Raw genomic sequence first — 144179 nt, forward strand, 5'->3', positions numbered from 1 at the left:
AAGTAAAACCAGTTTAGTCATTTACCTACTAGTATTAATTTCTATCATATGGATATACAATGTAGATGTAAACCTAGTGTGTTAACATCATATCGGACGAATTTACATTAGAAATAAACTAATTTCTCAATTTAATTAGATATTCAGTTGTATGGGTAGACATATGAAATTTAATGAAGTAAATTATCTTCGTTAAATAATTAAATCGACCAAGAGCCCGACAAAATTGCACACGTGGCCAAAAGTCAACAAAGTTAGTGCGGATCTGAATAAAAATCGTGTCAGCACATAAATGGATGATCGTAATTGAAGCTACGTGATTCCGATGTAAATCGGAAATTGAATGTCATTGACGATTCAAAATGGTAATCGGACATTCGATTAAATTAATAAATTTTTAACGGTTGTAATTAAATCAATTATTTTCGGTTTAATTTAGTAATGAGAATAACTAATTTTAAATTAATCGGAAAATACATATTGATTTAATTATACAATTAAAGAATTTTATTATTTTAGTGTCATTAAAATATTCTATAAAATAGAAGGCTTGACACTATAAATACCCCCTTCAACATGAAGAGAATGGGACTTGAGAAGAAGAGAGAAAAAACACTTGAGCAAGATCACTCTCGACAAATCCCGAAGTCTCTCAAGTCTACGAAGATGATCAAATCCACGAAGAATCGTCAAGCCACCAAATCGCTCGTTCTTCATCAAATCCAAATCCAAACTCAAGTCCACGAAGAATCATCAAGCGGCCAAATCGCTCGTTCTTCATCAAATCTAAATCCAAATCAAACTTAAATTCTCAAGATCAAGTGCACGTCACCCTTGAGCCAAGTCATATGCGGAGATAGAATTAGATGAGTTCACAAAGAATGTAACCCCGCGCTTGATATTCAATAAATTACATTTTTTTTGTACACGTGTCTGCTTTCTTGTTTGTTTTCATATTATCGTTTTACAGTACGCATCTGTATATTAATATGAACTATCACCATTTTTGACCTTCAATATTTTTCGGTGAGCAGCAACATTTTATCGCTTGAAAATACTCTATTATACATATGGTAGTCTATGTACTGGTTCTTCTCTTCACTTAAGTCATTTTTGACCTTCAATAATATTTTTCGGTTAGCAGCAACATTTCATCGCTTGAAAGTACTCTAAGCCAAGGGAAGACTATTGTTCTTTTATACATAGGGTAGTCTTTGTACTGGTCCTTCTCCTCACTTCGTCACTTTCTGATAGGGCTGGGCAAAGACGTCGGGTCGGGTCGGTTTTCTACCCAATTTATTTTCAAAACTGACCCAATCGGTTAGGTCAAAACAGAAACCAACACCAAAGTTAAATGAGATGGGCCAAAATTATCGAGTTGACCGAATTTTGGTTTGGGTCGGTTTAGTTATGGTTTTAGACCAAAGTCACCATAGTGTCTCACTCCGCCAACCTTCATAGAATTTTCTTTGGGAATTTTTAAAGCCAGCATGGCTCAAGGAAGGTATTGGAGATCACTTGAGCATTCTGGAAGCATCCGGAAGACTTTAGAACCCTCTGGAATATCATACAAGGTTATGGAAAACTTTGAAAGGTCGTAGAAACCTCTAGAGAGTCATAGAAGGCTCTGGAAAAGTCTTAGAAGTCTTTAGAAGGTTTGAGAATGACATGAGCACTTTGTGCGACGTTCTTAACATGTTTTTACCTCTAGTTGTACTTTGTGTAGCTCTTATTGTTGTAGTATTGAGTCATTTAGTCAAGTTAGGAGTCTATGGTAACGTTGGTTGCATTTTGGTGCTAAAACAGGTTGAAAAACACAGAAATTGTCGAGAGTCCTATTTAGAGGATGATTCCTTGTGTAACTAGGAAACCTAGTTAAATTAGGAGTCTTCATTAATCGGCATTTCTATAACATTTGTGATAATTTGAGAATCATATTTGTATTAGGAGTCATTTTTAGACTATGAAACTTACTATTTAGGAAAATCATACTTAAACTGAAACACTTATTCCGTAACTTTCCTAATCGTACTCTCTTATTATAGTAACTTATTTGATATTTTTATATGAATTATCTTGTCTTTATTCTTATCTTTTATTATTTTCAGATTTAAAAAAAATGAGATTGTGTAGCTACAATGAAGGAAGGAAAAAATAGAGGAAAAGTCAAGCAAATGAGGAAAATAAAGAAAGAATGAGACACCTAAAAAAGGAGAAAAGAATGAATTGATCAAAGGAGATTGCACCCACCAATGACAAAAATAAGTGAAAGAAAAATGAATAGAATAAAAAGAGATAATGCAAGAGAGAAAGAATGAGACACTTAAAAAGGAGAAAAAGAATAAATTTATCAAAGGAGATTGCACCCACCAATGACAAAAATAAGTGAAAAAAATTGAAGAGAAAGAAAAAAGAATAGAATAAAAAGAGATAATGCAAGAGAGAAAGAAGGAGACACCTAAAAAGGAGAAAAAAAAAAGGAATTGGTCAAATGAGATTACATCTACCAATGACAAAAATAAGTGAAATAAAAATAGAGAAAGAAAAATGAAGAGTATAAAAACAGATAATGCAAGAGAAAAAGAATAAGAGACCTAAGAATGAGAAAAAGAAGGAATTTATCAAATGAGATTGCACCCATCAATGACAAAATAAGTGAAATAAATTGAGGAGAAAAAGTTCAATCTATAATATTCAATAAGCCAAAACTTTTCTATAAATAGCACATCATTCACACAAAAAAATGATCATTTCTCCTTAGCATTCAAGAGCCAAAACTCTACTAAAACACCACCATAAACTTCCCTCACAAATCAACTAAACCATCCACCCTAAAACCATCATCATCTCCATCAAGTTTCACATATTGCAGCCATACCTCTAAGGTTCCTACAACATGTAATTCTCGCAACTCATCTCCATGACTTCGTTTATCTGTGTTAATATACAATTCTTTGTCTATGAAGATTGTAAGTTGTTGTTTATATGGAAGTATTGGTTTTGTATTTGTTTTAGAATTTTCATATTGTATTTGATATGTTTTTGAGACTATGCCGAATTTATGTTCTTATAATTATTGAAGTTTGTATTTATATTGTTGTGTTCTACTCTACTTTCACTTACTCTTAGATACTTTTCATATATGTGCATATGAATTTAGTGCTTGAATGCAGTCCCTAAGTTTCTATTTGAGTGATATCTTCATCATCCATATTTACACAAATCGAATCATGCCCTAAGTAGGTTCGGTTTGTGTTAAATAAAGTGAGAAATTCTGGAAATTTACATGTACCCCATGATTAGTGACGCTACCGTGAAGCATGTCTCTAACAAAGATTTGGTGCTTAAATGTAATCTTGTTTGATTTCTACTCTAAGTATTATTAAACTTGATTGCATGCAATTTAGGTGAGGCCTTAAGTCAACCTAAACGTCAATAAAAATCTTGCATGATTAGATGTTCCCTTAAGGCTCTAATTGTATTGGTGTCTAAAAGTATGTAATCAGATGAATTATAATGCATGATAGAACCAAACTTGTAATTATGTGGTGCATTGGTGAATTTGGTTTAGTTTGGTAAAGAGAAGTCGATTATGTAAATAGTAATTTAGGTTTTATTTGAGTAGTTAATAATCAATCTCAAACCCCCATTATTTGTTAACACTAAAAGTTTAGAGTTTCCTTCAATTCCCCGGACTAAACGATCTCTGCTTATTCTAAAATAACGATGACATTTTACAGGGTTAATTGTGTGACGCTCGCGCGTCCCATCAGAGAACCTTTGGACATCTCTATATTTCTCTAGAACCATGGAGAGGCTAAGGGAACAAGACCATTCTAGAAGTCTCTAGAATACTCAAGGTGCATCTTAGTCTTGTATAGAGTTCTCTAGAAGTCTCTATACTTGTACATAGTCCTAGAATTCTCTATAACTATTGAGGTAGGATGGGGAGGCCTACAAATAGCAAGGCACCTCTCATATTTGAGACATCAAGTAAATTTCCTTCAAGCATACTAGTAACACTCTTGTAAGCTTTCTTTACTTGATACAAGTTTTCTTTTAGAGATATTATCTTTGCTTTTCAATTGTTCTAGCTAGGTACTGCGAGAGTAAGGCTGACTTAGCGTAATAGATTTACTAAGAACGCATGAGTAACATAACAAAAGAGTAAGCTCGTGACAATATGCTACACTCCCCACCCAATCCACACACACGGGTTGATAATTCAACCCAAATGCAAATTTTTTAAAATCTTGCATGAGGTGGGAGTCGAAACCCCTACCTCTTAGGTGCAAAGAACGGCAAGTAACCATTGCGCCAAACCTACAAGTTATTATATGTGCAAACAATAAATTTATTACCTTATAATGAATTTTTTTTAATACATATATTTGATTCGGTCAATTTGGTTTATATGCGGTCAGTTCAACTTATGAAACTATTTTTGAACCGTTTTTTTTTTCGATTTTAGACTTATTGAATCTATTTTTCAATCCATTTTAAATCGATTTAGCCGCCAAACTATAAATTTAGTTCGGTTCATTTTGATTCGGTCGGTTTATCTATTTAAAATTAGTTTATGCCCGGCCCTACAATTAAATGTAGATGTTCTTTGGAAGTACTTGTAGGGTGGCAAAATTGGGACTATAAAAACTTTCTTTCCGAACCAGATTTCCGTGACAGAGAAAAGAAAGGTGGATTTGCGCATGTATTATATATTGGATATGTTATTTGCCATCCAACAAATTCAAGCTTTCAAGTAAATCAACAAGTAAAAAAAATTTACATTGCCTTACTAGACCGTTTTACTAGTGTAATGACCCCAAAATTTCAAGCCTAAAAACTCAAAATTTTAAAGTCGTTAAACACAAATAATCTCAAATAAACCGAAATCATTTAAGTGTAACAGCGGATCAATTATGAGTTCTCAATACAACTCAGACAACCAATTATTACAACCCAAATTATAATCCATACACAAAATGGAAATGTAATAATTCTCACAAATCACTCGCAAATCTCACAAATGAAATACACAAATCCTCACACACGAATCCATGCTAAAATCTCACCACAAGTAGGATCCGAACGACTTCGAGCCTCTGTAGTCGTCACTCAACCTCCACTAATCAGCACCTGCAGAATTATCCCCTACACCATCGAATTGGTGCACCGGGATTGTAAACACAAACCCGGTAAGCTTATAGCTCGTATGAGTAAAATCACAATACAGTTCGCATATCAATATATACGAAAGATCACAAAACAACAAATATAAATGCCCCCATGAGCCAATGGTCAGCCCATCTGGTTGACCCAAAGAAATATGAAATAATAAGCTCATGAGGAAATTAAGTAACCCTTCTGGTTACCCAATGCATTTATAATACGGGTACCAAGAACGCTGGTACACATCTGTTACCCCTCTCGTAATACACCGCTGATATTGGATAGCCACCCGCTACCCAACATCCAAAATACACCGAGTACCCATGTGCAGATAACCACCCGTTACCTCACATGCAGTACTAAGGCAGACAGACTAGAGCTCTAACTGTATCGTAACTTTCGCCCGGCCAAAGGCTAGGTTCCGACTTGCCAAACACGTACAATAATCTCACATCATATTGTACCAATCACGTCCGAAGACAAATCAACATTTTAACAATCTCAATGTTAAAAATCACGTACAATAATCTCACATCATATTGTACCAAAAATCATGTCCGAAGACAAATCAACATTTTAACAATCTCAATGTTAAAATCACGTACAATAATCTCACATCATATTGTACCAAAAATCATGTCCGAAGACAAATCAACATTTTAACAAACTCAATGTTAAAATCACGTATAATAATCTCACATCATATTGTACAAATCAAAATCACATGCTCGATATTTAAATCTCGTCATCGAAATGACATAAATCACGATAAAATCATAACAGTATATTATATAGCAAACTATATATATGTACATATTTACCATTTATACAATATATATATAATCCATTATATCGTATACATGTCATATTTCATAAACACGTCCGAAGACAAAAACTCGTCCGAAGACAAAACTCGTCCGAAGACAAAACATTTTAACAAACTCATGTTAAAACCACGTACAATAATCACACCTCATATTGTACAAAAATCACATCACATGCTCAACATTTAATTCTCGTCATTCGAAATGACCAATTTCAATGAATTCATAACAGTATATAATATAACAAACTATATATATATGTACTTATTACCATTTATACGATATATACGTAATCCACTATATTGTATACGTGTCGTAATTCAATATTAAAAACTCTTGCAAAAATCTTGGAATCACCGCAAGGGTAGATTCCTAAATAAGTGAGATTTTACTCACCTTATTGACTTGAGCGTGAATCCCTCAATTTCTGAAGATAATTTCCTTCCCTCGCTTTATAGATCACCTTGAAAAGATAAGAAAGGAATTTAGGATCGTTTCGTAAACCTTTAAATGCCGAAATAGTAATAATCGATTACTGTTCAGCAATTTTCGGTTTTACGAAGTTACTGTTCACTATTCACGTTTACCGTACAATACTCAATTAATACGTATTTCTGTACGTATAAATATTAAATACGTATTTCTGTACATATAAATATATATTAATACGTATTTCTGTACGTATAAATATTTAATACGTATTTCTGTACGTATAAATATTAATACGTATTTCTGTACGTATAAATATTAATACGTATTTCTTTACGTATAAATTTTTAATACGTATTTCTGTACGTATAAAAATTTAATACGTATTTCTGTACGTATAAATATTAATACGTATTTATGTACGTATACGTACGATTTAAAAGTAAATACAAATTCAGTAAATAAAATTTACTAAATTACCCTTTTACAAAATTACCTTTTTACATTTACTGAAAGTAATTTATATTTACATTTACCGAAGGTAAAATTTAATTACATTTACTGTAGTAAATAAAAATTACATTTACATTTTACCATACACAGTAAATTACCAAAATACCCCTTCAGACAAAACTAATTACACCGCCTCACACGGCGGCGCGTGTGGCACACGCGCCACCTCCGGCCGGCCGCGCGTGGGGCCCACGCGCCGACACTCCCAACAACGCGTGTTGCACCACCGCCGCCCCCAAACCTCTCCCTTTCCTTCCTCCGCCCTTCCCACGGCCTCACGCCGCCCCTAGGCTACTCTACGCACTCACACGCGCCGCCTAAGGCGGCGGTGCTTCACTCTCCTCCATACCTCCGATTCTCCTCCGAAACTCTTCCAAATCAATCCCTAAATCCTCCCAAATACTCCCAATCATCATACAATCACACTCAAACGTCAAATTCATCAATTCATACCTAGATTAAACCGTGGAGGCTTCGATTTGTTCGTTGGTGAAGCTTGAGGCAGTCGACGTCGATCTCGAAAGGAGGTCAGGCCGCGTGGTGAATGGAGGTGCAGGCCTTGTCGTGGAGGGCTCCGGGAGCAAGGGAAGGAGGAGGCGTGCCCTCCTTGAGCACAGAGTCGGCGAAGGAGCTCGGGGCGAGCGATGAAGGTCTTGACGGCGGGTTCGTGTGTCGCGAGCTCGGGGGTTGGAGAGGGAAGCGGTGCGGCGCTTCCTGGCTAGGCGGTGACAATCACGTCTCCCTGTGAAGGGAGATCGGAGGTGAGGCCGAGAGTGAAAGGGAGAGGGATCGAAGAGAAAGAGAGAGGAAGAGAGAGAGAGGGAGAGCGGCGGGATGAGAGAGAAGAGAGAGAAAGGGTTTCTGATTATGGAAACCCTAATCCCATAATTATCTATTTATACTAGTTTCCAAATCGGAAACTAACTTCCGACGTTAATAACTTTTACCTCCGACGTCCGATTCGAACGCGTCACATATCCACGAACTCGTATCGACGAGCTCTACAACTTCAGTGAAGAAAGTTTTCACAACCGAGCAACGAATTAAAAGTCGATAAATTCGTTCGGAAACGTAACGTTTTCTTATTAAACGTTCTCGGAACGTTTCCGTTCCCGTTTCGTAACGTTTGCAAGTAATCATATTCGGTTTAAATCAAACTTCACAACTTAATAGAATTTAATTCAATCAAATATCGTTTAAAAACGAGGGTTATTACACCAAGATGGATGATTAAAAGACACCTAATTCCCTTTTACATTTCACAATTCGAGCCAAAGGAAAAAGAATTTCTACATCAGAGGCTGTTGATATAGTTTTTTTTTAAGAGATAGTTTTTTTTTTCATTTTTGTCTAATTTTTTGTTTGTTGAACCATATACGGTTCTCATCATCGAAAAAAAAAACTATGTACATTTATATTGATTTTATCTTTTTTGATATTATTTTATAGTGTGTCAGGTTCAAAAGAAAAACTATCTTATCTAAAGTTCATAGATCGAAGTTCTTCACTTGAAAATCAAAGCGTTCCCACCTATGGTTTCTCTAAAATCAAACACAGCTGTTGCATGGTAAAAACCTAACTAAGGCTAGTTTTTGGGAATATTTTAAAGCGGCAACATGGTACTATTTAGTTTGAACCGATTACTCCTTTAGACTCTCAATGTTCAATCAATTAGTCCATCTTCAGTTCCTTTCCGTTTAATAAGTTTGTTAATTTGGTGACGTGGACAACATTTTCTTTCAAAATCATTTTAGTTCCTTAAATGCTTCAGGTGTTTTGTTCTTCTTATATCCACAAATTTACGGAAACAAATTTATTTACCTATATTGTGCCCATCATTCTAAACTTATAATATGTGTATTTTCTCAACTCATATTTAGATAATAATTGAGCAATTAAACATATGTCATGAGTTTAAAATGACAACCACAACGTTACACAAATAAATAGTGATCGACAAATTTATTTCTCATACTCACTGCTACTAAACAACCCACACCCAAGCCTCAGGTGATCACTCTCATCTCAAACCAATGGCAGCCTGACAATATTACCATCAACGGCGAATTCGTAACTAAATCACTCTCCATCTACGGCTCTGATTCTGAGATTTAGTGCTCAAACCTCATGGGCCACTCCATCCCTAGTGGACCAAACCAAACCAAAGTCCAAACCCACTCTCAATACATACGCAAGAAGCAACCTCTTTAATCATTTGATCTCTCTCATCCTCCAAGCCAAGAACAAACACGTCGGCCGATTATCAGTGGCTTCTACTCTTCTCCAATCTTTATCCGTAAGTTCTTCGTTCAATTATTCTCCTTTTAATTTTGGGTTCTCCCTTTTTTTTTTAATAAGAAATTATCCGTACAAGTTTCCTCCGACAGCTTTTGGTTTGTGACACAAAATTTATCAGAATCAGAGAAGGGGATTTGGTAAAGACCGATTCTTTATGTCATGGAATTGAAGTTTATCTGAAATTGTTTGTGATCGTTCTGGGTTTTGGGTCATGTATGAATTCACAGTTTTGTATGATCATCTGCATGGTTGCGTGTGTATGTGAATGCTCTGAAGTTTGCTTCTTTGATCATTGTTCTTATGAAATCGATAATTTGTTGCGTGACAAATCTAGAGACTGCAAATTGTGTTTGTTCTGTTTGTTACAGCTTGGTTCTTGTTATGCAGTTTTGATTCAAGAAAAATGACAAAAAGCACCTTCAAGCAAGCACATGAGTTTGGTAAGTTTGGTTGGTTTTTTTGATTGATTATGATACTGGAGGCTATCTCATGTGTTTTAGTTTCATCAATTGAAACAGTTGTGGTTATGTCTATGAAACCAGTTGCATAAATGTTTGTTGTCTTTTCTATGCAGAGAAGAGGCGTGCTGAGGCTTCGAGGATCAGAGAAAAGTACCCTGATAGAATTCCAGTAAGGACTAAGCTATGTCTAGAAAATTATGTCCTCTTGTTCTCAATCTGTTCTGTGTGTCCAAAGTTTCCTAATAACTTGCCATTCATCAATGTTTGTTCCTGTGTTTATTTTATGGTTATTTTTACTGTTTTTTTTCTCTTTCTAATGTCCCTTGTTTTAAGATTTGAGTGATTCAGCAAACTTTACATATTAGAATCTAGTAAATTATACATGATTCATATCACAGCATTGACGTATTTCCTTCTTGTTTAAATATTTCAACAATCGCATGTTATCAATTTATCATAATGTGAACCCTGGCACTGTAGGTTAACTCGTGAGTGCCTTGCTTGCGTATAAACTGTTAGCTCTATTGCTGCCCCAAGTTGTATTGGGTGTTGTAGTGTGGGCAAGTTCTTTCCTACTTTGTGCTTAGTAGAGTTATACAAGTATTTATTATACAAGTAAATACTCACCAGACAGACATCGGCCATGATCAAGTTTGGAGAATATTCTTTTACAAAATTTCATAAGTCACACGTCAACAAGGGTGTTAAAGAAGTCATATATGGGTAACAATACTGGAGTGTTGTCACTTGACATAACAAACAGGTTGTCGGTGTCTGTTATTTAATTTGGTGTTTTACCAGTGCTATGAGATGTATTTCTTCAGATTAGTATCACTAAAAGTCGTGTAATATAAGAAATTTAACTGCTTTGTTAAACTGGCAATTTGAGCTGAATTCACTTTTCTTTCAAATTAAGCATGAACAATGTTATACTTTAGTATCTCCATCATCAGTTATACAACCAGAATGATATGGAGTGTAATGCTTTGTTCTTCATGTGTTTTATGGAATGTTGGAATGTGGATTGGGCATGCATAGTTACCATATAGACTGTCATGAACCGGAAATATCATTAGTAATGTATTCTGATGTGCTTCAGGTGATTGTGGAGAGGGCAGAGAGAAGCGATATTCCCAACATTGACAAGAAAAAGTTAGCACCCCTTCTGTCAGTTCGTGTAATTCTAACGTGCTATAGATTGTTGAACTCAAAATTTTTGGTATACTCCTCTTCTTAAAGGAGGAAGAGGTGTCATGGCTATGTCAGTTTTTGTTAAAAGGAGTCACTTTGGTTTTCACTTTGGCTTTTTCATTGTGGACTCTTTTTTTGTTTTGCTTGTATGTCGCCATATCATTACTACCTACAAAAAATATTATTGCTAAACTGCTTGAATAGTTCTAACTGTGATCTGATTATCTACATGACAGATACCTAGTACCAGCTGATCTAACTGTTGGTCAATTTGTCTATGTCATCCGCAAGAGGATCAAACTGAGTGCAGAAAAGGCCATCTTCATATTTGTGGACAATGTTCTCCCACCTACAGGTACTTGATAGTTAATACAACTTAAACATCGACCATAGGGAGGGGGAAGTACTGAATCTAAATAGTTTTATTACTGGTTGTAGTCTGAAGTTAGTTGGAAATGTATTCAATAAGATTATGTGACATATGAACTACAGTAATAATACTTAAAAAGAATTTTCGACACCTTTTCTTTCCTGGAACTAACGAGGAAATGATAAGTGGTGGGATTTTTACAATAGTAATTGCAATTTGGTCATGCCAGAGGTTTCGATCTATAAAACCAATTCTACTTTTTCTAAAAGATTGAGGGAGATTCTGTTAAATCCTTTTGCAGGAGCTGTAATGTCTACTATCTATGATGACAAGAAGGATGGCGATGGATTTCTGTATGTTTCATACAGTGGTGAAAACACATTTGGGTAGGGGGTGGGAGTTGCTTGATTACTTTTCATCGTTTATGTTTCTGAAGTGTTCAGTTGTCTTTAATCAACAGCTCTTTTATTTAAGTTCGAGCATTGTTTATTTCTCTGTACAGTAATAGTTTGTGTATACAACTTTCCTGCAACACATAAGATGCCATGTTAATGAATAATTCCAAATTGTCAACTGTCAAGTGTGTTTCCGGTGTCTCTGGTAACTGAGCTAAATGCAGAACGATACTGCCGGAAGAAACTATTGCGAAGCGGAATAGGAATGTTATATGGTTTGTTTAGGTGATGCTTGATTGGCAGAATGGCAGGAATGGAATGGAGTGGATATGTTGAAATGATAACCATGTTAGAAACATGCGGCTCCAACGTCTCCAAAACTCAAACTTTGCACCTGGAGGCTGGATCGTTGGTCGAACTAATGTGTATGTAGCTCCACACGTACATTCTGGATTTCTGGTATATAGTTCAAATAGAATTAGGCATCAATGCAATGGTTCTTATTTTAAACAATTGGATCCCCAACCTTAGCTAGACCACCAAAGCCATCCGGAGCAGACATTAGAGTCGGTAAAGCTTCATTCGCCAGCAAGTGAACGTTGTATTCGAGCAAAGGCCAAGGAACCAAAAACCTCTCAGACATTGTACTCCTTCCCACTTGAACCACAACATGCGACACACCAGAAACCAAATCAGACCAGCCCTCATCAGTAAATCTAGTACAGGTAACCCTACATCACCCTGTTCCTGGCCTCCTTGGGTGTCAAATTTCGCCCGAATTAACCATAGCTATGGCCTCTTATGTTATGCGACCGTAATATATTGTCAGTTTCACCATTGTTACGCTAGAAATAAAAGGTTCTAGATGAACTCTCGTAACGTTTATTTCTCGATACAAACATGCAACGAAGTAATCACATTCTGGATCAAACGGCAAAATATGTATTGTTTGATACAAAATCTAGTCTAGAATTGTCTACATTGTATAATACAGTATTACAGTTGGGGATGAAGATCTCGTTAACTCAAATGAGACAATTCCACGAGAGACATGAGAGATGTTCGACTGGACTGTTCAGAGCCAGGGCGACGACGACCACCTGGGGTGATTGACTCAGTAACATGGGTGATAGCCACGTGTCGAGGTTGGCCAGTAATGGCGGTTAAGCGGGGGCATTTTGTCGTGTTCATTGGTAGGGGAACAAAGCAGGAATGGTCCACGCTGCCCTTGTCTGCTGTCCCCACATGCACCACAGTAGAGCCCACAGGAAGCGCATTCATGTTAAGCTGTTCCTAATTCTCTCCCATCTCAAGTCTCAAGAACCCGTGCCGTTGCCTTAATTTGAGTAATTTCCATCGAAATCTTGGTAATTTCTACTTAGTTATTACCTTGCCCTAAAGAGAGAAGAAACTAGAATTTAAGCTAATTATATATATGCTCTATATGTTAGTTTCTTGCGACGACTTGTGAGTACTTGACTTCTTAGAACACTTACTACAATCGTTCTTGTTCTTGTTTCAAAGTTCAAACTAGTGTTGATGTATTGCTCATGTATACAGTTATTTTCGTCTTCTGAAGTCCAGAGTGAGTTGCAGCTGCTGGCCTGCGGCTAAAGGTCTTCCAACACTGTTCTGACGGCGATCGAGCTTCAACTTTTTACGTTTAGTTGTTTCAATGCAATGGATATATGAACCCTGAAACAGTTAAGCGGCCAGTTTTCTCAAAGATGTACATATGAGTAATCGATGCTTATGCGTTTCAGATCTTTCAGGTCCAAAAGATATCTACATGAAGTTGTTTGGATTGATCGAACTAGGTCACCCCGGCGCTGTAAATTTGAGATACTTATACATTGTATTAGCATAAGAAAAACTAAAATAATTAATACAAACTAACGACTGAGCCACTGAGCGAGTTTGTTCATATATAGATAGAGTTGTTCATCTAGACTGATCACTGGGGCGCCATTTTACGGAGACCTAGCCTTAGAGTTTAATCCCGGTTCCAGAGACGACCAGATTTAGCATTCGGCATGTGAACTTGAATAATATTATATATATGCCTCTTGTGCTTAACCAAAGGTTAATGTGTTCTTTGGAGTTAATTTCATATATATCTGCACGTTCATATATAAACAAATACAGCAACCTCGAGTTTGTACTTGTAGTATGCAAGACAGAAGTAAACCTTTTAGGTATTGCATGCATAAATCAATACAATTATGATTATAATCAAACCAGTAATGACTAGCATGGAAACAGGATTTAGGGAACTTTTTACTCGATCTAATTTATATATTAAGCTTTGTTTATTGAGTTTTCTGATGTTCTGGGCTTCTGGCATTAGTTTGCATCATTAGTTATTTTTTTAATACTAATTTGTAGCTGCTGTATAAGAGGCTAATTAGAAGGTACATATATACGATACTATATAAATAGCGGTGGATGCTGACTAATACATTAAGAACCATGAAGTTCTCACCAACAACTTCCTTACAAGCATGGAATCGTAAACTCCTAAATTTCCTTAATGTTAATTACTGATGAACTTCAATAACTAGCTACCTAGCCGGCCTCTAGGCGTCGAACCTCGATCCATTGATTTCAATTTAAGGAGACTAAAACTTCGTAGAAGGAGAAAAGTGTGTGATCTCATACGAGCCTAGCTATAGTTCTAAATGAAGGAAAGCTAAGGTTCGATCAATTCCCACAATTAAGTAAGACGTGTCAGTCGTAATGCTACATTGTCCACAGTCCACACCTACTAATTTAGATTTGGTAATATAGTACTTATACTATTTAATTCAAATTGCTTAATTTTGTAATCTGAATTTGGCGTCCAATTCCGATTTGCGAAGGATCAACCGATTGAGTACGTCTAAAGTATTTAGTCTACATCAATCCAATCGAATTAATTATAAATCATACGAACAAATATGCATCTTAATATATTAGTGCATGTAATATATAGTCGATCAGTAACATTGCTTTACTTGATGTGGCCTATACCTACGTACACTTAACAAATTGTTCACCAAGCTCGATCGATCATCTATTATGTATGTGTCGAATGCCACGTTGTTTGGTGACTGAATTTGTTTAGACATCTTCAATTGGTTAATCCATCTCAGTATGTTGCAAACTGAGGAAAAGTATTCGCCCGGTAAGTATGTACTAACTTTCATAGCATATCATTTTCAATCTACTATTTCAGAATGCAAGCCTGAGAGGTTAATTAATAACCATGCCAGCTGAGTATGCATGAATATTAATTTAGGCTGATTCAGAACTCGTAGTAAATTTGCTAGTCTAGACAGGATTTAAATCCCTTTAAGTAGTAATTACGCTCGACCGATCGATCGAGCTAGGGCTATAGGTTTAAACAAGTTAAATTCAATATGAAAGTTGTACGTTTGAGTCCACCTTAGGTTCTAGCTAGAAGGCTAGCTGTTCGAGTTTGCAAGAAGCATATATTTTTTTAAAAAATCGATTTCGATCGATGTCGAGAATGTTAAGTTTCAACATTGGATAACTTTTTCATTCTTATATTGAGGAAATAATAACAAAGGTCTTCGTTCTCCTCTTGCTTCATGTAAAGTGTTACATTATCATATATGATCAGATGTCAAGCTTGTCTAGCTACAGCAGTATGTGTTCCTAGCTAGCTACTCTTTGTATGTACCTACCTAGGATGAACTGATCATAAATTAATCTTAGTACCTTAACTTGTGAGATTAACCGTCTCAAAAACTAGTGAGATTAGAAAATTTATAGTCAAATTGCCAAGAGGGTACGTAAAAAGAGAGGTGCGCAGGCCGGGACTAGGAACAATATATTGAACAAATCTATGATTCTTTTATCTAATATATATATATATATATATATATATAAGATCAAATTAGTTAGACAAGTAATATATATGGGAGTGCCATCGCCCATCGGTATATTCAACTAAGCAGACACTACCTTTCTCGATTTTGCCATGTGTTTCACTTCTACCAGTTATACTTTTGGTTATTTCCATTTGTTTTGTATGCATATGTACTTTGAGAAGTAGAAATCTCTTTTGACCCTCCTATATATAATCTTAAACATGGGTGAGAGTTGTTTCTTCTTCTTCTTCTTCTTCTTCTCTGGTGGGTGTCGTCTTCGGACCCTACAGAATTGAAATTTGAGAGACCACCCCGTATCTTCGATCTGAACTCACTGCTCATCACATTTTCATTTTCACACTACTGCTTACCCATACAGCTCCATGTTCTTCTAGCTAGAACAATTAGCCTTATATTTCTAAAAATGCTTACTTGCATTTAATGGTCATTCTTCATATCACCATCGAGCCCTCTCAATCCCTACATATACCACCACCAATACTACTAGCACTTCTACAAGCACCTTCTATATATCCACCATCAAGATTATTCGCAACTACATGTCATATAGTTTCTATTTGATCGATCGATCTGAATATGTCAACCTGCAGCGGTGCTCATCAATGTCCTCTGTATCTTTTTCTTTTGCTTCTATGCCTGCTTTCCTTGCATGCATGTAGTGCCCGTCGTCTTGCTGCGGTTGATGATCCTAAAAAATCTACGAAATCGCTTCATTTCACCAACAAGGTAAGTAGTGAAATATGAATCCTTGTTCTTCATCTTCTGCTTTCATTTTGTACATGTTCAGATCATGAAAATGCAATAATATTTAATGACTTCATGATTTTCTGCAGGGTAATGATGTTAACATTACAGGTGTGCCGAAAGTTGAATCTTTCTCGTCATCAAAGGCGGTTCTTGAAGTGACAGAAGGATCAGAAATCAAGGTGGATACGGAAGCCAATAGCGATGATAGTACTAAAGAAGAAGGTCCTAAACAGTACTACACAACAGCTGCCCCGAATGTCTCGTCCAGGAAAAGGAAAATATCATCCTCATCCTTAAGCGGTGCAGATCAGAAAACGAAAATGAGGTCTGATCAGCATGTTTCAGTTTCATGGCGACTGCCGAAGAAGAAACGAGGGATTCAGAAGCAACCAGGGTTTAATCTGGACTACTCACCCCCGAAGACACACCCTCCTTCTCATAACTAATCATCATCGATCTATTTTATATATGAAAATATATATATTTATAGATATGATTTCTGGATCCCTTTTTCTTCTTCTTAGTTCGTTTTGGTCTATTTCTTTTCTGATCGATCACCCGCGATGTTAATGAAAATGAATATTACTTTTCTTCAATGAATGAACCATCTTTGCATGTGGAAGTTAAGTATGGTCAAGAACTTGTAGCGCCTTTTCCTAGCTATGGTTAGTATGGTCTACGCATTATAACATGTGATTAATAGATACAACTATATATAACACACACATATATATAACAGTTACTATATATTAAGTAGTGGCTTTTCATCATCACATTTAATGTACATAAGAGGATGCTCTCCGTATTTAGCCACAAATTTGTATAACGTTCTCATAAAGTTTGTATGTGGTAAATTTCCTCGTGATGATTGATGAGTGCTCTCATAAATGTACATATATAACAGCTTCGTCTTCTAACGTTCTGTCCTGCTCACCATATGACATTCTAACGACGCTTTTAATCGTTTGAAATATTTCTTTCACCTAATCGACGTTTCAACCTGAACACATTTGTTTAAATTCGATCTTCTGGAAAAAGGGTAAGAGTACGTAAGGGCCGGCCATGAGATATTTTCAGTTAACCTTCCAGAGCAGAAATGATCGACTTTGTTTTTCGGCTTAGATGATACCGTGGGATTATTTATAACTGAATTATCTGATATTTCATGCATGTGTTATATCTTCTGTTGGGGGATTACTCATCACGTACGCGTTGACGTTAAAAACTTAATATGTTCATCGTATGAATTTAACATTCAATATATGTTATGAAGACAACGATGAACCAATATTTGATGAAACAACAATGAACCAATATTTGATGAAACAACAATGAACCAATTAGCTGGTTAAGGTTATGTCTTCGTGCCCTAAACCCTAAACACTGGGATCGTCGGCGAGGAAAATTTTATGAGATACGATGGAGTGGTAGATTTCCTGATTATTACGAGGGAGAGGTGCGCAGTTGTTATAGTTGACCCCACACTGATTTAGTTGATGTTTAAATATATCAATGGATTTGACCATTCATATTTTTGTTGGTAGAAATTGAGGCAATTAGTCTTCAATGCTTCAAAGGTCGAACATCTCATGTGAGTGTGTGGCAAGTAGAACGTACTAATGAAACCAAATATAATAGTACGTACCCGGATCGTCGAATAGGGAGCTCGCCACCCATATCGACAGTCATCACAGCCTCCTCCGATGGGAATATAGAAACCGCCGCCCCATCCCCGCCACAAGAACGCTCAATCAGTTTAGGGTTTGTACATTACCATATATCTGATATTCATATATATATTTTTTTATCTATTAATTTTGGAGCCACAATCGAAGATTCGAAGTCAACTGGTGACGAGCTCAGGGTTAATTTGTCTTAATTCTTAATGATACGTACCCGAGGCATGCGCTAATTAATTAATTTTCTTGATGTATTATGGTAATGGCTTGCCAAGTCCATGCATTTAGGGCCTTTTTGCGTGAGCTCGACTCCTCGATCTTTCTGAGGTCGTTGACAATGCAATGAAGTTCAAATTCATGTTTAATCAAATCCTTCTGCCAAGATAAAACAGTGAACATTTCTCTCCTCCTAGTTAGTTTGACCTTCATATCATTGTGTACATATAGCTCGTGCAACCCTCCTAGTTAGCTTAATTAATCTACTTTATATAGTTTGGAATTAAACAAATTATGTAGGGTAGTCATTTAGCACCATTCTCTAGAGGCCTCAAGACCTAACAAGTGAGACATAAGATGCAACATTTTCTAGGGTGTCCCTGAAAAAAGATAAAAACTACATATGAAATTCATCTCAGTTTCAAAATCCCAATGAACATCAATTTATTAATTATAACAAGTAGACATTTTTTTTCTTTGGGTTATGGAGACAAACATCCTAGCTAGATATCCTTAGTAGCCAAAATTCCTAACAAAGCCAACAAGAAATCCACTCAATTTGCTTCTTCCCAATCTGATCTAATGGCTCAAGTTGCATCCCAGCTAATCCGATCCTCACATATAGCCTTTGTAAAATTCATTTCCTTGTTTCTCTGTTTTTGTCAATTTTTATGTCTCATTCATCCCAAAGGGAGAAAAGTAAGAAAGAAGTACATGTTCCAAGATGGGTACTTCACTTCATTCTTGTCTACCTAAAGAAACCAGATTTGAAGGTCCCTATATCTTATGTCTCCAAGATTTAGTAAAATTCACCCAGTTTAATCAATCAATTTTTGTGCTGAGATTTATATAATGTTGGTAAGCTAAGTCCTCGACCATCTATGATCCATGCATTCCTCTGCTTGGAAGATGGAAAAAAAATATTCATGTACTTTCTGAAAACTGGACACAAACATGCATCTTTCAAGAGTTTACTTCACCAACGGGGCAACTGGGGCGCCCTTTTAAAACTCAATATTAGATATAAACTCAATGAAACCCCCTTTTTAAAATATATCCACAATTAATTTTTCTTTCAATATATACTCAAAATATTTTATTATCAGTATTTATTCATTTTATAAATGTCTTATCTACCATTCTTATACATAAAAAGTTATATTAAATTATTTCCTTACTTTTAGGTTTATACATCCATTTGATATAGAATTAATGAATTTCGTCCATAATTATTTCATTGTTTTAAATTCATATCACTAACTTCAATCTATATATATACTCATCACTGAGTTATTCACTTTTGCAAGTTTTTCGTATCACTATGTTGTTCTTCTTCCATCAATCTATTCAATTTCTTAAAGTTTTACACAATTCTTGTTTTTAAGCAATAGGAGCTAGTAAAACGAAAATTATATGAGAAATTCTTATCGTGAGGTACGTACACATTTTTGTTCTTGAATGATCTTTTTTTTCTTTATGTTAGATATATTATAACATAAATCCACTGTAAGAAGTATAATATTATTTTTTGGGACGAGAAGCATAGGTAATATATATACACTAAAAAATCTAATAGATGTACATTAAAATTATATATATGCATGTTTTCCTCGATAAGAGGTACAATATAAAATTTCCATATGTCAAGAAAATGCTCCTAATCTTTAGGTTGAAATTAAAAGAGATACATATTAACTAGGTTGTCTCGTACATATTGTCACAATCCCGAAATTTCGAATGATAAAAATTCAAATTCGAAACCATGAAAACTCTAAAACAATCTCAAATATATTGAAATCATCTTATAATAACAGTGTATCGAAACTGAGTCCACAGCACGACTCAGTCTACTTGAATAATACATAACAAGTTTATACCTCAGTATTATAACCAAAGAAAATGTAATATTCATTCAATCCTCACCAACAAACAGAGAAAGAAATCTTCAGCGTAAGCCCTCCGAATATGCTAATCCGACCTGCAAAATTATCCCATACACCACTGAATTAGTGCCCCGAGATTGTAAACACAAACCTGGTAAACTTTTCAGCCTGTATGAGTAAACCAACAATATAACATACATCACATACAAATGAAATATGATCGATAACATTTAAAGACAAACATACTCATGTCATACTAGGTAACCCATCTGTTAACCAATATCATTTAAAAATATGTGTAATCATGAGACACTGGTCAACCCATCTGGTTACCCAAAATCATTTAAAACATGGATACTCATGAGACCTAGGTACCCATCTGTTATTCCTCATGCAGTACACCGACAGACACTGGGTAACCCATCTATTACCCAATATCACTCAAAAATATAGGTACTCATGAGACCCAGACAACCCATATGTTACCCCTCATGCAGTACACCGACAGACACTGGGCAACCAATCTGGTTACCCAAAATCATTTAAAATATGGGTACTCATGAGACCCAGGTACTCATTTGTTACCCTTCATGCAGTACACCGACATACACTGGGCAGCCCATATGTTACCCAATATCACTCAAAAACATGGGTACTCATGAGACCCAGGCAACCCATCTGTTACCCCTCATGCAGTACACCGGCAGACAGACTAGCGTTCTAACTGAATCGTAACCGACACCCGGCCAAGACTTGGTTCCGATTACTGCCAACAACGTCCGAAGACCAGAAAACGTTTTAACAAGACTCAATGTTAAAACCACTTACAATAACAATTCACACATGCTATTGTACTACAACCAAACGACTCTTGCACAATAATATGAATATAGTCACAACATTATAATCTCACATTTGTAATAAAACCGAAACATTATATAATATAGCAACCCATATATATGTATCGTATTTACTATTTTCGTACACATACACAACCCACTATATTATATAAATGTCACAGTTCACTCTTTTTAATAATGCAAACATATAAGTCACCGCCAATGGTAGACTTGTCATAATGAGATTTACTCACATTCACCATAGTCCATAATCACTAAAACATTTTTAAAATCATTTATTAAAAAAGCGTTTCACTTACCCGTGAACCGTAGATGATCAAGTTCACGTAATTTAAACCAAAACATATTTTTAGAATAATTTTCATAAGCTAGTGATGCAACGACTATGTTAACAACTCAAACTAAATTCAATAATTAAAACACTATCTCGATCATGATGATCATTATGAGGTTTACTCACCTTATTTCCTGCATGCAACTTCCACAACACCGAAAGCGATTCCCTCACTCATTTCGTCAGTTATATAATAACATGATAAAATTCTTAGAAAACGATACGTAAAATATCAGTTGACGATTTTATTACAGCTAAATGCTGTTCATAAAACAATATTCATGCTTTACTGTTTTACGGAACACTGTTCACGTTTTATTGTTTACAGATCATTGTTCACAATTAATGTCACATAACACTGTTCATAGTTACTATTCATGCGCCACCACAGTTTTCCGACCACCACCAATGACCACCATATTTCACCACCACAATTTAAATGACATTCCTAACAACTTTATAGTTCAACACAAAGCCCAATTCTGAGCCTAAACACTTTAATTTAACAAAAAAACTAAAAATCTCCAATTTAAAACCTAGGATTTCTTTTCTTCGATTTTCCTACTACAAAACGATTTGGGTTAAATATTTTGGAGGGTTTGTAGTATGGAATGAGACCTTCAAAATGAGATAAGAATCTCACCGATTGGTGGCCGGAGGAGGGAGATCCGGCGAGGTGAAGTTCGGCTAAATATTCACTTTCGGGGGAACTTTCGGGCTTCACCGTTCCCAAACGGCGGCGAGATGGCGGGTGGCGCTGCCACCAATCGACAGGGGACGCAATAACCTTTCAAACGGGACCGGTGTGCCGCTCTATGGTGGCCGGACGACGGAGAGCTAGCGGCCCAAAGTCGGCCGCTCGGGGAGGGAAAAATCTTGGATTTTCGGGGGTGAACAGTACCATGAATAGTAACGATATGAATTTCTGATTTTTTTCTCCCTCATTTTCTCTTTAATTCCCCTATTTATACTATTTTCTAAAAATGTCCAAATACCTTTGGATTCGTAACTTCTTCATACGAACTTCGATTTAGGCGTGCCGCGTGTCCACAAATTCGTATTGACGAACACTACGACTTTCATGAATGAAATTTTCCGAGATTCCTAACGGATAAAAAGTCAACTCTTGACCCGTCACGGTACCGTTTCTGTGTATAAATCGATCGAACACTTTCGTTTTCTCCCTCGTACTATATAATCGAATTACCACCAATTTAAATATCTCCGAACAATAATTAGTAAATAATTGTAAATTTCTGGGATACTATATTCCTCCCCTTAAAGAAAATTTTCCCGAAATTTAAGCGCAATACTCAGCCACTAATTCTTATCTTCCCAAAACTTCGATTCACCTTCCCCAACATTTTTCTCTTTATGATACCTCCACGAGGCGATCACAGTTTTCTTATTTCATGGTGTTATATAACTCATCGTGTCTGAAATGAAATTTAACAATAAAAAAAATTAGAATTAAATAATATGTGAGTTTATTTTAAAAATATGTGTCAAAAATGGGTGTAAAACTAAATACCCCTTTTAACTATTAAGATCTCAAAGACAGATTAGTAGTTACTCCATGCTTGATATAAACATAAAATAGGTAAATATCTCCATTGAAACGGTCTTCGATCGTGAAATTTATGGAATAGTAAGAGTTACTCATTTTCGTTTATAACAAACTGCAGTTAGATGGTCGAACAATTGTAATCTGACCAACAATCCTAGAAAAATCTAAATAAAACATGTTTCGGACGTCTCTATATCACAAGTTTACGGACCATTGAGCAACGGAGGAAGTACACAATTTGTCAATTTCGAACAAAGTACCAACAAATATAACCAAGTCATATTAACTATGTTGAATTGGTGATAAGCATTATTACTTTAGTATTCTGGGAAGCCACTACAGTTTTGCAAGCTGTTCTTTCCCAATACCACTGGTTTAGTTATCATCCACAGAATCGAGCATCGATCTACAAAGACCTAAGGTTCCTCAATCAAGTAGCCAAAACAGAGCTGAAATTCTACACTATGCCAAATCGAACTAAAATTCGCATTAGCTACAGAGAATCGTAATAATAACTCTAACCTGTTTAAGCAGGTAAAAAGTCGAGACGTTTTACCAATGTAGGTCATTTTCCTAGTTAATGGGTATTATTGTACTTTCCCTACTTGGGTATCCTTTACCTTCTTCCACCACAAATGCTCCACATTTTCCCGCCAAAACAACTTTCCCAACTTCAAAACCAAAAACCCAAAGCTCGAAACTTTCAATGTTCTAAGAGAGAGAGAGAGAGAGAGATGGAGGCGGAGAAAGCTGGAGCGTCGCTGGACTCGCTGATCGCCGGGTTCAACAGTCGGATCTCGGAGCTCCAGGAACTCGTGATTGCTCGAAACAGTAAGACCCGACCCGGATTAACCCAAACCCTACTTCAATTCAATTTCATAGCATTCTTCACTAAATCTCTGAAACGTGAACGGTTTCAGTGTTCCCGGCCAGCAGCCTCACCGATTTGACGGCCGTGGACGCCGCCGTGAAGGCCATGGAGCTTCAGGTCCAGGCCATCAAGGACCGCGTTCGCGACGAAACCCTAGCTATCCCCAAAGCTAAAGTACCATCTTCTCTCTCTCTCTCTCTCTTTTTATTTGTGCCTTTGGATTGGGCTTTGTTTGATTTCTGAGAAATTTCATGAAATTTTGTAATTTTCGTCGTTTCGTTTTGGAAATGATGTCACAGATTGAAGTGAATTAGTTCAAAATTTGGGCTGTGAATTGTGTCTGTGGCAGTTTCGATGAATGATGTGTGATTAGATGGTACAATGTGATTGCAGAAACTGATCGATGCATCGCTGAAGCAGCAAAGGAAATTGAAGGACATGTCAATTTATGCGCCAACTCATGTTCCTGAAAGGATGTCAATGTTGAATTTGGATACAAATAGATGGTAGCAGGACTTTCTTAGGCATATCCCGGCATATGTGGATGATATATTGTTGATTTGAGTAGTTTGTTTGCATTTGTTTGGTGGAGAGCTTATACTGATTCTTTGTTTCAGTTTATTTCCGGAAAGCTCTCAGCAAAACACTGGTTCTGGGATGTTTAAGCTTGAAGAGGATCCTGGACCACCACCACCACCTAAGGTACATCCCTCTTACACACATTTCTGCCAATTTTTGGTGTCTTTTCTGTAATCGTGTATAGCTACACGCTCTAAATGCAGTTTGAGGGTGACCTATTCGTTGCTTTTTGGTTAATTTCAGGAGAAAAAGGGTCGTTCCGCACCACCGTTGTGGTTTTTAAGTGCTGAAGAGCTGGATTCCTTGTCATCGTGAGTAAAGTTTCCTTTCTGAATTCTTTTGTTGTATTCGTTAACATGGAGTCTAACATTTCATTCTTTTTGTTTTCGACAACAATAGCATATGTACATGGTATTTACTTATAGTGTTACACATCTGACATGGTCATGGTTATGCACGCTGTCTGATGGGAGATTCCAAAGTCAAGTTATGCTAACCTGGCACCGAAAAAGTATGTAATACACAAAAACATTTCATACATTCTAATAATGTCATTGTCTCAGTATTACTAACATTGGCTGTCCTGTTGAATACATATAATTTGTCAATCTTCCCTCCTTGACAGGATTTGAGACGAAAATTAGTTCCAATCTCAGAGCAAACAATTTCTATAATCTCTCCACTTTCAAAGTAGCTATGCATCCACAAACTACTGCAATTGTTTTCTTGATAATTTTCCATAAAAAAGGTTTCCTCTTGCTATGCTAGAAGCATATGCAAAACAAATAGATGTTAAGTGTATAAATCCTGACAGAGTTGAACTCGACTTGACTAAGAGATCTGTCTCTTCCCGCTGATACAGGTATCTCATAAAATGGGCCTTTAGTTTTATTGAGTACCCCTCTGGAAGCCGTATAAAACTCTTTCCAACTATAATTTGATCCAGAATCCATGAAAATGATGGTTTAATAAACCAGAAATTGTAAATTATGAAGCCATCTTTAACTTGTTGTATGCGTCAATGGAAGAGAAAATGGTATTTAAAGACTCAAACAGTCAAAAGTAAAGTTGTGTATAAGGTAATTATGTAACTAATCCAAGGTAGATTGGTGTTGGAAAAGGGGGTTTTTCTGTATTCAGTCCTTGTTATTGGGGTCATTTTCTTGTGCTAAGTATCACCAACTGCAGATACATGAGAGGAAGGCTTACATTAGAGAAGATCAATGCAGCTATTAATGACATGGCGACATATGCTGAAGCAAATTATCAGCTCATAGCTGCTCCAAAAAAAAATGTATGCAGTCTGCCTCTCAAATATTTGGTTTGTTCGTCTTCATGACAGGTTTGATTTTGTTTATCAAATATCATGCAGGTGGCAGGAGACCGTTGGGAAAAGGCCCTGGTAAGTGAACTTAAACCACATTACGTACTGGTCTGATTTTCTGGGGTTTCAGTCTGGGGCCAGTTGGCCCATAGAGTACACAATGTCTGGTAGCTCCTCTTCATGCTTGGTGAAGTTCCGCATTCATCTATAGTCCTAGATTTGATGGTCAAGGAATGAATACACATATCTAGCTAGTACCTTCTCAGTCTCAAATTTCTAGAGGTCTCAAAAAGAATGTTATATTTGTTTTAGGAACCATCGAACAAATAATGTGTTGTCAATTAGGGGATTCTGTATTTGTATTCCCATTTGCATCAATGAGCATGTAGCTTTTTCGGTTGTCCCTAGTTAAATTGTCTTATTTGTAAGGTGTAAGACTGCACATTTATGCTATTAGTATTGATGATGCTACAACAAATACAGGAAATAAGAGATATTGGAATGCATGAAGCAGTGAAGGGAAAACACTTTTTTCTTGAAACTGACATGAAGGGACCATCTTTGAAGCTTGACAACACTGGAAAAGCAATACTAACTGTAAGGTTCTTTTCTTTATGTTCAAACATTTATTGTGTAACTTAAACAATATCATAGGAAACTTCAATTTTTGGGAATATGTTGAGTGAATACATCGACCTCCTATCTTGTGATTGATGAAGAGGTCCCAAGTACAATATTCTTTTCTCCGTAACTGATGAGTAGTATTTTCTGTCATATCTTTCATGTCTCTTTACATATTCAGCTATTTCAGTGAAGAGATATTTGTTCTTAGTGACTTTTGCTGCTAAACAGGTCCTTCGTCATCTTGGGCGTGTAAGTGAGTCACGGATTGGTCATCATCGGGTGATTATTCTATTGAAGCCTCAGTGATAGGGCTTTATAATAGACAATGTATGGATTTGGATTTGCTTTCAATCCCTTTCTGGTTGAACTATTTCTCCAGTTTTAACCTTGCTTGCATATATTGTAAGTTAACAGTGAATTGATACGGTGAAGAAGTTGAAAACTGGTACAGAAAATATCAAAAAGTGGGATTGTTCTGAACTTATTGATCCTGTGTTTTATTTTATTTTATATCTTGATTATGCTTGAACATTAGAAACTATTTGCTAGATATTAGTAGGCCTAGTTTCAACCGTATTAGAAATGCCCTAGATAAATTACACATTGCATGTTACATACTTATCTATTGCTGGTAAATATGAAGTTTATCAAATGATTGATCACAGATATCTACCGAAGAATGGAGTGATTATCAATTTCATACCCTGGCCATTGGCACTATCAGATATTGAGTGCACAGAGTGAAAGTAAAATATATCTGACAGAGCTTGATGGGTCTACGAGGTGTGTAAGCAATGTACTCTTACATATAATCAACATTATGATACCTCATTACCAAAAAAAAAAAACATCATGATACCTCATATCCGTTACAGATTGCTCCAACATGGAAAATGTGCTCGTCTGCAATGCCAATCAGAGTGAGTTTAAAATCCTGATGTTGAAAGTATTGGGAGTCTTTGCATTTTCATACTGGTGCGTGGTGCCTAGCAATACAACTCTCACTTCCTCAGCTTGGTGAAAGTGTTCATTAACAAATCTCCCATCTGATATTAAAGAATGTCACAAATGATGTATGTTGCTTTTGATCATAGAAATCTGGGTAAAACGAAGCTCACCTAGAGAGTGTAAGGAGTTCCCCATCCCCTGAGACATCCTCATCCTCATCCTCATCCTCTACCTCTCTCTCTCTCTCTCTCTCTCTCTCTCTCTCTCTCTCTCTCTCTTAGTCGCTTTCTGACCGAAGATGTGCACCCAGTTAAAGAGGCCCCTCCGGAGCACTCCTTTAACTCTTCTTGCACCTCCACCCCCATCTTTTCTCTTTCTTGTGTTTCTCTTTCTCTTATTTCTTTCCGTCTCTGTTTCTCTATTTTCCAAATTGCAAATGCCCACAGAGGATGGTGCCTTTGATCCATAGAATAACCGAACCCCACAACTTGTGATCCACGTGCAATCTTCCCATGTCATTGAATCATCCGGGATGAATGTCCGGCACCCAACGTATGGGGATCTAGTCGTCACGAATTTAAATGTGGCCTCGGTGCACTCTGAGATGCCTTCAAACTCTCCTGAGCCGGATGAATGATAACATCCCAGGAACATATGATCGGACTCAAGGGGCGCGTATGTTTCGAAACTGAGATGTGGCTCAGGGAACAAACGAAAATAGAATCTCTTCTGACCAACAGTTGTTTTGAAGGTAGCACAACAAAAAGCATATATAAGAATAAAACATGGACCCCGCAAGTTACTGATGGCGCATATAGCCAACCCCATTAACCCATCGTGTCGTAGCTGCACAGTTGCGGAATTCCCTTGGTTTCACCAATCTGGAATGCAACTCCCAGGAAGATACATACAGTGATAACCATAACCATACTTATGAAATTCATTAACCTCCAAGGATTCCTATACAATGAAAACATACAGGTCAATGAAATTAATAGAGGATTAGATAGGGTGTGTATTGTGCAAGTGTAATGATAATGTTTATGAGAGAGGGCACAAACCTGATTATCAATAACACTTTCCACAATCTCTATAAATTGATTGGTATTCACTGTCGGCGTGAATCACGGAGTGTTTGAATTTATTAAGCAATAAGCAATATAATTCTAGTTGGTATCAGAGCTTTCTTGCTCTGTTTTCTGGATTTTTTTCCCTTTTTTTTTCCGGCCGGTCACCGCCCTTGTGCTCACTGTTGCCTCCTCTCGTCCGGCTCAGTCACCGCTGCCCTCCGGCGCTCCTCAACATCGCTGTCCATCCTCCCTCCCCCCCGACGTCGCCGACTGCTCCTCCGGCGCTGCTGCTCACCGACGCCGTTCGACCCGAAGTCACCACCCGCTCCGCACTCGACCCGACGTCGCCGTCCCTCCGCCGCTGCTGCTGCCCCCCCTTCCCGACGTCGCCGTCCGCTCCTCAGTCGCCGCTCCTCGACCCGAAGTCGCTGCCCTCCGGCGCTCCGTTCTCTTTCGTCTTGAGTCGGCAGAGCTCTGCACCGCCCGACCCGGTTCGGCCCAACTTCGACCCGGCCCAGCCCAGATTCGGCGCGACCCGACCCGGTCAACCGACCCGACCCGGTCAGGCCAGATTCACCGTCAGTGCCAGTGCACCGGAGACAGATTATTCTCCATTTTTTGTGCTTTTTGCTGTCTAATCCCTGATTGTTTACATTGTTTCTTTTTTCAATGGGTTTTGGACACGAAACGGAGGGTTCTCAACTCCCTGATGTTCCGACATTCGAAGTATATGTCAAAGGTTCTGACAGTGGTTCATTTGGGGGCGCCAAACTCAACGGGACTAATTCCATAAATGAAAACGACTTATGACTGCTCATCTTCGAGACATGCACAAGATGGGGCATGTCACCGGCGTCACTAAAGCTTCTAGTCCTGAGGATATTATTGCCTACAATAAATGGGACGGCGACGATGGTCTTGTCATGTCCGTCTTGTGGAAAGCTATGAATGATGAGATAGTTGATCTGGTAGAGGCATGTCCCACTGCACATGCAATATGGGAGACACTAGCCGACATATATACTAATGACTCTGATTTCATACAGGTTCATGAGTTAATGTGTACAGCTTTGGCAATACACCAGGATGGGAAACCGGTGGCACACTATTTCACCAAACTAAAGAATAATTTGGGCTTAGATTGATGTGAAACGTCCTTACATGATCAAAAATCAAGATGATATTGTTTGGTACCAAAAGGAGAAGGAGCTTGAATGAGTTCACCATTTCCTGAAAAGGTCTTGATGCAAAGCATACCAGTGCGAAAGGCGAATTGCTCCGAATGACCGAATCACCTAGCCTACTCACCGCTTTCACCTATATCCGAAAGGATGAGTCTCAGCAGGAGAGTATTCTTCAGGCACCGGCTGTCGTTTCCAGTCTTACTATTCATGCTCGATATCCGGCACCACCCATTCTGCAAGCAACTTCTGCTCCCCTTAATCGACATGGACCACCACCAAGCTTCGGGAATCAACCCTGCCCTCTTTGCTCTTATTGCCATGATACTAACCATGCTCGTGCGACCTGTTGGAAATTGTATCCATACCTTAGGCCTAAGAGGCCTAATTATCGTCTCTAGGCAAAAGTAGTCTTCAATTAGTTCCGGAACCAGATATCTATGGTGTGGTTGGGCATGATCATCATACCGCTGGAGGAGCACTTACAACCTCTATCATTGGCCGTGGTCAAATTGGTATGGCTTTCAATATTTCTCACTATGTTAGTTTTGATGTTACTCCTACCATAGAGCTTCACAATGTACTCTATGTACCTGCTTTATCTCATCATTTGATATATGTTCCCCAATTGAACGCTGTCGCTCAGTGTTCTGTGACATTTTTCCTATGTATGTGATATTTCAGGATCTTCTCAGCGGAAGGGTAATTGGTCGGGGGTCTCTGAGGGGCCGGTTGTTTCATCTAGATCTGACATACGCCGGGAAAAAACCAGGGGGACAATCTCGGACTGCTTTACTCTCCAATTCTGACAAGCTAAGTGAAGTTTGGTTATGGCATCGTCGCTTAGGGCATCCATCTTTTAGTGTTATGAAAAAATTCATGCTTACATTGTTTATTAGTGAGGATGAGTCTTTTTTATGTTGTGAGATATGTGTTTTGGGCAAGAGTCATCGATCTACTTATTCCCCTAGTACTTTTACTAAAAGTTTTCTTCATTTTGAATTAATTTATTCTGATGTTTGGGGACCCTCTAAATAGTCTATTGTGTCAGGAATGCGATATTTTTTTTGTCATTTATAGATGATTGCACACGTCTTTCATGGATTGTTCTTCTTAAAAATAAAGATGAGGTTTTTCCCGCTTTTCGTGCCTTCCATACATTTGTGCAAACACAATATAATTCCACCATTCGAGTTATTCGTTCTGATAATTGAGGGGGGGGGAATATGTGAATCATGTCTTTCAAGAGTTCTTTAACACACATGGAATTGTTCATCAAACAACGTGTCTTTACACACCTGAGCAAAATGAGGTTTCTGAAAGAAAAAATCGTCATTTAGTTGATATGGCTCGGTGTATTCTTTTTAGTGCCCATATGCCTAAATACCTTCGGGGTGATGTTGTCATTACTTCCGCCCACCTCATTAATCGTCTTCCCATCTTGTGTCATTCAGGGGAAAATTCCCTATGAGGTACTTGCATCTCATATCTCATTACCCTCTTTTCATAATCTTCCTGCCCGTGTTTTCGGTTGTGTTGCTTTTGTTCATCTTCCACAACATCAACGTTCTAAGTTGGATGTCCGGGCAGTTAAATGTGTGTTTGTTGGGTACGGAGGACATCAGAAAGGGTACCGGTGCTATCATCCCCATACCCGGAAGTACTATATCACTATGGATGTTACATTTTTTGAGGACATAAGTTATTTTTCCTCTTCTGATACTGCTCTTCAGGGGGGAGAATTCATATTTTGAAGAGCTATATCATGGAGAGTGGGATACAAGTGAGCCCATCGATATGGTGACAGGTTCTGTTGAGATTACCAATGTGTCAGCTACACAGGCACCACCAGATGTCGTCACTCCAGAGATTCAGGTACCAGAAGCTGACAACACAACTGCCCCTCATGTCTCCCGTACAGTCATTTATACCCCTAACCAATGCTCTTATGATACAGAAGGTCACTCATCTGAGGTTAATCATTCTATTGGGGCTAATAGTAGACAATATGTCTTACCAAATAGGTCTATTCGGGGTCAACCAACAAAAAAATATGAACTACCCTTCAGGCTAAAGCTAAGTATCATGTGGCAAATTTTATATCTACCAAAAAATTATCTAAGTCATATGAGTCATTTGTGAAACAAATATCTACTATATTAGTACCTAACAAAGTGCAAGATGCATTGGGAGATCCAAAATGGAGGAAAGCAATGGAAGAAAAGATGGAAGCATTACAAAAGAACAATATTTGGGAGCTTGTATCTCCACCACATGGCAAGAAGACTGTGGGATGTCGTTGGGTATTTACAGTGAAGCATAATCCAGATGGGTCAGTGAGCCGGTATAAAGCACGCCTAGTAGCGAAGGGGTTCACCCAAACATATGGTATAGACTATGATGAGACATTTGCACATGTTGCAAAGATAAACACTATTCGGGTATTGCTCTCTTTTGCTGCTAATTTGAATTGGCCACTTAGGCAATTTGATGTTAAGAATGCATTTTTTTATGGAGAACTAACAGAGGAAGTATTCATGGATCTTCCGCCTGGATATGTAGCCGCTTCTCCAAGTAACTGTGTATGCAGATTGAGAAAGTCTTTGTATGGTCTTAAACAGTCACCTCGTGCTTGGTTTGGAAGGTTCTCACAATTCATGAGGAAAATTGGCTATAGACAGAGTAACTCAGACCACACGTTATTTCTCAAACATCAACAAGGGAAGGTAACAACCCTAGTTATATATGTTGATGATATGGTAGTTACTGGGAATGATACTGTTGAGGTGGATAGATTACAGAAACAGCTTGCCACAAAGTTTGAGATGAAGGACCTAGGTACACTCAAGTACTTCTTAGGCATTGAAGTGGCTCGAGGAAGTGATGGTATCTATCTGTGTCAGAGGAAGTACATCCTTGATCTACTAACAGAGACATGTATGTTGGACTGCACTCCCATTGATACTCCTATTGAGCAGAGCCATTGGTTAGTAGAGTACCCAGATCAAGTCCATACTGAAAAACCTCGTTATCAGATGCTAGTTGGACGCCTGATTTATCTATCACATACCAGACCAGATGTTGTGTATGCCGTAAGTGTAGTGAGTCAATTCATGCATAATCCCAGTGAGGACCACATTGATGTTGTTGTAAGGATCTTGAGGTACTTGAAGTCACCTCCAGGGAGAAGAGTAATGTTCTCTAATCACAATAATATCCTTGAAATTTATGGTTTCACAGATGCAGACTGGGCTGGAAATATTACAGATCAGAGATCTACATCAGGGTACTTTACCTTTGTTGGGGGTAATCTTGTTACATGGAAGAGTAAGAAACAAAAGGTGGTAGCTCGATCTAGTGCTGAAGCAGAATACAAAGATATGGCTCAAGGAGTGTGAATTGCTATGGCTTAGAAATTTGCTACAAGATTTGAGGATTAGGCTTAAATGTGCTATGTAGCTGTATTGTGACAACAAGGCAGCTATTGATATTTCACATAATCTTGTGCAACATGATCGTACAAAACATGTGGAGGTTGATCGTCACTTTATAAAAGAGAAACTAGACGCAAAAATCATTAGTTTTCCTTTTGTTTCTACAGAATAACAACTTGCCGATATGCTCACAAAAGGAGTGTTTAAAAAGGCCTTTTATGATTCACTTAGCAAATTGGACATGGTTGATATGTATGCACCAACTTGAGGGGGAGTGTCGGCGTGAATCCGGCGTGAATCACGGAGTAATTAGTGTTAGATTAGGCTATATATATATGATTAATCTGTGTATGAATTTATTAAGCAATAAGCAATATAATTCTAGTATCACCAGTTTGGAGCAATTGAAAATTTGAAAGAGAGAGGATGAGGACATGGAAGCAAAGATGTACAATTATATTGGCAAGTATGAATCTTATTGTGGGTGAAAGCTCTGGTATTGATTTCAATCTCTTGCAAGTTGCAACCATCCAGCCTGAGCTTTTTCAAACAACATAGTCGATTCATCGAGGCATGTAAAATTTTCAACTTGTCGTTTCCGGATAAATTTAAATCCTCCAATGAAGATAAATGAGCGATGGCATCAGATAATTCCCGAAGATTGCAGTCACTTAAATCAAGCTTGGACAAAACAGAGGTACCAGAAGTCTGGTGGTCCCATGGTGTCCATGAGGAAAAGGGCTCCCTTATTCCTTTACATCCTTTACATGATACTTGGAATATCTTGCGTATACCGAACGGAAGTTGTTTTATGCCACTTCCCTCCATGTCAAGGTTGGGGCTTGCCTCGCCGAATTCGCCCTCGTACACTTCCGACATTGAATTCGGAAATTTCTCGGGCAGCTCTTCCACCTTTGAGCACTTCTTCATACTCAGCTTAGAAAGCCCAGTAAGATGATTGATAGAAGAGGGTAGTTCTTTAATTGCAGTCTCATCTAATATAAGCTCTGAAAGATTCTCCATTACTCCTGAAATCTCAGGAAACTTCTCAAGTTTCGAGCAGCCATCTAGATAAAGATACACGAGAGATTTCAGTATCCACATGAGGCACAATTCTTCGAGGTCCGGAAAATCATTAATTGAATCTAAGATGAGACAATATAGATTCTATTCCGGGAGAATTATTATTCTACCATTGCGTGTGTCTTAGCCTAATAGATTTATTGTTAGGAGATAAATTAACATCTCCGTAGTAAATTAGGGCTCTGAATCCTACGAGTTTGTGATTTTGTAATACCTATATATTGGCCCCCATATCATTTAATAATATACAATTATTTCATCAGGCATCACGTTATCACACGTTTTGTTATAAAATTCTGAACTTTTAGAACCCTAGAATTTTTTTTTCTCTCCCGCCAGCCACCTTCGTCTCCGGCCTCCGACACCTTCCCGTCGGCACTCCTCGTCAGCAACAGCCCCTGCTCGCCGCTCCTGCTCGTCGGCGCAAGACTCGCGAACTTCACAAGCAAAGTCTTCGCTCAAGAGAAGCTACTTCCGTCTTCTCCACACCTTCAAAGGTAATTTTTCATTAACGTTCCCGCTTTTGAACGTATAGATATATTATATCGGGCGTTATTAGCCTTCTTCTTGTCTTCATTCCGACATTTCTTATAACGCCAATGAGACTATAGAGGGATGAGTTTCCCCTCTTGGTCGATGTTTTTTGTGTGACGGTCATGGGGGAGTCACGATTGTTTTGAAAGGGAAGTTAATCGATTTTCGTATAGTCGCTTGAGTGCACCGCTGTTTTGGGTGCGATCGTGAGTATCGCCGTTTGCATCGATTTTTCTTGTGACCATATACGTCACCCCTTTTAATTCTTATTATACTTGAATCTTATCGATTATGTATTCATTTTTGTAGATGTCATCGCCATCTCGATCATAATTTGGCGTTCTTAATCTAGAAGGCAAGGAATACCACCGCTGAGTTTCCGACATGGAGCTCACTTTCGAGAGCTGAGGGATCGAAGGCATGTTGGCCGACCCTCCTGTTGATTTCCCACCCATGGTCAAGACTCAAACTCTCATCTTCATGAGATGTCACATCCATGCAACTCTCAATAGGCCATACTTGAACGTAAAAGATCCTAAAGAATTATGGGACAAACTACGCTTGCAGTACAACAACATTCATGATAAGCTTATCCCTGAATTGACCGTTAGATGGGATAACATCCGTCTATTGGACTATAAGAGAGTGGATGACTTCAATCAGGATATGCTATGCCTGCAATCCGATTTTGGCACCGTTGGTGTCATCAAGACCGACCTAGATCTTCTCAATAAGACATTGGACACGTTTCCAATAAATTATGAGGTTCAAGATCATACGCACCGCACTTATGTAGAAGAAGGGAAGATCCGGTCTTTCGCCGACTTAATGGCGCTCTTGGCTAAGAAGGAGAGAAATTCTGAGATCCTCCTCAACAACAACAATAGACTTGTTGGCACAAAAAACATTTCTACGCCACAGTCTAACTATGAGAAAGCTCCTAGGCAAAAGAATCAATCAAGGAACGCTCCATACCAACACCAAAACAACAACTCTCGTGGTGGGAGGCAACAAGGCCGGTCTCAGCCCAAGTCCAATACCTGGACTCGTGATGGTGGCGGCGCCGCACCCTCCGAGGGAGGCCGTCCCCGTCCCAAACCTCAAGGAGGCCATGTGCCTCCTCATGCCTCCACTTCCGGTAATGGCAAGTCTCCATACTTCAAATATGGCTCCTTCAAGCACTTTAATCGCGATTGTCGCGCTAGCAAAGATGATCAAGGCATACTCCGCCTACAACAAGTTTCTACAACCCGAATCGAATCATGTGGATGAGGACTTTGAGATCGAGACTCACCACATCTCCATGAAGCCCGAGCCCCTTGTTTCTAAGGCTAAGCCTCCGACCACTACCATGGATACTCCCGACTTAGATTAGTCGTTTTTAGCTTCTCCTAGCTTTATGATTTCAAGTATTGTTATGGCCAATCGCCATTATTATTTTCATTGACTTTGTAATAGTTTTTTGATTTTGGAATTAAAAATTCATGTGTGATGTATTAAAGATTGACATTCAATAAAATTTCTCAATTTCTTGTTTACAAGACGATCTCTTTGAGAATTTTATTTACCTTACACTTAGCATGATGATAAACATGTGCAACTCACGTGGTTTTTATATTGGACGCTTTTGGGCTACATAGGACCCCAATAGCACTACATTGTGAATTTGGAACTTCAAAATTTGTAAAACGGACCCTAGAACGTCAAAAATAACGTCGTTTGGCCTTTGGCCGTACCCGGTTATTGTTCCGGTGTTTCCGGAACGTTTTGGCTGCCTTCCGGCCACTTGCAGGCGTTTCCGACGCCGCCATCCTCACCATTCCAAAAAGTGGGAATCCTTTTGTCATATATAGCGACGCATCACATCAAGGACTCGGTTGCGTTCTCATGAAAAATGGGAAGGTGGTAACTTATGCATCTCGACAATTGAAGGTGCATCAGAAGAACTATCCAACACATGATCTTGAGCTAGCAGCTGTGGTTTTTGATTTTAAGGTTTAGAGACATTATTTGTACGGGGAGCGGTTTGATATATTCTCTGATCACAAAAGTTTAAAGTATATTTTCTCCCAGAAGGATTTAAAAATGCGACAAAGAAGATGGATGGAGCTTATCAAGGACTATGACTTCACATTGCAATACCATTCCGGTAAAGCAAATGTAGTGGCTGACACTTTAAGCCGAAAACACCGAAGTCATCTAGCCACAATTATAAGAGAGGATTGGAGCATGTTAAGAACTCTAATGGAGTAAAATCTTACTCTTTCAACGAACATAAATGAGATGTTTATTGGAAACTTAGTGGTGCAACCCTCAATAATAAACGAAATAATTCAAGCACAATGAGAAGATGAAGGGCTCGTGGAATACATTCGGGAAATGAAAGAGAAGCACCTCGAAGACTAGAGCACACATACGGAAGAAGTGATGCGTTTTAGAGAGAGGCTTTGTGTGCCAAATGTTGCATCATTAAAGGAGGATATAATGCAAGAAACACATCGTTCAAAATTCACAATCCACCAAGGAGGAATAAAGATGTATAAAGACCTACGGAAGAACTATTGGTGGAAAAACATGAAGAGAGACATTGCTAACTATGTCTCTAGGTGTCTTACATGCCAACTTATGAAGGCAGAGCACGTGCAAAAGAGATGATTATTACAACCTCTTAAAATTTCAGAATGGAAGTGGGAGCACATCACGATGGACTTCGTTACTGGATTGCCAAGGATGCAAAGAGGCAACGATGCAATTTGGGTCATTGTTGATCGCCTTACAAAATTTGCCCATTTTTTTTACCAATAAAGGTAACAGATTCCATCGATTTCTTAAGTAAGCCATACCCAAGAGAAGTAGTACGTATGCACGAAGTTCCTGTATTGATAGTGTCATATCGTGATGCCCGATTCACCTCAAGATTTTGGGTTAGCTTACAAAGTGCAATGGAGATGAAGTTAGACATGAGCAGTGCATTTCATCCTCAAACTGATGGATAAACTAAAAGAGTCAATCAAGTGTTGGAGGATATGCTTAGGTCTTGCATTTTGGATTTTGGAGGGAACTGGGAGGATCACCAATAACAATTATCACTCAAGCATATAGATGGTGCCTTTTGAAGCTTTGTATGGGAGACCATGTCATACGCCAATATGTTGGGCTGAAGTAGGCGAAGCCATTCTTTATGGACCTGATGTAGTTAAGCATTATGTGGAGGTCGTTGCTTCAATTAAGGAGCGCTTCAAAGTTGCACAGAGTCGACAAAAGACCTATGCCGATCGACATAGGAGGAATGTAGAGTTTCATGTTGGAGATCGTGTCTTGTTGAAAGTCTCACCCATGCGAGGCGTTGTCTGTTTTGGAAAAAAGATTGCCAAGTTGTCACTGTGGTTTATTGGACCTTTCCAAATTATAGAAAGAGTTGGTGATTTAGCCTATCGACTAGATCTACCACAACAATTGTCCAACGTGCATACAATTCCCATATCATAGACTATAGTACCATAGAACTCGCGGAGGATGTCACATATGATGAATCACCTATTCGCATATTAGACAAGGAAGTAAGAAAACTCCGTACTAAGGAGATTCCAATGGTGAAGATACAATGGAATCAACATGATGAAAACGAGGCTTCATGGGAGTTAGAATCAGAAATAAGAAAGAAACACCTGCATTTGTTCATAGAATAAATGGAACAAGGTATGTAAAATTCGAGGACGAATTTTTTTAAAGTGGGTAGACTGTAATACCCGAAATTTAGTATTTACTATTTAGTACTCTAATGTTATATTAACTTAGAATTAATTCAAATTTTCTTCGAATAGTTCTCTTTAGAAACCAATGATGTTAGGGAACATACTTTTAAAGATAGAATTTTTTTTGTAAGTATTAGACCACGATTTGAATACATTAGCTCATATTCTTGCGTATACTCGATACTTTATAATCGAGTTTAAGACTAATATTAATAGTATTATCTGTTATGCATTATATTAGTATTAGATAGTGCAAATATATTGAAAACCTTATGAAATGAATATACTAAATTTCTTTACTTTTTAGAATAACACATATAAATGTGTTATATATATATATATATATATATATATATATATATATATAATCCTTATGCCAATATGTTTTGAACCTTTCTGATTTATTTTTTATGTTTTATCCCATCACATTATTATTTTTCTTTGTCAACAACCACACTAACTAGTTAGGCCATGACTCAATATTAATTATTGAGAATGGTAGGTGAGAATTAAACTTTTGTGTTTCTTCTTGGCCTATTTATAGTTGTGAGCTGCCTCAAGTTTTCTTTACACTTCAAAATCAGAAATCATGCAAGTCTAGAGTTCCCTTAGTTGATAGAAAACTCAATCATCCAATGTTTCTCAAGCTAAAATTCTAGTCTTCACTCTTTCTCTCTTAAACAAGTTTCTTCTTTACTAAAGTAATCCAACTTTGGATCCACATCAAAACATTCCATTCACCCCTGGAATTTCAAGGCAAGTACATCTTACATCCTTATAATTTTTGTCTTTTAAGATTTATCAAAGTGCATAGCTAAGGATAAAATGGAAAAGACCATGTTTTGGTAAGAGTTATATTTTCGTATTTTATAACATCTGAGTTTGTCCAAGGTAACAATATCATTAAATTCCTCATGAAAAATGCTTCAATTTAGGTTTTTGAGTCACTCAAAATGTTTAGAAATGGAGAAGTTATGGCTAATCAAAGTTAGAATTAATAAACTCACTGAAAATCTCTTGTAGCGCTCACGATTTTAAAAACTCATATCTCACTCAATTCTTAACCATTTTCCACAAACTTTATATTAAATTAAAGGTTAAGACCTCTACTTTTAATCTGGAAAGTTTAAGAAGAAATGATGAAATGTTTGTTACAAGTAGAATACGTAGACATCTAAAATGATAACTTGATGATTGGTTTATGCACTGCTAATGTGTTTGAACTTTTTGCATTCAATGACTTTGAACCGGATTGTATGACTTATCCTATTGGATTTCTTACGAAAAATCCTTGAACATAGACTCTTCACTTGCCTAATATGGACGTTTATTGATTGAGTTATCGATATAAAAAGTTGACGGACTTTAACACTATTATTTGAATGACAATTGCTACTTTGGACCAAGCTTCCCTTATTATGGGAGAAATGACTATTAATCATTTGACTACTAATTAATATTATCTAATTACTTTTAATTTAAAGTACATTTTCTTTATTTGCATATTTACTTTCAAGTTTCTTAACTTGTTTATTTCATGCATACATTGAGTTATTGATAAGTATTTATATCTTGGTAAGATTATATTTTTTGTATTTAAATATTGTCTTAATTACTAAACTTTGTGATATTCTATTGACGTTATTGAGTTGGAGGTGTGAAGCCAGGTGATTGGTACTATCCCGTGCTTAAGTGAATTGCTGGTAAAATTGTTATGTGTTTTGTGAGTTAGCATTGAGCCCTAGTCCCTACAGATAATGCACTATTATTCTCATAGGAGAATTGACCTTGAGTATACATACTTTGGTGTTGGCCTCGGTGGCTTATCCGTGTTTTGGGTAAACGTGAACCCTAACATGTGACTTTGTGATTAATTACCACAATTAATTGAATATATTGATGTTGATATGTATATATATATATATATGTATAAGTAAGAATTCATGTTACTAAATACACCTGGTTCTTGGTACATTTTACTTGGTTGTTCATATTTGAATTTCTCATTAGTCAAATTATTATAAGAATTTATTATGTACTTACTAGGTCTGTGTTACTCATGATGCTACACAATCTTATTTTCAGGTAATTGGTAGATGCTTGTGAAATGGGATGAATCTATTAAATAAAATGATAGTTTTTCTTCAATTACTATTTCAAGACAATAAATGTGAGACTTACGTATCTTTGTTAAATTTCAGTATTTCTAAATCAGATGTGTTGTAAAATAACTCTGATTCTGTTTCATAATAAAAGTATTACTCAGACATATATTTCTATCATTTTTATTGAGAAAATTTTATTGGTTTTACGGTCACACCTCTAATTCAGAAATCATATTTCTATATAATAGTGGTCTCAGATTTGGGGACATGACACTTTTGATGAAGTAAAAAGATGTCGCCATTACAAATCTTAAAGTCGAGAATGAAAAAGATAATTAGGAAGACACAGTCTCAAAATGGATCTTGAGGACTGTAATATTGATGATTAAACCATTAATCGACTTTTAAGCACTCTAAAAGTTAAAAATGAGGCTTCCATAGCTCCTATGATCAGTCGAAGTCTTTAAAGATAGATCTGTTTTCGTCTAATTGAAAGATGACGAATAAGTGTTGGGAAATGAGATTCCCTATACAAGTGCAAAGACACATTATTGCACTTAACACAATATACTTGACTCGACCTCTCATTCGCTGTATAGCTTAGCGCCCACGCAACAATAATACCTAAAAGGTTTAGGTTTATAGTCTCTATAAAGAAAAGAGAAAACGACATGATGAGAATAAGTACTATCCACGTCGTTGCATTTTTGGTGTAAAGAAATACATACCAAATAAACACACATAATTAAATATGCAAAAGTCATCAAAGCTCTCATGATTAATGTAAAGATCATGGGGAAGTGCAGACATCAGGGAGAGTCTAGCACATATATTTTAATCTCAAATGTCATAGACGTGTTGTGCTCTTTTCCCCTTCAACTAAGGTTTTATTTTCTCCCATTGGGTTTTGTTACTTGACAAGGTTTTTAATGAGGCAACATCCTATGCACCATTATATCTTTAAACTCCGCACAAGGGGGAGTGTTGAAGGAAAAACACCATTAATAAAGGAATGAGTTAATGACGTTTATGGTCAACGGATGTAACAGATCAATCACCATTATGTAGCTTTAATTACCATTTACTTCTATTGTAATCTTGACTCATATATGAAGGAGATTATTAATGAGATGAGTAGATCATTTCATTTTCCCTATAACATATATCCTTTTATGGATCTTAATTTAACGTTTGAATTTTATAATTAATTTATTGGTGTAAAGAATATAAAGATTTTAATATTATATCAATTTACCTGATTTTTTATTCCAACTCACAAATCGCAAAATCAATATGGGTGTGGCTACTGCTAACTCAATCCACTTTGTTCACCTCACATTCTTTTTTACCCGATGTATATATTTTTTATTTTCAAATTACTTTGTTCAACCAATTATAATATCTAATTTGTCCATTTTTCAATAATACTTTATTCACCACCATACATTCTTTTCTTACATTACACACACTTTTTCAATTCTAACCTTACTTTGTTAAGATTTTATTTTAGATTTATTTTGACAATCTATTAAGAAAAAAGCGCAATTACTACTAGATGTAACTAGGTTTTATAAATATAAAATAAGATCACGTACTGTAGTTTTCTCCTTTGTACGTATATTAATAATATAAAATAAGAACATGATCTTCAATTTAACAATAATGTAAAAGTATAAGGGTTTCAAACTTTCAATATTTTCATTAGTTTCAAATTTAACTATATATATTAATAGATGTGTGTTTTTGTGAAATAAACAAAAAAGAATTGAAAATTTAAACAAGGATGATTCTAGATACACCTCCATATTTGTTATTTTTACCTCACTAATTATTTAAATCATATATATAAATATATATTACCCATTCTATAAATTATCACCTTAATTTTTTTTAAAGCTCTCATATTTACGACCTCACCTCTTCAATTTAGAATTTTAAGGCTAACAATTATTTTCCTTAATATAGCGTATTCATTCATTAAAGAACTAAATATATAATTAAAGGGCAATCCAAATAAATATCACTAACTTCATATTGAAAGAAAAGGAGAGTATGAAGAATATCAAAAATCTAAGTAATTAACCATTAGCGTAATAGAGACTAATTAAGTAAGAGCATGTAAAACATTACTCATAATTTTTGGAGACCCAGCCAGATAAACTGGTGACTTTGGTTAAACCGGATTTCCAGCTCTTCACCTCATCGTTGTCGAATTTGGGATCGCTTTCATGTATGGCAAAAGCTTCTGCAAATTTTCCCGTCAGTTCACGACCTTCGGAGGGATCTACTTCATAGAAAACGGGCAACACAATCTGCCTCTGTTGATCCATGCACTCCAGGATCTGGACATGCAAGTTCTTTTAGGCACCTTGTAGACCAGGCATAGTCTTTAGAGAAAACTAAAATAGAAATGGTGGAGTCTTTTATGGCTTTGAGTAGCTCAGAGAGGCTATCGCCTTTTTGAAGTTTACGGAGTCTGAAGGTTTCAAGTCCAATCTGGTTCAGAGCGCGGTAAAGATGGCAGACGAAAGACCTACGAGTATCTGCACCTCGGAAATTGATGAAAACTTGGTACTTCTGACTGCCTTCCGACGATGAGGAAGCATCAGCCATAGGGAGATGAAAGGTGATCGATGATAGATGGACTGAAAATGAAGAAATGCTCGACTAAATGTAGGTAGTTAAGAGAGATGAAGTCGTCGAACAAGATACTAAAAGTCAAGCGAGCATGGAGCCCAAGATTTATATTTTAATGATTGGTAATGGGCCAGTTGCAGATCTTACGTCGCATAATCAGTAAAAAAGCGGAGTTTCTTCCAATGTTTACTTAACGGCGCGTTTCCTAACGCGCGTTAAACTATTAACTTGTTAATAGTTGTTTGACAGAACAGACCACACACTCCTTCCCCAAAGGTCAGTCACCTCCTGAAAGTTGAAACCATTAATTTCAGCTTTCAAGCGCATGGGTCTCTACAATTATTCTAATCAACTCCAAGAGTTCAACACTTCCACCACACATTTGTTTGTGTTAAATTCTCCCTGCGTATTCTTATTTCAATTTTCAAAGGGAGGCCGAAGAGATTTCCTTGCTTTGGAGTAAAACAATCATCTCAGTGATCTGCATGTCGACGACGGTGACGAATCATGCCGGAGGAACTGTCCGGCCCTAGATTTGGAAGGTGAGGACGAAGACCGCCGCCTTCTTGATCCCGGTTGTGTTATTCCAGAAATTTATAATTATTTTATAATTATTGTTTGAAGATATTTAAATTGGTGGTGATCCGATTATATAGTACGAGTGAGAAAACATGCTATTTATACTCATAAACGTTACCATAAGGGGTCAAGAGTTGACTTTTTATCCGTTAGGTATCTTAGAAAACTTCATTCATGAAAGTCGTAGAGTTCGTCAATACGGGTTCGTAGACGTGCGGTACGCTTTAATCGGATGTTGTATGTGAAAGTTGTTAGCAACGGAAGTTTAGTTTTCGATTTTAGAAAGAGAGGAGATTAAAAATTAGAAAATCAATTTTTTTTTACCAAAATCAGCTCAGTTATTGTTCACCCGAGCTCTGGTATTGTTTACGCGATTTTTTCCTCTTTTTGTTGCCGAATCTTTCTCCGGCCATATCTCTGTCGTCCGACGACTGAATTGAGTGAGACCGGTGGCGTTGGAACCGTCTCTTCGTCCCCTACCGATCTGGGTTGATGTTTGGGAGAGATTAGATTTGTTTGAAGAAGTGAGGAGAACTCCTTCCTCCGACAACCAATCAAGGTGATTCGTTGTGTTTTGAAGCTTGTAGGATGTATATAAACCCTCTAAAACAATTTTATCTATTTCGAAACACATAAGGAGAATCAACGATTTCTTTTTCTAGGATATGTGAATAGTGCCGATTTTATGTTGTTCGTCGATTGAATTGTTTAGGCTTCGATTTTGACTTTGGTGTCAACTAGAAAGTTGTTGGAAATGTTGTTTAGATTGTGGTGGTAAATTTTGGTGATCATTGGTGGTCATCGGAACGGTGGCGGCGCATAAACACTGTTTCATGAACAACGTTTCGTGAACAGTGTTTTATGAACAATAATTTGTTAACAATGTTTAGCTATAATGAATCGTCACCTGCGATTTTACGTATCGTTTTCCATGCACTTTATCATGCTATTAGGTGACCGACGAAATGAGTGGGAGAATCGCTCTCGATGTTGTGGAAGTTGCACGCAGGAAATAAGGTGAGTAAACCTCACAATGATCATCATAATCGAAGTAATGTTATAATTATTGAATTTAGTTTGAATTGTTAACATAGTCATTGCATCACTATGTCATAACCCATTTTTCTCCCCATTTCTCCGCACCTGCGCCTATAGAGGCGAAAATTTCCTTCTAACCTGACCTGACCCGACTTTTCCAGCCCACTTCGGCAGTTTCAGGTGACTGGGCCGACCCAGATAGTTTCGTCTCCTCCTTGTGTACCTCCCTGTGGTGGTGGATTATGGAGTAGCACGCCGGTTTCCACGCATCGAAGCCCGAAAGTAGACCCGAATACCCATCGTTGACCTGGTTGTGCTCTTCAATTTTCCGGCGATCTCCGGCGTGTTTAGGCTTCACCACCGGTCTCAAACTCCTTGCCTCAACATCGTCAACAACCCCTGCAAAGGTTTTGAGCTAAATCGAAAGGTAAGAACTCGAATCAAGAAATTTCAATTCTAGGGTTCATGATTTGGGATTTTTCGGAAATTTGGAAATTTGAGGTTTTAAGCTTTGATTTAGACTTTGTTGTGAACTGGAAAGTTGTTAGGAATGTCATTTAGATTATGGTGGTGAAATTTAGTGGTCATTGGAGGCAGTCAGTGAACAGTGTCACCACATGAACAATGTTCATGAATTGAAGTGTGAACAGTTGTCATGAACAACACACTATAAACAGTGCTTTTCGTAAAACAGTAACTTTGAACAGTGTTTTCGTAAAACAGTATATTGGAACAGTATTCTGTGAATAATGTTTTATGAACAACATTTAGCTGTACTGAAATCGTCACATGATATTTTATGTATCATTTTCTAAGCATTTATCATGCTATCAGGTGACTGACGAAACAAGTAAGGAAATTACTCTCAGTGTCGTGGAAGTTGCATGCAGGAAAGAAGGTGAGTACAAATCTCACAGTGACGAATCTACCCTTGCTGAGATTCATGATTACACTTAATTAAAAAGAATGAACTATGATATGTATATGATATAGTGGATTGTGTATGTGTATAATTGGTAAAATAGGTACATATATATAGTTTGCTATATTATATACTGTCATAATTTCCGTTTGCGAATGAGTTCATTTTAGCGTTGATATTTATTTATTTGAGCATGTCGATTTGATTTGTACAATATCATGTGATGATTATTGTACGTGATTTTAACATTGAGTTTTTTTAAAACATTTTCTGTCTTCGGACGTGTTTTTCTATCTTCAGACCAGTCTTCGGACGTGTTGGCATGTCTTCGGAAGTGTTTTTCTGTCTTCGGACCAGTCTTTTTGGACGTGTTGGCATGTCGGAACCTAGCCTTAGCTGGACGACAGTTACGATACAGTTAGAGCTCTAGTCTGTCTGCCGGTGTACCGCATGAAGGGTAATAGATGGGTTATCAGCTTATGTGTACCCATATTTTTGGGATTTTTGGGTGATAGATGGGTTGCCAAATGCCCGGCGGTGTACTGCATTAGGGGTAACGGATGAGTACCTAGGTCTCATGAATACCCGTATTATAAATGTAATTGGGTAAACAGATGGGTTGCCCGATTTCTCATGAGTACTTATATTTTCAGATATTATTAGACAACCAGATCGGCCGTCTAATAACTCATGAGTACATTTATAATTAAATATTTTCAGTATTTTTCTTTTGGATATTGGGTAGCGAGATGTTGCCAAATGTCTGACGGTGTACTTTATGAGGGGTAACAGGGAGGTATGATGTAGTTGAATACTATAATGGTCTGAGAGACTTGTAAATTTCAGTTTCTAAGACTTGATAGCGACACAGTGTAAACATAGATTATGTAGTGTTGATGTGGGAGACCACTTAACCTCGAAACCTTATTCTTCCATAGCATAGTGAGATCTGTCAGAGAAGAGAACTCACCTGTAAGATTCGTTGAACTTTTTCGAAAGTCGGTGACATTCAAGACAACGATGTCTAGCTTGTCTCCTAAATGCCCTACCACGCAATATGTTCCTTTGAACTTATCTTGCCCTTAAGAGAAGACTATTAGAGTGGTGCCGTGTGACCCTTTAGTTGAAGGGCTCACCTATAGTGGGGTGGTGGGAGTGGGTAGGAAGAGAAGTTGACATCGAGGGTACGCTGGAATCTACGAAAGCAAGGTTGGAAAGTAAGTACACAAACTTCATCATCTAGCAGGTTCATATACTTATCGTATGCTATGTGCTTATGCTAAGGTTGTACATGTTTGCACTCAATGTATGTTATATAAGTAAATGCAGTTATGACCTGTTAGAATTTGGGTGAATAGTATAGTTCGTTTCTAGATTCACGTTATTTCTTAAGGGTCTTGTTCTGCGGAACATCTGGTTTTGTATTTGATCATGGATGGTTGAGTTGTGGTTCTCCTTGAGGGGTGTTATTATGCTCATTGTAAATTTCATTTCAGACACTATGAAGTTATATAACACCATGATAGAAGAAAAGTGAAATGTGGTGGTCTTGTGGAGGTATCATAAAGAGGAAAATTGTTGTGGAAGGTCAATCGAAGTTTTAGGAAGAAGTTAAGAATTAGTGGCTGAGTAGTGCGCTTAAATTTCGGGACGAAATTTCTTTAAGAGGGTGGAATGTAATACCCCTGTTTTCTCTCCCTTTCTCTAAGCACGCACGCCCTTTAGAGTCGAAAATTTCTTCTGACCCGACTCGGATCCGGCCGACCCGACCCGACTTTTTCGGCCGACTCCGGCGGTTTTAGGCGATCGGGCTAGCCGTGATCGCTTCGTCTCCTCCTTTCACACCTCCCTGTGGTGGTGGATCGTGGAGTAGCACACTGGTTTCCACGCATCGAAGGCCGGAAGCCGACCTGGAAACCCGACAGTGACCCGGTTGTGTTCTCCAATTTTCGGCGAACTCCAGCGAGTTTAGGTTTCACCACCGGTCTCAAACTCTTTTCCTCAACGTCGGCAACAACTCCTGCAAAGGTTTTGAGCTAAATCGAAGGGTAAGAACTCGATCTAAGAAATTTCTTCTAGGGTTTTTAATTTGGGATTTTATGGAAATTCTGAAATTGGAGGTTTTAAGCTTTGATTTATACTTTGTTGTGAACTAGAAAGTTGTTAGCAATGTCATTTAGATTGTGGTGGTCATTGGTGGTGGTCGGAAAATAGTGGAGACGCGTGAACAACAACTGTGAATAGTGTTCATGAACAGTGGTCACTAACAGTAACTGTGAACAGTATTTTATGAACAACATTTAGCTATACTGAAATCGTCACCTGATATTTTACGTATCGTTTTCTAAGCATTTTATCATGCTATTAGGTGACCGACGAAACGAGTGGAGGAATCGCTTTTAGTGTCGTGAAAGTTGCACGCAGGAAATAAGGTGAGTAAACCTCACAATGATCATCATGATCGAAGTAGTGTTATAATTATTGAATTTAGTTTGAGTTGTCACCATAATCGATGCATCACTATTTTATAAAAAATTATTTTAAAAATATGTTTTGGTTTAAATTACGTGAACTTAATCATGTACGGTTCATGGATAAGTGCAACGTTATTTTAATAAATGATTTTGAAAAGATTTTAGTGCTTCTTCACTATGATGAATGTGAGTAAATCTCACTATGATGAGTCTACCCTTGGCGGTGACTCATATTTACGTTTTTTTATAAAGATCGAACTATGACATGTATATAATATAGTGGGTTGTGTATGTGTATAAATGGTAAATACGATACATATATATGGGTTGTTATATTATATACTGTTACGTTCTTATTTCCAAATGAATTATACTGTGGCAATTATATTTATTTTATTTGAGCAAGAGTCTCTTTATTGTAGTACAATAATATGGATGGATTGTTATTGTACGTGGTTTTAACATTGAGTCTTGTTAAAACGTTTTTTGTCTTCAGACGTGTTTTTCTGTCTTTGGACGTGTTGGTAGTATCGGAACCAAGCCTTGTCCGGGTGCCAGTTATGATTTAGTTAGAGCTCTACTCTATCTGCTAGTGTATTGCATGAGGGGTAACAGATGAGTTGCCTAAGTCTCATGAGTACCCATATTTTTTAGTGACATTGGGTATATATGGGCTGCCCAGTGTTTGTCGGTGTACTGCATAATGGGTAACAGATGAGTACCTGGGTCTCATGAGTACCCATGTTTTACATGATTTTAGATAACCAATGGGTTGCCCAGTGCCTGTCGGTGTATTGCCTGAGGGGTAACAAATGGGTTGCCTAAGTCTCATGAGTACCCATGTTTTTAAATGATTTTTGGGTAACAGATGGGTTGCCCAGTGTCAAATGAGTAGGTTTGTCTTTAAATGTTATTTGACTATTTCATTTGTATTCGATGTATGTTTCCTGTTGGTTTACTCATACCGGCTGAAAAGCTTACCAGGTTTGTGTTTACAATCCCGGTGCACTAATTCGATGATGTAGAGGATAGTTCTACAGGTGAGGATTAGCAAATTCAGAGGACTTACTTTGAATATTTATTTCTTCTGTTTTTTGTGAGTATTTATTGAATTTTACATTTTCATTGGTTATAATACTGAGGTATAAAACTGGTTATGTATTATTCAAGTCGACTGAGTCATGTTGTGGACTCAGTTTCAATACACTGTTATGATAAGATAATTTCAATATATTTGAGATTTTTTTAGAGTTTTCATGGCTTCGAATTCGAATTTTTAACATTTGAATTTCGGGACTGTTGATAGAGCGTTTGGTTAGAACGTCTATAAAATACCCTGAAAAACATCATCGTTAGTATAGAATAAGCAGGGATCGTTCAGTCCGGGGAATCAAAAGGGCCTCAACACTTATCATGTTATTGGGGGATTTGAGATTGATTATAAAACTACTACTTAAAATAAATCCTAAATTACTTATATACAATTGATCAACCATTCATCACATAACCAAAACACGAATTCTACTCAAGAAACATGTATAACACGTATAGAACAACATATAGGCAGCGACTTATTTCGATTATATCTAAGTCCATTTCAATTCCAATTCTAATTAGAGTCCGAAGCGGTTCATCTAATCGTTAAGACTTCTTAATTATTTAGAATCAATGAAGCGTTTAATCCTAAACATATGCTAAAGAGAGTTCAACCTAACGAAGCGTACTAGTTAAACACAAAGTAGCATATAAGCACATTAAGTCGAATTGGAGACATGTAAGCAAGCATGACGTTACTCATCTTGATTAAGCATGCAAATTCCTAGACCTATCACAACCCTAAACAAGTATCAATAATTGAAACACGAAGCGCATATTCAATCAAAGAATACTTTGGTGAATGAAATCGCAACCTTAGGAGAACTATGGCCTTGGCTTCCTCAAGCATTGATTTAGATGTACAAATTCAAGGAATTAATTGAAATAAAACCTAAATTAATTTCGAAATCCTACTGCCCATAGATGCTACACATGACATACACACATATTTCATGAGTTCATGTAATCAAAACATAAAACCAAAGAAGTCTGAATTTATGTTCTTCATATATGAAACCGAAAATAACATCCAATGATTCATACAATTAATTCGAAATTTGCAGAAAATAAAAAGAAAGATTACAAGCCATGGATGAATCACACATTAAAAACCTTCTAGGATGAAGCAAGGATGAATTCGAATTGGTATAGAAAGAAGATGAGCACAGTTTGGTGATGATGAATGAAGGTTTTGTGCTTAAATTTTCTGGATGTTTTTGGGTAGCAATCCGGCTTTGTTTGTGAGAGAATGGTGATCCATTTTATGAAGGGAGGCTGTGCCTTATATAGAGGAAGGAGGAAGAGAGGGGCTGCTAGGGGTTTTGATGGGCTGATCCTCTATTTCTTTTTTTCTTTCTTTTGTTTCCTTCTTTTCTTCTTCTTTTCTTTTAATTGCCGGATGAACCTTCCTTCCTTTGAGACTGCATACTTCTTCCTTTTCATCCCATTCAGAAACTAAATTACTTCTTTCCTTTTTCTCCTTTTGTTTCCTTCTTCTCCTCTTTCTTTCCTTAATTTCCAAGCCATTATCTCTCATTTAGTTCTGAAATAAAGAAAGAAAATAATAAATATAAATCACAAATGTTACAGAAATGTCGAATAATAAAAATCCTAACCCAACTAGGTTTCCTAGTTTGATAAGGAATACTACTCTATGTACTCTCGACAATTTCTGCATTTTACACCCGTTTTAGCACCAAAAGCAACTAACGCCACGAAAGACTCCTAACTTGACTCAATGACTCAACACTACAATAATAAGGGCTAAGTAAAGTACAAATGGAGGTAAAAACATGTTAAGAACGTCGCACAAAGTGCTCCTATCAACTGTGACAAAAATATTACTGAGAGATTCTTGAGTCGTAGCCGGATAAGTTGGTGGCTCTCGTTAAGCACGAATTCCACCTCTCCAACTCTTGGTTGTCAATATTGGAATCATTTTCATGTTTTGCAAAAGCTTTTGCAAAACCTTCCCTGAGTTTCCGAACATGGGAAGGATTCGCTTCATAGAAAATGGGCACTACAATCTGGCTCTGCCGATCCATGCACTCCAGGATCTGTAACAGTTCTTTTAAGCAGCATGTAGACGAGGCGTAGTCTTTAGAGAAAACTACAATTGAAAGCCTTGAGTCTTGAATGACTTTGGGAAGACGTCTCCTTTGCGAAGCTCTTTAGAGTCGATGAAAGTCTCGAGTGCTTTTTGTTTCAGAGCTTCGTAAAGATGACATATGAAAGATTTACGAGTATCTTCACCTCAGAAATTGATGAAGACGTCGTCTTTGAAGCTGCCTTCAGATGATGAAGAAGCACCGGCCATTTATCAACAAGCACAAGGGAGAGTAATTGAAGCTGATCAATGATGGGCTAGGAATCAGTGGCGGATGTTGGTTACATGAGAAATTATTATATATACTTGCCAAATATTCCATGTGGTGTACCCCCTTAATGTTAATGATACATTTTTTACTGGGATTGTTTCTGATTGGTTCTTATATGTAAATAAATTTTTGTCATTTTCACCGCGTGTATGTTAATTACAGCATAGTATAATATAAGTGGTTGGGTACATCACATGATAATGTCACGTGATATGATGGGTACATAAAATAATTACTCTGGGTATGACGCTCCCAATGGCTGCTGGGAGAAAATTGTGGGAGCTAGACTATACGTAAAATTTTGTTGGGCAAAAAAAGAAAATTGTACTACCCCTATTAGTTTATTACCCAAACCCAACTTGTATACTTGCATAATTAACAAGCGGCATATGTCATGTTCGACTCTTCCTCTTCACACATCACAATTGTCTTCTATTGTTTATAATAAACACTTGCTCCTTCACAATTAAACAAAAACCTCTTGTTTCTATTTTCTCATTTCAAGGCACATGTTTATTGCTTTCTGTTTTTCTTTACTCCCAACAAATTGTTCTTCAGTTCTTCTATCACTTAATTCACCTATCGTTAAAGCATTATAAATATCACGTAGTTTCTATTAAAGATTCTGAGAAATTATTTTCTCTGGCCTAATTATGTAGACGATTAGTTGAACAAACTTAACATAACTTTTTCTCTTGGTTGATAGATTGATTTGTGAAATTTAGTCTTAACACTTATAGTTTCCATAGTTTCCATTGTTACTACCATTACGTGCATGTTTAGCTATGAAAATTATAATGACTTGGTTGAGAAATAAGATGGAAGACAGATACATTTCAGGTTATATAATACTTCACATTGAAAAGGAATATGTAGACGGTATTGACTCGAATGCCGTGATTGATCATTTTGAGTCTAATAGAAATCATAGAACACAATTCAGATAGAGCGTATGAAAGTGAATGAAACAGTTTTAATGACTCTTTTCTATTTGCAATTCTTATATATCTTTTGAATTATTGATAAATAGTATGTAAAAATTGTTTCTTACCTCACTAAGAATTTTCACTAATGCTGATAAATTTATTTTTCTGCTCACTTAACTTTTGGATCTTAGATCCGCCCACTGCTAGGAATGAAGAAAACCTTAATTCAGATTATTAGCAAGGCTTTCTATTTCTTGGATGAGACTGATTGTTAGCTAGTTTAGGGATGTAAAGTCACCAAGGGAGATAGACGAAGACTCCAAGTCAAGCATGGACCCCAAGATTCATATCTAATGGGGTTGGCGCTTCACGATTGCAGACATAGCCTAGCTTGTCGGTAGAAAAAAAAAAGGCCATAGCGATTAGAATTCAAAACATGGTTTCCGTCTTTACCAGGAAATGGATGTCCGACGACTTTCGATTTCTACGAGTCGAATGGACTACACTTGCTAGGAAAGCCCAAGGAAATTAAACATAATAAGGACTCTTCAATTTACCAAATTACGCAATTGTAGATTATTTATTCGATCATGGTTCATGTCATGTCTCACTCTCAACTTGGACGATAGAGCTTTTCTTTTGAGTGGGAAAAAGACTGTTGTAAGTTGTAACAACTTGTGTTTGTACTCTTGTGGTTCATCAATATAATTGATACTTCGTGTCGGGAAAAAAGGGAATTGTTTTCCGATCTCACTGTCAAATACAAAAAAAAATTGTGAATTTTTTGTCTACAGTTCCTATGATGACAGTCCATCGTGTTGAAATTCCAGAATTGTATGACAACCATTTGTAGTATGTAATAGTTATTGACCATTTGGTGGTAATGGGTATTATTGTACTTTACCTAGTCGGGTAACCTTTCCCTATTTGACCATTTCGACGTCGTCCCCTTTATCTTCTCACACCTCAGAAATGCTCCACATTTTCCCGCCAAAACAACACTCCCTAGTTGCCGGGTTCAACAGTCGGATATCGGAGCTCCAAGAACTCATTATTGCGCGAAACAGTAAGACCCAACCGACCCGATTAACACAACTAATTTCACAGCATTCAATCTCCGAAATGTGAAGGATTCAGTGTACCCGGCCAGCAGCGTCATCGATTTGACGGCCGTGGACGCCGCCGTGAAGGCTATGGAGCTTCAGGTCCAGGCCGTCAAGGACCACGTTCGCGACGAAACCCTAGCCATCCCCAAAGCTAAAGTACCTTCTTTTTTGTCTCTTTATGAGTATCTTTGGATTGGGCTTTGTTTGATTTCCGCGAAATGTCATGAAATCTTGTAATTTCGTCGATCCCTGTAAGAAATGATGTCACAGATTGAAGTAAATTAGTTCAAATTTGATCTGTTGACTAGGAAATTGGAAGAAGCAAGTCTGAATTTTTCTTTGAAAGTTCAATGAAGGTGTTAGAGTACTGCTTAGTGTTAAATTTCCATGAAGAATGTGTAATTAGATGGTTCAATGCGATGGCAGAAACTGATCGACGCATCGCTGAAGCAGCAAAGGAAATTGAAGGACACGTCAATTTATGTTCCTGAAAAGAGTGTCAATGTTGAATTTGGGTACAAATAGATGGGAGTACAGCTTTCTTGAGGATGGCATATTGTTGATTTGAGTTTGAAATGTGTTTGCATTCGTTTGCGGGAAAGCTTAGACTGTTTCCTTGTTTCAGTTTATTTCCGGAAAGCTCTCAGCAGAACACAGCTGGTTCTGGGATCTTTAAGCTTGAGGAATTAGGAGGACCATGCACCACCTCCACCACCTAAGGTACATCCCTCTTACACACATTTATTTGTCTGTTTTGTAATCGTCTATAGCTACAAACTCTGCATTATGAGGGCCGCATATTCTATATGTTTTTGTTTATTCAGGGGAAAAAGGTCGTTCCATGTCTCCACTGTGGTTTATAAGTGTGCTGAAGAGCTTGATTCCTTGTCATTGTGAGTGGAACTTCCGTTCTGATTTTTTTTTGCTATATTTTTGAAGAGGAAGTCCTGTCTTCATTTTCTTTCTTTCTTTCTGACAACAGTAGCATACGTACATGATAGTTACTTATACTGATAAATCTGACATGGTCATAGTCGTAGGCTGTTAGAACTCAAAATGTTTTATTGCTAACCTGGCAAAGAGATATATTCTCAGAGGTGGATCTTTTCATACAGTCTAGTATTGTCATTGTCTCAAGTGTTAACAACTAACATTGGCTGTCCAGTTCAATACATAAAAAAAATGTCAATCTTCCTTCCTTAGTAGGATTGATGACTAAGATTAGTTTCTTATTTCATAGCAAATATTTGTAGAATCTCTTCCATTATTTCAAAGTACAATGCATCCACAAACTTCTGCAGCTTTTTTATTGATAAATATGAAGTGTTCTGTAAAAGATTTCCTCTTGCTATGCAAGAAGCTTATGCAAAAGAAATAGATGTTAGGAGTATAAAGCAACTCCAAGAAAATAGTCTTCTGTAAATGAGACTTCCTAATCGTCCCTCTTCACTCATACAGGTATCTCATAATATGAGCCTTCATTTTTGTTGATGAATTCTGTACTCCTTTGAAAGCTACGCAACTCTCCATCTATAAAATTGATCAGATACGATGAAAATGAATGTTTAAAAGACCAGTAACTGTATATCATTAATCCATCTTTAACTTGTTTCATTTGCCTCAACATAGGAGAAATTGGTATCTAGGGCCTCAAAAGTATTGTTTTGTATTAGGTAGTTATGTAACTAATCCATGGTGGATAGGTGTTGGAAAAGGGGGCTTTCAGCTTTCTGTATTCAGTCCTTGGTTATTGGGGTCATTTTCTTGCACTAAGTTTTACCAACTGCAGATACATGAGAGGGACGCTTACACAAGAGAAGTTCAATGCAGCTATTAATGACATCGCAACATATGCTGTAGCAAATTATCAGCTCATAGCTGCTCCAAAGAAAAATTTATGTATTCTGCCTCTAAAATATTTGGTTTGTTTGTCTTCTTGACAGGTTTGATTTTGTTTATCAAATGTTATGCAGGTGACGGGAGATCGTTGGGAAATGGCCCTGGTAAGTGAATTTAAACCAGATTACTGGTCTGATTTTCTGGAGTTTCAGTTTGGAGCCAGTTGGCCCATAGGGCACACAATGTTTGGTGACATTCGTCTCCATGCTTGGTGGAATGCGGCATTCATCTATAGTTCTAGATTAGATGGCCAAGGAATTAACACACATAACTAGCTAATAGCTTATTGGTGTCAAAAATCTATAGGTCTCAAAAAGAATGTAGTTTTTAGGAACCATTGTACAAATAATGTGTTGCCAAGTAGGGGATTCTGATTTGTATTGCCTTGTGCATCAATGAGCATGTAGCTTTTTCAATTGTCCCTTGTTAAATTGTCTTATATGTAAGGTGTACGACTGCACATCTATGTAGTTAGTATTGACGTTGCGGAAGGGAAATAAGAGATATTGCAATGCATGAAGCAGTGAAGGGAAAACAATTTTTTCTCGAACTGAAATGAAGGCACCATCCCTGAAGGCTTGGAGCTATGTACTCTTACATATAAATTAAATAACATTATGATACCTCATATCCGCTGATTGCTCCAACATGGAACCCTTGCTCGTCTGCAGTGCCAATCAGAGTGAGAGTTTAAAATCCTGATGTTGAAAGTGTTGGAGTCTTTGCATTTCATACTGGTGCGTGGTGCCTAGCAACACAACTCTCACTTTCTCAGCTTTGGTGAAAGGGTTCATTAACCCATCTGATATAATTGAAGTAAAGACATGTTAGAACGTCACACATGGTGTATGCTCCACGATCATAGAATTCTGGGTAAAACGAAGCTCACCTATAGAGACAGTGTAAGGAGTCCTCCATCCCTAGAGACATCCTCATTCTCATCTTCTCTTTCCCTCTTTCTTGCGTTCTCTCTTGTTTTTGTCAGCGTGAGTCATATAATGTAATTTAGAGATGTACATCATGTAGTTAGTACTTACATATTTTGTATATGGTAGTACATAGTACGTACGGTTATAGTACAATATAAACTCTTGTAGCCTCTAATGTGAGATGGATAGATATCAGAAAATTCATTCTCAAAATCGTGTTATATTTGACTCGATATCAGAACAGGTTCCTCTCCAGTCGCACCTCCAGTCTGTCGTAGGCCCGAGTTGGGTACCACTTTGTCATGAGCCTGAGTTGGGTTCAATTTCATGTCATCGGAGGGTTTCTGATTGGATGGTCACCAAGTGTCATTAGTTACTAGATCTTGGTTTATTTCATCCCAGTGTGTGAGATGTTAATCTATCACGTGCATACCTAAAAATTAGGTTGCACGTGAGGGGACGTGGTGGAGATAAGAGATCTCACATCCAAGAAGTGATAAATAAAATAGAGCTTATAAGTGAGTAGATAATACTCAATTGTACCGAGGTCTTTTGAGATTAAAACCCAACACATGTGAGGTAAATTGGGACAATATCGGTACAGTTGGTCTATATGCCACGTTTGTCGCTGTAACAGCTCGTACTTATTCTATCTATGTGTCTCTATTTTCCAAATTGCAAATGGGCAGAGAGGATGGCGCTTTTGATCCAAAGAATAACCGAACCCCACAACTTGTGATCCACATGCAATCTTCCCATGTCATTGAATCACCTGGGATGAAGTAGTCCGAGTGCCCAACTCTGGGATCACTAGTAGTCACGATTTTAAATGTGGCGTCGGTGCCCCCTGAATCGATATAAATTGAAGAATGATAACATCCCAGGAACATATGATCGGACTCAAGGGGCGTGTCTGTTTCGAGACTGTGATGTGGCTCAGGGAACAAACGAAAATAGAATCTCGTCTGACCAACAGTTGTTTTCAAGATAGCACAACATAAAGCAGATTCAAGAATTTCTCTATTTCCAGCATCCCGCAAGTTAATGATGGCGCATATAGCCAACCCCTGAAATTTGTTTGTAAACCCATCGGGTGGTAGCTGCACAGTTACGGAAGACCCTCTGCTCTGATGGTCGAACCAATCTGGAATATCACTTCCAGGAAGATACATACAGTGATAACCATACTCGTGATCATTAACCTCCAAGGATTCCTATGCAATGAAAAAACAGACAGGTCAATGAAATTAGTAGATTGGGAGCGTATTGTATAGTATTGTAGGTGTAATGATAATGTTTCTGAGAGAGGGCACAAACCTGATTATCAATAACACTTTCCACAATCTCTATAAATTGATTGGTATTCACCAGCTTGGAGCAATTAAAAAATTGAAAGAGACCGCAGGCTTTAGCACACGGAAGCTGTGGTGTAGAAACTGTCACCAAAGATGTGCAGTTATTGGCATATATGAATTTGATACTGGGTGAAAGCTCTGGTATTGATTTCAATCTCTTGCAACCTTCCAGCCTGAGCTCTTTCAAACAACCCAGGCGACTCATTGTTGCAGGTAAACTTTCCAACTTGTCGTTTCCGGATAAATTCAAATCCTTCAATGAAGATAAATGAGCGATGGCGTCAGATAATTCCAGAAGATTACAGTCACTTAAATCAAACCGATACAGAACATTGTCGCTAGAAGTCTGGTGGTTCCATGTTGGCCATGAGGAAAAGGGCGCACTCATTTCTTTACATCCTTTACATGATACTTTGTATATGCGCAAGATACTGAATGGAAGTTGTTTTATAGCACTTCCATCCAGGACAAGGTTGAACCGGCCGTCGTCGATGTCGCACAGGTTCGACATTGAATTCCCTAGATTCTCGGGCAGCTTTTCCACCTTTGAGCACCCAGTAAGATCGAGAAATTCGACATTGCAGATTTCTTCTGGAAGACAGACGAGGCTTGTGCAGTTTCTCATACTCAGCTTAAAAAGCAGAGTGAGATGATTAATAGATGAGGGTAGTTGTTTAATTGCAGACCCGTCTAATTTAAGCTCCCAAAGAGACCTCATTACTCCCGAAATCTCAGGAAACTTCTCAAGTTTTGAGCAGCCATTTAGAAGAAGTGCTCCGACAGATTTCATGTGGATAATGCTTGGAAGACTGATAAGTTCACTGCAATCACAAAGTAGGAATTCATAAAGTGCCGGAAGATCATTAATGGATGAGGGTATTTCTGTAATTGCCGTTGAATTTAAGAAGAGATATTTTAGCTCCTTCATATTTCCCGATATGCTTGGAAACCTCACAAGATTTGAGCAGCCAGATAGGTCCAACATAACAAGGCTTCCAACTGCTGACAGGGATGGGTCAACCTCAAATAAACTCGTACATCCTTTAAGTCTCAGCGTCTTAAGCTTTTTTGCCTGGCTGAAGTCGGGGGTTCTGATTAGATCCTTTGAGTTGCTTAAATCCACGATTACCAAATTTTGCAAAGACTGGAAAAATAACACATGGAAAACACATATTAAAAAAGATAATGGGTATGAATAGTAATAACTATGCTATATAATTGCTAGAAAACATGAAACAATCACATTGCACGATTGTGAGTAAAAATTACGACATATTCATGATGCATGGCTGTACATACCTTAATTCCTTCCCAAAGTTGTTTAATATGACTACGTTGCATATCGATCACAATAATATTCTTCGGAGAAAAATTAGAAGGTAAAAATTTTAGCGGGCAACTGCGCCAAATTAGAATTCTCAACTCTTTTGAAAGAAACTTTATATCCCCACTCACGTGTTGTTTGCATTCTCCATCAGATGTACTTCTGTCATACTCGTACAAATTCTTTCTTACGCCAATTTGGAGCATTCTTAGTCTCTTCATGCCAACAAAAGCTTCAGTATTCACGAATAACTCATCATTGATCTTTGATAAGTCTAAGATTATGCCTTCAACAGCTGATGTTCCCTGCACAACCAGTTGTCAAGATCTAAACTATCTAAGACAGTAACATGACTGGTTAGTATAAACCAAAGATATGAAAAGGAAGATCATGATATATTATAAAATGGAGATCATGAAATATTGTATATTCTTACTGTATTTTGTGCCAACACTTCAACAACATCTTCATGATACCATAACCTACTTCGTCCCTCTGGTTCTTCAATTGATTCTTTGCGGACGATATTTCTACCCATTTCTTGTATTAAGTCATGCATATTTAGAACACCATCAGAGACAGTCAGAAGAGATTTCTCCACCAGCACTTTAAGTCCAATATCGGGGAAGAATTCACTACTTTCAAGAAAGTATGTTACCATTTCTATGGGCTCTCCTCTAAAGAAACATGCAACATCTAAAAATATGTTCTTCTCCAGTTCATGTAATCCATCATAGCTTGCCCAAAGCACACGCCCAATCTTACTATCAAGAGATGTGATTGGGATTTTGTCTATCTTCTTCAACTCTTTTTCCCACTCTTGTTCGGTTCTGTTATCAAGCAAAGCTCCCAAGACTGTGAGTGCTAGAGGCAGGCCGTGGGCATATTTTACGGCACGTATTGAGATTGCACCATACCTCTCAGAAAATTTGACTGTTCTGAAAGCATACCGGCAAAAGAGTTCAAGTGCTTCTTCAGGATTGAACAGCTCTGGCTGGTAGATCATAAACCCGGCTAGTAATTTTTTATCTCTAGTTGTTATAATGATTCTACTCCCACCACTAAATGAATCCGAAGGGCTGATTCCGATCAAGGTTACAATTTGGTCCACATCGTCCACATCATCAAGAACAAGAAGAACTTTTTTCCTACGTAGACTTTCTCTCATCATATTCAGGCTTTCAATTGAATTGCCACGATCTTTTCTGTTCAAAGCTTTACATAGAAGTTCTTCAACCAATTGTAATTCACTGTTCTTTGTGAGGAAGCCCTCCTTCACATTATCAAGAAAGCACTTGTGTGTAAATTGAGCACCGATTTTGCCATAAACAGCTCTTGCTATGGTTGACTTGCCGAGGCCGCCCATACCCCAAATTCCAACAACACCACAGTCATCCTTCCCCTGCTTCCATAGTGAATCAATTTTATTCATGTGAAAATCCATTCCAATCAAGCCATCGGTTTTACTTGGTGAGATGCGGTTCAACTTCTCTAAGATGTCATCTACAATGCTTTTAATAAGCTTGTGATCATCCCTGTGAGATTCTTTAGTTAAAAAGGAAAGAAAAATAAAGAAAAGCAATATGCAACTATGCAAAGCGGGATACATTAATTTGAAGAACATAACTAATATATCGTATGCATTCATTAAAGAACTATTTATATAGTTAAAGGGCATTCCATTAGCATAACAGAGACTAATTAAGTAAGGTTTGACTATTACTCATAATTTTTTGAGACCCAGCCAGATAAACTGGTGGCTTTGGTTAAACCGGATTTCCAGCTCTTCACCTCATCGTTGTCGAATTTGGGATCGCTTTCATGTTTGGCCAAAGCTTCTGCAAATCTACCCTTCAGTTCACGACCATCGGAGGGATCTACGTCATAGAAAATGGGCACCACAATCTGCCTCTGCTGATCCATGCACTCCAGGATCTGAACAAGTTCTTTTAGGCACCATGTAGAAGAGGCATAGTCTTTTGAAAAAACTACAATCGAAATCTTTGAGTCCTTGACGGCTTTGAGTAGCTCGGAGAGGCTATCGCCTTTTTGAAGATCTTCGGAGTCTATGAAGGTTTCAAGTCCGTTCTGGTCCAAAGCGTTGTAAAGATGGCAGACGAAACACCTACGAGTATCTGCACCTCGGAAGTTGATGAAAACTTGGTACTTACGACTGCCTCCAGACGATGAGGAAGTACCAGCCATTAATCAAGCACAAGGGGGAAGAAAGGCGATCAATGATGGACTGAAAATGAAGAAGTGCCTGATTTTCTGATTGTTGCTAGGCTTGTTTCTCATCTTAGCTAATTAAGGGAGATGAAGTCGTACGAAGGAGGAAGTCCAAGTCAAGCATGCATGGAGCCCACGATTTATATCCAATGGTTGGCAATTGCAGATCATGCGTAGTAGGAAAAGGTCTGCATGTGGAGATGGAGCCACTTAATCATCAAGATTTATTAATCCTCTACTGTTATATCCAAAAAAGACAAATGAAGTTGACGATGAATATTTATAGATTAGAGCTAGTAATTTCGTGCAAGGAAAAATTTCTTGCAGCTGTTGTGGAAGATGAAGTTGCTGAGAAAGAACACAAAAGTGGAGCCATCACACTATCGATTAAACCCTTTCCATATTTTCCAGGGTTGGAGGATATATAAATTGTAGACAGATACGGTATCCATATTACTTAATTGAGAAAAAGGATGGTGATGAATTCTATTTTGGTGATTTGAATATTGAAGGGAGACTACACTTGCCAGGAAAAGCATAGGGAAATGTTAATTAACTCGATCATGATTTATAATCTCCCAACTTGTGATCACATTATGGATTCAGTATAATACATACATTATGATTTATGAAAGCATAATTAGTTGCAAACCAATGTCTTGTAGCTAGTATAGAGAAATCCTTGGTAATTTCATCAAAGGGATGGAAACATCTGGGTCAAGAAAGGACACGCTTCCGGAAAACTTCTAGTGGCATGGGAAAAAATTAGCACCACAATCTGCTGCTTCATATTAATGCAGTTTATGTGTTCTTTTGAGCAACCATGCGGAATAAGCAGAGAAATATATAGGATTAATTTATACCTAAAAGCCTTGAGTGGTACATGTATAGCTTCGAAAGATCGATCATTGCCCTTTTAAAGAACTTCAGCAGGAAAGTGATTATATATCTTGAGTAATGTTTCCAAGGCTTCACCATCTGCAACCCTGAAACTCCCCAAAACATGTCTCTCATACTCCAGCCCAACAAACAATTACTTGTCATCTCAAGTAACCTTAATTAGTTGGTAATGATCATGTTTTTTTTTTGGGTAAGTGTGGAGAGGAACAACATTCTCCTACGAAAATTCATTAAAATGAAAAATGATACAAAAATGAACGAAGAATAACAAATACAATTATCCCTCAACTAACTAAGAAATAGCTAACGAAAATGAAAATTAGGAAATCCTAATCGATCTCTATCACAGTGACTCACTAGAAACTCTGGAACTAGATCTCACCAAGTCAAATTATCTGAAGAAGTACCAAAATTAGCAAAAGCATTAGAAACTTGATTGCCCTCACGAAAAATATGGCTCGATTTAAAATGCATTTGGGAGATTCGATGTAAACAAATGGACAATTTCACACGAAGAATGATCATGATATTGATAATAGCTTGTTATATATACTTGTCGTCTCTAATACAAACCGTAACCATCTGTTTAATTAATTTCAATTTAACAGAAAAGGGTGCAGTCAATCATAAAATAATAATAATGAAAGGAAGGTGCAGCATTTGTATCATAGTCCAAAACTGAATAGCATTATTATCTTTCAAGTAAATAAATAAGATAAGATAGAGTACCAAAATCGCATACCAAAACGATTGAATGTATACCAATTGCATAAGTACGTATTAAAATCATCCTTAAGACCTTAAGTAATTAATCAGTATCAAACACGTTAACGTACCTACCTAATTAAAGATACAATAAAACATGTAAACAAGCACCAATGCAAGGAAAATTCTATCCTACGCGGCTGTATGAGATACGCCGGCAAATCCAACCGCTGAAGCACACCACCACCACTGCGTGCAGAAAATGACAGTCCTGGCCAGCCATTCAACACCTGATGTATGGTGTACAGCGATGTACCCCAAACGAACCCCCAATGCAATGCATTGGATGCATGCGCAACTGCGCAAGACACAACTCAAGTAAATAAGTTGAATATTAAATATATATTTACGACCAGCAGTGCCAGTAATCCTAAAGCAAGGAAGGAAAACATAACACGCGGAAGAATTCTTCCAAGTCTTTGCCCTAATGTCCTTCTTCTTCTTCTTCTTGGTTGAAGCGCTTCTCTTTCTCTGCGAGTTGACATGATTCGATATTAAAACTAATTACTGCTGCAGGATGCGATTATAAATCTAAGTTACACTGAGCTCGTAATTTATAGAGTAACAAATTATAATAGGAATTATTTTCTGAAAACGATTGGTAATTCCACTTTCAATCAAATAAGATTTGCGTGAAAATATTCCATTTTGGTCACCGGATTCACGTAGGACATGAGAAACAGGGCACCGTCATGATAACAATTGCACAGAGAGAAACTTTCGTTCTATTTTTCATCTATCAAGGTTCTGGGCCTACAACTTGGGCCTCCAATACAAATCCTGGAAATCCATATTACTCAAAACAAGAAAACGGGTTCAGGCACGCAGAAAGCACATGAATTGAATAACTCGTTTCTCCTTCAATTGAGACTCCAACTTGATCATCATGCATCAACCATTTAACCTTTATTTTATCTGAATTACATTTTGATTGGATATCTGATATGAGATATCTGCCATTTTCAGTAATTTAATTCATTATAACCAAATACCTGCTAGTGATGATCTACAAAGGCCATTATATATGAGATATGTATTGCATACATTCATACAACCACGCTAATGGTGTATATAACCCAGGTTTTACAAGGAAAAGAGCGCATGCAGATCGACTTGATCTTTGGAGCGAGGAACATTATCAATGCTATCGATTTGGTGAAACTGGCATACTGTTAATTATCTGTTAGTCAGGAAAGGATATATTATAATTTTATAACGTACATTAATCCTTGTTTAAGTTGATGAAAGGGGAATCTGGAAACATCTTGGCCAAGAGAGGACAAGTTTAAGAGATATAAGCCTCATGTGAATGATATTTTAGACCAACTGCAGTTGTCCTTTTGTTTTGGTTGTTTAGAAACCCTAATATATATACACAATGCTAGTCTTCTTCAAGCTGCACCGTCATGCCAGCAGGGGCGGATATAGCCTATTTTTGGAGTAACTCAAGCATCCCCAAGCTCAAGACAAGGAAACAAAAGCTAGGTTTTAAATATTTTGATTTTGGGATTCTCCTAAGTCAAACATCTTTAACTAACTAACTAACGCTACTCATTTGTTTCTCTTTTAAACTTTATTGTTTTTTCTCAATAGCGTGTCTTCAGTCAAGTATCTCTTCTTCTAGAATGCTAGTTAGGTTAATTACTCGCTAGTACGTTGCTTATTTATTCAAATGTGTATTTGTGTTAGATTTTGATTATGTACGCCGTTTTATCTGATATATATGAGTATTCTTTTTTAATGGTTATAGGTGTATATTAGACTAAAATAATAAATTCGAGTCAAAACTAAAGTGTTCGAAAAATTTGCTTCATGCTTTCAATGAAATATCCCGTCTATTTTGATTTCAATTAGTAAAATTCTATGGTTCCGTTGAAAATCTCCACTATCTTTTTATAGTTAAGTTCAAACATCCCCAGTGATCCAATCCTAGATCCGCCACTGCATGCCAGCAAGTTATACAGTACCTCCAAAACACTGCACTGTTGGTTCACATGCATGCATGAGTCTCTATGGAAGTTTCAGATTCCAAACTGAATCAAAAACCCTATAAATACCCTAACTCTGGTCATTATACTCACACCTTTAAAAGTTATCGATCAGTTACTCTACTGCTTGAAGATTTTGATTACTTCAGTCCCAAGCTAAAATGGCTTCTTCTTCTAAGGCAGTGGCAACTATGGCTTTTTTCCTATCCCTCAACCTAGTATTTTTCACAACAATCAGTGCAACTCATCATGTCCCTTGCCCGCCACCACCGAAAACCCCAACCCCAACGGCGGCGACTTGTCCCAAGGACACCCTTAAGCTAGGAGTGTGTGCCAATTTGTTGAATGACTTGGTGCACCTTGTCGTTGGCACTCCACCAAAGACCCCATGCTGCAGCCTCATTGAGGGTCTTGTTGATCTTGAAGCTGCTGTGTGCCTCTGCACTGCTATTAAGGCCAATATTATCGGGATCAATCTGAACGTGCCAGTTTCTTTGAGCTTGCTTCTTAATTACTGTGGGAAGGGCGTCCCGTCTGGTTTCCAATGCGCCTAGATTGTTTGTGTGGCTCATTTAATTTCATCCTATTGATCATTTCCTGCAGTTCATTATGTGGAGGACGTCTCTCTTAATTTGTACCTATGTTGATTTTAGTTGCCGCTTTCTTTTAAATGTCTCCCTCAAGTTTGACTCAAGTTTGGGTCGATTCCATATGTTTGTGTGAATAAAAGACGGATTTTTATCAGAGTTTTGTATCGCAAGAGAACTATTTGAGGGCTATCCATTTCTTTTGATTTGCGATGTATTTATCAATGACAAGCGATGTTGCTTATTAGTAGCACACGTTGCTGTTATGCATATTTATATATGAGTATATGTTAGAACAAATGCTGCAATGCTCTAATATGGGGTGGGTTGGATTGAGAGTTGGATCAAAACATCCAACCACCAGTATAAATTAGGTTGGTTTAGACGTGGCTCCTACGTGGAGTTTATTTAACCCGATCAATCTATGGGTTAATCCTCAATCCATCTATTAGCCTGGATATTGACACGCGGGGGCCACTTACACATGATTTGATGAACCATATTGGTTTTAGTAATTTACTAACAATATTTTTTAGAGGTTAACAATAATTAATTGGTCTTCATATTGGTATTATTGCTGTATTGTCAAACCAAGATTTAGATGAATAGTATACAATGAGCACATTACATATCATATTATTCTCTATTATTTATATTTGTTAGTGACTTATTTTTATTAGTTTGAGTCATTTGGTTTGATATCGTGTCATTATAAGTGTTTGTCTTACATTAATAAGATGTTAAAAATATTGAAACAATTTATCTATTTTCATATGGTAAATTGAGTTCTTGATTTAACATGAGTGTTTTTCCCTTTTAATAAGCAAATAAGTTCACCACATTCTTCTTGTTCTCATAACATGTGTAGCCTACAATTGATGAAATTTATTCTCATTGCATTAAGTGTGTTGTATTAAAAATATTACCTTAGCCATCAATTGTTGAATTTACTTTTGCTTGTTTGATTCATAGGTACGTACATAAAAATAGAAGCTAGCTAGAGCATGAATGATGCATGAAACAATTTCCCATGAAATAATGTGGCTAGAAGCAAGCTTGTTTGAAAGAATGAATTAACTTTTCACTCTTTCAAAGATTGTGTTTTTGGTATTCATCTTTTCCACATGGAAAATGAGAGAGAGATGGCATATGGAATATGATGAAAAAATGAGTGAAGTATGAAAGCATTTATAAGTGAAGACATTTTGACATCAAGTTTGAGAATTTTGAAAGATGGAAAGTCATATTCATATGGAGATGGAGCTATAGTGAAGACATATTGCCATCAAGCTTGAGAATTTTGAAAGAGGGAAAGTCATATTCACATGGAGATAGAGCTAGAGTGAAGATCTTTTTTTCCCTATAAATAGATGTTGTTTCAAGAGAATAAGGAAGGAGGAGAGTGAGGAGAATTTGAGAGACACATTGTTGCTCTTTGTTCTTCTAGCTATTTCCTTAGCTATTTTCCTATGTTGCATTTTATAGTTCTGAGCATGTTTTTAGTTTGTATTATGTATTGCTAAATTTCCTTAACCTTAGTTAAGGAGGAAACCATATTATGAAATAAGTTTTTTTTTTTCAATTATCTATTGATTCTCATAATCACATATTCCATTCCTATGATTCTTGCTTCAATATGCATTAAAAAAATCTTTGTTCCTTTCACCTTTAATGTCATGCATTTTTTGCAGTTCGGAAGTCACTTTTATTAATCCATGCTTAGTTTCGTATCATATTAATATGAAATCCTTTGATCTTTTGTCATTCAAATGAGCTTGTTTCACATCTGATGCTTAGCAAACACTTTGATCTTTTGTAGTTTCAATAAGTTTGTGTAGAAGTGATGATGCTTTGGTGTTCATAATTAAGAAGCAAAGAAGAGTCTACATTAGAATTTATTCATGTGTGCTTCATTGATAAATCTTGAGAAAGTAGTAGATTGATTTCTAGATTGCTACTCCTAATTGGGAATTAGTAGATAATATATCGAGACTTATTGATTATTGTGATGGAATCTTATACCTTAGTTACTTCGTCATCAATGTAATCCTTATCTCTTTATTTTAGTTACTTCATAACTAAATTTTATTCAACTAGGTTAGTGTTAAATTAATTTAGATTTGATTAGCTTTTTCCTAATATCATACATTCCCTATGGGTTCGATCTCACTCTTGCATCTATGTGCTACAATAGATTCGTGCGCTTGCGAGTAACATTTTAAGACACATCAATATATCAACCCGGCCTGGGTTGAAAATTAGTTCAACCCACCTAAAATTGAGTGCATTTTCTCTTAGAGGAAGCACACATTGCTCATAATTATTTCAAAATATTCAATGTACGTATATAACAACTTCTTCAACTCAGAAGAATTTGGAAAATTATTGTATGTAGGGCTGGGACCGGTACGGTTTGGTTCGGGATTCGGCCGATACCGATACCGATACCGATATCGATAATTTATTCAGTTTCAGTTCGGGATCGTAAATTTGAAACTTAATGCCGAACTGAACCCGTACATATCGATTCCGGATGGGATCGGTTCGGTAAAATTGTACACTTTTACATGTATTTCTATCTTATTATAACTATTAGCTAATGTAAATTAACATTCTAAGTCTTTAAAAATATAATATAGACCTAAAAAACTAAAAATAATATTGAAAATGAATATATTTAATATATTTTATACATTCGATACGAATTATACATATACCGTACCGTACTGTTTATAAAATTTCGGTATTAAGTTCGGTATGGAACGAAGACGTTTTACCGATTCGTCCCTACCCGTCGGTATTCGGTACGAGACGGTCGGTTTCGGTACCATTTTTTCGGTACCAACTCCCACTCCTAATTGTATGTACAATGGCAATGGCATGCAAGCTGAGAAAGGCTCCGGCTTTTCCGCTTGAATTTTTTGTACTTAATTTTGCTTGGATCTATGTAACTATTGAACTGAGTAAGCATGATAATGGTTACAAGTTGCTTGCATCATGTTCAATCCAATTTCCTATATACTATTTCCCAATGTACTGTTCATAGGCTAAAGAACAGTACCAGCTCGAGCCGAGCCGGTTACACAAAGACAAGTTTACCCCTGTTAATATTTTTTCACAATACTGTCAGCCTTAGCATGTTGTAAATATCAGCTCAGGTCAGTCTTTTTTTTCATTCGCCCTCCACAAGTTGACCTATGGAATCTTTTGGTCCCTTTACAAAATCGCCATCCAATCCGCCCCACCGGCAAATCGTTCACCTTCAACTCTTCAAGATTTCCCGGGCGTTGTGGTTCTCTTCAATCCGTTGTCATTCGGGAACACGTTCGCTATATCTTTTCTTCCTAAAATTGGTCCCATCGATTGCTCCCTGCTGTCTCTGATTTTTTATCCATGTGGCTATGATTTTTCATTTTCCATTGTTATCGTTATTGAAGTTTGGTAAATCAAAATCGGGGTTCATTCTTTGTGCTATAGACTTTTGTTGATCATGTTCCTTCATGTTGAGTGAATTTCATTTTCAAGGAGGATTGGTTGGTAGTACAGCTTTGTTAATAGAGTTCAGTTGTGCTTGACAAAATTTTTGTGATTGTTTGATTGTTTAAGGGGATAACAGAAACGAGAAAGTGCATATTTGAAGAAGAGTTTCTTCTCATATTAGATATCAGAACTCCAGTGATTCAAAACTAGCATCAGGCTACTCATCATCCCACTTTGACCAACTTCGATCTTGTGCTCATCAATAAATGGCTGCTGCTGAATCTTCTTCTTCTAGGATTCGTGGCAAATATCATGTCTTTCTGAGTTTTAGAGGGGGAGACACTTGGAAGACCTTTGTTGGCTATCTCTACAATGCTCTACAGCGGAAGTCACTCACTACCTTCATAGATACTGAACAACTTGGAAAATGGGACGTGCTCGGGTACTACTGTTGAAGAACGGGAGCGGTGGAACCTTGCTCTAAATAAAGTTGGCAAGATACACGGCTGGGATAAGCAAAAAAAAAAAAAAAAACACCACAAATTGTCAACTACAGTGTGTTCTAAGGGTAAGCTAGTGAATGTAAGGGTGGGTTTGAGCGAATCTAAACTAAATCGATTCCATTATAGCGAATATAATGACATTTGCTCAGGCCATCTGATTTGAAATTTGTTCACTTGGTGAACAACTTAACTTAGATGTGGTAGAGTGAATTCGATAGAGTCCAAATTTTGGCTTTTTAAAACCCCTTGAAATCAGCCTGATGATGGTTCAACTTATAGTGTGACTGAAAGCTCTTAGATCAGTTGAATGAATGAATGGGTAAATTTGAATGTGTATTTCAAATGGAAGCTCATTTTGAATGTGTCGAGATGATCCAACATTTTTTGTTCGTCAAGTTTTCTTATGAATGAGATCGTGAAAAAGTTTTCCAAAAACCATTTTTGCGTATGTCAAGCATCGATCGAGTTATGAATTTTAATTGTTGTAATTTTGATTTTTCATATTTATAGTATCGTTGCTTTGTATTAACTTTTTAACATAGATTTGTTATGAAATTCTAAGAGAACAAATTTGAGTGCAATTGTGCAAGGAAGATGGTTCTGATAAATCTTTAAATTGGATGTATATAGCCTTTCAAAGGATGGTGAATCTTCTAGCTAATCTAAACAAGTGCGCTAGACTCCCAAATCAACTGACATTGTCAATGACCTCAATTAAAAGACCGGCATTATTCCGAGCGATCAGTGTTAAAACCCCGCGGCTAGGCGCGGGGAATGTATCTAGTGGTTATGAGGTTTCGAAACAAATTCAATCTAAGCAGAGAAGTCGATTCCATCAAGGAAATGAAGTATTTTGCCTCCAATATTTTTTTAGTATGAACAAAGAAACATACAAAGAAACAAACAGACAAACAAACGAACAAAATTGTAAAAAAAAATATATATGTAACTCTAGGCTGGAGTAGTGGACTATCTATAGTACGTATAGCTTGTGGCTGGGGATCTTGGTCTACCAAAACAACATAAGCTGATTTCAATTGGTTTATTTGATCATTTGAACCACAAATTAAGTACAAGAAGCAATGTACATCAATCGTGCGACTTATAAACTAGCTAGGAATAGATATTGCTCCTAATCAGGCACATACAAAGCCTTTCGGCACCTTACCCCCACAAGCATTAACAAGCTAACAGCAACAGACACTTTGAGCTTGACGATCCCCAGCACATTGGCCTTATTGCAGTACACAGACACAATGAAGCTTCAAGATCCGCCAGACCCTATGGTTTTATCAGATGCAACTGTTAGTGTGATTAGAGGAGGAAATCACGAGCGTGATTTCCTCCATGATTTGAGAGAGTAATAGTAATCTAAGTTGATTATATATGTAGAACAAATCAAGTGTAATATATCAATTCAATCTATATTCATTTCATCTTGGTATCAGAGCAAGCAAAAAAGACTCTGTTTTTTCTGGGTTTCTTTTTTTTTCCGGCAGACGTTTTTCTTTGGAGCTCTTGCTGCTCCTTTCTTTCCTGTCAGCCGCCCTCACTTCCGTCGAGCTCGCACGTGCCAACCCACCGGACATCTGCTGGTCACTTCGCACGTACCTCGACGGTGCCTTCTTGTTGTATACACCCTGCGCGTAAGGGTGGTCGACGACGTCGTACTCCAACCCCGGCGCCGCTCTCTACCGCTTTGCTTCCTCCTCTAACGTCCAGCTTTTGGTGCAAGCCCTGCCGACGACCTCGAGTCACCGCCAAAAACCGCCAGCTCGGAGCCGACGGCCTTGCTGTTACCGCCAGCTCGAAGGAACCGCGACATACCGGCTGTGAATACCGAAACCCACGTCTTCTGCGAGGTCTTCTCGACGGTGTAGCACCTCCACGACGAGCTTCTCTCCGGTGAACTCCTCTATCTCTGCGACATACCACGTTCCGGCAAACTTCTCCTCGTTCTGATGAACTCCTCCATCTCCAACGAGCGCCGATACCCTATTGTGGACTGCTCCACGTTCTTCCCTCAGCCGCATCAAGTCACCGCCAACCGGTATCACGCTCCCACGCTACGACGTCGAGTTTTTTCTCCGACGTCGAGCATCTCCAAAACTGCACATTTGACCCGACCCGAACCAAATTCAATCCGACCCACTCCAGCCCAGATTTGCTAGTCTTGGTTGTCAGTACACATTCACCGACAATGCACGTGCACCCAAGACAGGTTCAAACCAGCTTTTTGGGGTTTCCATTGTATATTTCCTGATTTTTAAATTTGTTTTTTAATGGGTTCTGGAGATGAAGCTGAGAGTTCTCAGATCAGTGATGTTCCGAAATTTGAAGTATCTGTCAAGAGTTCTAACAGTGGTTCCTTTGGAGGAACCAAACTTAATGGGACTAATTTTCGTAAATGGAAGAGACTTATGACAGCTCATCTTTGAGGAATGCACAAGATGGGGTATGTAATCGGAGTAACTACGGCTCCTAGTGGGACGACGATGATGGTCTTGTGATGTCAGTCTTGTGGAAAGCTATGAATGATGAGATAGTTGATTTGGTGGAGGCATGTGACACTGCGCAGGCAATATGGCAGACACTGGAAAGCTTATATACTAATGACTCTGATTTCATACAGGTTCATGAGTTAATGTGCACAGCTTTGGCAATGCAATAGGATGGACAACCGGTAGCGCAATATTTTACCAAACTAAAAAGTATCTGGGCTGAGATTGATATGAAACGTCCTTGCATGATCAAGAATCAGGCGGATATTGTTTGGTACCAACACGAGAAGGAGCTTGAGCGAGTTCACCACTTTCTGAAAGACTTGATGCAAAGCATAACTGTGCGAAAGGGGAATTGCTCAGAAACACCGAACCCCCTAACCTAATTATAGCTTTCACATATATCCATAAGGATGAATCTCAACATGAGAGTCTTCATCAGACACAAGTTGAAGTTTACAGCCTTACTGTTCGTGCTAGATCTCCAGCACCACCCCTCCAGCAGGCCACTTCAGCTCCTCTTTATCAACAAGGATCACCACCAGGCTTCGGGAATCAGCCACGCCCTCCTTGCTCTTATTGTCGTGATACTAACCATTCTCATGCGACCTGTTAGAAGCTGTATCCACACCTTCCGCCTAAGAGGCCTAGTTATCGTCCTAAGGCGAAAGCAGCGATTCAATTCATCCATGAACCATATGTCTACGGTGTGGTTGGACATAATCATCACACAGCATGAGGAGCAATACCTACCGTATCCATAGCTGGTCGTGGTAAAATTGGTATGGCTTTAAATATTTCTAACTTTGTTGGTTTTGATACATGGATTATTGATTCTGGTGTGTCTGATCATATGACTTACGACAAATCTTATTTTACCGTATTGTCTCCTCCACCAGTAGCCTATGTTACTAATGCTAATGGTGAGGCCTTCCCCGTATTAGGGAAAGGGTCAGTTCGTATTACTCCCATAATAGAGCTTCACAATGTGTTTTATGTACCTGTTTTATCTCATCATTTGATCTATGTTCCCCAATTGAACACTGATGCTAAGTGTTCTGTGATATTTTTTCCTATGTATGTGATATTTCAGGATCTTCTCACCGGGGAGTTAATTGGTCGGTGGTATCTGATGGGCCGGTTGTTTCATCTGGATCAGACATATGCGGGGGAGAAACCACGGGCACAGTCTCAAACCGCTTTCATCTCCACTTCTGACAAGCTAAGTGAAGTTTGGTTATGGCATTGTCGCTTAGGGCATCCATCTTTTAGTGTTATGAAAAAATCTATGCCTACTTTGTTTATTAATATGGATGAGTCACTTTTACGTTGTCAGATATGTGTTTTGGGCAAAAGTCATTGATTTACCTATTCTCCTAGTAATTCTAATAAAAGTCTTCTTCCTTTTGAATTAATTCATTCTGATGTTTGGGGACCCTCCAAAGAGTCTACTGTGTCAGGGGTGCGGTATTATGTGTCATTTATTGATGATTGCCCCCGTCTTTCGTGGATTGTTCTCCTCAAAACTAAAGATGAGGTTTTTCCGGCTTTTCAAACCTTCTATACCACTGTTCAAACCCAATATAATACCATAATTAGAGTTCTTCGTTCTGATAATGGGGGGGGGGAGTATGTGAATCATGTCTTTCAGGAGTTCTTTAACACGCACGAAATTGTTCATCAAACAACGTGTCCTTACATACCTGAGCATATTGGAGTTTCTGAAAGGAAAAATCGTCATTTATTTGATATGGCTCGGTGTATTCTTTTTAGTGCCCATATGCCTAAGTACCTTTGGGGTGATGCTGTCATCACTTCCGCCCACCTCAATAATCGTCTTCCCTCTCGTGTCCTTCAGGGAAAAGTTCCCTATGAGGTGTTTGTATCTCATGTCCCATTACCCTCTTTTCATAATCTTTCTGCCCGTGTTTTCGGTTGTATTACTTTTGTCTATCTTCCCAAACATCAGCGGTCTAAATTGGATACCCGGGCAGTTAAATGTGTGTTTATTAGGTATAGAGGTCATCAGAAAGGGTACCGATGCTATCATCCACCTACCAAGAAGTACTATGTCACTATGGATGTTACTTTCTTTGAGGAGATGAGCTATTTTGCCTCTTCTGCTACTGCTCTTCAGGGGGAGAATTCATATTTTGAATAGCTGTATCATGGAGAGGGGGAGACATGTAAGCCAGTTGATATAGTGACAGGTTCAATTGAGATTACCAATGTGTCAGCCACACATGTACCACCGGATGATTCCGGTGGTGGAGTCACTCCAGAGATTCAGGTACCAGAAAATGACAACACAACTGCCCCTCATGTCTCCCGTACTACTGTTTCTACACCTGACCAATGCTCCCATGGTACGGAAGATCACTCATCTGAGGTTAGTCCTCCTATTATGGCTAATACTAGTGAGGCTAATAATAGACAATATGTCTTGCCAAATAGGTCTACTCGGGGTCAGCCCACAAAAATGTATGAACCTACCCTTCAGGCTAAAGCTAAGTATCTTGTGGCAAATTTCATGTCTAGCAAAAGGTTGTCTAAGTCATATGAATCATTTATGAATCAAATATCTACTGTATTAGTACCTAAAAAAGTGCAGGATGCATTGAGAGATCCAAAATGGAGGAAAACAATAGAGGAAGAGATGGAAGCATTACAAAAGAACAATACTGGGAGCTTGTATCGCCACCTCATGGCAAGAAGACTATGGGATGTCGTTGGGTGTTTACAGTGAAGCATAATCCAGATGGGTAAGTTAGCTGGTATAAAGCACGTCTAGTAGCAAAAGGGTTTACTCAAACATATGGCATAGACTATGATGAGACATTTACACATGTTGCAAAGATAAACACTATTCGGGTATTGTTCTATTTTGCTGCTAGCTTAAACTGGGCACTCAGACAGTTTGATTTTAAGAATGCATTCCTTCATGAAGAACTTACAGAGGAAGTGTACATGGATCTTCCACTTGGATATATGGTCGCTTCTCCAAGTAACTTTGTATGCATATTGAGAAAGTCTTTGTATAGTTTTAAACAGTCACTCGTGCTTGGTTTGGAAGATTCTCACAATTCATGAGGAAAATTAGCTACAAACAGAGTAATTCAGACCACACATTATTTCTCAGACATCAACAAAGGAAGGTAGCAACTCTAATTATATATGTTGATGATATGGTAGTCACTGGGAATGATACGGTTGAGGTGGATAGATTACAGAAATAGCTAGCCACAGAGTTTGAGATGAAGGACCTAGGTACACTCAAGTACTTCTTGGGCATTGAGGTAGCCCGAAGAAGTGATGGTATCTATTTGTGTCAGATGAAGTACATCCTTGATCTACTAACAGAGACAGGTATGTTGGATTGCACTCCCATTGATACTCCTATTGAGCAGAACCATCGGTTAGCATAGTATTCAGATCAACTGCCTGCTGACAAACCTCGTTACAAAGGCTAGTTGGACGCCTGATTTATTTATCACATACCAGACCAGATGTTGCGTATGCAGTAAGTGTAGTGAGTCAGTTCATGCATATCCCAGTGTGGACCACATGGATGCTGTTGTAAGGATTTTAAGGTACTTAAAGTTAGCTCCAGAGAGAGGAATAATGTTCTCTAATCACAATAATATCTTTGCGGTTTGTGGTTTCACAGATGCAGACTGGGCTGGTAATATTACAGATCGGAGATCCACATCATGGTATTTTACCTTTGTTTGGGGTAATCTTGTTGCATGGAAGAGTAAGAAATAAAAGGTGGTAGCTCGATCTAGTGCTGAGGCAAAATACAGAGGTATGGCTCGGGAGTGTGCGAATTGTTATGGCTGAGAAATTTACTACAAGATTTGGGCATTAAGCCTGAGTCTGCTATGCAGCTATACTGTGACAACAAGGCAGCTATTGATATTTCACATAATCATGTGCAACATGATTGTACAAAACATGTGAAGGTTGATTGTCACTTTATAAAAGAGAAGCTAGATGCGAAGATCATCAGTTTTCCTTTTATTCATACAGAAGAAAAACTTCCCGATATGCTCACAAAATGAGTGTCTAAGAAGGCTTTTTATGACTCACTTAGCAAGTTAGGCATAATTGATGTGTATGTGCCAACTTGAGAGAGAGTATTAGCGTGATTAGAGGAGTAAATCACGGGCGTGTTTTCCTCCGTGATTTGAGGGAGTAATAGTAATCTAAGTTGATTATATATGTAGAACAAATCAAGTGTAATATATCAATTCAATCTATATTCATTTCATCTGCAACACGAGAGCGAAAAAAAACATCCTATGGGAGTTCCCTGTCATCGCCAATCAATTTGTTACGTTAACTATGAACTTGTGAAAACATATCCATAATGAAGAAATCCTCAATTCTTCATGAATCTTAGCTGAATTCGAAGACACTTCAAATATACAATTCAAACATATCCATAACATATCGTACATTTGTACCTAGAATTCGAAGTTATTACCTAATCCTATTATATTGAAGAAGGGGCTAGCTAAGTATCGATCGATGAACATTGGCCTAACTACTCTTGTCCGGCACCCAAAGTTTTTTTTTTATGGCCAAACCAGCACCTTTTTTATTTTATTTATTTATTTATTTGTTTATTTAACAAATGAGGAAGACAAACAAACCTAACCTCCTATGTCTGATACACTCCAACATAGAGAATAAGAAAAAACTCAATCCGGCATGTGTACATCCACAGATATAAAACCAGAGATAAAAAAAACCCCTAGCAAATAGCAACTCTCATTCAAGAAACCCTTAATTAAAAGACGGGATGAAACTGGTAGTATGGACAGACAGTTGTGAGATACCAAGAATAGAGAAAATAGACATATCATGATGCTTCTTGTAAGGATGGAAAAAATACAGAGCAGACTCTTTGAACAATTTCAAAAGATGACGTTGGGCTTTCAACACATTAAAAATCTTCCATTCAAAACGCCCAACATTCCTTGTGATCCAAATAAACCAAATTAGATTATAGGAGACTAGAAACCAAAGTCGACGTTTAGGTTTCGGGAAAGCTGAAACACCAACACCATCAAACACTTCATCAAGGGTACCCCAAGAGAATGAATGAGAAAATATAAGACAAACCAATTTCCATAAAGCCACAATTTTATAACAATGCAAAAGAAGATGTGTACCCGATTCCGCATGACTTCCACAAAAAGAGCAACGAGTTGGAAGTGAAAATCCTCCCCGTTGTAAAACATCATTAGTTAGTAAACGCCCATGAAGAGCCTTCCAAACAACAAGAGTTTTGTGGGGTTGAATTGCTTTACTCCAGATCACTTTACCCCAATCTTTATGCTCACCATGATTTGAGAAGAAAACAAAAGCTTCTTTTACTGTCAGAATTCTTGAGGAGGAGTGTGACCATAAAAGAGAGTCAGATGTGTGTCTGTATTAGGCAAAGCAATGCGCTAAATTTTTTTCTGCTACTTGAGGGAATGAAGAAATATAATATATTGGGAGAACCCAATGAGAATCAACAATAACATCATTCACCTTAGCATGAAGTGGAATAGAGCCACTTACTCCAACACTAGTAACAAGAGGCTCACCCAACCAATTATCTTGCCAAAAAGATATCCTCTTACCATCACCAACACTCCAATGCAAAGAATTTAAAAACATTTTTGGCCAAACTTTTTTGAGACCCAACCAAACTGAAAATCTATTGTAAGACTTTATAGGTTGGAAATCATCTTTTAAAAAACGAGCTCTAAGCAAAGTAAAAGCTGGAGAGGAAGAAGAGAGCATCTCTCAACATCTCTTTATTAGAAGAGCACGATTTGCCTCAAATAGATCACGTAACCTCAAATCTCCTTCCTCTTTGGGTTTACATCAGTGCCTCCAAGTAACAAGAAGCATGCCTATTTTCAAGCTATAAACCAAAATGCCTTGAAGGTCATGAAGTAAACTAGCCGGTCACTCATAAATCTGAAAACTATAAACCAAAATGCCTTGAATCACTGATTGAATAAGTTAGCCTACCCGCTTGCGACAAAAGAGAACTTTTCCAAGAGGACAACTTGCATCTCACTCAATCTTCAATGGCCTGAAAATACACCATCTTGGGACGTCCCAGGAAAATCGGAACCCCAAGGTATGTGAATGGAAAAGACCCCTGCTTGACACCCACAATTTTCCGGATAACAAAGCGTCTACGATGAGCATATTTCCCATTGAACACAAGAGATTTAGACTTATTTACTCTTTGCCCTGAATTCAAGTCATATTCCTCCATAAACTTCATTAGATTCTTCAAATATCTCTTGGTACCCCGCATAAAAACCATAATGTTATCTGCAAATAGAACATGCGATGGTGGAGTAATACCAAGAGGAGCAGACAGTAAATCAATAAGTCTATCCTCAGCCAGCTTAGTGAGACATCTACTTAAAACCTCTTCCGCAAGACAAAAGAGAATAGGTGACAAAGGATCTCCTTGACGAACACTACGAGAATACGGAACAAATTCTTCCATCTTACCATTAACAAAAATTGATAAGTGTGCAGACCCCAAAATTGATTTAATCCAGTCACAAAAAGGATCTGAAAAACTAAAAGTCTGCAAAACCCGAAGTAGGAAACCACAATCAAGCGTGTGAAATGCCTTTTGCACATCAAACTTAATTGCAATGTCACCACCCTTACGATCCAGGAGGTTAATGCATTCTAAAGTCAATATAATGGGGTATGTAATAGTGCGGACTTTAAGAAAAGCACTTTGTTGGGTGAAATAATCCGAGTAGCAATACTTCCCAAACGGTCAGCTAAAATCTTTGTGATAAGCTTGAAAATAAAATTCGCCATAGCAATAGGACGCAACTGCATTACAGTGTCTGCTCCAGGGACTTTAGGAATCAAGATCATTAAATTGGAATTGAAGTGGGGGAGAATGTATCCAGTATTAAAAAAACTCTGAACAGCTTGGACTACCTCTGCACCAACAACTGACTGTTTAAGATGTCAGACCTTAACCATTGCATGGAAGAAAAAAGAGTTTCGGTCACCTTCAGTAAGCCATTTTATCTTTGATTTATCACATAAAAAATTCTATTGAAGCAAAAGAGCCTCATGAACTTGAGCACTGGCAACACTCTCTCTGGAAAGCAAGTAATCAGAAGGACCCAAGCTAGCAATTTCCCGCTGAATTATATGCAAATCATCAAATGACTTCTCCACCATTATGTTTACATCTCCAAACTCAGCTTTATTCCAAACCCGAATCCGTTGTTTAAGAGTCCGCAGCTTAGAAGCCAAAACAAACATTGGATTACCATAAATATGAGAACCCTACCAAACCTCCTTCACCAAAGAAAGAAAACTTGGATGATCTAGCCACATGCGATGGAACTGAAATGGTGATCTTTGGTTAGGTATAAGCTTTGATAAGGACACTAAAAGAGGACAATGATCTGAGAAAAAATGAGGAAGAGTAGTGCACTCTAAATTGCGCCAAACATCCATCTAAGAAAAATTACTAAGACACCGATCAAGCCTCATTTCAACACTTGCACCAACACCCCTTCTATTCGTCCAGGTATAAGACAATCTTTTAGTAGGAAGATGAACCAACTCACAATTAGTTGACATGTCCTGAAAGTCTGAACATGAAACGACATTGGGAAGAACTCCACCTTGTTTTTCATGAGCACCCAGGACACAATTAAAGTTGCCCAACACTATCCAGGGTCCCTGAACAAATGCATTTTTAACATGAAGCAGATCATTCCAAAGCCGGCGACGCTCTGTTACCGTAATTCTTGCATAAACCCAAGTCAAAATACAATTAACATTGTCCAAAGTGCAAGAAATTGTGAGTTGTTGGTCTGTAGCTAGTAGCACAGTAGGTTGAATAGCTTGATCACATAAGAGCCAGATAGTTAGAGGTTGGTCCCCCCTGTCATTCACAACTGATGGAAACATCTTTAAAGAATGTCAAAATGAAGATTTAAGTGAACTTAAATTAATAAAAGGTTTAGAAATACCAATAATAACAGATTTTGTATTTGAGAACCATTATACTAAAGACTCGACGAGTGGGGGCGTTGCCCATACCCCGAGCATTCCAAAAAATGATCTTCATAGGTTGAGGCATGAGGTGGGAACCCTGCTATGGGCAGGGTAACAGTCCAAAGCTTGCTCTTGTAGTAAATTCTCACGCATTGTTTTTTGCTTCTTTTGCTGGGATCTAGAAAGAACAACAGTCATACATTCCTCCGGCTCCCGAACCACAGTTGCATTGTCTTCTGTCCTCGTTGAGGGGGTGGGGAATGAGCCTTCAACATCATCTAAAGCCTCATTAGTAACCACCATTGAGTTCTCTACATCAAGGGTCTGAGCATTTGGCCCCTAGAACATTTGGTCTGCCAATTGCTCAATTAATTCATTAGTAGCCCCAACAATAGCCTCCTTAGCTAGCATGACAAACTGATTTTCACTACTAGTAAAAGTACATGGCCTTGGAACCAAAGCTCTATCATCTTTAATAGTTTTCCCTTCATCAATGTCTCTCCTAGGAGTACATGGCCTTGGAACCAAAGCTCTATCATCTTTAATAGTTCTCCCTTCAACAATGTCTCTCCCATTGTCTTCAATAGTTCTTCCTTCATCAGTGTCTCTAGACTAAAAATTTATCCCTTGATCAACTTGTGCTATCACTGTACATATTTTTGTACGTGATGGAACTGTACCATTAATTTCAGTTGGACTAACTGATGGTTGAGTCTCTATACTTTGATCATTTGAAACCTTCTCTTTTACTCTGTATTCTTGTCAGACCTTTGGTTTCGAAATCGGCTTCTCAGAATGACGAGGCTTTGGATCACCTTGTAATTGTTTACAATGATCGGCCATATGTCCAGCCATACCACAGTGAGTGCATATATTCTCATAAACAATCTCAATAGGAAAACAATGTGCCTCACGCTCGACCATGAGCGAAGATGGCAGTTTGTTTGCAAGATCAACATCTATAGCATACGAGCATAATAACCGAACTCACGCTCCTTGGTATCCTTGTCCAATTGCAAGACCGTACCCACTCCATGCGCAATATCCATGAGATTTCGAGGATGCCAGTAATCTAGGCTCAAACCATACATCGTGACCCAAAGTTGGGTATGTGTTTGTGGAAGGACATCCCCAGGGACAAAGTCAGGTTTCCATTGCGACAATCGGAGGTGACCATTAGGCAGAGTGCATATACCCCCCCCCCCCAAACTCTGCGTAAATCATCCTCAGTGCCGAAGTGAATATCAAAGTAGCCTTTTCCGAGTGGAACTAAACGCCGTAGCGCTGATGGCTTCAATAAATCGGCAAGTAAACCCTTGAGAACAAATGTTTTCATTGGGACATAACCCTTACGCAATAACAACCTACCAATCAAATTGGTTGTGAAACTTTTCAGTTGCTCCTGGTAAAGAGCTTCATTGATCTTGATATAAGTCATGTCTATGCGTTTGACCGGAGCAGGCAATTGGCTTAGAGAGACCGAAGACTCAATTGAGTTGGAGAGAACAGAGGCAAAGGTTTTTGCTTTGGGAACATATTGAGGACGAGGAACCTCCTCCAGTGGACACAAGAAAACCCATGAACACGCGGCTGTACCTGCGCTCATCGCCGACATGGCAACGTCGGTGGAAATCCTAGGATGTAGCACTTTTACGACTCAAAGAAATTCGAGAGGACAAAGTTACTTAGTGATGCGGGGCGTCAGCCAAGAGATACTCACAGCTAGAGATAGTCTGTCTCGCATCTCCAAAACCGCGTCTCATCTTCGTCTTCTTTCTTTCTCAGGCAGATCATCAAACAGGTGATGGGCGTCACTTGTGGCACACACACTCTCCCCTCCTTGTGAACTCAAGAGGTATCAAATTTCAGTATCAAGTGGGAGCTGATATGTCAACAACTGAAAATTGTGGAACAAGGTTACTCAGTAAAAAGTATCCATGACTCATAGCCAGCAATCCTGCGACTAATGATACATGGAGAACAACCCGAAGAGGTTGGTGTAGAGTGTACTTCCACAATTCCGATCGTCAATTGAGACAGAGGCTCTTGCTGAATTAGAGATTGAGGTGCTTGTTGGCTATTTTGAGAAATGAGTGTTGGATGATCGCTTCAGAGATGCCAGAACCATATAAACCAACATGAGCCTCGCTCCATAAAGTCTATGCCAAAAGAGTTACTCCTGTTAGTGAAAGAAGAAAGATGTGATGCCTCTCGATGAATTTATGTTCCGAAAGTTACGTACTCGATGAATTTATCTTCCGAATAAGAATCCATTCAAGTCTTCCATTTTATCACACTTGTAGTTATACGTAAGATCTGATCAGTCATATATAAAGTAATTTTGACCTTGTGACTAAGGCCTTGCTTGACGTTTGTTGTTAAAGACTTGGAGCCATGTGCCTTTGGAGCTCATTTGACTGAACGTTGCAATCATCATCTTTAGAACTCCATATAATTGCACCAAGTTTACTATTATGCACATAAAAATGGAATCAAAATGATATCATCGACATTTGACGAGAAATTTTGACTTGAATGCGCGCGCATACAGTATTCAATTGAATATGGCTCGTCTACAGGTCGGGCTGGGTCTTAGTAAATTTATCGAAGTGTCGGGCCGGGTATTTTCACAAATATGAAGATCCAAACCCGCTTACCTAAAGCTGGTCTTGCGAGATTTTGCGAGCCGGGACTTGCCGGCTTGTATTAAAAAAAACATAATACTCTAATTTAAGGGTTTGAAACAATAAAATAATTATTAGAAAACATTCTAAAAAAAGTCACAAATAAATTCTAGTGTCGAAATATTGTCGATCGACACTAGTAGATGTGATCGATACATATATTTAGGGACCCTGTAAAAATTTCATCAATTTTGAACATGGTTTGACCGTCCGTACCTACGGTCAACCAAAAACGAGCATTTTGACATAATAAAACCCCATTGACCAGGGCTTTGCTAAATGAGTTTCCTAGTTGCGACCACTCACGATTGTTGAGAAATATTAGGTGATTTCAAATATGTAAACAGTTTTCCGCATTCGCATCTTGGTAATGGGTCCACCCTTAAAACATATTAGTGTTATTTTTGGTTTACCGGAAATTCCGACGGTCAAACAAGGTCCGAATTTGATGAAATTTTAAAATGCTCACTCAATATATATATCGATCAGATCAGATGGTGTCGATCGATTGCGAGAAGTTTCCTTCATATAGTCGCTTCATAATGCGATAGTTTTATTATAAACCTGATATAAAGGTTATGATATATTAGTAGACACTTCGGTGATCGACAACTTCAATTCGAAATATGGTCGATCGACACTACTAGATGTGATTGGTATACATTTTTAGGAAACCCGTAAAAATTTCATTAGTTTTAGACATGGTTTAACCGTTCGTACCAACGGTCAACTAAAATATAAGACGTTTTGATATATTGAAACCCCATTGACCGGGGTTTTCCCAAATGGGTTTCTTCAGTGTGACTGCGTAGGATAGGTAACAAAAATTAGGTGATTTCAGATATGCAAACGGTTTTCAGCGTTCACATATTTGTAATAGGTACTCCCTTAGGGCATATTAGTAATGTTTTCGATTTACCGAAAATTCCGACGGTGAAACAAGGTCTGAATTAGATGAATTATTTACAGGGTCACTAAATATATATACTGATCACATCGGCTGGTGTCGATCGATCCTAAGAAGTTTCCTTCATATAGTCGCTTCCTAATACAATAGTTTTATTCTAAACCTAATATAAAAGTTATAATACATTAGTGGACACTTAGGCGATAGCCAACTCCAGTTCGAAATATAGTCAATCGACACCAGCAGATGTGATCGGTATATATATTTAGGGACCCCGTAAAAATTTTGTCCGCTTTGGACATGGTTTGACCGTTTATACATACGGTCAACCAAAAAAGAGGCGTTTTGACATATTGAAACCCCTTTGACCGGGGCTTTGATAAATAGGTTTCCTCAGTGCGACCGCGCACGATAGGTAAAAAAGATTAGGTGATTTCAGATATGCAAACGGCGTTTGCATCTTTATAATGGGTCATCCCTTAAAACATATTAGTGGTGTTTTCAGTTTACCGGAAATTCCGACAGTCAAACGAGGTCCGAACTAGATGAAATTTTTACAGGGTCACTAAATATATATATACCGATACATCGGCTAGTGTCGATCGATCCTGAGAAGTTTTCATATAGTCGCTTCATAATGCGATAGTTTTATTATAAACCTAATATAAAGGTTATGATATATTAGTAGACACTTCGCCGATTGATAAATTCAATTTGAAATATGGTCGGTCGACACCACCAGATATGATTAATATATGTATTTAGGAAACCTTAAAAATTCCGTCCGTTTTGGATGTTGTTTGACCATCCGTACATATGGTCAACTAAAAAAAAGAGGCGTTTTGACATATTAAAATCCTTATTGACCGGGGTTTTACCAAATGGGTTTCCTTGGTGTGACCACACACAATCAATGACAAAAATTAGGTGATTTCAAATATGCAAACGGTTTTCGGTGTTCACATTTTGGTAATGGGTCTTGTTTTATGGCATATTAGTGTTGTTTTCGGTTTATCGGCAATTTCGACTGTCAGACGAGGTTCGAATTAAATGAAATTTTTACATGGTCACTAAATATATAGACCGATCATACCGGCTAGAGTTGATCGATGCCGAGAAGTTTCCTTCATATACTTTCTCCATAATGCGATAGTTTTATTCTAAATCTAATAAAATATGTATGTATAATATTTTATTATTTGGCGGGGTTTTACAAGCCGGACTTTGCGGGCTTTTGGCGGGCCGGGCCTTACGGGTCTTGCGGGCTTTTGGCGAGCCGGGTCGGGTTTCACCCCTCTAATCTAAGCTCGGCCCTCTACCCACGAAAGCGGGTTTTGGTTTTCTCGCAGGCCGGACCGGGTGAAAGCCCATCGGACTTGTGAGACTCCGCGGACTTTTCGGATCCGCGGGGTAAATGATGAGGCCTACAGTCGAAAATATTTCAAATGTTTGAAGTTTTGTAATCAATATTTCCACTCGAAAGATGAAATTACATATTAACCTAAAGATGTATTTCTCTTAAATGTAATGTAAAATGTAAGAAAAGAGAGTGAAAATGTATAATGAGAAAACCTACATAATTTTGTAATCAACTATGGTCGGTACAAAATTTGCAATTTCACTAGTTGCAATCATGTTGTATAACGTGACAAATGACCACATTGTAAATTTCCATTAGCAGATATGCCGTCAGATTTGAACTTCGATTAATTTTGTTATCCGGAGAACATTCAAAGATTGTTTATTATTTACCTTTGAATTCTCTCTTTATCATTCAAAGAAGGCTTGGCACGTACTCAAAACTCCCACGCAATAATTCATATATAACGCCCCTTTAGCTCTTCCTTTCTCCTCACACTTCTAATCTGAACAACTTCATTTTCTATAGTATCCTTATATATTATCTAGCTCGATTGGAGATCGTATTCGAGAAAAATGAGTCAAATTGATCGATTTAAGCCGGGTGTGACGTTTGTTTTGGGCGCCGTGTTTGGAGCTTTCGTTTCAAATGGACGATGTCATCATCATCATCCTCATGCTCACGGAGGTTGCAAGCATCCACCTTGTCCTCGCCAAGGTGAGCAAAAGGAAACTGATTCAACCTCGTGCCCAGATGGAATACCGGAAAACACAACCACAAACTCAATCCCAGCAATAATTCCAAGCACCGGAAACTAGTCCTCTTCATCGTTGTCATGTGTAATAATAATAAGGACTTCTTATAAAAAAGTCATGTACTTCAATGTCTTAAACGGTTGCCCACTAATTTCACGAAATTTACACAAGTACCACTGCCCAAATTGTTTCTCCAAAACCAGAGATCGAACAGTGGATCATTGCATCTCTTCGTCACCGGTCACCTCATCTTCTCCAATCCTTCCACCACCCCCCGTCCACCTCACCCACAACCTCCTCATCACCGCCACCACAACCATCACCCTCAAATAAGCCAGATCGGAAAGCAACTTCGATCTGGTTTCTCACCGACCTAGGCTTGGTTTCAACATAGTAGGCTCACCGATCAAACAATGTCATGTAGCTAGCTATAGAGAAATCCTCGGTAACTTCATCAAAGGGATGGAAACATTTGGGTCAAGAAAGGACGTACACGCTTCTGGGAAACTTCTAGTGGCAAAACATTGGCACCACAATATGCTGACTCCTACTTCGATTCATGTCGATGCAATTTATTGTGTACTTTTGAGCAACCATGCGGAATAGTTAAGGAGAAAATATATATGAGTGTTGTAGGAGAATTATCTCTGTAATTTCTGTTGTATCTTGTTCTAATTAGTATAGGTTAGTCTAAATAAAAAAAACATATATAATTCATGATTCTACGGGATACTTGATGTAATGCCTATATAAAAACCTCCTTATCAAAGAATAAAAAGATTGATACTTTTCCCTATTATGATACGTATTATATTATTCTGTAACACGTTATCAACATGTAGTTATAACCTTGAGTTCCTAGGTACATAACCCTAATTTATGAAAAAAAAAACTCCTTCTACCATGAAAATAATTCGGCAGAAGAAGACGAAAAAATCATTCTCCTGCAAAGAAAAAAATTCGACATAAGAAGATGAAAAAAATATATATTTTTGCTGAAAATTAAAAAAAAATAGCATAAATCGAATTTGTTCTTGGGCACCCAAAAATCTGATTGGCGTTTGTGCTCAGAACTTTGCCGTCAACCCAGCGACACCACCCTAAAGTCGAGCCTCATCCCCAAGCCGGGATCGTTCGACCCGGAATTTTTCGACCCATCTTTTGGAGATCGACTCCGGCCAACCCCGCAGCCTACTTGGCCTTGTTCGGCCATCCTCCGACCTTAGTCTCAACGTCGAAGAGTGGCCCCATCTATAGCAGATGCAGACAATCCGAGCGCCAGAACTAGATTTGCAAACCTCCCGACCAGAATTTTCTAGGTCTGACCCAGTCGGTCTTCTCCGACCTAACCACGATGGAAAGTGGTTTTTACCTCCTCGGGTAAATCAATGAATTGGTGAAAGAGACATAGTTACTTTGCCTCCAGGTTAAAAATGTATTTATTTCAGTAATTTTATTTTACTGATTTCATTTATGGTGAATCTAACTAACAATAAAATTTTCTTGTCGTGAAATAAATTACATGACGATACAAATTGAATGGCGAGAGTTACTTCACGACATATATTCATGGATTCAAGCATAACCATGAAAATTAAGAAAGAACAACATATATGTTGTTTATTTTGTAAACAACCAAATATGTTTTAATTCACGTTGCTGCTTTCATGCAATTTATTCTTCTGAATTTTGTCTTTCATAGGGGACTTTCAACCTCCTTTCCTTTTCAACCCGATTCTTTCGCTATTCGGGTGATATATAGGGATATGATTCCCCTGGTATCGAGTGTTAGGAGCGGCTGGGAGTGCCGCTGTTACCATCCGTAGCCGTTGTGTGTAGCTACAAGTTTGAAAAAAAATGAGACAAACATTGGTTTGCGACGACAATTGTCCCTTATACCATCGGTTTGTGACGGAAATTGTCACTTATGCCAATGTGATAGAATTTGTCACAGTTTATTGAATTGAATTACCATACATTGGGACTTGACCTACAATTCAGTACTTGGAAGTTATATCTGATATTTATACTAATGACTCTTCTCTCTTGTTGAACACAACATACGCATGAAATTTGGCATATTCATGTTTGATGTTTTTATACACCTAGTCCAAATTTTGGTGCAACATCGTTTCATTGAAAGACAGAAACATAATGGTCAAAATATACAAGAGTTAGATATGATAAGTTTTTGAAACAAAACACTTATTATGTGGAAGAATTACGGATTACAAAAGAAATTATATATTGCGGTTTTGAAAAGAAAAGAATGAAGCATAAATGCTTCGGTTAATAGTCTGAATGACTATAAATCCGTATATTCCCAAATTTCTGTGACTAATGTTACTTGGTCGATACAGATTGAATTGGTTCATGATCATAATCTCAATGCATTTATTTGGCATTAGTCTTGTTGGCATAGGCTTATGCCTATCCATAATCAGCACGACTATTAGCACACTTAGGCTCAAAAGCGTCCAACCCCGCAATATATGCATGGAGCCAGCTATGCCAGTTGTGCAACGAGCTGCCCCGCGGCTCAAACAGACTACGGATGCGCCTGCACGCGCGTCTCAAACGGTGCTCCAGAGAATACCTCAACTGGACCAAGTCTCACATCGGAGGATGAGTGAATGATCTACCTCAACTCAACTATTAAAGGTCAAACCCTTGACCTCTTAAGGTAAGCAATATTTACCCTACGCCGTGACTATGTCAAATTTACTATTCTCATGACTTGGGCATCAGAGAGTTGAAGACCAAGCCGCCGTGGTCTTCACTCTGACGAGCTATGCTATTTGTGACATGCAAGAGAGCAAGGATACGGCACAGTTAGTATACAAATAATGGAGTATATTGCCTCGGCCTAGTATACCACATTAATATTGACGCCGTCTGTGAGAAATGTTACAAAACGTTTTCAACGTGTCAGAGATTTGACCTCACCTTGTGGGGACTTGCAGTGCAATGACCTTTCCCGCGGTGCATGACCCTCTTGCGGCACATGCCTTTCCCGCGGTGTGTGCCTCCCCCGCGATGCATGAACTCCCGCGGTGCGTGCCTCCCCCGCGGTGCATGAACTCCCGCGGTGCGTGACCTATGGTGAATGCGCACCTACTTTGGTGGTGCCCACCACTAGCTTCAATCTCTTGAAGCGCCATCATTCAAACATGAGTGAGCACCGCCAAAGTAGAATCAAGGCAAAGCATGGTCAAAGAGTCAAGACCAACTCTAAGCAAACAGCAACACGCCATGCAATTAAGCATCCATTCCAATTTTGCATGGCATGATGTCCAAAACTCAATAAAAAATAAAGGGACAACGCGACGCAATGAGTCTTCCGCCACCACGCAATGACGCGCAACTTCACAACTCAGCGCATAGCACTTGTACCATCACAAAGACAAGTAAACACCGCAATGGAATCCCGCACCGCAAGGCACATCCACGTGGCATTTGTCAATAATCATTGGTACATACACATGTATCAGAAATTCATGCTTCATTTCAAAATGCATATGAAACGCGCACTCATGGTATCTACTCATACACTAGACCGCCACAGTACTTTGCTAAAAGAATGGTGTATCTTGGTTACCAAACTAATCAACACACATACATATATGCATGCTGCTCATGACTCTATTGAACACATCAATTCCACTGCTATGTTCTATTTTGAGAAACTAGTTACTACACAAATGAATGACCACTCATTGTTAGTACTAGCACACTCAATTGCAAAGACATCACCACATGTAATACTTAAGGATGCTAATGACTTATTTGTTTTACTTGGAGGAATCGAAATGAGAATCACTCCACACCAGGCATCCTCCACGGCAAAGCCAAAAGGCCACTTGCAATCCATCCCGAGTAATGGAGCATCATGCTTGGACAACTCCAACATGATTTTGGTGCTTGTATACGGAGCACAACTCCACTCCAAATTGGCATAAGATAAGTAAAATGTTATATCTCCCTATACTCTCACGTACAACAAAGAGTCATTACCATGTCTTAGCATGATTTTTTTACGCTACGAAGCATGCTTACAATATATCGCACTAGATACGCATGCCCGTATGACTTCTAAGCATTTCCTACAACACTTTGTAGAGTTAGCTAGTAAAAGTACTTACCTATCTTACATGCTAATCTCAGGCTCTAGTTGTCAAATCTTAGAAAGTCACAAGCACGCTCACTATAAATACTTGCAACATGCTTAGAGAATGTGTGACACACACTTAAATAGCAAACTTGATTGTGCTAATGAAACTAGGAATTATTCAAACCATTGTTCAAGCGAACAATTAAATTCCTTATGCAGCCTGTTTCATTAGACAATAGAAAACTACGGCAATCTCAGACATTACGATGTCCGAACTACTTTCCTTGCCAAAGAGCGAGAGACTTAGCCTTCATGGGCTCAAAGCTGTCCTACGCCCTCAGAGGACGCACTAAGCCCTAACAGGGCTAAAAGTCGTCCTACGCGCATTGCGATGACATGATGCACTACGCCCCAGAGGGCTTAAAGCCGTCCAACATTCTCAGAGGCTCAGAGGACGCACTATGCCCGCAGTGGCTCAAGCCATCCTACGCGCCAAAGCACTCAAAGGATGCAATACGCCCCAGCCGGGCTCAAAGTCATCCTACGCACATTGCGCTCACAAGACGCGCCATGCCCACAGTGGCTCAAGCCATCCTACGCGCCAGAGCGTTCAAAGGATACACTACGCCCACAGTGGCTCAAAGCCGTCCTACGCACCGCTGTCACACCTCATGTCACACCCATTGTCACGGTACCTGTCACACAAGCTATCACAACCACTATCACACTAACAGTCACACCTATCACACATGCTGTCATACTACCTATCACACCTAATGTCATACTATATGTCACACGAAGAAGAAGAAGAAGAAGAAGAATGAATGAATGAATTGAGCTTCTCAAATCAACTCATACGATCCAATATCAACATTAATGTGATGTCACATCCCCATCCACACTTCCTATCACACTAATTATATGTCTATCACATTGTATGTCATATTACATATCACACAAATATTGTTCTGTGATAAGTACTGTGATGGCTAGCGTGATAGGTGGTGTGACGGGTAGAAAACTGAAATTAAAGAAACAAAAAAGAAAAACCAAATCTAACTTGGGCACTCAGAGAACTACTTTGGGCACCCATGTCAATATCTTCATTCACGACTCGTTGATAACATAAGGGCTAACCTCGCTCACACAAGGACCTTGTCCTGTAACGTTGACCGCTTCCAGTAAGGGCGGCGCTGAAGAAGTCGAGCTCATCGGAAAAGTTGCCATCGTTGATCCCGTGGAAGCAATTGCAGCAGTTCTAGAGACATTTCGTCGACGATGGGTTTGAGATCAAGGCCCTGGCACTCTGGGTGGCAGTCGGGTAGATCGTCGATCAAGGAGACTTATATGGTCGTCGTCGTCGGAGATATCGGAGCGCTTACGAATGACGACCTTGTTGAAATCATAGAGATCAGAGCGCCTACGAAGCCGTGCATGGGCTGCCGAGGAGGAGCCCAGCAAGGGACTGCATGGGCTCGGTAGTGGGGCAGGAGGGGGGTCTACGCACAGCTGTTATAGGGGTGGCCTGAAGGGCCGAGGCAGGGCAGCTGTAGGGAGGCTGCTGGGCCGATCGGGAGGGCTGCAGCGGTCCGGTAGGGGCAGCTCCGACGGCGGTTCTGACAGGGATTTGGCCAAGGAAGAAAAAAAATTATCTTATTTTCTTTTCATTTTGTACATCTTAGTGGGGCTAAACCAGGCAGCAGACGGAATGTTTCGGCTAAACTGCCAAGGCCGTGCACGCATCGAACGGAACTTCTCGTCACTCCCCTTAAGCTTTCATGTGTTAGTTCAATTCAAACTTTGTGAAAACATCACCAAATTTTAAATTGGTGGAATATAGAGTGCACTACATGGCGTATAATACTACCATATTTACATCAAAATATTCTCGTATGTTCGTTGACTTGAACTACATGAGAATTTGAGACTTGTTAATATGGTATACTGCGCCGAGGCAATATACTCCACTACTCGTAGACTAACTGTTTCGTGCTCCTTGCTCTCTTGCCTTTCCCAAATAGCATAGCTTGTCAGAGTGAAGAACACGGCGGTTTGGTCTTCAACTCTCCGATGCCTAAGTCAGGTGAATAGTAAATTGAGCATAGTCATGGTGTAGGGTAAAGATTGCTTACCTTAAGAGGTCAAGGGTTTGACCTTTAATAGTTGAGTTGAGGTAGATCATTCACTTATCCTCCGATGTGGGACTTGGTCCAGTTGAGATGTTCTCTAGTGTTCCCTTTGAGACGCTAGTGCGGGCGCGTCCGTAGTCGGTTTGAGCCGGGGGACAACTCATTGCACAACTGGCATAGCTGGCTCCATGCCCGTACTACGAGGTTGGGACGCTTTTGAGCCTAAGTGTGCTAATATTCGCGCTGATTATGGCTAGGCATAAGCCTATGCCAACAAGTTCCCCAAGTTCCCAGTATAAGAGGCAATTTCTTGATTTGGGAGTTAAAATAAGTGTTTTACCATAATCAACATTGTGGGCCCGCTGGCCCCACCCGGAGTCCCCCCATTCCCCGTTTAAGAAATGACTCTCTCAACTGCGGGGTGTTGGAATGTCGGAGTGCACATCAGAGATAGTGTTGCGAGCTTTGAACACAATGCGCCTAGGAAGGCTTTGAGCCTCTGAGGACAAATGCATTCTTTGAGCGCAATGCGCGTAAGATGGTTCTGAGCCTCTGAGGGCGTGATACGTCCTCTGAGCACAGTGCGCTAGTACAGCTGTGAGCCTCTGATGGCGTGATGCGTCCTTTGAGCGCAGTGCACGTAAGATGGCTTTGGCCTATGAAGGCAGATGCGGCCCTTGTGCGCGATGCGCGTAAGACGATTTTGGCCTATGAAGGTGAGTGCGGCTTCTTAGCGTAGTGCATGTAGGTCCATTGGGCCCTGCCTAGAGTCCCCCCACTCCCCGGGTAAGGAACAACTCATCCTTGTTGCAGAGTGCATATGGGAATGTCGGCTGATGTAACCTTTGAGTGCAATGCGCGTCGGACGGATTTAACCTATGAAGGCAGATGCGGCCTTTCCGCGTGATGTGCGTAAGACGACTTTGGCCTATGAAGGCAAGTGCGACCTCTTAACACAATGCGTGTAGGTCGGCTTGAGCCTCTAAGGGCTAATGCGTCATTTGAGCGCAATGTGCATAGGGCGACTTTGGGCCACTGACACATAGGACATAATGCATTTGTTGAGCGCAATGAGCATAGAACAATTTTGAGCCACTGCTGGGTCGTAATGCATCATTTGAGTGCTCTGCCTCGTAGGATGGCTTTGAGCCACTGCGGGCGTAGTGCGTCTTGTGAGCCTCTAAGTGCGTACGACGGTTTTGAGCCTTCTGAGGCATAGTGCGTTCTGCGAGCGCAGGTGTGACAGTGGTTGTGATTGCGGATTTGACAAGTAGTGTAACATGAGGTATGAGTGTGACAACAGTTGTGACATATAGTGTGACATCGGTTGTGATAGATAGTGTAACAGAAGGTGTGACAGATAGTGTGACATGCTGAGAGAAAATGTTTAAATATGCGAAATAATGTTAAAATTCAAAAAAAAAAAGTTGGTATGAGTATGCTCAGAATGAAGAGAAAAAATCAAATTGGGGAGATTTAAGCTCTGATTTCGCCAGAATAACTTGAAGCACCACCATGGATTTCGGCAGCCCCTTGCGAGGGTTACTGCGCCTTGTTCGGTGGTCAGTTCGGAGTGGGTATGGTATCAATTTAAAGAGAGAAGAGAGATCTTTCCAACGGTATTAACCACGCTCAAATCCATCGCTGGGCGGCAAAATTATGGCTGAAATTCTAATTTATAATCACTTGAGATGACCTTTTTATAATTGAGAAATAAGTGTTGACTTTTTTTAATTTATGATGGGAAATTGTACTATTTTATAATCTGCCCTAAAAATAAAAATACTTAGTAGTGTCATAAGACCGGCATAGCTAGTTTTCTTCTGATAACCATTCCAACTCCATGCTGTAGTCGTTCTACTAGCTTGTTTGTATCGTATATACTTTAAATGTCTATTCATGGGGCTTCAGTACAAATACTTGAAGGATATAGGTAATGTAAGCGAAATTTGTAGTTATATGATATCCGCTTTACGTACATTTTTTTTCCTTCACTAGCTATGCCGAATTCATACATTTTTTTTCTTTTCTAGCTAAGGAGTTCTGCACAGAGAATTATGAATGTTTTTGGTGCCTGCGTGTAATCGTAAAAATAAGTTAACTATACCTGCCTCTAGTTTGCAATTCAAAATAGCTATGCCAAATTGACCTTATGAGATAGAAAGATCAAACACTGAAAGTTGAGACAGCACAAGAAATGCCAGTACAAATTCAGCTAAGGATTACATAAGAACACTAACAGTACAGCAGAATTGCAATAGTGCACTAACTTCTTTACTCAACAATTGTAACTACGTACTCCTTGCAGTACAAGGAACTCCAATGCAAACTTGATAATAGGAAAACGCCCTAGGCCTCAACTTATTTGGATCGTGTCACACATGCACTACAAATATAGATAGCTCGATGAACTTACTTAGATTGGAGGTTCGGGTTGGGGAAGCATCGTTAAGGAACTGATGATACACTCAATTTGAACAGTCAGCGCCCGTAACGGAGAATGCGATCTGAATTTTTAAAGTCACATTTTCTATGTTTTAGACTTTTAGGTCATTAGATTGTAAATCATCCATGTACGTGATGGCAAACTTGCTTGTTTCAATTCCCAGCCCATCTGAGAGTTCCTGATTGGATACGAGTTCGTATTAGATACCAGCATCAACCAGGATGATACTCTAATCAGTGTAATAGATAAAACGAAGCCAGCTTGATATGAATCTCTGACGGTAATTCTCTAATTTTAAAAAAAAAATATCTCGATCAATTGATCGATCAGCATCATATATAATCAATCAATTCGATAAGGACTTAATGAAAACAAATCTACTTTGCTTGGACAAGCCAAAACCATCGCGTGATGATATTGGTCAGACTAAATTTTTACATCAAGAATAAGGAGCCTAAAATGGTTTTGAAAATTGGAGAACGCAGAGTTTATGCTGCATTGATCTAATTAATTTTAGGGTAGCCTTCACTTCAGCTTCTATGTTTTCTTGATGAAGAAACCAACCAAGATACCCAAAAGACCAAAGAGCACTACAAACACTAATGAATATCCACCGCCACTGCTTTTGCTGATTTCTTTTCTCACCAGCTCCTGCTCAATAAATAAATTTGTTATAAGAAAACAGATACAGACACAGAATGCAATAGAAAGAAGTCAAAGCAAAGTACGAATTAATTCAGAAAGTAAAACAACTAGACCATGGATGTTATTCACTCTTTTTCTGATTCTTTTATTTCCTGCTATGACTATGCATCACTACCAAACTCATATGGGTTGCTATGTAGTCGAAATAACTCAATAGTCGAAAGCCTGATGTTTACCAGAAGCCACAGAAAAGAATGAGAAAGTGATTTAACGCCCAGACACCGTACCAGTTCTTGACGTAGTTTCTGATTTTGTTGTAAAGCAGCAGTTTTCTCTTCAGTCAACTTGGATATCATAGACCAGGCCTGAGGAATACGATTGATGTAAAATTGTAATGCCGACAAAGGTCAAGCTGTCTAATATAAACATTAAAACATCACCAAAAAAAATATATATATACATATATATATATATATATATATATATATACAAGGCGTTTCAGGTGATGACGTCCTGATTCCGGCGACGGCAGGCCGCAACGGCACGCCGGACCAGCACATCCGCACTACCCACCTCCCGGTGATCTCGTCTGTGCTGGCCGGAACTCCATCGGCGACCCACGGCGGCTGGAATCGCGAAATCACCGGAATCTACCCCGAAACTTGAATTTTGCAGATTCCGACCGCCGTGGGTCACCGATGGAGCTCCGACCGGCACAGACGGGATCACCGAGATGTGGGTAGTGCGGCTGTGCTGGTCCGCCGCGCCGTTGCGGCCTACCGTCGCCGGAATCGGGACGTCCGCATGTACATGAAACCAAGATTTTCATCCTATCTTCCACATAACTAAAATGTTACCCTGAACATTGGGGCCTCAGCGATCACCACCATAGTCGCAAAGTTCTTTGTAATGTGGACTGTGTAAATACTCTATCTATATATGTACACCTACTGTTGCCTAAGAATAATTCATACACCTTTACACATGGGCTTAGCTAACAAGTAGGAACTTATGGGAAAGGCTTTTGGCCAAGTTTTACAAGCCTCCTGTTCTCCAATAGACCAATACCCAGTTCAGACCAAAAAAAGAATAAGTTTTCATTGGGTGAACAATATAACATAGTAAAGGTTTTACTAAATAATCTTGCATGATGATGTGGAGATTCATAATACTCAACCTACTTATTGAATGATTAAAACAAAAAACAATAAAACCTTATGCCTCGATAATAGGTGGGTGCATAAGGGGAAACATTCTGGAGCTTGCCATGGCCTCTAGATTAAAAATGACAATGATGGTCTTGTTCCCTGAGGCCATGCTTCCTTTTTTTTCTTTTTTCTTTTTTCTTTTCCTAGGTTGAACAGATTAATCAAGTCCCATGCCAACAAAGATCTTATGAAATGTTCAAAATAAAAACAAAAACAAAAACATAAACTTAACTACTGACACTAAATAGCAAAGTTAGATGTCAAAAGTACCTCCCCATCAAAGAATCATGAAATATCCCAAGTAGTAGAGCTTGGTATATGTCACCTACGATTGAACTAAAGACTTATTGATAACAAGATGCTTTTGAGCATTCACCCTAACACTTGAATGGACTCATAATTACTCTTCATAAAAGAAACCGACTCAGGCAAGACCCTTAAACAACACTTGGTCTTAGGCTTCCAAAAATGATTTGTCTTTTCTAATTAAGCTATGGCGAATTAAATTACTAAAGAATCTCACCTCTGACGATTTCTCTTTTGGTTCCTCAAGAGATCTTGACACCTGGAATTTTGCATATATAATTAGCATGAGTAATAGAACCAAATTAGTAGTCATAGTTTCCCAAAAGAATGGAAAAAGAATCTTACAGCATCAAACAAGGAAGAATTTTGAGTCGCATTCTCAGCCACTGCCCTGGGAGAGGAGCCCTCATCAGATCCTTCGGGCACAGGTGAAGGGGGATTGGCAGGAAAGTAAATTACACGCAATTTGAACTCTTCCACAACTTTACCATCCTCCTTGTTGAACTATAAACAAAACCAGAAAGATAGTCAGGCAATGAAAGGTAAAAATCCAAAATAAAACCTATACCCCAAAAGACGTTTACGCAACATCATCTAACCATTTCTGGAGTAATGTCTTTTGTAGTTGAACCATCTGGTGCAGCAACACTTTGAAGGAGAAATTTGTCCTTGCACTGCATATCTGGGGGTGCCTCTTTTTGGGCTTGCATTGTAACTACGAAAGAAAATTGCAAATCAGAAAAAACCATTGAAAAGAGTATTACATAGATTCAACGATAGCACGAATACTTCTCCACAAAAGAACGCTAATGGAACTTAGGACACTTTATTGAAAGCAAAGACACATTTCAACAGATATATCTGAGAAGCTAAACCCATTCAACGTATACTCACCGGTAACATCACACGTTGATCCTGGCAAAACAATACCGGCATTGGGTCGGACACAATACTTTTTCGGATTGGTCGTCTTAACCTTTGAATCACAAAACCAATAAGCAACCATATCAGTCAACAACTCATAATGTTCAAAACCAACTCGATAGCGCAGTAATGAAACAAGACAAGTAAATACCTTGAATGCCACATAATTATCTGTTTTGTTGGTCAATTGCAACGAACACGAGCTCTGCTTCTTCAATTCAACTGTTCCACAACCAAAACCAAACACATAAACAACATTCAAATCCACTTCTTTCAATCCCCCATATATCAAAATCAAATCTTTACTACCAACACACATTTGATCCCACCAAAAACCCACAATGCACAACCACTGATTGACCTTAACCAAACTCAGTCCCAAATTTTCACAATCCTAATTCACTACCTGAGCTTAACCCAGCCTGAAAATCCCAGCATAATCAAAATGCACACATTCAATTGTACTAATTTGAGCATTATATTACAAATTTGATCCACCAATCAAGAAAATCACATGGATAAAATTAAGAACGAAAATTGAAAGCCGAAAAGGGAAAGGGACATACATGGGAATTTGAGTTCGGTGGGCTGAATGCTGAGAAGATCTCCGGTGCTCATGGCCGCGAACCAAGAAATCCAATTTTGAATTGAATTGGGAAATTAGGGAAACCCTAAGATTATGATCTAAGAAGAAGAAGAACAAGAACAAGAAGAACAGGGAGAAACAGTTTTTGTGTATCAAAAAAAAACATAAAGAGGGGTAGAGTAATTGACTGTGACACATGGCTTTGTGTCATAGGGGCCCAGATCTTGTGCCAGCTGTTGGGTCTTTAAAGAGGTCGGATGAATCGACGGTGGATGGGTTGGCTGTGATGGCTGGATATGGGGACAGGACTGTCGTATTAGGTGTTGGGATTTATATTTAATTTTCTGCGTTTTTATTGTTCCATCCTTTTCAGGTATTTATTGTTGGATGAGGCATTGAGGTAGATGGAGCCGAATTCGATATCTTCTTTCTTCCCTGAGTAGTAGGTTTTTTATTTTCAGATTAGTTTTGAAATTATTTTCGCATTATCATTTTGAAAAGCGTTTAGATAAATCGTTCAAATCCAGGCAAATTATTCAAATTCTAGATTCATCATACATAATGTGTTCACTTCGCACCACCTATTTAGGTGAAGGAATCAAGGATTTAGCATTTTGGAAGTTACAAAAGTTTAAACTTTTAAGTGTAGTCTAAAGTTATCTCTAACGGTTGGTGCAAGGCCCTTCAAATCCTAGAATATAGAACTAACAGTCCCAACAATATGGATTAATGTGTCTGCATGCTACATTTGTGTGTTACAAATTTGTGTAGCACACATGAATACAAAAAAAAACAGTTGTACACCCGATGCATGTGCATGATGATCATATATAAGTGTCATATGATTTTAGTGCCACATTTGTAGCACACGACTGTTAGAAACGTACGGTAGATGAATAGCGCATGTTTAGTGTGCTACAATAAAGAACAGGTGCTACAAATAACACAAACCTCTTGTGTGCGTCCAAACTCCTAAGGTTCTCTACTGATAAGAATCATTGTATCCCCTGCTTCATCCTGATTCTACGTCATATGGACCACAAATAAAATGGCCTCCATTCCTTTAAACCAAGGGACTTCAACCATTTTACGGTAACACCCGTAGGCATAAACTTTCTTTTCTGTTAGTATGTAAAATGGGGAGTTGGTGACCACCATTTTGTACTTTTATAGCATTGTAAAGTTACGTTACTTTTACTCTTTTCGGAAGGTTAATACGTAGGAGATTCAACGGTGCTTATAACAATAAATTTCAATTTTCCTTCGGGCAAACAAAGTGCATTTGCTGGTTTGACTAATAGAAAGATGTGGTGGCATGAAGAAGAAGAAGTTGGATGCGGTGTTTTGGTTTTTGACAGTGAAAAATGCATGCATCAGATTACAGAAAATTTCAACTATATATCCAAGCCTTACACATGTAAGTCGCAGCCATTTTCGCTTTCTCTTGTTTGTGTTCTGTTTAACTAATGTTGCATGCAGCAAGCAGGTTATGCTGAATTAGCTATTGTATGATTATTGATGGTTGAGATATGAAGAATGAAATTTCACATTGTTGAAGTGTAGATGGTGACAAAATGGTATGTGAATTGCAAGTTAAAGATGAGTTGTGATTGTTAGAGGAAGATTATGGGTGATCATATGTTTGACTAGTTTTACCTCAAAAACATTGAGGTTTATTAAACACGAAATAGCTGACACATTTTCAGGACTAGGGTGTCCTATAACTTGCAAGTAATCAGGGCCGGTCCGTCGTATTTGGAGGCCTTGTGCGAAATATCAAATGTGGCCCCTTATGTGCTCGTGAAAAAAAAAACACCAAAATTAGAAGCACATTATCACAAATAGACATATATATAAGCAGACTAACAATTAAGTTTACAACAATAAAAAGATAGAAGACCGAGAGAAAATTTTATGTAAAAGCATAATAGATTTACTTCAAAAGCAAATGCTATGTAAGCATCACACATTTTCATTTTTCAAAACCAACATTAACATCAAAATTCAATCTAATACAGTTGGTGGTTCAATCAATTTAGTTTGAAAAAAGTTCAAAAAACAAGCACTCAATTTGAACTAAGTAATTAACATACCTTGGAGAGTTGGAGAGTGGAGAGTTGGAGGCTTGCAGGCTTGGACCCAAATTCCCAGAAGGCCAGAAATCAACCGATCTCGATGATGCTTGATTGCTTGTCAAGGTCGAAGTCTCGAAGAGGTAGGAGAGTGGGAGAGGAGATGAGAAGAAAGGTCAGAGAAAGGGAGAAGATGACTGGTCTCATTATCTCAGTGGTATGGACGAGCTACTGGGTTAGATGACTCATATGAGGGGAGTCATTGAGTCATTGGATTGGCCGACTCTGTGTCTGTGATGGAAGTGAGGAAGTCATTGACTTAAATGAGGGTAGATTATGAGTTTATGACTTATGAAAATTTAGGAAAATTAGCAAAAAAAAAAATTAAGAGATTTCGAACCGGGAATAAAGGATTCTACACACATCTAAGACTCAAACCAACTTAACTAGTTGTTACAGAGTGAAATAAAATTTTGTTTTAATTTTCTAAATTTTGGACTCTGTGCCGTTGCACATTTGGCACAGTCGACGGACTGGACCTGCAAGTAATAGTAATGATGTTGCTCCCATGCGGTGAGATTGTAAATCAGATTTATAGGTTAAGATTTAAGAAGTTCTGGCCTTTTAGTAGAGCCGCTGCAGACCGAGGTGAAAGGTCTGAAACTCGGAAGTCAGAACTCAGAAGTATGAATGCCAGAGAGTTTTACGAAACTGAAACCAATTAATGGGTTCTACAACTGCTTCATCATTTCCAGCAAACGTCTTTAATAAATTTCACACCAATCGGATTAAGAGACATCATGATTTTACTTATTTATGTCTCAAAAATTTATTGATCTAAAAATCGTTCAATCATCCAACCAAATGAATTATTTTGATTATTATTATTATTATTATTATGTATATCAAGATTATTTTCCTCTATATATATAAAAAATTAAAGTATCGCTCACATGCTAACCAATTATGTCTGCATGCGACATGACTAGTGCCTGTAGACATGTAATTAATTTTTGGTCAGATTTTTCTTTAAAATTCATTCTGTCAGTCAAAATGGATGTAAATAGTCAAAAGATTTTGCAAGTGTAACTGTGAAAAAAAAAACAACAATCCTTATTTTGAAAATCTCATCCACATTTTGAATCTAAAAAGTTAAAACAGAAGCCCAAAAATTTCACATCGTAATAGACTAATAGTTATACGAGTTACTTCTTTAACCCTTTTCATTTTCTTCTGCTAAACATTGTTCATATCATTTTCTGATAGTGATACATAATTGCATATTACCTGGCGAAAACGAGAGGCTCGGTCCTCATACAAAAACAAAACGTTTATATGAGTTTTGTGACTTTTGTCACTCTGAGTCTTTTGCCACTTGTGCTGGGAAGAAAAGGCATTAGTGGGAGAGAAGAAAGCAACAAAAGAGACGAAAGACAAATTGGTTTTTGTTCTCCAAGGTGATCTGGGGTCTCTATCACACGTATGTTGTGGGTCCTGGTCCTCCAACTCGACACCACCTCCATACCTTCTGGCTTCTGGCTTCATCACAGTTCGATTTTGTTATGTAAAATATAATTTTAGAAAGATGAATTTAGCCATTATAAATTACCTCTTGGAATTGAATGATTCAAATGCACTAAAACTTAGTGCGTTTCGGGCTTTGAGCGAAGTGTATAAAAGTTTTGCTAATCTTACATCTTTCCCAAGTTTCAACACCTAATTTTTTATAGTCTTAACATTATTATTATAGAGAAGTTATTATATTATCGATAAATAAATAAATTATTAATTTATTTATATGTAAATAAATTAATACTACATAGAAAGTTTTGTTGTTATTCTTAACTTAATTAGGTATTTTTTTCTAACTTTGACTACTATTTCTATTTTTAATTCTACTATATTTATTTACTTTCCAAACTCTTAGTATAATGTGATGCGTAAAAGTAGCTTCAAAATAGTAATTTTAAATAATTAATTTACTTAATTTGTAATATAAATTTTATATACTATTTCTTGTATGTATTTGATCAATTATTAATCTTCTTTGTGATATTTTTAAATACTAATTAAGTAATTATTATTTTATATATTCGTTGGGACTTAAATAAAATTAAAAATATATATTATTTTATACATTTATCGAGGAACCTAGTAATATACACTAGTTCCAAATCGAAACTGGAAAAAATCATTATTTAATTAAAATTATTAATTTATCGAATATTCATTTATCGATATTAGACTATAATACATAAATTCCTTTTGAATTTCAAAATAATTTATTTTATTCACAAAAATTATATTGCTCCCGTGTTCGCCCTCAAAAGTTCCATGTGTTGTTTTTTTTTTCTAATTATATGAATATCATTATGCCTATGTTGTATTGACAATTTTAGGAGTTGAAGTTAGTTTAGTTGTATTAAGCAGGGGCGGATCTACCTTAGTTTATGGGTTGCTCAAGCATCCCCAATCTAAGACAAAAGAAAAAAAAAACCTAGATACATAAAACTTTATTTCTTTAGCTTGGGTTTTCTGAAGCATCCCCAAACCCCTAGATTCTAGTTTGACTTCTTTCTTAACTTCACACTTCTTCGGTTCTTCCACACCCTCAATAGCGCGTCCCCCTCAACCAACTAGGTTACGATGCGCTCTGCCACTATTACCTCTGTACGTTTTCAAATATAATCTATTATGCTATTATGTAAAATCTTGGGCCAAAACAAAAGCGTTCAAATCAAATTACTTCATGATTTTATGAGAAATGTAGACTTTGGGAGTTAGAATATTCAAATCTATTTTTTCATATCTTCTCTAAATTTTTATGACCAATTTCAACCTTTAATATTTTCAGTCTTCATTGGTCAATTTATATTAAGAAAGAGAATGATGAATCTTAGATGATGAGGAGGTGATTAGAGAGATCGAATATTCATCGACTAATATGTGAGAAAATTTTAATATGTGCGAAAAAATTATATTAATTTTGTGTGTAAATTTTGATTTCGATTAATAAAATTATCTCGCACTATCGATATTTTCCACTATATTTTTTTGTAGAGAAGTTCAAGCATCCCTAGTATTGTGATTCAGGATCCGCCACTGATATTAAGCTCTCTTTTTGCGAAGTAATCGGTTGTATTAAGCTAGTTGTGGCTCTTGCCTTAGCGGCTATTGATTTTAATGGAATCAATTTATTTTCAAAAAATTCATACCTATGTTCTATGATCATTTTTTTAAACAATTTGACAATTTTTTCTAATAATATCTATTTTGAAAAGAGAATTCGGATAAAGAAGAAGTATTTGAATCCGAATCGATAAATCAATCAGCTAAATGCATTTTGCTAGAGATAATAGACATGAGTTTGAGACATTGAGACCTGTCCTCCGAGGCACATAGCTCGCTCTCTACATCGGACTATGTGAGTTGAAAGTGAGACTGTGAGAGCTATATTACCACAGTACCACCACGCCTATTATGGTGAATGATATTGATATTAGTAAAGCCATAAGAAGTTGAATATCCTTAACATTTCCCCGTTCAGCAGCATAACATATCTCAAAGGAATTAACTCAATTAAAGCAAATTTACTGCCTTCATAAAATCAGATTCCACCACTTCATTTCTTAGCCTTTGTTCTACTACAAGTTCGAGCTCAATTTTATTTTCAGAAGCTCAGCCTGTAATAACCCGATTTTTCAGAATGATTTTTGGATTGCTTTTAAATTTATAAAGTTTGTGAAATTTATTAAACGTGTTCGTGTCGCCTTGCGACGTCGGAAATCGAAAACGGAAACGTTATCGGAACGTTTATTTAGAAAAAATTTACGTTTTCCTCAACGTGAGAATCGACTTTTTTTTCGTCGCTCGTTTGTAAAAACTTCCTTCAGGAAAGTTGTAGAGCTTGTCGATACGAGTTCGAGGACACTTCACGCGTTCGAATAGGACGTCGGACGTGAAAGTTATTAACGACGGAAGTAGTTTCCGATTTTGGAAACGAGTATAAATAGAACATTTTAGGGATTAGGGTTTCCATTTCTGGAAACCCTTCACTCGCCCCCCTTTTTCTCTCTCTCTCTCTCTCTCTCTCTCTCTCTCTCTCTGTAATAACCCGAATTTTTTGGAACTAATTATCGAGTATTTCAACTTGTTAAATTTGTGAAATTAATTCAAGACGACAATTGGTGGTTCGCGACATTTCGAAACGTTATCGGAACGTTTATTTAGAAAAACGTTACGTTTCCGCAACGTGAATACCGACTTTTATTCCGTCGCTCGTCTGCAAAAACTTCCTTCATGGAAGTTGTAGAGCTCGTCAATACGAGTTCGTGAATTTGTCACGCGTTCGAATCGGACGTCGTACGTAAAAGTTATTAACGATGGAAGTTAGTTTCCGATTTAGAAAGGGGTATAAAAGGAAAACTTATCAGAAGTAGGGTTTCCATTTTCGGAAACCCTCTTCACTCTCTCACCCGCGCCTCCCTTTTCTCTCTCTCCCCTCGCGAAACACTCTCCCCCGACCTCGCCTCTCACGCCGGGGATCTCCGCCTCCAGGCCGCTAGCTCCTAGAGCACCCAGGGACCTCCGCAGTCGACCCCGAGCCCGGTGCACCTCACCTCGCCGCTGCAACCACACTCGCGATAGATTGAAGCTCGGAGACTTCCTCCGCCGTGCTCCACCGTTGACGCCGCGCTCGTGGCAAGCTCTCCTCCCCCCTCCTCGCCTCTGGGACCATCCACGACAAGGATTGAACCTCGATTCGCCGCGCACCCTCACCTCTGCTCGATCGACACCACCGGCATCTCACACACCTCCAACGACGATTCAAGGGCTCCGTCGTGAAATCTAGGTATGAAATTGATGCGATTGATGTTTTGTGTGATTGTTGATAATTTTTGAATGAATTTGGGTTGGATTTGTGGAGATCGGAGGAGGATTGAAGGAGAGGGGTTACCGCCGCCTTAGGCGGCGCGTGTGGACGCGTGGAGGTGGTTAGGGACGGCGTGAGGCCGTGGAAAGGAAAGGGGGAAGGAAGGAGGGGTTTGGCGTGCTACGCGCCAGCTTTAGGCTCGGCGCGTGGGCCCCACGCGCGGTCGCCGTCGTGTGGCGCGTGTACCCTACGCGCCGCCACGTGCGACGGCGCGTGAACAATAATTTCAAACATTAAATTGTAAAATTTATTTTTACGACGGTGAATGTAAAAATGTGATTTACATACGGTAAATGTAAATTTTATTTTACGTACGGTAAATGTAAATTACTTTCAGTAAATGTAAAAAGTAATTAATATTTACTGAGGCAGTATTTACATTTGAACAGTATTCGTACATATAGAAATACGTAAACAGTATGTACACGTACATGAATACGTAATTGATGTGTATTTGTACATAAATACGTGAATAGTAACCCGTGAACAGTAATTTCGTAAAACCAGAAATTGCTGAACAGTAACGTATTATTACTGTTTCGGCATTTAAGGTTTACGAAACGTTTCTAAATTCCTTTCTTATCTTTTCAAGGTGATCGATAAATTAAGGAAATGAATTATATTCGGAAATTGTAGAATTACGCTCGAGTTGATAAGGTGAGTAAAATCTCACATATTTACGAATCTACCATTGCGGAGATTTAAGATTTTGCAAGAGTTTTAAATATTGAAATACGACATGTATATGATATAGTGGAATATATATATATACTTGTATAAATGGTAAATAGGTATATATATATATATAGTTTGCTATATTATATACTGATGTGAATTCATTGTGAATATGTCATTTTGATGACGAGAATTATATATTGAGCATGTCGAGTTAATTTGTATAATATGAGGTGATGATTATTGTATGTGGTTTTAACATGGTATTTGTTAAAACGTTTTGTCTTCGGACGTGATTTAATGTCTTCGGACGAGTTTTGTCTTTCGGACGTGTTTATGTCTTCGGACCAGTCTTCGGACGTGTTTGGCATGTCGGAACCTAGCCTTTGGCCGGGCGAAAATTACGATACAGTTAGAGCTCTAGTCTGTCTGCCGGAGTACTGCATGTGAGGTAACAGATGGGTTATCGGCTCATGAGTACTCATATTTTTGGATGTTGGGTAGCAGGAGGTTGCCCAATATCGGCGGTGTACTATGTGAGGGGTAACAGAGGTGTACCAGCGTTCATTAGTACCCGTATTATAAATGTATTTGGGTAAACAGATGGTTGCCCAATTTCTCATGAGCACTTTCATTTTCATTTTTTTTTGGGACAACCAGATGGGCCGTCCATTGACTCGTGAGTGCATTTATATTTGTTGATTTGTGGATTTTCGTATATATTGATATGCGAGTTATATTTTCATTTTACTCATACGAGCTGTAAAGCTTACCGGGTTTGTGTTTACAATCCCGGTGCACCAATTCAATGGTGTAGGGGATAATTCCGCAGGTGTTGATTAGTAGAAATCGAAGGACAACTCTGAAGACTCGAAGTCGTTCATTATCCTACTTTTGGTGAGGTTTTTATTGTGGATTTGTGTGAGAACTTGTGAGGATTTATTTGTGGGTTTTGTGAGAGATTGTGAGGATTATTACATTACCATTTTTATGTAATGTTGAATTATAAATTTAGTTTGTAATAATTGGTTTGTCTGAGTTGTATTGTGAACTCAGTAATGATCCGCTGTGGCATTTAAAATGATTTCGATTCATTGAGATTGTTTTAGTGTTTTTCATGACTTCGAAATTTGAGTTTCATGCTCGAAATTTCGGGGTCGTGACACTCTTCTCTCTCGTTCTCTCTCCCCGATCGCCTTCTCTCCCTCACTCTCAAACGCCGCCGGCGATCTCCGCCTCCAGACCGCCGTGCCTCTCATCGCCACGCCACACGGCCTCGCAAGGACCTCCGCGTCGGACCTGATAGGAGCACTTTGTGCGACGTTCTTAACATGTTTTTACCTCAATTTGTACTTTGCTTAGCCCTTATTGTTGTACTATTGAGTTATTGAGTCGTAGTAAGAGTCTTGAGCGGTATTGGATGCATTTTTGTGCTTACATGAGTTAAAACGCATAATTGGTTTAGAGTCCTAGTTTGACTAGGAATCCTTGTTAGGTTTTGAAACTAATTATCTCTTACTTATGATTTTATTTTCTTATTTTCAGATTGGATTAAAGAGATAATTAAAGAAAAAAAGATGGAGCCAAGTCATACAACAATTAAATAGAAGATGATCATTAAATGCATAAAACATGACATGTTTTAGGGATTAAAACATGGCATGTTTTAGAGATTAAAGCATGGCATGTTTTAGGGAATAAAACTTTCCATGTTTTAAGGATTAAAGCATGGCATGTTTTAGGGAATTAAACTTTCCATGATTTAAGGGATTAAAGCATGGCATTATTATAGGAAGAAAGAAGCAATTTCAAACCCTCCATCTTTCCTCTATATATACATGGCTTCACCTCTCAAATATCATGACTTCTCATTTGCATTCAAGAGCCAAAACTCTACCAAAATACTATCTCAAACATCCTTCATCAAAACAACAATCCATCCTCCCCCATATAGCAATTCCATCTCCACCGAAATCACTATTGAAGACACACCTCCAAGGTTCATACAACGTGTGATTCTCGCAACTTTTCTCCGTGGGTTTGTTTGTTTTTGATTTTTTTACAATACTTTGTCTATGAAGATTGTAGTATGATGTTTGTGTGAGATTATTGTTTTGTATTAAGAATCGAAATTTTCAGATTGTTTTATTGGATTTTTGGATCTTTGCCGAATTGATGGTTTTCTATAATTAATGAGTTTGTATTTCTATTGTTGTGTTCTAATCATCTTTCTCATACTTTTAGATAATTTTCAGATATGTGCATATGAATTTAGTGCTTGGATGCATTCCCTAAGATTGTGTTTGAGTGCTAGATTCATCAACCATATTGACACAAATCGAATCATGCCCTAAGTAGGTTCGATTTGTGTTGATTAAAAGTGGTAAAAATTCTGGAAATTTGCATGTGAAACCATGGTGGGTGACGCCATACATGAAACATGTCTCCAACAAAGATTTGGTGCTTAAATGTAATCTTATTTGATTTCTACTCTAAGTGTTATTGAATTCGATTGCATGCAAATTTAGATTAAGCCCTAAGTCAATCTAAATGTTAATTGAAATCTTGCACGATTAGATGATCCCCTAAGGCTCTATTTGTATTGGTGTCTAAAAAGTATGTAATTGGTCGAATTAGAATGCATGATAGGTTCGAACTTGTAATTATGTGGTGTAGTGGTAAACTTGGTTTAAGTTTGTTAAAGAGAAGTCGATCATGTAAATAGTAATTTATGTTTTATTTTAGTAGTTAATAATCAATCACAAACCCCCAATTATTTGTTAACACTAAAAGTTTAGAGTTCCCTTCAATTCCCCGGACTGAACGATCTCTGCTTATTCTATACTAACAATGATGTTTTACAAGGTTTATTATAGACGTTTTAATAAAACGCTCTATCAGGACCCCGAGCCCATGACGCCCTGCCTCGTCACCGTGAAGCAGCACGCCACAACCGAGCCTCCTACGATTCTCACCGCCGCATACTCGAAATTTTGGAGTCGTGACACAGCCACTAAAAGATAAACTTAGTAATGGTTCTCGTCTCCCGCAACTGCAATTAACATCCCTTATAATCGCACCGCCACCAAGAATAATGAAGCCTAAATGCACAAATTTATTGGACAAGGGATGTACGCAGTACGCGATATCAATCAGTTAGGGAGTGCATCTGTGCATGAAATCAAACATAATAATACATCTATAAATACAGAATGATGATGTGCTAGAAATTTCATAACCCTAAATTTCACTTATGCCTCGTTTGCTTCGCGGAAAGCAGTATTCGAAAATTAAGGAAACTCAGTTCGTTTCTTGGCATTTGGGACGCAAACTATAAGTCACTAGTTTCCTGAAGCAAAATATGATAGGAGGGAAAATAATGTCATCGAAATTCCAAATGAATTACTTTCTCCCTCACCTCATAACATTAGAGAGACCTCATCCATCAGAGAAGGTTTCAAGATATCATGATGGTTTTAACAATTATTAGCCAGTTACGCCCATTAACCAAACCAATCAACCTTCACTTACACTATACTCAATATACTAGAGTCGCATTACATACAACTGCACAACAACAAAATCAATAAGAAAGATTTTAAACCGAGTTTGTCTAGAGCAACATTGACTGAGCAAGAAGGCAAGAACTGATATATGATCTCATATAATCCAAAAAAAAAAAAGGGAGTAGAAAATGCAATCAACATCTACAAGTTTTTTTTTGGTAATGACCTACACAGAGTTAGGAACTTAATTATTTACAACATTACTCTCTGTTCATCATTACTTGTCCACCATTACTCTTACACAGGTGCATAAGATCTCACTACCTTTTGCCGTAAGAAACGGAGGAAGATCTTCAATTACCAGAAGTCCAGATTTCAGAACGACCAGAATTAACTCTCTGATTGATTGATTGATTGATGACACTTCTCTCTCTATCAGTGTGTTACTTCAATTTTTCATACCTACCAAATCTTTCTCTACGATCTCATTCCATGTTGAAACTCAATGAAGTGGTGCCCGGTGAGGAGTCCCTTTTCTCCGGCGGGTTGACATTTCCGACACTGATATAAATGCCTTCCGGGCCGCCCTTAGTAAGCTGCTTCTCTTTTTCCTTACAATCTCTGTCGTAGCAGTACATGTCAATGACATGCAACCCAATTCGCCGTAACCTACAGAACCGGAGGAGGTTCTCACCGAAGTGGAGGACGTTCGAACCGAGCCGGCGGGTTCAAGAACCGAGTTGGGAGTCAGCAAAGCATCGTCTAAAGCATGCTCCGGTAAAGACATGAAGTTGCACTCGTGATTGATCAATCTGGACAGACCACCTTTTGTCTTTATAACATGATCAATCTGAAGAGAAAGAACCAAACAGAGACAGACTCAATTGAGTGAGAGAAGGGCCGGAATCGAAAAGGGTATGTGACAAAATTCACAATTTTTGAGAAACTAGAATAAAAATTTGAGCTTTGAGGTTTGAAGAATTGAGCTAGAGTTAAGAACCTTGCAAGAGATAGAACAATAGTGACAAGAGTCTTTCACGCTTCTGTCACAGGTACTGCACACGTTGCCGGAGCCTTGGCAGCAACTCTTTATATTTGACCTCCGGTTCAGAAACACAACCTTTGCGCTGTTGGATGTGTATGACTGTAGAGAGAGATGGTGAAAATGAGTGATGGAATTTAACAGAATCAAAAGGGGAGAGTTGAATTTCAATTATGCTTTGGGTCCTCTAAAACCCTTTCCAACCAAATTGAGAGAAAAAGGGAGATACAGAACGATATAAAGAACACTACTTTTTCATGAACTTTTCTGATTTCTCTGTTGTTGAAGTGACCCTTAGAACTCATCCAATTAAAGGCAATAAAACTACATGATCTTCATGAAGGAAGCAATTGAAGAAGCCCAGAAAGTCTAAATTAAGCTGGAAAGGTGGAAAGCAAGGATCTTTGATCAAGTTTTCAATTTCGGTGGAATAAAGATACTTACTTGAACCAAGGCACAGTCGATCAACTTAGAAGCATCATCTAGCTTTATGACATCTTGGTACATATACCTCCTTATCTGAATCCAAAGAAAACAAGAAGCATTAAGCACCATAACTACACTGAATTGGAAATAATACAGAGTGAAGACTTTGAAACTCGGGAAATTTGATTGGAATTACCTTTAACAGTCTGTGAGATTGGTGATGGGTGAAGCAATGAGGGCAGAAACTGATGCAACAATCCAAGCAGTATGAGTTCTTCTCGTTCTTCCTCTCCTCATGAACTATGCAAGCATTGAAGAACTTCTCAGAGAGCAGAACGGCTAGCCAGGGAGGTAGAAGTTTTGAAGGGACAAACTACAAGACATGAATTAACAATCAGAAAAGTGTATCAACTTCAATTAGAGCTAGTCTTGCCAAGATTTCAATGATACTGAGAAAAAAAAAACGGAGAAAAACAATTTGGAGTGAAATACAGAAGGTAGAGAGGAAACCCACCATTTTGTTTTGCTTAATGGAGAAAGAGACAATGAGAGACTGAGAGGGTGGTTCAATTATGGACAGGGATGAAGAGAAGAGAGGACATTGGTGGAGGAGTAGCCATTATCTTTTTTTTTTGGTCAATTAGTAGCCATTATCAATTTATCATAGGGAGAGAGAAACATGGACTTTGGAGAGAAAGAAAGTGAAACACCGCCTGGCAATTGATACGCCAGTATCTCACATCCCTTACCAATGACAGCACAAAGGAAAACAGAGAAAAAGTTGCTGTATATATTGGAGAAATGATTACCAATCGTGTTCTTTTCAATTTTCTTGCATTTTTTCCATACTCGTTGTTTTATACGGTTTTATTGAAAAATTATTATATATATCCAGTGTATAGTTTATATGACGTACCTCTTTAATTTTATTCATTTATTTTTCACTGTGTTTATTATTAATTAGTTACTCATATTTAAATAATTTTTTTCTCTTTCACCACGTGCATGTTTATTACATTATGAAGTAATATGATTGATTTGATACACCATATGACAGTGTGATATGGTGTACCGGGTACACAGAATAATTACTCAGTTTTCTTATTGTGATTTAGAGATAAGAGAGAAAAGGAAACAGTACAGAAAAAAATTGTTATAGGTACACAAAATAATTACTCGGTTTAATTATTTTGATTTAGAGAAGAGAGAAAAAATAGAAATTTTGATTAACGGTTTTCTTCCATATACTGTAGTTACTCCTTGGAAGTTGGAGCCTTAAGATCATATGCAGTAGTGGTCCACTCTGATGGGGTGGAGGGAGGGTTGGGGGCAAAAAACAGATGCAATGGTGATGAATTACCCCAGACCAAACATGGGGCCTACCAACTCAGGCCAAGAGCTTGGTTAATGTACGGGGTGAGAGATTTGTAGAGCCCAATTCTTTTACATGCACAACGGGAAGAAAAAATCCAAATAAAATAATCAGTCTCTAGATTTAAATCAATGGTCACAATTTTATGTTTTGAAAGAAAACTCATTTTTTAATATAGTGTAAATAGTAATTGGTCATCAGATTGATCACATTCTTATATTGTTAAACAGATGAATAATGACCAATTTAAGTAAATAGTGGATTAACCCGGGGGCTGAGGATTAGTCCAACCCACCCAAAATGGGTGCATTTGCTCAAAGAGCATTGTGCCAAACTTGACAAAATTATTATTTTTATCCGTACTTACCAGGAAAACAAAAGGTGGAGAAAATGAAATTTCTTTCCCCATATTTTTTCTTCATATGATTGAAAATGCTTCATTTTTTTTTGGTAATGAAAATATTCATTAAGGGAACAAGCCCTAAAAAACTGCTTCAGTTATGTGAACCAAAAGATACCGATGTGAACCGTCGAATACCAATTTGAATCACAACATTTTTTTTGGGACACAAATTATCACATTTTTCACTCAATTGTGACTCAAACACACTTTGGTTACTCACGTGAGTTAATTACTCTAGTAAAAAATTCAGTGAGTACTCTTACTCACTTTGTTTTCCATTTCAGAACTTTCTTATATATCACTAAATTAGTGAAATCAGACTTACGCAGTGTGTATCTATTCTTGTTGGATTTTTGAAAGTAATTTTATATTTAAGTAGTGGAATGAGAAATTTTCTTAATCCATATCACAAATTTCGAAGCAAAAATCAAATAAAAGTTTCAATAAAAAAACCCCAAAATTAACTAGGAGGTTGAAATGAACACAAAAATACAATTGCTGTTTACTAGGAGCCCGTGTCCCAAAAACTCTTAATCTTCAAGAAACAGGTGCCATATTAATGGTCGAATTTGTTGGTGCCGGTGGCTTTTCTCAGTGGAAATCGGTTACAATGGTGCAAGTGGGGATTAGGCCCTGCAAAATACCACACAGTTTCACTCGTTCCTTTTTCTTGGTCAGAGATTTCCCGAATAGGGTCTTGATGATTGCCTCTGTGACATTGCTTGCTTTGTGACATTAGGAAATGTCATTAAAAACGGTGCTTCACTTTAATCTCGTCTGTGAATATTTATGTATAACTCTTTAACATTTCTGAACAAATCAAATCAAGCACAAAGTACATTATAGCATTTTGCATATACTTTGTAACTTTCCTCTACTAAGTTTGCATTCAGATCAAAGTCACGAGATCATCACTCATGCCACTTATGTATCCATGGAATTTGACAGAGTTCCCTTACCCTCACTTGTATACTAATAGACTAATAGGTAAGTTTCTATGACTTGAAGTTACCATGGACATTTCTATATCTCAGTTACTAAAGACAACCTTAATCAGCCAAATTATGTTGTTTGCTCATCGATCGCTAGTGTGCCTGATAGTTAATTTGGCTCACAATAAGCTAGTACTCATCCAACTAAACTAATATTGCTGGAAATGAAAACTTCTAGCCACGCGGCTTGATGCAACCTAAAACTAGGGTAAATGTGTGATTAGCATTGTTGTATTCCCATCGAATCCAATGGTTGAAACAATCAATTTTGTCTTCATGTCGAAAGTTTGAAGTTGAAAGATTATATATCAATTACTGAAAACAAGTTTAATCGGCCGAACTATGCTTTTTAATTTGTAGATCACATAAACTGTGATAGCCAATGTGTGTGATGTATTGTTGTATTCACATCAAATCTAATCGGTGATACAAAAGTTTGTCTTAATGTAGAAAGGTGGAAGTTGAGATGTCTGGTGCTAATGTAACTTTATAACTAGATAATGTGTGTATAAAGCAGCTATTGATGTTCAAATGGCATATCGGGTCATGTTAACACTTATACTTCATCTTCTAACGTACGAGGACTACGAGAGTTTAAAACGCCAATATTGCTCCACGCTTTCCCTACTAAGCATAAAAAGGTTATCCATGCCAAATGTCGATATGGAACTCCCAAGGTCAAATTGAAAAATCACTTAGAGTCGTTAGAGATGTTGATCCAAAACCATATATGGTGACCATGATTACATTGCTTACAATAAGGTTTTGAAATCCAACACAAGAAACGGGCTTTCAAGAGAGCAGTACACCTAGAGTAGATAACTCATATTGCACATAATGCATGTACAGCCAAAATATAGCAATCGAAATAAATTTGTTTTGGTCGATCAAATCTGAGAAACCTTCATGCCCAAAAAAGAGGGGAGAAGAGGACAAGAAACTTATAGCATAGAGCCAAAGCAGCTGGCTCTGAGTCTGTGACTGGTGGTGCCGGTGGGATAGCTGCAGATAGAGACAGAGCAAAGAGTTAGAGAAGAGGCAAAAGGCCACCCAGAATTGTACCAAAGTAGTCGTCAGCCGCTGAGGGAGAGAACCAGAGCAGCAGAGCCAGAAGTGTCCCAACAACCTCACTGAGAGCATTTGCATTGCATTAACAGGAGGAAGGAGCTTCCCCCAACATCATGATGTCTTTGTGTTCTTTTACGACAAACAGATCATCTCTGATATTCCCCCAGATCTCCCCCCATTTATTGCATATATTGACCTAATGCTCCCCTAGCTATGGTTGATTTGAAATTTCCATTAAGATTTCAAAACTATAAATTTTGTGGTATCGAGTGCAAATCTATAAATATTGACTTTAAACATGTCATCATCGACGATTGAGATTATAAATGTATTTCTTTTAATTAACGGATAATATATTGGCTTAAATAACAGTCGAAAGGACTCTTTGTTGAAGCCGCAAAATCGCTTTCCCATACTGGGACTTCCAAAAGGACTCTTTGTTGCCGACCTCATAGCCGGAACAAGCCGCCACTGCCAACTGAATGATCACCTTCATCCTGAGGGAGAAACCCCAGTAGAGAAAAAGAGTAAACTTTTAAGAATATTTAAATTTTAAGTATAGAAGGACCACTTTAGTTCATATTGTAAGCTATATATTCTTTGTTAACATTTTGACATAATGATTTCTTCTGTTTTTCGATGATGAAAAAAGAAAAACTTATAAAGAAAAACCTCTTGGATAACCTATATTATGAAAATCAAAATTAAAAGCAATTATAGCCTAAAGAGGAAGAGAGTGATTCTAATTTGACATAGAAGAAATCATTTAGTACCTCAACCTATTGATTTCATTTGTCTCCATCAATATATTTTAATCTATGGATGGATGGAAAACAAAATTTGCACACATCAATTTACAACCCACACACACCTTTTATTTTTTATTTTTTTGAGATTTACTAGCGACTAGTGAGATGTCAAAAATATCCTTATAAAAAAGTTCAAATTATAATAATAGGGACATGTTTGTCATTTTCATTATAAATATTAGTTTGTGAATTATAATTCGGAGGTGCAAATCGCACTGCTCAAAATTAATCAATATTAAAGGCAATGTATTATTAGTACTGTGTTAATAATATAACGATCGATGACTGTCATTAAAAATAATAATCAAATAGTCGAAATTGATACCAACATAGCCGAGTATTAAAACTATGAATATGGAATAACTTTTGAAAATTAAAAGTCATCTTCGCATATAGAAATCTCCAAAGTTAGGGGGTGGATTTACTGTAAGTTACCCAATGGCTCCACATATGGCCAAATTTTGGCCCCTATACTTTAAGTCCCGATGAAGATAGAGCTAATTTATTTTTTGGGCAAATTATATAATAGTACTATTTTTATAATACATTATAAAAATATCACTACTTATTTTTCAGTTATAAAAATATCATCTCAATTGATTAGAAATTACAAAATAGTTAACAGGCTTGGAATAAAATTAGATTATAGTCACTTTTAAAATATTTTCCGAATAATTCTACCATTTCTTTTTCATCTTCTTCTTCTTTTACTTATTTCTTGGAATTACGACCATAACTTTGCCGTCCAACGATGTATTTAAGATTGGTTGGTACCGTTGGAAAAATCTCTCTCTCCTATTTCATTTGATACCGTACACACTCCAAACCAACCACCGTACAAGGCGTAACAACCCTCGCAAGGGGCTGTCGCCGTCCATGGTGGTGCTCCAAGCTAATCCGTCGATATCGAAGATTAAGGCTCATTAATTTAAGTTATTCCTTTCATTCTGAGCATACTCATACCAATCTCTTTTGAACTTTAACATCATTTTGCATATTTAGACATTTTCTTTCGGCATGTCACACTCGATGTCACACCCGCTGTCACACTACATATCTCACTAACTGTCACACCCGGTGTCACACCCGGTGTCACACTCTTTGTCACACCCGTTGTCACACCCGTTGTCACACTCTATCACACTACCTATCACACTAGCTGTCACATCCGTTGTCACACCTCCTGTCACATTACCTATCACACTAACTGTCACACCCCTATTACACTAACTGTCACACCGGGTCACACCCACTATTACATTGTTTTATGTGATTATGTTGTGAAAAGAAGAAGAAGAAACTGGTATAGGTACCTAGAAAACTACTCGTTTCTTTTTCTGGCGAGCCGCATCTGCAACAACACCAGCCTTCTCGTCCTCAGCGTCGTCGCCGCCACCACCTCCAAATCTTCACCCAAGTCAAGTACGTCAAGTCAGGCATGGTCCTCGTCCTTGGCACCACTCCACTACCGCCTTTGTCGTCTCAAAACTCAGGGAGCTTCTCGCACTGGCGACCTCACTTGCATCGTCGACGTCCCAGCCTCAAAGCGAACCTAGGAACATGCCTCGGGATCTCTCTCTCCATTATCAATTAGCCCCCCAAAATTAACCACACCATCGACAACGCTAACGAGGCCAACCCCAGTCTTGACTTAGTCAAACGCCGAGGGTTGGAGAAGAAGTTGGTTTTACGATTTCTGTGGAACCAAAATGGCAGTGGCATTCTTCATAATTTTGGCGAAATAAGGGGCAACGCTATAAGTAATTTAAGAAACTGATTCTTTTCTAATTTTTAAACGTTGACTTTTTTCTAATTTCAAATGTCAAAAGTGACTTTTTTTTTAATAAAAAAACATTTTTTTGTGCCAATAAGAGATTTTTATTGGAAGCCAAACCAAGCGAAGCAAACAAGCTTTAGGGTTCTCTCTTTTTTAACTCAGTATCTCCAGTTTTTTGGTCTCCTATAAATTTGTAGTTTTTTGTGGCTAATGATCGTGGTCCTCGGCTTCCAACTCTTTGGTTGTTAAAGGGTTGTCACGTTCCATGTCCATCGATAATCTCCAATACAGAGCAACAAGTTACTATCCAGGTTTCTTTTGATAACGAACTTAGTCAATTTTCTTTTGTTTATGCCCCTACTTCTTACATTAAACACATGGAATTATGGCATGACTTGTCAACTATCAGTGCTTAGACAACTATTGCTCGGATGGTTATTGGGGATTTCAATTCAGTGTTGGGAGCTCATGAAAAGTCAGGGGGTCCTCCTCCATCTCGTATTTCTTGTTCAAAGTTTTAGATTATGTCAGATGTTTGTGATTTTGTTCATTTAAATACTACTGGTGCCCGTTATACTTGGACGAACAGATGAAGAGTTATGGTACGTGTTGAGCTCCGATTAGACAGATCTCTCTGTAGCACAAGTTGGTTTGAAACTTGGCCTTCCTCTAGCTGTGTTACTTTGCCTCGTGTTGTCTCAGATCACACCCCTTTAATTTTCTCTGCTGCTAAGCTCTCAGCATGTGGTCCTAAGTTTTCAAGTTTCAATCTATGTGGTTGAATCATCCTAGTTTTCATGAAACAGTAGCACACTGTTGGAATCTAGTATTTTCTATGCTTGCCCGATGTATGTCACTTTGCAGAAATTGAAGGCCTAAAAAGCTTGTTTGCGAGCTTGGAATAAATCGGTTTTTGGGGATGTTTATGAGAATGTTAATCGGGCTCGTGAGGATTTATTAAGAATTCAGCAAGACAACACTACTTATGGTATGACTGATCAGAAGTTTGAAAATGAGGTAGCGGCAAAAACTCGGGTCTTAAATGCGATGAGGATGCAGGAATGCTTTTGGAAGGATAAAGCTCGCGTAAAATGGCTCATTAATGGTGATCGTAGTACTTCATTTTTTCATACTTAGGGTAAGATCCGGTTTGCTAGTGCCCGAATGTCTTCAATCCATGATGGGGAAAGACTTTTGTTGGAACCTTCAGATATTGCTGCTCATGTTGTTGGATTTTATCATAATCTTTATTCTTCTTCAGCTCCAACTCAAAACTTAAATGAAGTATGCTATGTTATTCCTTCTTTGGTTTCTAATGCTGAAAATGATTGGCTTACAAAAATTCCCACTATTGAGGAAATTAAAAATGTTGTCTTTGCTGAATGCTTCCAATGCCCCAGGCCCAGATTGGTTTCCAAGTTCTTTTTATCAAGCTTGTTAGAATGTTGTCGGTTGTGATGTTGTGTCTTGTGTGTGACATTTTTTTGAGCAAAATTGGTTGTTTCCAAACATGAATAGTAATTTCTTGGTTCTTATTCCAAAAGTTCAAGATGCTCATCAAATCGCTCAATTTCGACCGATTACTTTAGCCAATTTTATTTATAAGATCATTCCAAAGATTTTGGCTACACGCTTGGGTCCAATTGCTACTTGTATAAATTCTCCTGAGCAATCTGCTTTTCTTCCTGGTAGAAAATTTTTTGATTGCATGGGTGCAGTGTATGAGTGTTTCAATTTTCTTGATCGTAAGGCCTATGGTGGTAATGTGGGGATCAAGGTTTACATTGCTAAAGCATTTGCCACACTGAATTGATATTTTTTAATTCGGGTTCTACAAAAGTTTGGGTTCTCTAATATTTTTATCAGTTGGATCAATACTATACTTCAATCGGCAAGGTTATCAATTTTAATTAATGGTTCTCCTCAAGGCTTTTTTTCTTGCTCTCGTGGCGTGAGACAAGGGGACCCTCTTTCTCCATTGTTATTTTGTCTCTCTCAGCCATGGTCTATCTTTGTTGCTCCAAACTGATCGATTAAAGCCAATATATTTTCCTCGGAATTGCACACCCCCTTCTCATGTTTTATATGTTGATGATCTTATCGTTTTCTGCCATGGGGACAAACATTCTCTTACTCAATTGAGAAATTTCTTTAATCATTACAGTTCTGCTTCCGATCAATATATAAATGCCGAGAAAAGTACTTTTTACCTTGGAGCCAAGTATCAGTATCAGCAAGGGTCAGTTCAGCGTATATTGGGTTTTCGTGCAGATCGGCTTCCTTTTACTTATTTGGGAGTTCCAATCTTTTGTGACAAGTCTCGGAGATGTCATCTTCAAGTCATTGCTGATAAAGCAAAATCGAGACTTATGGGCTGGCAAAGGCGTCTTCTCTCTATGGCTGGTCAGACTCAATTGGTGCAATCAATTTTTCAAAGTATGTTGCTTCATAGTTTTACTCTATATCAGTGGCCGGTCTATCTCATTTCGAAGTTAGCATTATGGGATCGTAATTTTATTTGGTCTGGTAACATTGGGACCCGGAAGATCGTCACTGTTCCTTGGACTTAAGTGTGTGTCTCGCAGTAAGAAGGGGGACTTGGTATCTGTAATTTATTTTCTCTGAATTCAGCTGTTGTTCTGAAGTTTGCATGAGATTCTTATTCTTCTCATTCTCAATGGGGTGCTTATGTACGCGCAAGGTATCCTATTATGTGTAATTGCAAGTTGGGTTATCGTAAATCTTCAATTTGGTCAGGTTTTCGGTCAATTGCTTCTCATTTTAAGGAAAGTTGTCGTTGGTTGATTGGGGATGGAAAGTCAATTAGTTTTTGGAAGGATAAATGGCTTGAGGTGCCTATGCTAGAGAATTTGGGTATCTCAAATTGGTCTTATTTTAGCAATCTTCGTGTGGTTGATTTTATTTACAATAATTCATGGCAGCTTCCTCCATTATTTTCTCACAATTTTCCTATATTGGCCGAGCATATTTATGCTATTTCCCTTCCTCTCTCTAATGAGCCTAATATGCTTATTTGGGAACTCTCTCCCTCTGGTGAGTTGTGTTTTTCTAGGTGGATATGATTTTATGAGGCATCATCTCCATGTGAAAGTGTGGGCATCTAATATATGGCGGTATTACATTCCTCCACGTTACTCTTTTTTGGTTTGGAGAATTCTTTTTAACTGGCTACCTACTGATGATAGGCTGCAAATATGTGGAATTCCCGTGGTGTCTATCTGTCAACTTTGTTATTGCTCTGTTGAGATTTCTTTGCACTTGTTTTTACATTGCCCTTTTTCTCAACATGTCTGGAGGTGGCTAGCGGTTCAGTTTGGGACATCGTTTTCTACTTCTGCCTCTCTGATAGATTTTTGGGTAAGCTATTATCGAAAACGTTTCTCCTCTCAGCTTTATAATTTGTGGCTAGCGATAGGCATGTTTACCTTCATGGCTTTATGGAAGGTTCAGAATAGGCTAGGTTTGACAATCGTCCCCCTCTTTTCTCTAAGTTGTGTTGCTCAATTTTGGCTTGGATTCGTCAAATTAGCCCTTTTGCTCCTGGTCACTCTAAAAGTGTTATTGATGCCTGTTTATTGGCCTCTTTGGGTGTTGTTCCCAACCGCTGTAAGCCTCCAAAAATACATCATGTTTTATGGCAGACACCAATTTATCCTCAAGTTAAAGTTAACACTGACGGATTGGCTAAATGTAACTCAGGTCCAGCAGCTTGTGGGGGTGTTTTTCAGGATTCTTCAGGTGGTTTTTTTAGGGGGTTTTTGTCAATCGCTTGGTTGGAATTCTTCATTTTATTCTGAGCTTTATGCTGTGATTTTGGCAATTGAAATTGCTATTGCTAAAGGTCGGTTCTACTTATGGTTGGAAAGTGACTTTGTAAGTGTGGTGACATGTTTTTCTTCCAAATCTTTCTCTCCCCACGTGGAACTGTAGAGTCCGCTGGCAGAACTGTCTATCTATAGTCCGTCTGATGTCTTTTCCATGCAGTCATATATTCAGAGAAGAAAATGTGGTAGCTGACATAATGGCCAATTTAGGCCTCACCAATGACTCTTTTGCTTGGTATGATAGTCCCCCTAGTGTGCTTGTTAAGTTCTTACAAGCTGATTACTTAGGAATTCCGAATTATCAGTTTTCATAGTAGGATTATCTACCTTTTTTTTTCTTTTTTATTTGAGTTTTTTTTTCTCTCGGTAAAGTTTTAGTCTAGTCCCACTTGCTATGTATTTTATTTTATTTTTCGTTTTTTATTAATTGGAACCGGACATGGGGATGAGCCTCCAACTTGGCTGGGTTCCAAACTCCTTAAAAAAAACAAGCTAAATAGCCAACGAGGAAAACAAAGCAGAAGGAAATACAACTAGGGCTGGAAAAACAAACGAAAAGGAGAGCTACTCAAACACTTCAAGGTGAGAGTTCAGAGGCCTATTGGTTCACCTCTCATTATCTTCGCTGCTCGATTTGCTTCTCTACTCTCTAGGAACCTTTTCCCATAACATTAAGTAGATCTTCTGGCTCAATGTTGTTATGTTGAACTATTTTCTATTTGTTTGATCCGCCGAATTGAATGAGAAGCTTTCAAGGTGTTTCCCTGAAATCTAACAATGTCCATGACGTACAAAATGTGAACATTAAGCATCTATTGAATTTCTGTCTATTGATAACTTTGTATTTATTTACTAAAGTAGGCTGATGGCAAATCATATACACCAACTCGAAGTCCATGGCAAACTCACCAGTATCAAAATTTCATTATACAAACAAAACCTTGAATTAGATAAATGTTCCCTATCGCAGTAGGCACATGTCAAGACAATCCACATTTCATCCAACCCTTACAGAGCCTTACAAAATAAATTTTTCGGCAACGCTAAATTCTTGTTGCTACTGAAGCCAGCTTTTGGTAATCATCAACCAATTATAATCTGATTCCACCTTTGCGGTGAATTTCGAATTCATGTGTCAACTGGACTTGGGGAAATCATTGCATTTGAAAAACTTATTGGTCCTAGACAAAATGAAAGCAAAACAAGTAGAAGGACATGAAAAAACCTATCTGCATAACCAAACATCAGACAGTACAAAAATGCAAGCTGCAAATCAGGGCAAAAGTCCCCATACATAGAAATTTGAATATATTAAACCTGCACAATATAGCTCAGTTTCTGAAGTTTAGTCATCACGGATTCAAATGGAGACAATGAAAGGTGCTCATCTGGTGCAGATCACAAGTATATGTTGCTGTCTCATGCAAAGGTAAAAATCAACTTGAATGGCTATTTAGGTTCATTATTGTCTAGCTAAGAGATACCAAACAAAGTTTAACTCCCCAATCTCCGGCAGTCCTCTAGATCTCAATTCTCAAACCATTACAAAGCTCTTCACTGCAAGAGGATATACCTACTAGGCATGAAGTGTATGTACCATAACTAGTTCACATACATATGAAGCATATGGAACTATGCAAGCTTTGGAAAATCAACGATGTAAAAGTACTTCAGTCTCGGAATGTTATCTGGTCCGGTAATTCAAAATTTCAAATGGACAGTCTAACTATACAATGTCATTGTTAAATTTGCATGCAATATACACTAAATCACTCTTGCTATATTGAAAGCACAGATAACCCTATATATGTTATGAACTTGGGAATTAGAGACTGGTTTTCTAGGAATTGATAATATATACAGCTAACTCTAGCATAGGTATTAACTGAGTTAGGACATAGCCAAGGAAATATAACAAGAGTTTCATTTGAATGGAAATTGTAACCAATGAAGCAAGGAGCTTCATGAAGCAATTCTATAACAAGTGAGACTTTGCAGTCTGCATATAGCTACCTCTTCCTTATACTGTACTTAAGTACCCAGGTAGCTACAAAAGATGGCTTTTGGTATGTTTTTTTTCCGAGTTCCCCAACTTACTAGAAATAATTACAACAGATGGACTGTTACAATGAAAGATATACCGAGTTCATATGGTGTATGGGAGATCGTAGAGAAAGGATTCAAGGAGCATGAAGATGAAGACAACTTAGTCCAAAGGCAAGCTTTGAACGATTTAAGCAAAGGTGATGGAAGAGCTCACACCATCATCCATCAACCCTTGGATGATAATATGTTTGAGAAGGTTGCAACTGCAACCACGTCAAAGGAGGCGTGGGAAGTTTGTAAGATTTTGTTCAGCGGCATTGATAAATTGCAGAAACTGCGGCTTCAAACTCTTAAAAGAAAGTGTCAAGTTTGCATCAGAAAAAATCGAAGTCCGTTTCAGTTTGAATGTCAAAGTTCAAGCCATTGGCAGTCATCAACATATCAACACGATACTCGTATGGTTGATGAGAAAATATTTCACTCACTAAATTCAATGCTCGAGCATATTTTTAGTTTCCATAGAAGAGTCAGAGGAGCTAAATAGGGCACAAAAAGAGGCAGTAAGGTTTGCTTTTAATTCTGCATCATCTAGATCGGGTGAGGATGCAAATAGTATGTTTTAAATTTGCCAAGATAAATGCATTTTAGCCTAGGACTAACTTGCAGCTATCACATATACAGATTAGAATTATCGCCAAGAATTATTTTAAACACAGCTTGTAATCTAGTTTTAATTAAAAAGCAAAACCCAATATGCATGATATATCAACTGTATTCTTATAATCTAAGTATGCATTCTTCTTTGGTGAGTACGTTTTGTGTAGTGTGAAACTGGAGTGCCCAGAAGCTATTAATCAATGAAAATTTGATGATTGGCCCAAAAATTTTAACAACAGAATTACAGAAACAAGATAATTATAGGACTATGCTTACCAATAATCGAAATTATTAGCTGCACTTCTTCACTGATCTGAGAGTAAAAAGAAACATGTCTTTCCATTTCTTTCTATTCATCTCCTTAAGAATCTTTCTGTGTTCTGCTTTCTTTACCTTGAGAGGCTCATCATCTCTGTTCTTCTTGGTTCTTGAGATGCTTCTCCTTCCAATCAGGAGCCTCTGACCTAGTGCAAGATCATCTACACCAACTTCCTCAATGTCACTATATTTCTTGATTAATTTTGAGAAGTCTTCTTTCTTTTGGCTGAATGAAAGCGCAACTAGATCCTCTTTATCCATCATGGCCAGTGCCTCGGCAACCTTGCTGAAGTCATAAACGCATCATGTGGTACTCTTATTCTGAGCTGAGTAAGGGGCATGCTAGTTTTATTACCCTGGTTCAAGGTTTACAAAATTTGATCTCATAGGCCTATAGACTGACATACATCTTGGTGATGGAGTCGATATTGGAAACATCATTTCAAGGGTGTAGCCTCTGTGATGTCCAACAAATGAGTCATGTCTTGCGACTATCTCTGAATCTAGCTATCCAGCCTTCTGAAACAAAAGAATGAGTTTGTGTCTAGACAACAAACTTAGGCCGCACGTCCACCTCGCTTTATAACTTAGAAAATAACTTTTTGTATAAATAGATGTATATAGTTTCAAAAGAAAATAATATTCTAACTTTTAAGGTATATCGGATAAAGCAAGACCCTTACCTGGGGCTGTTTCAGTCCATTGCACAGTTAGTTCATCTGCTCCACGTACCTTAAATGTTAGGATTGTGTGTGAATAAAATCAATTAGACTTAATAATACTTTACACTTTTAGATTTCGTAACATTAAAAAATAATAATGAAGAATAAAAAAATTAAAAAAATAAACTATAAAAAAAAAATAATAATAAAATGATTAGAGGAAAAAAGTTCCATGTGGGCTAGAAAGTTCTGTTATCCCATTCGATGCTTATATTGTTTTCAGGGAAACTTCGTTCGCGTTGGGTTGACCCATTTGTTGTTACTAACGTGTTTGCTCATGGTGCAGTTGAGATTCAAAATGATAAAACAGGGAAGACATTCAAGGTGAATGGACATCGACTTAAGCCCTACTATGAGCCATTTGAGGAACACACGCATAAGGAGACAATTGTGAGAGATGCGTCTAAAGGAGAATGAACATGAGAGAGTCTAGGCTGGGAGACTATAAAACTCAAGCGCTGCATGGGAGGCAACTAATTTCAACCGTATATGTGGAGTAGTCGTCTACGGGAGTTTGAATTTTCTAATCCCTTCACTCTTATGGTTGAATTGTATATGTGTTAATATGTGATCTTATTCTATGCTTGTGAATTACATTCTTACTATTGAGCTTACATTGAGGACAATGTAATTTTCTAAGTGTGGGGTAAGGTTGCAAGATCATTGATTGTTTGTTTTTGCTTTGATTTATTGTTTGTGTCATGATATAAAAAAAATCCGAAAAATGAATGAAAAAAAAAATTATATTGCTTTATTGAGTCTTAGGATGCCCCTAAAGTCTAGGATGATTATGTCTCTAAATGCATAGATGATGGTTTTGCATTTCATACGAATTGAATTGTAAGTTTCATTGATGATGTGGATTTGATATGTACATGTGAGATTTGGATTGAATGTAATATGACATACATGTTTGGTTAGTTTGAAGTCCATAACAACCTGTGAGTTTTTGAGCCTATATGTACTTTCTTCATGAGATGTAATATGAAATTTCGTGGTTGTTCGTGAATCTCACTATTCTTTGCATATTCAACATCTATGTGTATAGCTTTTAATGGACTCTAGAATTTACTAGAACTCACTTTTGTGATTGTTGAAACTTTTAAGTCATAAAATGCTCTGATTTTGAAAATGATTTATGGATTATTTCTAGGAATGCCACCACTTTAGCCAAATAACCATGTATCCATATATGTGCCATGTTTGGGACCCCTTAGTTGAACCTCATTTGAGCCTACATTGAGCTTTTTCTTCATCACCTATGTTATCTCCATGCTTAGTATAGTTATCTCTACCTTATCCTATAGACTTGGCAAAATTCTTGTTGAGATGATGTTGTGATGAAATAAGTATGGGGTGGAAGACATTTGAAAAAAAAAATCAACAAGCTTTTAAGCAAGCATTGCCGAGAAAAAAAAAACAAGAAAAAAAAATAATGAATGATGAACTCGGCAAGAAAAGAAAAAAAATGCTAAGTTGTCTTCCATTTGTGATTTGAAGTTGAGTTGTAATTGAAGGTCTAAAAATTTTTACTTGACATTTGTCCATTTGACTTTGTGGTTAGAATGATGTTTGTGCCCAACTTGTTATATTCGGCCCCTGATGGTGTGTGGTGTCATAAGGATGATGTTTAGTCTACTAAGTCTATAGGATTACCTTTGTGATTCCTTGATATTCCATACCTTTAGCTAAGCCTAAATATTTATCTTATCTAATGATTCTTAAAATGAGCAAACCTTGGTTTGTGGAGATGATCACAAGAGTTGAGCATATGGTTTTGGTCCATTTGTGCACTTAGTTGTTAAATGAGGTTTTCCTCTGCTATTCACAAAGTGCTTTCATTTGTTGAAATATGCAAGTTATTTGATGCTTTAATATCATTTCTCTTGCATATACTTGTGTGTGATTGATAACCATGAATCTGAGTGAAAAGAAGAGAGTATGTCTTGTGATGAGGATTAGATTGACTAAATATGTTAAATGCTTATTATCTCGTATCTGACTAATTCATAGTATGAAGCATGTTTATGAAACTTGGAATTTATGTGCTTACATTCAAATGCTTAAACTTAAAAGCTATGTGTTTTGAGATTTCTGAGGCAATCATTTAGGGGTAATAGTGTCTCATTTAGTTTTGTTTTGATAAGGGACTAGCAAAAGCCAAGTGTGTGGTAGTTGATGGAAGCACTTTGTGAGACGTTCTTAACATGTTTTTACCTCAATTTGTACTTTGCTTAGTCCTTATTGTTGTACTATTGAGTCATTGAGTCGTAGTAATAATCTTGAGCGATATTGGATGCATTTTTGTGCTACATGAGTTTAAAAAGCATAATTGGTCTAAAGTCCTAGTTTGACTAGGAATCCTTATTAAGTTTTGAAACTAATTATCTCTTACTTATGATTTTATTTTCTTATTTTCAGATTGGATTGAAGAGATAATTAAAGAAAAAAAGATGGAGCCAAGTAATGCAACAATTAATTAGAAGATGATCATTAAAGGCATAAAACATGGCATGATTTAGGGAATAAAACATGACATGTTTTAGGGAATAAAACATGGCATGATTCAAGGGATTAAAGTATGACATGTTTTAGGGAATAAAACTTGTCATGATTTAAAGGATTAAAGCATGACATTATATTATGAGAAAAGATGCAACTACTCTCATTCTTTCCTCTATATATACATGACTTCATCTCTAAAATAAGATCACTTCTCATTAGCATTCAAGAGCCAAAACTCTATCAAAACACCACCATAAACTTCCCTCACAAATTAGCCAAGCCGTCCACCCCAAAACTATCATCATCTCCACCGAGTTTCACCATTAAAGACACACCTCCAAGGTTCCTACAACGTGTGATTCTCGCAACTCATCTCCATGGCTTCATCTATTTTTGTTAATCTACAATTCTTTGTCTATGAAGATTGTAAGTTGTTATTTATGTGGAAATATTAGTTTTGTATTTGTTTTAGAATTTTCAGATTGTATTGATATGTTTTTGAGACTATGCCGAATCTATGTTCCTATAATTAATGAGTTTGTATTTTTATTGTTGTGTTCTAATCATTTTTCTCACACTTTTAGATAATTTTCAGATATGTGCATATGAATTTAGTGCTTGGATGCAGTCCCTAAGATTATGTTTGAGTGCTAGATTTATCAACCATATTGACACAAATCGAATCATGCCCTAAGTAGGTTCGGTTTGTGTTGATTAAAAGTGGTAAAAATTCTGGAAATTTGCATGTGAAACCATGGTGGGTGACGCTACACATGAAACATGTCTCCAACAAAGATTTGGTGCTTAAAATGTAATCTTGTTTGATTTCTACTCTAAGTGTTATTGAATTTGATTGCATGCAAATTTAGATTAGGCTCTAAGTCAATCTAAATGTTAATTGAAATATTGCATGATTAGATGATCCCATAAGACTCTAATTGTATTGGTGTCTAAAAAGTATGTAATTGGTCGAATTAGAATGCATGATAGGTTCGACCTTGTAATTATGTCGTGTAATGGTAAAATTGGTTTAAGTTTGTTAAAGAGAAGTCGATCATGTAAATAATAATTTTGGTTTTATTTCAGTAGTTAATAATCAATTTCAAACCCCCCATTATTTGTTAACACTAAAAGTTTAGAATTCCCTTTAATTCCCCGAAAAGAACGATCTCTACTTATTCTATACTAACGATGATGTTTTACAGGGTTTATTATATACGTTTTAATTAACGCTCTATCATACCCCTCATGCAGTACATCGACAGGCACTGGACAACCCATCTGGTTACCTAAAATCATGTAAAACATGGGTACTCATGAGACCTAGGTACCCATCTATTACCCCTCATGCAGTACACCGACATACACTAGGCAACCCATCTGTTACCCAATATCACTAAAAATATGGATACTCATGAGACCTAGGCAACTCATATGTTACCCCTCATGCAGTACACCGGCAGACAGACAAGAGCTCTAACCGAATCGTAACTGATACCCGACCAAGGCTTGGTTTCGATTACTGCCAACACGTCCGAAGACAGAAAATGTTTTAATAAGACTGAATGTTAAAACCACGTACAATAACAATCCACACATGTTATTGTACTACAACCAAGCGACTCTTGCACAACAATATGCACAACATTATGAATATATTCACAACATTATAATCTCACATTTGAAATAAAACTGAAAACATTATATAATATAGCAACTCATATATATGTATCGTATTTACCATTTTCGTACACATACACATGCCACTATATTATATAAATGTCATGGTTCACTCTTTTTAATAATTCAAAAATATAAGTCAGCGTCAAGGGTAGACTTGTCATAGTGAGATTTACTCACATTCACCATAGTCCATAATCACTAAAACCTTTTTAAAATCATTTATTAAAATAGCGTTTCACTTACCCATGAACCGTAGATGATCAAGTCACGTAATTTAAACCAAGACATATTTTTAAAATAATTTTTATAATATAGTGATGCAACTCAAACTAAATTCAATAATTAAAACACTATTTTGATCATGATGATTATTGTGAGGTTTACTCACCTTATTTCATGCGTGCAACTTCCACGACACCGAAAAGCGATTCCCTCACTCATTTCGTCGGTCACCTAATAACATGATAAAATTCTTAGAAAACGATACGTAAAATATCAAGTGACGATTTCATTGCAGCTAAATAATATTCATAAAACACCGTTCACAGTTCACTGTTCACCATTACAGTTCATAGTACAACGGTCACCATTACTGTTCACGAACACTGTTCACCGTTACTGTTCATGTCCGCCACCGTTTTCCGACCACCACCAATGATCACCGAATTTCAACACCACAATCTAAATGACATTCCTAACAACTTTCTAGTTCAACACAAAGTCTAATTCTGAGCTTAAACACTTCAATTTAACAAAAACTGAAAATCCACAATTTAAAACCTAGGATTTCTTTTCTTCGATTCTCCTAGTACACAACGATTTGGGTGAAATATTTTAGAGTGTTTGTAGTATGGAATGAGACCTGCAGAATGAGACAAGAATCTCACTGATTGGTGGTCGGGCGAGGGAGATCCGGCGAGGTGAAGTTTGGCGAAATATGCACGTTCGGGGGAACAATACCTATGAACAGTACCAATCCGAATTTCTAATTTTCTCCCTATTTTTCTCTTTAATTCCCCTATTTATACTATTTTCAAAAATGTCCAAATACCTTTTGATTCATAACTTCTTCATACGAACTCCGATTTAGGCGTGCCACATGTCAACGAATTCGTATTGACGAACTCTACGACTTCCATGAATGAAGTTTTCTGAGATTCCTAACGGATAAAAAGTCAACTCTTGACCCGTCACGGTAACATTTCCGTGTATAAATCTATCGAACACTTTCGTTTTCTGCCTCGTACTATATAATCAGATTACTACCAATTTAAATATCTCCGAACAATAATTAGTAAATAATTATAAATTTTCGGGATATTACATATGGGTTATGAGGAAGAAACTTTGCCTTACATATCGGCAAACGAGAATTTGATACAGATACGGTACATTTGATCACTAGACTTAGTAATAGAACTATAAAACTTGAACAAACTCTGCAAAGTGCAAACTAGCTAGTTCAAAGCAAATATCACGACTGTACTTGTATAGATCTTTTTGGTCGCTTGTACGTGTATAAATCAACCCCAATTTTAATTAAGTAGGGGTCCTATTTATGATCATATTATTAGACAAGGCCCCAATGGTGCTCGTACTCCTTTGTTTCAGATCGATATGATGAAAATGAGAGATATTTTCATAGACTATTGAAATAATATAATGTATATGGGCAAGCAGACCAGAGTCACCAATCTAGTCCGCATGAAAACAACTAGAACCAGAAGAACATGATGAATGCTGAGATAAGTTGAGCAAATCATTAATTTAAGGACTTGATTAGCTAGATTAAATTTGTTAATTGTCAACCAGTCACTAGTTCCTCACAAGACAACAGAGGCACTTTATTATGGCTTTCATGTATCTAACTCCTACATGTGATTTTACCAAATATGAAATACATGTGAGAAAGATAAACAATTGGAACACAGTTAGCTGGAGAGAGTTTAACATAATTATTTCTGTCATTGACTTAAGCACAGTAGTAACTGTTAAAATAAAAGGGCTATCGGCATGCATGACTGTTTGAGCAGAAGTAGCTTGTAGAATCTTTTAGGCCCCTTAGTTTTAATTCTTATGATCAAATCAGAGACAAGGGAGGCCCTGATTGCTAATTATTTTGTTTACTCATGGTTGATACTGTTTAAGGAATCTATCAAATCTAACTCCACAATCAGAAGAAAACAAAATTATGATCATTTTAATAATAATTGTCTAAATCCTTATCATTCTTTTCAACAATGAAAGACTAGTGGAAGAGATTTGGATCATCTATCTTTTGCATACAACAATGTTGAAAGAAATAAAAATGGTTTTATTTAATTTTCTTTTTCGATCAGTGATAAAGAGGTGTTCTAAGGAGGATAAATACTTTGTTCATAGACTATATGAAGCATATGAAGTCAATTTCGTTTTGTGAGGATAAATACTTTGTTTCAGAGCTAGAAGAATAGAGAAAATTGTATGTTTATCAATCAACAAATTAATTGTGTGTAGAAATATTAATATAACACATATAACTCAACTGATTTTTTTTTCGGTCAATATGTTGATATTTTCGTGATTCTTGTATTTATCAAAATTTTACTTGGCTATGCCTACCATAATTTGATTTTTCGTCCGAGCATCACATGCTAGAAGACCTGGCCACCATCAAGTAGTGAGTAGTCCTTGTTTTGCCTTCGAAATCAAGAACAAGATACAATAATACATGTTTCTCGAAATCAAGATCAGTGATAACAGTGCTTATACTTAAGATAAACTAACGGTTTCTCATGCTTATTGTTTTTCTTGCTATTTTGTCCTCCTTCCTTCTATTGTCTACATAAAATCTACAGTGAATTTCCGATTTTACCTCCTTTCTTTTACGTTTTTTTTTTCATTCTCTCTAGAAGCCTCACTGTCATTTTCTTCAATTATCCGTCGCTCTCGCACACACCACTCAATTTCTTCTCTCACACCGGCAATCAAGCTTTATTCTTAATCTATTTCTTGACAACTTTAGGTTTCACCATACCCCATTTATGGGTGTTATATTAACTGGCGAAATCTATCACCCTGTTTTGTTTGGTTTTGATTGAATTGATGTTTTTGGTCTCCATAAACTTCGACCACTTGGGTAAGACAGCTTGATTTGGACGACCTCCGCCTTTTTAATTTGTGCCTCATCAAGGTTAGTTTCTCCATTAAATTTCAATTTCTTCTTTTGGGTGATTGTTGCTGCATGTTTACTTTTGTTGTCTGTGCTTGGATATGGATTGTACGAATTTCTGATTCATATGGTCGATCATTAGTGTTCTATCTGCTATTTTTGAGGTGTTCTAACTCCCACAATTGCAGCAGCTCTCATTTTCAGCAAGTACAACAACCCCCATTACCTACTCTCCCAATTCTGACCTAAACAAATCACCCCTTTTTGGTTATTCACTCTCAGTCAAGGCTTCTAACCTACTACTAATTATTTATTAAAGTATTGTGTTGGAGGATTAGGCTCTTTTGATTAAATTTCCAGCTTTGACTCATTGATTAATTACTCCCATTAGCTTCGAACAAACCCTGCTTCATATACTAATATATGCATATAACAGGAGCATGATCCGTATTCTACTTCTGCAGTTCAGTACTGAATTTGCTAAGCTGAACCCACTAAACTGTGTCTGTCTAAAGCTCAGCAGCACAGTTCAAGGGTTTGCATAAAGCGATAATGATTGCATTCCTAAGCAGACACATACACATACAGGCTGGGAAATTGGCAAGGCATGCAGTTGCGCACTCACCTTGAAGCTCAATAATTTACTGTTGAGATCAAGATTATCATCCTCGATCCATATCTACATTGTACAAAGATACCATATCACAATGCAACCAAAGAGATTTTTAAAGAGACTTAAAACCAGAATCCTACTTTTATCTTCTTTCTGCTGTTCCTTGTATGAAGGTGGTTCACCTAATTCTATATTTTTCATGTTGCCTCCTTTTACAGAGTAAAAGTGACGGACCCAAAACATGGAAGCCAGGATTGATTAGCCTTTATGAAATATGGGTCATGCTCAATTGACTATAGGTTTCTTCAAGCCCTTTGTTGGAAAGTTGGAAAAGCATTTGTTTCTGGAGCCATGGGAGCATGAATATCGAAATATAGAACATATGTAAACAATAGTTTGCTTAGAGATGAGTTTTAATGAAATAAGTCAAAATAGACGAGGAATGTCTAATTCATATTGCAAAAATTAGAACCAAAAGTGAATTTTCATTGCTCGCAATTTTCAGTTTTTGATCACATGTAGAAATAAAAGAACAAGAAGAAGGACACAATTTTCACGGGAGTAGTAATAAAAGAAAGTAATGAAAGTCCACCCTGGAAGCGTAGCAATTGGGCTGTCACACATCATAACATGTTATTCTAGTCGTTATGCTTATGACCGTTAACCCCAAATTTGGAAAAGTCAGCATAAGTACTTAACTAGCAATCTAGGAAGCACAGCAACCAAAACTCACAAATAACACAAGAACACAAAATATAACCTAAAAATATGTGATTGGTTATTTGGTTTGATACGAATGTGAATACAAAATCCAAAAAAGAAAACCACAAAAAAAGAACGAATTAAACATAAACAAAAAGAGAGAGAAAGAGGAGTCCATCACCAGCAAGCTAAACCCACAATACCTTCCTTCCAAGACATTCAAAGCAGAAAACACAGCAGCACAAACAAGAAGTAGAATCCAAGAATTCTACCTCTGTTTTCTTTGCTTGCTTCATTTTCTCGCTTCCATTCACTTCAAAGAGTTCAAGAAACAACCAAAGAAAGGTTGAATCTTTATCCCAATGCTGGAAATGGATGGCTCTTCTAAACCTCCCCAAATCTCTGAAATGTTCTCCAAGTTCGCTCTAGCCTTTAAAGCCAAGACCTTTGAGTTCTTCGCTGAAGAAGAAGAAGACCCGGACAGCTTGTCTCTACTCGACTCCGCCGAAGAGGTCATCACCGACCAGAAAGTCGTCGTCATCAAACCCGACGGAGCAACCACTCCCAACCCGCCGGAGCTTCCAATAACTCCGACGAAGCCCAATTTGGACGATACCCATCTCCAAAAACCAGACCTTTCCACTGTTACAAGCTCTCCGAGCAAAACCCAGATCAGACCCATCAATTTTCCGACGACCCAGACTCTGATTTCGTCGGTCTTCGCCACTGTCTCGTCTTTCGAAGCTTCCTACCTTCAGTTGCAGACGGCCCATGTGCCCTTTGTGGAAGAGAGCGTGACGTCAGCGGACCGGGCTCTGGTTTCTCACCTGCAGAGGCTGTCGGAGTTGAAGCAGTTTTTCAGGGGGTTGGAGTTCGGCTCGGGTTTTGGAGTCGGGTCTTGCTTGGAGGCCCAGGTGCAAGAGAATCAGAGCAAGCTCCGGACTCTGGGGACAATGTCAAATAGGCTGCAGACAGAGATTGATCACAAAGACAATGAAGTTGTGGCCCTCAGGAAAAAGCTGGGTGAGATTCAGAAATCTAACTTTAGATTGTCACAGAGGTTATCTTCTACTTTGAATGCTTCATCTTGTGAGGTTTTGTTATCGGTTAGAGTATTTGATTCGGTTCTACATGAGGCTTGTAGATTGACACATAGGTTTACTAAGATTTTGATAAGTTTGATGGGGAAAGCTGGGTGGGATTTGGATTTGGCTGCCAATTTGGTTCATCCTGATGTTGCTTACACGAAAAATGCACACAATCGGTATGCGTTTTTGTCATATGTTTGTTTGGGAATGTTCAAAGGGTTTGATACAAAAGGTTTTGGTTTAGTTGAGGATGAGGTTTTGTGTAACGGGCATGAATCGGAATTGGATAAGAGCAATGTGCCTTTGAAGCAGTTGCTTGAGCATGTATCGAGCAATCCAATGGAGTTGTTGAGTGGGAATCAGAGCTGTGAGTTTTCGAGATTTTGTGAGAACAAGTATCAAGAGATCATTCACCCCACAATGGAATCTTCAATGTTCAGTAATTTTGATCGGAATGCAGTTGTGTTGAGTAAATGGAGGTCGCTTAGTGTATTCTATGAATCGTTTGTTGATATGGCTAGCTCAATATGGACGTTACACAAGTTAGCCTATTGCTTTGATCCGGTGGTGGAGATATTCCAAGTGGAAAGAGATGCAGAATTTTCTGTTGTATATATGGAAGATGTCACTAGGAGATTGTCACTGCCTAGTAAAACCAGGGCAAAAGTTGGCTTCACAGTGGTTCCGGGTTTTAAAATTGGAAGGACGATGATTCAGTCTCAGGTTTACCTAAGTGGCTTGAAATGTACAGAGTAGTGACAGATAATTGTTCCCCTATTAGGACTGTCATGGCAATATTAAGATGCGGCGACTTGCCAAGGAAACTCTTTGAAGAAGTTTGACTGTGCTGCACCCGCAATAATCATGCCATTGCCATATATATAGTTTTCTTGTGATACATGCTACCTGGTTAGTGACTTTGCTTTTCCTTTGTATATGGATTTCTGTTGAGAGTTGAGACCTCTGTTAACCCAACTGTATAGAACCCTTTTCGTTCTAGTCTCTCTATTTTGGCTTAAATACGTATACACTACAGAGTCGTGTATCTCAGTTGGTTGTGCCATTGAAAACAAATACCTTATGACTTTCAGCTGTAATGTTATCTCACAAAAACATGCTTGATCTGCTTTCCCTGAAGTGGCCTCTTTTAGGTACTTCTGTATTGTGAATGTGAATGTTATAATGACTTCTCTTGGATAAAGTCCCAATTCCATCTTTGAGTAGCTGGTAGTACTAGTACATAGTTGTAAAATGCTACACCTTTGTGTTCTCTTCTGTCATTTAGGAGAAAATGTATATGCATTGATGACTGTTATTGACTGATGAAGCACAATCTGTCTGAACATCAAACAACGTAGTTAAGTGCACTGCTCAAAGTTTCTATCTTTCTTTGCCTTTTCTTTTTCCTTATTTTTCTTTTTTCCTTAGTTTCCTTTGGGGGCTCATAGTCTTGGATTGATAGTAGACTACTGTTTATTAGTATGCATATTTACTAGAAAGGCAACTAGGGGTTGATGTTTGTCTCTAATTTATTGATTCGAAATTATGGTCAAGTTCAGAAAGCTAGTTGGTGCCTAGACAATCTCTATTGGATATGATCATTCCGATTATAAAGCTCATATGGATTCAAAAGTAGTAATGGAGAGTGACCCAATTTTCCAATCCCTTCTAGTTGTCTGGTCCCAGATGACTCCTAAGCAACTTCACTGGGATAATGCAAAATGTGAATGATTCCAAGTATGAAACGACTTGTGTAGAGCAATTTCTACTACAAAGTCCGGATTGTATAACACTTTCTACAACTTATTTTTTCTTGTAGTGGTTTAAGTGGAAACAAAATGATGAACTTGCTTTATGAATTTTTATTTTTCTTGTAAGTCATCAATTTCAGGAATAAAGACAGCCATTCCCAGATTCCCTTGCATTATATACACGAATTCAATTGTAACTTTTTTGTCTTGGCCAAAGATTTTTTTTTTCCCGGCAACATGAGTAAAACCCTCCAAAAACAACAAAATAAACACGAGGACCTCCATTGTGCAAAGCTAGCATGACTCCAAGCAAACCAGTTAATGTCAAGCCTCCATAATAGGATCGAAACTTTCTCTTGGTCGTTCACTCTTGCTGGCCCAAAGATGAGAATCGGGGGTTAGATGTAGTTGATTGTCTTTTTTGGTCAATAGATGCAGTTGATTTTAAAATAAAACAGAGCAAGAACAGAAGAGGATTGCTGGATGCTAGAACCACCAGATTGATACGCTTTAGGGAGCTTGATTGAGTTTCTGGTGTGGCATTTCATTTCGTGTAATTCCACATTTTAATCTGCCTGGTCAGCTTAGCAAGTGATACGCTTGCACCATGCCAATAACATCATAGGAGAGGCATCGAAAAACACTCTTCACCATCCACTGTCAGGTAAAGCAGGTTCAATCTTCTTGATTGCTGAAAGTCGCGACTGCTCAGCTGCTCTTCCGATGCCAAAACCACCTACCATGCATCGTCACCTCCAGTGGCTACAACTTTCTTCTCATTGACCGCCACCGCTTTTGTTCTGGTGTTTTCTAATACGACTAGAGGGCAAGTATGTAGCCTAACTTCGCTCTTGTAAATTTAACGTAATGTTATCACCAGCTAATGCAGATGCCAAGAGCAAGCTGATTGTAGAATGTAGTTAGCTAGGTGAATGACGGGTGATTTGATGAAGATGATTCTGAATTTATGATGATTGTGATGTGGTCGTCTGTTTTTTGTTTTCCTTTGTTGGCTTCTGATCCTGTGTTTTCGACGTTTGAACCGTTACGGATTGCTTGATGAATCAATGAATTATGATTCTGTTTGATGAAAAAAAAAAGGAAATAGCAATCCTTTTGGATCTGCTCTAATACCAAATCAGATATAATAGATGATTGTAATTCATACAAGTTCACATCATACATTTATAGGAGACTTATCTAATATGAACATTTCACGCAAAAGTCAATTACTACAACTACATAAATACAATATGTTCATAAGACAAGAAGTTGTTGAGCTAACAATTGCATAAGTCAAAAAGTTGTTGAGCTAATAAATGATTGTAATTCATACAAGTTCATATCATACATTTATAGGAGACTTATCTAATATGAACACTTCACGCAAAAGTCAATTACTACAACTACATAAATACAATATGTTCACATAAGTCAAAAAGTTGTTGAGCTAACACTCCCTCTCAAGTTGGCGCATACACATCAACCATGCCCAACTTGCCAAACGAGTCATAAAATGCCTTTTTTGAAACACCTTTAGTTAATATATATGCCAGCTGGTTTTATGTAGGAACAAAAGGAAAACTGATAATATTTGCATCAAACTTTTCTTTTATGAAGTGACGATCAACCTCAACATGTTTAGTGCGATCATGTTGTACCAGATTCTGTGAAATATCAATTGATGCCCGGTTGTCACAATACAATTTCATGGTAGTTTTTAGTTTGACACCTAAATCACAACAAAATGGCACAAAATCTTGGAATACTGAACTAATTACAAAGCATGATTTCCACTCAGCATAGATGCATGTTAAGTTACGCGCACCAAACATTCACCGTTGGAGTCTGCCCACCTCAATGATTTAAAACCTCCAACGAGGTCGATAAGTAATGTCACGACTCCAAAATTTTAAGTATGAAACTCAAATTTCGAAGTCATGAAAAACTCTAAAACAATCTCAATAAATAGAAATCATTTTAATGTCACAACGGATCATTACTGAGTTCAAAGTACAACTCAGTCAAATCGATTATTACAAACCAAATTTATAATTCAACATTATATCAAATGGAAATGTAAAAATCCTCTCAAATCCTCACCACAAGATAAAATAAAACAACTTCAAGTCTTCAGAGTTCTCCGTCGATTTCCACTAATCCACACCTGCGGAATTATCCCACACTCCATCGAATAGGTGCACCGGGATTGTAAACACAAACCCGGTAAGGTTTGCAGCTCGTATGAGTAAAACAACAATATAACTGATAGGAGCACTTTGTGCTACGTTCTTAATATGTTTTTACCTCCATTTGTACTTTTCTTAACCCTTATTGTTCTAGTAACTTACTTATTCTAGTAAGTTTCCTTTTTGAAAATTAGAAACTTTCCTAATCTAGTTGAGCTCATCTATTACATGTGTCTTTTTAAGACAACAAATGTCTAGATTAAGACATAAGTTTCGAAACAGATTATCTCTTCTTACTAATTTCGGTTTTTATTTTCAAATTTGAAGAGATAATTCAAGGAAGAAAAAGAGGAGAAGCCGTGCATGATCTTTGAGGAAATTAAGGAGTCTTTCAGTGCTATCCAATTCAGCCTTGGAGAAGAAGTCTTTGCCGTGCCTAGCAATCAGCCCATTACAAGGAAAGCAAGGGCAGCCATTCGATCCAATTAAAGAGAGAAATCCCAGCCGTGCATACATGGATCAGCCCATCAAAAACCCTAGTAGTCTCCTCTCCTCCTTCTTCTATAAAAGGCACGACCTCCTTCATATTTGGCATCTCCATTCTCTCACAAAGCTAGCCGAATTGATGCCCAAACACATCCAGAAAATTCAAGCCACAAATCTTCATCCATCACTACCTTTGCCGTGCCATCCTCTTGCCTCTTCCACCACCGAATTCATCTTCATTCATCCTTCAAGGTTTCTAATGTGTGATTCATCTATGGCTTGTAAATTATCTTTTGGTTTTCTGCAAATTTTGAATTCATTGTATGAATCATTGGATGTTATTTTCGGTTTCATATATGAAGAACATAAATTCAGACTTCTTTGGTTTTATGTTTTGATTGCATGAACTATTGAAATATGTGTGTATGCCGTGTGTAGCATCTATGTGCAGTAGGTTTTCGATTTCTATTTAGGTTTTATGTCAATTTATTCCTTGAATTCGTACATCTAAATCAATGCTTGAGGAAGCCAAGGCCATGGTTCTCCTAATGTTGCGATTTAATTTACCAAAGTGTTCTTTGATTGAGTATGCGCTTCGTGTTTCAATTATTGATAATTGCTTAGGGTTGTGATAGTTTTAGGAATTTGCATGTTTAATCAAGATGAGTGACGCCATGCTTGCTTACATGTCTCCAATTCGACTTATTGTGCTTTTGTGCTACTTTGTTGTTTAACTAGTACGCTTTGTTGTGTTGAACTCTTTTTAGCATATGTTTAGGATTGAACGCTTCGTTGATTCTAAATAACTAAGAAGTCTTAACGATTAGATGAACCGCTTCGGACTCTAATTAGAATTGGAATTGAAATGGACATAAAAAGAATCGAAAATACTTGTTGCCTATATGTTGTTCTATGCGTGTCATACATGTTTCTTGAGTATAATTCGTGTTTTGGTTATGTGATGAGTGGTTGATCAATTGTATATAAGTAATTTAGGATTTATTTTAAGTAGTAGTTTTAGAATCCAAATTAAATCCCCCAATAACATGATAAGTGTTGAGGCCTTTTTGATTCCCCGGACTGAACGATCCCTGCTTATTCTATACTAACGATGATGTTTTTCAGGGTATTTTATAAACGTTCTAACAGAACGCTCTATCAATAACTCGCATAAAAATATATACGAAAATCCACAAACATCAATCATAAATACACTCATGAGTCATTAGACGGCCCATCTGGTTGTCTAATAATATGAAAATATATGTGCTCATGAGAAATTAGGCAACCCCTCTGTTTACCCAAATGCATTTATAATACGGGTGCTCATGAGTGCTGGTACACCTCTGTTACCCCTCATGATAGTACGCCGCCGACATTGGGCAACCACCTGCTATCCAATATCCAAAATATGGGTACTCATAAGCCGATAACACATCTGTTAGCTCTCATACAGTACACCGGCAGGCAGACTAGAGCTCTAACTGTATCGTAACTGTCACCAGACCAAGGCTAGGTTCTGACATGCCAACACGTCCGAAGACTGGTCCGAAGACAGAAAAACATGTCCGAAGACATAACACACGTCCGAAGACAGAAAAACACGTCCGAAGACAGAAAACGTTTTAACAAAACTCAATGTTAAAACCACGTACAATAATCATGACACGATATTGTACAAATCAAATCGACATGCTCAAATAAATAAATATCAACGCTAAAATAAACTCATTCGCAAACGGAAATTATAACAGTATATAATATAGCAAACTATATATATGTACCTATTTTATCAATTATACACATACACAATCCACTATATCACATACATATCATAGTTCATTCTTTTTAACTAAGCGAAATCATGAATCTCCGCAAGGGTAGATTAGTCACTGTGAGATTTTTACTCACCTTATAATCTTGAACGTAATTTCCACGATTCCGAAAGTGAATCCTTTACTTGATGTATTGATCACCTAGAGAAGATAAGAAGTGAATTTAGAATCGTTACGTAAAACCTTAAATGCCGAAACAGTAATAATATTATACTGTTCAGCAAGTTCTGGTTTTTACGAATTTACTGTTCACATAGTTACTATTCACGTATTACTGTACAAATACATATTATTACGTATTCATGTACGAGTACATACTGTTTATGTATTTCTATACGTATGCATAACATTTACCTATTCATGTACATCCATGTACTATTCAATCGTAAATATTGTTTCAGTAAATAATAATTACAATTTACTCTTACAAAATTACTTTTACAATTACTATACGTAATTTACATTTATATTTACCGTATGTAAAATAAATTTACATTTACTGTATGTAAATCACTTTTTACATTAACTGTATATAAAAATAAATTTTATAAAATTACTGTTTCAAAATCACTATTCACGCGCCGCCCACCGTGACAGCGCGTGGGGCCTATGCGCCGACTCCAAAACCGGCGCGTAGCACGCCACCGCCGCCCCCAAACCTCTCCATTTCCCCTCCTCTTCTCCTCCACGGCCTCCTCCCCTCCTCCCCTCCTTCTCCTCCTCCTCCTCCTCCTCCTCCGATCTCCTCTAAATCCTCCTCAAATCCATCCAATACAACCAAAATCACACAAACAATAATCACAACAATCAATTTAATTGAATCCTCACCTATTTCCTGCCTTGGAAGCACCGGAGCTCGTCGGAGAGCTTGGACCAACCGTGCTTGATTCGTGGTGAGGGGCGGCGCGGTCTCGAGTTCCCCCTCCGATCGTAGGTGGCACCGAGGGTGAAGAGTGGTGGAGGAGCACCTGCCTTGAGCCCTAGCTTCGTCGGAGGATAGCTTGGACGGCGGTGAGTTGTTGTAGAAATCTCTGGTGGTCGGCGTGGCTTCTTGGCAGCGATGGGGGTCGTGCCTTGTTCGGAGGAGGGTGGAGTCGAGCTGGTGAGGGCCTAGGAGCCGGCGGTGAGGGCCACGTCGCCCGAAGTAGGGAGATCGTCGGCGAGGGTCGGGGAGAGAGAGTAATCGGGGAGAGGGAGAGAGAGGGAAGAGAGAGAAAGAGGGAGGCGGGGGTGAAATGGAAACCCTAGCTCCATTAACTTCTCTTTTATACCAATTTTCAAAATCAGAAACTGACTTCCGTCGTTAATAACTTTCACGTCCGACGTCCGATTCGAACGCGTGATGTGTCCACGAATTCGTATCGACGAGCTCTACAACTTCCGTGAATGAAGTTTTCACAAACGAGCGACAGAGTAAAAGTCGATTTTCGCGTCGCGAAAACGTAACGTTTCCCTAATTAAAATTTCCGAAAACGATTACGTTTTCGACTCATAACATCGCAAAGCGAAACAAACGCGTTTAATAAATTTAAAAACTTAATAATTCTAAAAACCATCCCATAATTGGTTTCCGAAAAATCGGGTTATTACAAGTAATCCCATAATTCTTCAAAACACGAAGCTCGGTCAATGAGTTATGCATGCAACTATGGAAGTGGTGCAATGTAGGGTATGTAGCTACTAGCTTTCTTTGTAGTAAATGTAGCTACTAGCTAGATAGCTAACTCCCGGAAACAAGCAAGCTGCAAGTCAACTATACTAATTTCAATAATTCATGCATGCATCCTTTCCAAATATACCACAAAGTAGTAATGAAGCAAATCAGCGACATCCTTTATCTGAGGCCGGGCTTAGATCAATAGACCATCTTGTAGAAAATTCAGCAGAGATTGAGGCATTCTTCCCAGCTCAAAGTTAAAGAATAGTTCAATCTGCCGATAACAACACTGCATCAGAGATGATTGGGGTAGCTTAAGAAGCAGTGATTTCCCCTAGAATCTCAAGGGATGCAGCGAGAAGCGACAAATCTCATAGAGCCTTGGTAAATCCTCTCACAACACGTACAAGAGAATTTTTCTCTTTGCCTCTTATGAATTGGTAGACGAGCATCACATTTAGAGTAGTATGTGTATCATCGCAGGAGTGGGATATAATTAATAGCCATCTAGTTTCCCTCTTCCCAGCGTCTTAACCATCCTTTTTTATCTCAATCTTTCGCGAGGAGGCTTGTCCCCAGGCCCGGTGTTTTAGTAGTTCAATTCTATGAAATAGTTGAACACGAAAGAGCGCATGTAAATTTGTTGTCAATAAGTGAAGACCGATAAGTTAATTTGTAATTCTAGTTCTAGTGTATGATAAAAGTCGGAACACCAGATCGATAAGTTAAGACCGTACAAACTTAGCCCGGTCTTTCAGAGGAAGGCGAGGGTGACGAACCTTTCAAAATGATATGCATGTATAGAGTAGAGAACAGCATTAAATTACAATTTAGGCGCCGACATGAACTGGTTTGCTGATACGATCGATACAACCTTTCTAAATCCTAATTATTGCATATTGAAGCAGCAGTACGTACTCCCTTAAAGACTACAAGAAGTTTGTTTCCAGTGGGAAATTTTTAGTAATGATGTGGTTAATATCCTAATCATACACAGCTTTTCTCCCATTAAGTATATAGATTCAAACTCCCGTGGTTTGTACCAACTACCTTCAATCAATTTAATTGATAGTAAACAATGATTGCATAGTTAATTACTTACTAATCAAATCACATGTTCTTTCAGCCATATATGAAAGAAATTTTGGTAATTAATTTGCGTACGTAAGTTTGATCTAGTTTGCGTAAAGTTTCTAACGTCTCTGGTGATTCCATGACCGTCCTAACAGTGGCACATGAATTCTGAATTCATTCATCTTTTATTATTGGGATTAAAACATTAAAATAATTTTCAGGTGTAGTGTTTGTGGCGTGTAGTGTCTGTGTCGGTAGAATTCAGGCTATTCAGGAAGAATCGCAGCAATTCCCCAATCCTAACGAAGTACTTCCTCTGGAATCCAATGAACAACAAGGAATTGTTAGGATCAGTTTACAAATTTGTGGCACCGTAGTGGAATCATTACCAATTGCACGTTGTGCGCCTAAGTGCGAAAAGACAGTGCAAGCTTTGTTATGCCGAAACTAGCGGTCTAGGGTGGAAAGAGTTGATCATTTTTCGGATTAATATAAATATCAAATTTTGACTTATTTAGTCAAAATTATTCTCAAAAGTCAATTACGAACTGCATGTGTAAATACGCTTATGTACATTTTCTTGGTAAGGTTTTCTTACATTAACTTTTGATACCATAATATTTTTCTTCATGTGTCAAGAGCAACTTCAATATTAGATTATGCATTTCTCAAATTTTCTCTATTTTAACCTTTGAGTGTAATGATTTTTGATCA

At 37.8% G+C, this 144179-nt stretch overlaps 8 protein-coding genes and 1 pseudogene across 9 annotated transcripts; 6 read left to right on the plus strand and 3 right to left on the minus strand.

Moving 5' to 3' along the window:
- Nucleotides 1-9159: 9159 nt before the first annotated feature.
- LOC126803372 (autophagy-related protein 8f-like) lies at nt 9160-11837 on the plus strand. Its single transcript, XM_050531179.1, has 6 exons — nt 9160-9231; nt 9621-9673; nt 9808-9863; nt 10794-10846; nt 11122-11240; nt 11557-11837. Exons 2-6 carry the CDS (start codon nt 9637-9639, stop codon nt 11643-11645), a joined length of 354 nt encoding a protein of 117 aa, XP_050387136.1. The 5' UTR covers nt 9160-9231; nt 9621-9636; the 3' UTR covers nt 11646-11837.
- Nucleotides 11838-16119: 4282 nt separating this feature from the next.
- On the plus strand, nt 16120-16736 carry LOC126803588 (root meristem growth factor 10). The gene is made up of 2 exons (XM_050531373.1): nt 16120-16269; nt 16377-16736. The coding sequence occupies exons 1-2, from the start codon at nt 16120-16122 to the stop codon at nt 16734-16736; spliced, it is 510 nt and encodes a 169-aa protein (XP_050387330.1).
- A 6813-nt stretch (nt 16737-23549) lies between these two features.
- LOC126803589 (spindle and kinetochore-associated protein 1 homolog) lies at nt 23550-26533 on the plus strand. Its single transcript, XM_050531374.1, has 9 exons — nt 23550-23660; nt 23750-23874; nt 24094-24206; nt 24318-24402; nt 24523-24590; nt 25468-25573; nt 25652-25681; nt 26087-26200; nt 26456-26533. The coding sequence occupies exons 1-9, from the start codon at nt 23564-23566 to the stop codon at nt 26531-26533; spliced, it is 816 nt and encodes a 271-aa protein (XP_050387331.1). The 5' UTR covers nt 23550-23563.
- Nucleotides 26534-53358: 26825 nt separating this feature from the next.
- Nucleotides 53359-56000, plus strand: LOC126803590 (spindle and kinetochore-associated protein 1 homolog; annotated as a pseudogene).
- Nucleotides 56001-56800: 800 nt separating this feature from the next.
- Nucleotides 56801-61250, minus strand: LOC126803345 (disease resistance protein RUN1-like). Of its 2 annotated transcripts, none has more exons than XM_050531150.1 (5): nt 60723-61250; nt 59436-60534; nt 59131-59304; nt 57638-58819; nt 56801-57534 (listed from the first exon to the last, which is right to left on the minus strand). In XM_050531150.1, the coding sequence occupies exons 1-5, from the start codon at nt 61202-61204 to the stop codon at nt 56974-56976; spliced, it is 3498 nt and encodes a 1165-aa protein (XP_050387107.1). In that variant the 5' UTR covers nt 61205-61250; the 3' UTR covers nt 56801-56973. The 2 variants fall into 2 exon arrangements, with proteins under 2 accessions (XP_050387107.1, XP_050387106.1); XM_050531149.1 differs by having other exon boundaries at nt 58975-59304.
- A 3752-nt stretch (nt 61251-65002) lies between these two features.
- On the plus strand, nt 65003-65480 carry LOC126803370 (14 kDa proline-rich protein DC2.15). Its single transcript, XM_050531178.1, has one exon. The coding sequence runs from the start codon at nt 65043-65045 to the stop codon at nt 65433-65435; it is 393 nt and encodes a 130-aa protein (XP_050387135.1). The 5' UTR covers nt 65003-65042; the 3' UTR covers nt 65436-65480.
- Nucleotides 65481-94755: 29275 nt separating this feature from the next.
- Nucleotides 94756-98183, minus strand: LOC126803366 (vesicle-associated protein 1-3-like). Its single transcript, XM_050531173.1, has 8 exons — nt 98049-98183; nt 97634-97704; nt 97453-97534; nt 97158-97273; nt 96904-97062; nt 96776-96817; nt 95332-95409; nt 94756-95050 (listed from the first exon to the last, which is right to left on the minus strand). The coding sequence occupies exons 1-8, from the start codon at nt 98098-98100 to the stop codon at nt 94937-94939; spliced, it is 714 nt and encodes a 237-aa protein (XP_050387130.1). The 5' UTR covers nt 98101-98183; the 3' UTR covers nt 94756-94936.
- Nucleotides 98184-109553: 11370 nt separating this feature from the next.
- LOC126803362 (protein RGF1 INDUCIBLE TRANSCRIPTION FACTOR 1) lies at nt 109554-111355 on the minus strand. Its single transcript, XM_050531169.1, has 5 exons — nt 111237-111355; nt 110919-111095; nt 110741-110815; nt 110255-110398; nt 109554-110104 (listed from the first exon to the last, which is right to left on the minus strand). Exons 1-5 carry the CDS (start codon nt 111237-111239, stop codon nt 109757-109759), a joined length of 747 nt encoding a protein of 248 aa, XP_050387126.1. The 5' UTR covers nt 111240-111355; the 3' UTR covers nt 109554-109756.
- A 22197-nt stretch (nt 111356-133552) lies between these two features.
- Nucleotides 133553-135570, plus strand: LOC126803352 (protein GRAVITROPIC IN THE LIGHT 1). The gene has a single exon (XM_050531157.1). It carries the CDS (start codon nt 133748-133750, stop codon nt 135227-135229), a length of 1482 nt encoding a protein of 493 aa, XP_050387114.1. The 5' UTR covers nt 133553-133747; the 3' UTR covers nt 135230-135570.
- Nucleotides 135571-144179: the final 8609 nt, after the last annotated feature.

The sequence above is a fragment of the Argentina anserina genome, chromosome 7, assembly GCF_933775445.1.
Source record: "Argentina anserina chromosome 7, drPotAnse1.1, whole genome shotgun sequence".
NCBI lineage: Eukaryota > Viridiplantae > Streptophyta > Magnoliopsida > Rosales > Rosaceae > Argentina > Argentina anserina.

What these genes read in the sequence shown, in the direction of transcription:
- LOC126803345 (XM_050531149.1), bottom strand. Translation starts at nt 61,204, where the DNA reads ATGGCTGGTACTTCCTCATCGTCTGGAGGCAGTCGTAAGTACCAAGTT. An exon ending in AACTTTGGGAAGGAATTAAG is followed by an intron (nt 58,820 to 58,974) that starts GTATGTACAGCC and finishes TTATTTTTCCAG; the next exon opens with TCTTTGCAAAATTTGGTAAT. An exon ending in AAAGTGTTATTGATAATCAG is followed by an intron (nt 57,535 to 57,637) that starts GTTTGTGCCCTC and finishes TTCATTGCATAG; the next exon opens with GAATCCTTGGAGGTTAATGA.
- LOC126803352 (XM_050531157.1), top strand. Translation starts at nt 133,748, where the DNA reads ATGCTGGAAATGGATGGCTCTTCTAAACCTCCCCAAATCTCTGAAATG.
- LOC126803588 (XM_050531373.1), top strand. Translation starts at nt 16,120, where the DNA reads ATGTCAACCTGCAGCGGTGCTCATCAATGTCCTCTGTATCTTTTTCTT. An exon ending in CGCTTCATTTCACCAACAAG is followed by an intron (nt 16,270 to 16,376) that starts GTAAGTAGTGAA and finishes GATTTTCTGCAG; the next exon opens with GGTAATGATGTTAACATTAC.
- LOC126803589 (XM_050531374.1), top strand. Translation starts at nt 23,564, where the DNA reads ATGGAGGCGGAGAAAGCTGGAGCGTCGCTGGACTCGCTGATCGCCGGG. An exon ending in TAGCTATCCCCAAAGCTAAA is followed by an intron (nt 23,875 to 24,093) that starts GTACCATCTTCT and finishes ATGTGATTGCAG; the next exon opens with AAACTGATCGATGCATCGCT. An exon ending in CTGGAAAAGCAATACTAACT is followed by an intron (nt 26,201 to 26,455) that starts GTAAGGTTCTTT and finishes GCTGCTAAACAG; the next exon opens with GTCCTTCGTCATCTTGGGCG.
- LOC126803366 (XM_050531173.1), bottom strand. Translation starts at nt 98,100, where the DNA reads ATGAGCACCGGAGATCTTCTCAGCATTCAGCCCACCGAACTCAAATTC. An exon ending in ATTCTTCCTTGTTTGATGCT is followed by an intron (nt 96,818 to 96,903) that starts GTAAGATTCTTT and finishes GCAAAATTCCAG; the next exon opens with GTGTCAAGATCTCTTGAGGA. An exon ending in AGAAACTACGTCAAGAACTG is followed by an intron (nt 95,051 to 95,331) that starts GTACGGTGTCTG and finishes TTTATTGAGCAG; the next exon opens with GAGCTGGTGAGAAAAGAAAT.
- LOC126803372 (XM_050531179.1), top strand. Translation starts at nt 9,637, where the DNA reads ATGACAAAAAGCACCTTCAAGCAAGCACATGAGTTTG. An exon ending in AGTACCCTGATAGAATTCCA is followed by an intron (nt 9,864 to 10,793) that starts GTAAGGACTAAG and finishes GATGTGCTTCAG; the next exon opens with GTGATTGTGGAGAGGGCAGA. An exon ending in CCCAACATTGACAAGAAAAA is followed by an intron (nt 10,847 to 11,121) that starts GTTAGCACCCCT and finishes TCTACATGACAG; the next exon opens with ATACCTAGTACCAGCTGATC.
- LOC126803370 (XM_050531178.1), top strand. Translation starts at nt 65,043, where the DNA reads ATGGCTTCTTCTTCTAAGGCAGTGGCAACTATGGCTTTTTTCCTATCC.
- LOC126803362 (XM_050531169.1), bottom strand. An exon ending in AATCTCACAGACTGTTAAAG is followed by an intron (nt 110,816 to 110,918) that starts GTAATTCCAATC and finishes CTTTGGATTCAG; the next exon opens with ATAAGGAGGTATATGTACCA. An exon ending in ATTGTTCTATCTCTTGCAAG is followed by an intron (nt 110,105 to 110,254) that starts GTTCTTAACTCT and finishes CTTTCTCTTCAG; the next exon opens with ATTGATCATGTTATAAAGAC.